Raw genomic sequence first — 141945 nt, forward strand, 5'->3', positions numbered from 1 at the left:
GAGATAGGAATCGCATCAACAAATTTATTCAGTCTAAGAACGAGGATGTTTAGATTTCTAAGCCGGCCTAGAGTCTCTGGAATCATACCACCGAGGTTGTTTGAAACTGTTGTGAAGACTTGAAGAGAGGATAAGTTTCCAAATGACGGCGGAATGTTTCCCATCAAGCTATTGGCTTGAAGTATAAGTTTTTGGAGCTTGGATAAGGAGCCTAGTTCTCTAGGCAAATTTCCTTCAAGCGTATTGAAGCCTAAGTTAAGATAGAGCGAATTAGAGCAACGAGAGAGATTCGAAGGGATATGTCCGCTGAACAAGTTGTTATGAAGGGACAACTTCTGCAATCGAAATAAGCTGCCGAAATGCGAGGGAATTTCGGAGCATAAACTGTTGTTCTACATATGGACTTCCCTCAAAAAGCTCATATTACCAATATGGGGTGCGACGACCCCGGAGAGGTGCTTGGAGTGTAGGACCAATATGGTGACTCTTCGGTGTTTACGACCACATGTGACACCATACCACTCACAAAAGTGGCTAGTATCGTTCCACAAGCTCAAAACACCATCGGGATCGGCTATTTTAGCCTTGAATTCATGCAAAGCGAGCCGATCGGTCTCATCCCCCCTAGTTTTTGCTGAAGCTAGGACACTACAAAAGAGAAGAATGATGGTAGTTAAGCATGAGAATGACCTTAATAAAGCTCGACCTCTATAGGGAAGGTCCATGAGGATTTCTAACGAAGTGTTCTCAGCTCAAGTCTCTTTTGTTGTGCATGTGAAGCGGTATCCAAATTATATAAATGGGAATATGAGAATATTCTTGATTTCATAGAGTTCTGAATCTTTGACTATGAGTGTTTTATAGAGTTTGCAGGCATCGCATTTCACCTGCTAGAAAATATTGAAAATTAAGCCTTTGAAGTGACGCTACTATTTCTTTTTATAATGCGATTTTTGCTTGTTTTTGTTTGGAATAATGATTTGTACGTAAGTTCAGTCATGGATTAACTGCTGTTTTAGAATATTCTGTTCACATATTTCTTGGCCTTATTATATTGTTTTGGTCGAAGTTGGACAGCTGGCTAATTCACAAGATATAAGCATTTAGATGCAATGACTTTTTGATGATAAGCTAATTTTCATATAATTTTGAAGTAATCATTCTTTATTTCTCTTTGGGTGCAGAGACAACAATCATAGTCAATTCATAATAAGGCCGAGATATAAGAAGGTCTAATGCCCTACCCCACCTACCCCTCTCTCCTTCCTCCGGGGCACCTACCGTCTCCCCGGCGCTGGCTTCTCTGACGCTTGCGCCCCGTGCGACTTGGACCTCCATGGTCATTGTGCTAACGACTCTATCCTTCCCCCGGGGATTGTTCCCCCACGCGCCAGCTATGCTTCCTCGCTCTTTCCGTCCTGCCTTGAGCACCAATCCCCGGCTCAGGACTTCACCAGGTCACCGAGCTTTGGGGACGATGGGGACACATCCTCCTACCACTGCTTGATCTGCCAGTATGACCTCCACCAGGAGTGTCCCGACTTGGCGGCAAAGGCAAAGCGCGAGGACCCTAAGCACCCTTTCACGTTGTATTATTCCTAATGCAACAGTAAAGCCTGATCAGCGACGTGTGCCAGGGGAACATCGCCGAGGATTGATGGCACTACTATCACACAGGCTACGATTACCGCACGCACTAGGGCTGTGTGGAGGCTGAAGCAGGGGAAGCATCGGAGGATAATGGAGAAGATGAGACAGAAGATAATAGAGCTTATGAAGATGGAGTTTCGCCGCATGAAGATGCGGTACATGCTTGCAAGTATGGTCACCTCTTCCGTATGAGCTCACGGGCATTTCACTCCCAGCTGAGCCCTACGTAATTTTATTCCACTTCTTGAATTTTCTTAAATAGTTATAATAACTCTTGGTGATTTGGTCACCGTGTTCCAATGACATTCTTGTACTTCATAGTCCGATGATTCAGATCCTCGTACTATCTCATTGCGGTCCTTTGGGTTTCCTATTTTACCTCCCCGCTTTTTCTTTTACAAAATTATGAAATGATTTTGACATCATGAAGAATCTATTTTAGGTCGACCAAACAAACAAACAAAATCTAAGAAGATCCTTGACATCTGAGGATCAAGTTATGTATGTGACTAGCTCTGAGACTAAAGAACCAACTGTAAAGAAAGTCACATAGAATAACAGAAAATTGACAGAATGTATCGTCAAGCTCTACTTGAAAATCTCCCAATAGTTTGATGAAATTCCTGCTCAGCACAATGATGAAATTGCAAATTTGATCTCCAAATTTTCTAACATAGCAGGAAAATATTCATTTACAGAGCCATTGTTGAAAATGCACAATAAACTTTGACAAGTCACTGTAGAGAAAAAGACTGCCCACTGAAAAGGAGATGATCGTGTCCAGTTTATGCTTATGCCAAGAGTAAACCCAAGGAGTCACAAACCCAGAGCCAATCTCAGATTGGAGCAAGCACAACTTCTAAAAGAATTAGGGCAAAATACATGAGCAATCACAAATGGCCGGCTGAAAGTGTGCGGCAATGATCATTAATGCAGAAATGCAAGTCGATGCACGCACAGCTGCCCAAGCAAAAAGAACCGTGTGTATCAAGCAAAATTGCCATTTCAAAGGGAGAGCCGTCATTACACCTGAAGGGGAAACTTATCCAGGAAACCTAACAAGATAGCAGCACCATGCACACGGAGGAGACAGAGACCAGCAATCTTCCACTGAAGATGGTGATACAAGACAGGAGATTGCTAGGAAGAAGACAATGCAAATCAAATTGCCATGCTCACCAAAGCTTCCAAAAGATCTCCGCGTTTTACTGAGAAAGGAACTCCTCCATCAGTACAGTGTGTGGAAGGTGAGACGGAATTTTACCGAGTTAATTGCATATAGGAATAGCTTCTTGAGGCCAAAAGGACTTTTCAGAATTTATAAGACTAAAACCACGTCCTACGACATGAAAGTAATGGGACCGTGTATCAAAACACCACAAACAGCCAAGAATCCTGCCAAAAGCTTAGCAGAGTTAATATAGTGCAAACTAAAGATAGAAAGCTCACATACTAAATGTGAATAAGAAAACATAGAGTTTACCCGTTTAACTCCGTTTCAAAAAGTTAGACATTTGAAAAATCGTAGCCAAAATGGGCATTCATTTCAAAGGCAGCTTCTCTTTTGCAAAGAGAGAAGGCATTACTTCCGCAGGTGAATCTCTCGCCCTATCCTCAAAAGAGCCATCTAGACACTGAAAAGCTGTCCGCACTCCGCAGTCGCAAATGCCAATGAAGAAGTCAACCAAGATGGATCTCAGATGGATTTGCAAGTGCTAAAGCATGTAACCGAAAGAGAATCCAGTACCCATCATAGCATTGATAGAGTAAGACCAAATTTGATTGTTGAAGTCAAGCAAGCAATGTCATCAGACCAAAACATCAAAACGAGCGTTCACGGACATTAAACAGTTGAATCCTTTAGCCATAGTTCGCACATCAAAGACTGATCAAGCCGATTCGTCCACCCAGACAACCACGAAGAGATGCGACAGAAGAGACTTTGACACCTCCAGCAAGTAACAGCAGTACCTCCAATTGTTTTCTACAAGCACAAAATATTTTTCAATCAGCACAGATCAACTGCTTTACTATGACTGGAAACGATTGAGAGCATACCTATCCGGAGTATTATTTCTACCCCGAACGGAAGTTTCCTGTACTACGACGTTCATAGGGACCAGAACGGTCCCGACTATAGCGGTCATTTCCCGATCCTCCTCGGGTACCGCTATCCCTATTGCGCCCGCCAGATCGATCACCATTTCGATCAGGACCATAGCGCCCACCACCATCTCCTCCTCCTCCTCCATACCTGTCATCCCTCCCCCCATACTTACCTCCTCTGCCCCCTTCACTAGGACACTCCCTTGCAAAATGCCCAGGTTTGCCACACTTAAAGCACTCTCCACCTCCACCTCCACGGCCACCACCATAGTCCCGATTAGGGCCACGATCACGACCACGATCACGACTGCGATCACCATCTTGGTCTCTACCCGAACCTTGAGGCTGAGCTTTTTCCACAATAATATTTCTTCCATCCAAGTCCATCCCATTCATAGCCTCAATAGCCTCTTCCATTGCTTGCTTCTCATCAAAAGTTACAAAACCAAATCCACGGGAGCGTCCAGAGAACTTGTCCATCACCACCTGCATTAAAAATATTCTTCTCGGAGTCAGTTTGTATCATAAGAAAGGGAAAACTACAAATATCATCCTCAACTTTGCTCCTTATATCAAACACCCCCTTCTTACATTCAAAACCTACAACTACCATTTTCACTTTTTGTTTTTATTGGATTTCAAGTTGCACCTCCCACCCACACACATTTCCCAAAATTACCCCATCCTCAACATTGGATTTCACTTTCTAGGTGTAGATTTCAGGCGTGCATAAGGGCAAATAGGTCATTTTAGGTTGAGGAGATGCACAATGTAGACTTTGAAATGTGAGGAGCGTATTTGAAATGAAGAGCAAAATGGAGGATGGTCTTTGCAATTACGCCTATATGATATTAACATGCTTTCCTCATCACCACATTATCATATCAAGGATAGTAATGATACCAAATATAATTTCATGAAATTGCAGCAAAGAAGCATCCCATGTTCCAGAAAATGAAAAGCTTTGGTTTCTAGAGTTAACATACTAAACATACAAACTAACCATAATGCTAGAGCAGTTATTGCCCATACTCACTGCACTAGACCTTACCAATCAAATTACCAAATATTGGGACCCACACTAGATCACAGTGGAAAATAGAACTTCCCCCACACATTTCCATCGCTAGATTTGTTCTGTCTACTGATCTATAAAATGAGTCTACAATATTTTTAATAGATGACAAAAAAACAATTTGCAGATAAGAGCACCAATACAAAACTTGGTGAGTTCAGCCAATGAACACAGGGTATCAACTCTGATCCATTGAAAAAGCAATACTATTAGCCTCTAAAGCTCCTAAAGTTACCAGTTCAATTTCAAAAAAAAAGAACTTTTTACGGTAGTCCCCAACAGCTTTACTTGTTACTTTACCTTTTTGCCTTTTGTTTTTTTCTGATGACAAGGAACTGCACCTTAAGTGAGTAAACCCCAACTCATTATATACATCAATAACATCATGGACCAAGTTAAGATGTCCGCTGAAAGCATGGTAAAAGGTATCTCGACCAAACTTATCCTTATAAGAACAATCACTTTGTTTCCAAAAGACAGTGCTATATTCTTTTTGCATGTTGGGGTTCATGTAATTATCATAAAGCCAAGGCTGACTAATGACATGAAACTCGAGTCAAGATGACAGAGAAAAGGTAAAGTCATTGCAAGCACCATCTTGGAAAGAAAGAAGACATTGCTTGATCTACAAATAGTAGCCTTATCAATCCAAGCCACCTGTATGGTTGAGAATGTGGTAGATCGAGAAGTTTAAAGATCCTACCAACAATTTGTCCCACTCCTGTATCACTCGGATGTTGGTTCAAGCACATCCCATAAATGATAATATTCACATCTATAAAACGTAACATGAATGGGGTTCGACAGCAACATAACACGAGCACCAATTACTTAAACACAATCGAAGATTGCCTGTTAAGATAGATTATGCAAGTTTGAAGCATCTTCTACTTATTCACCACGATAAAACTATGCGGCCAAGCCTCATTTAGCTGCAAAGGTTAATGACATCAAACTATCGTGTAGTTACCAATCGTACCAATTGGATGTAGGTTAAAATAATTTTGCAAACGAATTAAAGTATCTAAATTTCCTGATATCAGTTAGAGAGAAGGCCTGTTGCTTTGGCATGCAACTTATAAAGCATGAAGTATCAAATGCCCTACCACCATAAAAGACATTTGTAGAAGCTAGGAGGCAGTCATATATGTCTAATGGTTACCGTATGGATAAAGACCGTAAACATTCAATAGATGCCGAAAAATTGTACCTTCGCCTCAAGCAGATGGCCAAACTTTTCAAAAGCATCTTTTAGACCTCTATCAGATGTTGACCATGAAAGGCCACCAATATAGCAGCGGAACTCCACCTCTTCTGACATCTTCTACCTAAATTTAATGAGTGATGTTAGGCATGGTATTACCAAAATGTAGAGAAAAAGCATGGCAAGTATAATGCAATTGCCCAAGAAATAGAGAAGAAATCAGCTCACCCACAAGTATGAAGTAAATGTCGAGCATTAATAAACTTAGATTCTCGTGAAGATAAGGTAGAATAAAGGACAGTGAATAACTGAATGAACTATAGCGATCCACGAGTTCAAGTACATTAGTCAGTGATTTTTAAACCAGACCATGTGGGCTCGTGCATCAAAGCGCAATCAACAAGCTTGGACAATATTTAACCATTGTAAAGAACTTTTTACCTCCAAAAAACCATAGCACATAGAGAAAAGAACCAGAACAAGTAGCTTCTCGAGGTAAGATTCTTAAACTACCATCACGCCACAGGGCCTACTTGGCATAGGTTTGCACAAGTATTTATTGACGAAATTCTTCAATGCACACATACAATTGCTTTTACAAACAGTAACGTTACATCTGTTAATAAATTTCCTTTAACCACCTAAGAAAGTCATCCTTAAAAGATGTTCTACTTTCTTCATCATGGCAACATGGAGTGAAATGCCAATGATAGCTTGAAAAGTCCATTCAAAATGAGAATGGTCTGTCATTCCATTAGGAGCTATCCATACTACGACATCTCAGTCCATTCAAGGAGAAATCAACAGCAACCGAACAAGTAAACCCACACACTAATATACTCTTTTATTCAATCAGCAGATTATTTCACACAAAATCGACGCAGCTAACAGATTTATCAAGCAACAAAAAGCTAGAGAAGATCCACTCCTGGTGGATAAAGACAGGCAGCCCTATGATAAGACCATTTAAGGACAATCCTCGCTTCCATATTAGCTCAAATTGAACACCTTTCCTTTGCTACCTGGCCCAAGAAGGAGAATTTCCCAACATGAACTAACTGCCGTCGAATATCAGACCGAGAAAGGGAAAATTTCTTAGACCCCGAACCGTTTCGTCCACGGCAACTGAGCTCTCACAAGAGCGACAAAATTTTAACCCATCGGGTTACTTCGGTATTCCGATAAACATCAAGAATTCATTCACGTCCCCAAGCCTCCACAGCACATATGCTTCGCGAACCGTAATCAAGCTCCACCAAAGCTCAACGCGATCATCAACAACAAAACCTACTCAAACCCGAACCAATCACACCCGCGCGGAACTCCCCCGCGAGGAGAGCCCCGAGGAAAGAGCGAAACGAGAAGCGGATCCGGCAAAGGGGAGGGGGGCCGACTTACGGAGGACCGAGACGGAGAGCGGAGCGGGGGCGGCGATCAGGCGACTCGGTCAAGCTCGGTTCACCTCGCTCTCGTGCAGCAGCGAAGACGAAGAAGACGGAGACGGAGACGAAGACGAAGGAGAAGAAGAAGAAGAAACCCTAGAAAAGGTAAAAGGGGAGGGGAGGGAAGGAGGGAATCAGCATCAGATGCAAATGGCCGGCTGACGAGGGCAATTTCGGGACGCGGCCGAGGAAATCTCCGGTAAAAGGAGCTGCAGGGTAGTCTTACCCTGCATGCGCTCCTCTCTCCATGGCCCCCCCACCCCGTTTGTAAAAGTTCCCCTTTTTGGGTGCCATTGCATTTTTGTCTCTTTTTTTCAATGTTTTTAGTGGCCCAAATTTCACATTTGCTTTTGACCTTTTCTCTTCCTCTAAATCTTTACCCTCCTCGTAATCTTTTAACTTTTATTGAACATAAAATCTAGGCGTGAGCATGATTTCAGGATAGAATCGGAAACTTGAGAATTGGACCCGGTGGAATCCAGGTTTTAAGGTATACAGGGCAGGTTCTAGGTTCCAATGAACAAGCCTTTGTGTTTTCCCGTTTTATATCCCGCGGCGTTTCATGGCATCCAGTGATGAGTATGTAATTTAAAAACGCTAGTGTAAGCTTCCATTTCCGACGATATCCATGATTGAGATTTTTGTATTTTGTTAATATTTTATATTCTTCGTGTGTCTAAATATAAGTTGTGATTAGTGGATTGTAATGAATGGTGGTCATTAGAGGTGATGATTTGCTACAATCGTCAAATTAAGAGTACATGTGGAACTTGAGTAGACATTGGAACCTGTGACAGAGTAGGTTTCAAGTTTTTTGATATGCAAAGTGAGTTTCAGGTTTCGGGAAGCCTATCTCAACTTTATAAGTTTCAGGTTCTAGGTAGAACCTAAACAGAACCTGAAACCCCTCACCCCTAATAAAATCTGAATTTTCTTAACATATGTACATGTCTAGATTGACTTTGACTTTTCGTTTAATCTAAATCTTGCAACACACACTTCAACTTTTCTTAAATGCGAGACTTCTGAAATCCTCACTCGTATGACATTTTCGAAGAATCGAAGTCATTTTATGCTTAGGAGAATCGACACAAATAATCGATAAACGACTATTAATGGAGAACGTGCGAAGCGAATAAAATTTGCCCTTCTCAACCGACACCCGCTAGTCACGAATCAACTCTTATTCCGTGACTAAAGTCTCGGCGAGAATTTGATCTTGGGTGCAAAAAACTTTAGAATAAAAAAAACAGAAAAGCAGGAATCGATACCAAAATTGGGAATATTTGTGGGGACCAAATTGCGATAATCTATAAAATATGGGGATCTAAGTATAATTCTTGGAAAGAGTTGTCCGTCGAATTTTGACCGTCGCTATTCACGTCCCTCGAGTGCGCCAGGGTTTTGGGTTTTGCCAAGCGAAGCTACTTTCAGTTCCGGCCGGTCCCTCTTCTCCTCCTCCTTCTTGCCCTTCCGCAACCACCTCCTCCTCCTCCAGCGCCGCCGCAACCGCCGCCGCCGCAGCTTCGCCGTCGCCGCTTCGCCGCCGGAGCGTATAGGCTGGCTCCCGCTTAGCTCACCTGGAAGCAGAGAAACGATCGGCGAAGGGGGGGAAGAAGGAAGAGCGCGGGAGAAATGTGGTACCTGTGCGTGTTCTACCACCGGTTGCTGGATTACCGGAAACCGGAGTTCGAGTCTCTCGCCCGGATGTTCGGTGCGTTCGATTCCGACGGCGGGCGGGAGGACGGGGCGGAGCACTTGGAGTGGAGGCTGCCGGAGCACCACCATCCCGACTCTCCTTTCCACTTCGTCAACCTCCCTTCCGAGGACGTCGCTCGCGATGTCGCCAATCGAAGTGGGTTTTGTTTTTTTTTTTTTCCCCTCTTTCATGATGTTCGCGTGGGTGAAAACCAGTGGGCTGGGAATGACAATCGTTGGAGCTGTGAATCTTCTGTTTTGATATTCACCTGTAAAGACCTAGAGGAGCTGTTATCTAATTCATTGCATTTGATCGACCCGACTGCTCTTTTGGCATCTGGTGTGAATTCGTTTCCGTGCATAGAGATGTGAAGGCTCCTATATAATTTGCAGAAGCAGTAGCTCTGCTAGGATTATCTGCATTCATACGCCGTAATGCACGGCTTTGTTAGGCACGAGTCGGAATGATGGGTTGGATGATTGCGTTGTGGATGCAGCCTTGCATCTTTTGTTAAATCTGGAGGTAGCAATCATGTCTCAAGTGTGCTCATCAGATACCCATTGGTGATTAATTATGGTATCTGTTGGTAACATCTCTCTGGCATTTTTTGAGATTTTAATGAAAAATCATCGCCAATGTACAGAATCATAGTGAAATCTAGATATAAGAAAAGGAATGTCGACTCTATAGTTGGCTAGTTTCCTGTGGGCTTAGAGATGTCATGTCACGGCATATCTGCTAAAACATTTCTGCCATCGGTTAAATGGAATCGTTCATTTTTGTTCAATGTATTGAAAGATGAAAGATGTACCTGGACATAATAGATGAGAGACAAAGATATGACATACCTAGGCACATGAGATGGCTTCAGAATGATCTTTAAGGTTTAATTAACCACTTCATGCTTGAATCATGAGATAGGGGTTCTTACTTCTAACTTTCTGTTAAATACTTGCCGTGGGAGTTTACCTTGAAGTGAAAGATGATGAATTTTGGAACTTTATCTCCTCCTTTAAAAGATGCTGATTCAATTTTTTATCTTTCCGTCATACGCCTTAAATATCAACATGATGATCATCTTTGTTTTATCACTTGATATGAAATTATGCTGGAGATGGAACTAAACTTGTCGACAAACAGAAAGCTTTTGTTGCTTAATAGTTAACCAGTCTCTGCAGCGCACAATGTTAATTGTACGTTGTCCACCTGATTTATAGCCATCATCACCAGCAAGCATTAGGACAATAATCCATTTCTTTTCCATAGAATTAATAAATGAGCTTTTGTCTGCTGGAAGCCTGGAAGAGACCAGTTAGTACTAGTATTGTTGATATATTCTTCTTATATCGCTTTCTTGCAGTTAATGCTATAACAGTGGCTCTAATAAACATATCTTCTTCCTTTAGTGGTTCTATTGAGTAACTCATCAATCTATCGACTTAATTGTGTTCATGGCAAGAAACTTAGCTTTGTCTTCTTGGATTTGCATAATTGTAGGTATACTTGTCAAGGGTATATATGAACTCTGGGGAGAAGGAGACAGCTACAAAGAACTAGAAGATGCTATAAACAATTACCCTGATGAGCGTAAGCTACCATATCTGACTTCTGAAAGCACATTCAGAATCACGGTTGACAGTTTTGGGAAGGTCATTAGCTTTCAGGAGCAAAATGAACGCATTCAAAGTCTTGCATACATCCCATTCAAGGTGCGTTACCATGTTTTATGTCTTGAGGATCTTCAAATGCTAAATTGTGGATTTGAAAGTTGAATTTCTCGTGTGTGCAAATCCATATGTTGATATTATTGGGAATATGGATGGTGCATCAAAGGCCTTGAATTTTGAGCCTTTGGTCCTGGGAGCTCATGCATGTGATCAACTGTCCTAAAGGACCAATGCAGACTTACTGTATAAAATAACGATGATACTCCGTGGACGGTTAAAGCTGGAAAATTTTTGTCCTTATTGTAACTGCGATATGCTAGTTTCCTTTAAACATGGTTACTGATTTTGAGAGGTGGTAGATGTTTACTTCTGCTAAGCTTTGGTTGCTGTTCAATTTCAGAAAAGAAATTGTCAAGGTGTTAATAAATACATAAACGTTCAATAATGTTACTTTTGGGTAAGCTTTATAAAATTAGTCAATGTCAGAAGGAATCTGCATCTCAGCCAAATTATAAACTCCCTCAAATGCATGGATAAGGTACTTACACGTACTCTTCAGTCACATAATGAAATTCTAATTATCTTCAAGCTATAAATCAGATCTTTATACCAATCTGACCGAGTGGATTTTTCTTTTATCCATATCCCTAGAAGGCATTTTCACAGTGTGAGGCCAGGCTGCAATACTCAACTGCCAGTGCCTAAAAAATCATATGGCCACTACCTATTCATTGTCCGAAATGCATGGATCTATTTCTTTGAAGTCTTGATTTTAGACTTTGGTAGATGAGCAAGTAGTCAATGATCTGATAAAAGCAGGAAATTGGTATTAAGAAAATCAAGCTCTGGGAGTTTATTTGGTTATTCAGGTTGTTGCTGATTGTGATAGATGACAGTGATTATCCAAGTGAGGACTCATGACTGAGATTGGGGAATTTTTATTTTTTACTTTTGAATGTTTTATTGCTGAATGGTGGGACTCTTAATATTCTTTAGATTGGTAAAGTATGTAGCATACTTGGGTTAGTAAACACTGGACTCCTGTTCTCCATTTTAACCCTGTCATGTAATAACTGAATGAAACTGATAATCATCCGGTCAACAAACCTCTTTTTGCTTGTGAGTTTTCCTTGTCAGACGTGTTGATAAGATTGTGAGGTAATCTCATATATAATTGTCTTTTCAAATACTTAATGATCTGCCAGTTATTTTCAATCAGCTTCTCGTTGAAAGAATATAACCTGTTTGTGGTCCCTGTGGGAAGTATAAGCTGGTGTAAATTGTTGCAGGGACGAGTCAATCTAAGGAATCCAGTTCACAAGTTCTGGCTCATGGAAACAGATGATTATGGAGCCAACAATGGTCTCCCTCCAGTGGTTCAGAAGAGGATATTTTTTGGCCGTGAAGTTGGTGGTGCTGACCGGAAGCTTTTGCCCACATATCAGCTTAAAAGTCGAACCTACCTTGGCCCTACCGCCATGGATGCAGAAATGGCTTTCTTGATGGCCAATCAAGCAATGGTAAAATCAGAGAAACTTGTTTATGATCCTTTTGTTGGTACTGGAAGCATTCTTATTGCGGCAGCTCATTTTGGAGCAATGACCTTGGTTCGTGCTCTTCTCTCCACGTTGAAGTAGACAAGGAGCTAGTTGAATGGAGAAACATTCTCTTGCCTTTTAACTGACATGAAACTTTCAGGGTGCAGACATTGATATTAGGGTAGTGCGTGATGGGCGTGGACCTGATTGTAATGTCTGGAGTAACTTTAAGCAGGTACCCTTAGCATTTGTTAGTGTGATTTGAATTGCTTTGTGATGTCTAGCTGGGTCTAAATAACTAAAATATTAACTGCGCACAGGAACTTAGAACTTTCTCGTTTGGCTAAGTGAACAAAGTTCATGGATGACCATCAAGGAGGCACAAACCTAACATATCACTTATTCCCTCCTTGCAGTATGGATTGCCTATGCCAATTGGTTTGTTAAGGGCCGATAATAACCTGCCTCCATGGCGTCCTGGGTTAAAAGAAGTAAGTGCCTGCGGTCTTTCCTTTTCATTCTTGTAATTAAGTGAAAAGATTTGGTGGCTTTGCTCTTATCAGGAGAATCTTATTGTAATTCATCATCCTCTGTGAGTACCATCAAGTTCAGTAGTACCTTCAGGAACCTGGTTTTTACTTAGGATCTTCCACTTTAAAGATGAGATGGAGGGTAATGCTACTGAACTTTTCAGCAGATCAATGCCATGATGAGGATCCAAGCTGGATTTCGTTATTTGTGTTAGTGACGCTAATAATAGTCACAACTGAGTTTTATTTGTTTCCTTCAAGCACAACTAAGGTTAATTTTTCCTATCTCGCTTTCCTCCTTTGTCGGGTAACGTTCTCTCATGTTAATTTTGTAGGTATTTGATGCCATAATCTGTGATCCTCCTTATGGAGTTCGTGCTGGAGGACGTAAGTCTGGTGGCCGTAAATTACTAAAGGGGGTTGTGGGCCCTTACACTGTTCCCGATGACAAGAGGACAGATCACATACCGTCGACTGCAGCTTACAGCTTGGTAGAATGTGTGCACGATTTGCTCGACATCGCCGCTAAAATGCTCGTACTTAATGGCAGGCTAGTGTTCTTCTATCCCGTATTGAGGGAAGACGAGTCCCCAGAAAACCATTTCCCGGAGCACCCATGTTTTGTATTGGTTTCAGCTTCGGAACAGATATTAAGTTCACGATATAGCCGGGTTTTACTCACAATGGTGAAGAGAAGTCCTTACACCAAGGAAATCGAAGAAGCGGCTAGGCTTAAACATCTGGAGTTCAAGGAAAACCACCTAAAGTGGTTGGAAGACGGTAATCTTCATTCTGCGGTTTTTAGCCCTGGTGAGTCGGTATTCATTGCAGAGGGCGACACCAAAGTTAGTAAAGAAACAAAGCCGAAGTATAGAGGAAAATATGTGTAGTTCCCGAAAGCAGAATTTAATAGGCTATTAGACAAGAGAGAGAGATTCCTTGACAATGGAGTGAAGTTATAAACTAATCATGCAGTGCCCTCGTCAATTTAAGCAATTCAATTTACTGATGCATTTTGTTCCTTCTCAGTATGAAAGAGACGACACTGCCTTCCACACAGATCCCATCTTAGTTTACCTTGTATTCTTGGCACTCAATATTTGTTCATCATATTAAGTTGCGATACAGATGATCATTAATCCCAGTCTAACCTATGCATGTATGATTTCTGATGAGGACATTATCTTTGTGTTCTTCTAGAACTAGTAGTTTCAGTCACCAGATCGCGAGTAGTCGCATTTTCTAATTGTTGATCGAGGAAAGTTCATCATGACTTCTGATCGTGGGTGGTCACAAGAGATTCCTCTAATGTTGTGTTTTCAGGTCTTTCTGAATCTAATACAAATTGCATGCGCATTCGATTGATTTACACATTTGAACTATTTTCTCCAAACGGTACAAGGAATTGCAACCATAGCGGTCAATAGTCATTGGAAATGTTCTTGGAGCAACATATCATGACAAGGAAAATTACCAAAAAAGTCCTAAATCTAGTGCAATTATGCCAATTCAGTCCTAAATTTTTTTTTTTAGCCAATTCAGTCTTAAACCTTTTGTAATTGTGTCAATTCAGTCCATCCGGCCACTTTTATCCAGTCGGCGCTGACATGGATGCCAGTCGGCTGATGTGGCAATATTTTAATTTAATTTTTATTTTTTTCCTTTCTCTTTTTTTGTTTTTTTTCGTTTCCTTCTTCCCCTTGGCCGGTCCAGCCAAGGGGAGTCTCATCGGCCATTGGGGCACCGGCAAGGGTGAGCCTCACCCAGCTACGCGAGGCCTAGCGAGGGCGAAGCCGGCCATGGCCGGGCGAGCTTTGCTCACCGCGTTGGGCGAACTCGACTCACCCATCGGCGAAGGGCGAGCTTCGCCATGGTCGGGCGAGGTCGAGCTCACCCGGCCATGGCGAAGTCCGCCCTCGCCAGTGCCGGCGAGGGCAAGCCTCCCCAATGGCCGGCAAGACCTCGCTGGCACTAGCCCCTGGCCGGTCCGGCCACCACACCAGGGGAAGAAGGAAAGGCCAAAAAAAGAAAACAAAGAAAGGAAAAAAATAAAAAAAATTTCAAGCTCCGCCCTCGCCAGTACCAGCAAGGGCGAGCCTTGCAGTTGCACAGCCATGGCGAGGCTCGACCTCGCCAGACCTGAGCAAGGCTCGAGCTCGCGGCACCCGAGCTAGGGTCGAGCTCGCGGCACTCGAGCGAGGTCGAGCTCGCCCAACCATGGCGAGCTTGGCCCTCGCCGTCGCACAACCATGGCGAGCTTCGCCCTCATCGAAGCTGGGCGAGGCTTGCCCTCGCCAGTTCCCAGTGGCCAGCGAGGTCACCTCGCCGGTGAGCCTTCCCCCGGGCCGGACCGGCCAGGGGGAAGAAGGAAAAGAAAAAAAAATAAAAGAGAAGGAAAAAAATTTAAAAAAATTAAAATATTACCACGTCAATCGTCCGGCACCGGCCGGCGTCCACATCAGCGCCGGCCGGGCAAAAGTGGCCGGATGGACTGAATTGACACAATTGCAAAAGGTTTAGGACTGAATTAGCCAAAAAAAAAGGTTTAAGCGAATTGACACAATTGCAATAGGTTTAGGACTTTTTTGGTAATTTTCCCCACCATGACACGAGAACACTTTAGCGTGTTGATGGAATATATGAAAGAAAGATCTCCCTTCAAGCCGTACATACAACTTTCATCGAATATGGCTTTCCATGGAATTTGATACGTACCCATGAAATCGAGTATGAAATTGAAAATTATGTATTTTACATATCCATACAATTGAGTCCTTGGATTTTCGAAATAGTGTAAAAATAAAAAGAAGTGCTCCAAATCATTACAATCTGACTCGAATCCGACCTAAAAAAAGTTGAGACATTTTGAATTGCTTGTCGACACGGAATGCATGTTGTGAAAACAATTTAGTGCAGGGACGATGTAGGAAAAAGAATAGTTTATTGAGTCTCTTGAAATTTGTTCAATATTATTCCCGAACTTTTGGTACATATTTAATTCAGTTCCTGAATTATATGAAAATGTTCAATATAGTCCTTTCCATTAATTCAAGTTCAGGGATTATATTGAACATTTTCATATAGTTCAGGGACTGAATTGAACATGTACCAAAAGTTCGAGAATGACATTGAACAAATTAAAAGTTCAAGGACCACACTGAATATTAGCCTAAAGTTCAGGGATTACATTGAACAAATTAAAAATTCAAGGACTAAATTATGCATTGGATCAAAATTCATATACTGTTTGTTTCATTATCCCATATTGTATCTAATTTATGATGTCCTTGGGACAAGCGCAGGAAAACCGTGTCCTTTTCCTGGAAAGTCAAAAGCAGAGACGGGGGAAGGTGACAAAGCGCCATGCAGTTTGGTTGACACATTGCTAACACCAACGTTGTCAGCTCTTGAGCTGCCTCACGTCTCCGTCCCCCTCCCTCTCATTAAGTCTCTCCTCCATCTCTCTCCTTCAGTCCTTTTCATCTTCGCCTTCTCCCTCTTCCTCCTCCCTTGCGATCTTTTTCCAACCTCGAACTTCCATGGATCGAGAGCTCTCGTGGGTTCTTACACTTGTTGCTTATTGTTGCTTGATGGGAGAGGGTAATGCCCAGCTCGGAGTCGGCTTCTACCGCGAAACCTGCCCTTCCGCCGAGCCCGTCGTGAGATCCGTCGTTAGAAATGCGGTCATCTCCAACCCCAACACGGCCGCGGTCTTGCTTCGCCTTCACTTCCATGACTGCTTCGTCGAGGTGTCGCTCTCTCGCTCTCCCGCAACATACTGCTTTTCTCACATTACGACTAGTAATGCTTCGAAAGTTGATAGATTCTTGATAGATAGATAGATGCTCGTTGATAAGATCTTTTGTTTAGAAATGAGAATGTTTAAGATTGATCTTGTGATTTTGATGATGTGTGTGTGTGTGATAGGGATGTGATGGTTCGATTCTTATAGAGAACGGGCAAAGTGCGGAGAGGAATGCGTTCGGGCACCAAGGGGTGGGCGGATTCGATGTGATTGAGGAAGCCAAGCAGCAACTCGAGGCCGCGTGCCCCGGCATCGTCTCGTGCGCCGACATCGTCGCCTTAGCGGCTAGAGATGCTGTCGCGACGGTTCGTCTGTCTTTTATTTGTGTGTTTTCTTTGATTTGCATGTATATACGAATTATCTGTTGAGGATAATCACAAATATATGTATTGCGAGTCAATTTCCTAGCGTGTCTAGGACGGATCGTCCATGCACTCGTGATTAGGGATCATGAAAGAACATGGAACACGAATTGTTAAAATGAGTTCATGAAGTGACGTGAAAAGCTGATAACACGCTGATATTGATATGCGAAGGCAAATGGGCCGGCTTATGAGGTGCCGACAGGGCGGCGGGACGGGAGGGTGTCGAATGTGTCGCTGGCCGCAGACATGCCGGACGTCGGTGACTCCATCCAACAGCTCAAGTCCAAGTTCTCCGAGAAAGGTCTCTCCGACGGGGACCTCGTCCTCCTCAGCGGTACACCCTCTCTCTCTGTCTCTCTGTCTCTCTCTCTCTCTCTCTCTCTCTCTCTCACACACACACAGTAGTCATGCTGATATGGTGAGCTGATGTTGGTTTGGAAGCCTAAATAACATGAAAAAGGTTGTCATCAGTCATCATGTTCGAGTTGGAGCAAGTTACTTAGAATCTCGATAGCTAGTTTTTGATGGGTAACAAACAGATTTATAATGCTCTGACCTCAATTTCACACACGATACACCCTTCAATGATGATTCTTTGCAATTAGACTTGAAGTAATAAAGATGCCCGTTTGCTTAGTCATAGCCCAATTTCACAGTTCTAAAATACATGCAGGACTACAGTCCTTCCAATAAATATTGGAACTGATTAGTGAAGAAAACAAATCTGCAAATCTCTAGCATGCGTTACATCACTTTCGATTTTCATGTTTCAGCCGCGCATACCATCGGAACCACCGCGTGCTTCTTCATGACGGAACGTCTGTACAACTCCGTGCCCGGCGGCGGATCGGATCGTTCGATCGACCCTGACTTCTTGCCGGAGCTGAAGTCGATGTGCCCACAGAACGGCGACGTGAACATGCGGATAGCAATCGATCACGGCAGCGAGCGGACATTCGACGACCGAATCCTCCGGAATATCAGAAGCGGATGGGCCGTGTTGGAGTCGGACGCGAAGCTAAACGATGACCCGGCGACGCGGAGCGTGATGGAATCTTACGTGGGTCTCTTCAACCCGCTCTTCAGGCCCTCCTTCGAAGCGGATTTCGTCGAATCGATGGTAAAGATGGGTCAAATTGGTGTCAAGACGGGTTCGAATGGAGAGATCAGACGGGTTTGCAAATCTTTTAACTAATTACTCGATCACATCTTACCTTACATGTGCATTTATTGGTCTCCATGAATAATAGGTTGTCCTAGATCATTTGGACTTAATTGTCCCATTTGTAAAGACATGATGTTAACAAAGTTTCACTGCGTTCCGAAATTGCAACTTTTGTACGTATTTTTAAGTGCTCTTGAAGTACGTTAGCGTCGCGACTATCCATACAATCAATCATAGATTGCTTAAACATTTTTCCGATTAATTAGGTGGATGATTGCTTAGTACCACTATTAAGGGTGATCGGTTACTGATCCAGTCCGGTTTTAAGGTAGAACCGAGAACCGGAGTGGGAGAACGGTTCCCAAATTTGGGAACCGAGGACCGGACCGTTTGGTCCTAGGATCGGAAACTTGAACTTTTTGTTTTCTCATTATTTGATACAATATATTTGGAAATTAGAACTGTGTTCTCCATACTGACTATACATAATCACAAAATAAAGTGTGCAACTCGAGCCAATGTGACAGCAAATTGTGTTCTTCATGCAAACTACACATATGTTATAAAATTGGAATTGCATTCCCCATACCAACTACACATAATCACAAAAAAAAAAGGCATAAGTATTTGATCCGGTCCGGTTGGTCCGGTTCGGTCGAGTTCCCCTTGGAACCGGGAACCGGACCGCCCGGACACTAGTTCCACTTTTAGGAACCAAGAATCGGACCGATCCCGGGAACCTAATCAAACCGGCCAATCTGGTCCGGTTCGAGCGGTTTCCGATTGAGGCGGTCCGTTTTGGACACCCCTAGCCGCTATTATGAGAGCAAATAAATAACCCTCAATATATAAATAATTGACGGAAAGTCCTAATATTGTACAAATGCCAATCTCATCCTAAACTTTTTAATTTAACCAATTTAGTTCAAAACCTTTTGACGATTTATCAATATAGTTTTGCCGGTCAATTTTAGCCAAAAATCGCTGACATGGACACCGGCCACTCTATGTGACACGGCTTACACTGATGTGGGCACTTTTTGTAATTTTTTCAAAAAAAAATTATGTTTCCTTTTTTTTTTTCCACTATGGCTAATGAGGGTCGCCGGGACCTCGGGCCTACAAGCGCTCGGCGGCGACAGTGGAAAAATAATAAGATAAGAAAATATAATAAAATTCAGAAAAAACATTTTAAAAGAAATTATCCCAATGATCGACTAACATCCGAAAGCTAAACGGCACAAAGACAAGACTCCAGGAACTTCCACATTCTATTTGTGGCTACCTGACAGATTACATTCGCTCGTTGTTGGCACAAGCACCTCCCACCATCACAACGTCCGAGTTTCGAGCCCCATTTGGCGGCCAATTCATGGTCGATGGAGAGCAGAACGCAGAGAAGCCGTTTGAACCAAGCCATGGGAAGAGAATAACAGAGGCGGAGACAAGAGTTGGAGAGAGAAAGAGGGTGGACAGGGAGAGGGAGAGAGGGAGAGAGAGGAAGAGAAAAGCAGAGGGAGAGAGGAGAGGCAACGACCCATCTCTCGTTTCCTCTCTTCTCGTGCCTTCCTCTCAGACATTTCCAGAAGCTTTACAATTCAGACCTTCGGGTTCGTCTCGCCGAAAACGATCCATTTTCAAGTGAGTACGTAAGGACTTTGTCTCCACGTTTAGATCCGACAAACGGGTGAATCGCGCCGTGGAAAGTTACCCGACGAGGTTCGACGGATCCTGTGAAAATTCTCAAACGGGGTGGGTGCTTCGGACCTCGAAATTGTCGAATTCGTTTAGAAGACCGAACGTGCATCGAAACTAAGATGCATTTGATCTTTCACCTTCCAAGATGCATTGCCTGCGCATGACATGAAAACTCTTTTGTATTTAACAGCTTTTTAATGCTTTCTTTATCAGGTTCCCAGACAATACCAATTGGTGAGAGCATCTCTTTATCCATCCTTTTACACAATCCATGGGTGCAAGCAAGCTGAGGAGGGCCATTGGAGCGGTCAAAGACCACACCAGCATTGGCCTAGCGAAGGTTAGTACCAGCAGCAGCTCGCTCTCGGACCTAGAAGTCGCGATAGTGAAGGCGACTCGGCATGATGAATTCCCGGCGGAGGAGAAGCACATCCAAGAGATCATTAGCTTGACCGGCTATTCCCGCTCATACATAACTGCATGCATTGACACCCTCTCAAGGCGCCTCAACAAGACCCGGAACTGGACCGTCGCGCTGAAGACACTTATTCTGATCCAGAGGCTCCTGGCCAAGGGCGATCCCGCATACGAGGAGGAGATCTTCTTCGCCACGAGGGGCGGGACCCGCTTCCTCAACATGTCCGACTTCCGTGACGCGTCGCGATCAAATTCGTGGGACTACTCGGCATTTGTCAGGACATATGCTCTGTACCTCGATGAACAGCTAGAATACAGAATGCTGGGACGGCGAGGGAAACGCGGTAAGTATGGCCTCGATGAAGAAGAGGAAGAAAACGGGCAAGCTGGCATTAGAATCACACCGGTTCGAGAGATGAAAAATGTCCATATATTTTCGAAGATGCAGCATTTGCAGCAGCTACTCGAACGGTTCTTGGCGTGCAGGCCAACAGGTTGGTCCAACATCAAATGCAACCCTTAGAATACTTATGGAGAACTGGTCAGTAGGAAGGTTCAATTGCCATGAATTTTATAGCTATAAGCTTGTAGATTCTTTTCGTCTATCTACACACGGACCTGATATTAATTCGGTTTCTAATGATAACATATATCGTAGTCATAACTAGATTGTGCAAGAGAAATTACACACATTTACATTCTTCGGAAATTTTCTGGAAGAGCTAATGATTTTGGGGTATCGAAGTAGACAACTTGAACTAGCAAGAGGATGTGACTTCCTTGATAGAAATTGCAGTACATTTACTCGGAATCCGACGTAGCTCTGAATTTGCTATTATGAACTACCGCTTAAGTCGATGCTGATGCCGTTCCTGTGCAATCTTTTCTAAATTGGTGCAGGTCCAGCGAAGAACGACAGAGTGATTTTTGTGGCCCTGTACCCAGTTATAAAAGAAAGCTTCCGAATCTATAATGAAATCATGGAGATCATGGCAATCCTAGTAGATAGATTTACAGAGATGGAGATTGCGGAATGCGTGAAGGTGTATGAGCTCTTATCGAGAGTAGGGAAGCAGTTTGACGAACTCGAAGTATTTTACGCTTGGTGCAAGAACGTTGGCATCGCTCGCACTTCTGAGTACCCGGAAACTGAGAGAATTACACAGAAGAAACTTGATCTTATGGACGATGTCATTCGGGACAAAGCAGCAGCAGCAAAAAGCGAGAGAGCGCTCAGTGCAGAGCCAAAGAATCTTATCGTGCAAGAAACGGACGAAACAGAAGCAAATGGACCAGACATGAATTCAATCAAGGCACTGCCTCCACACGAGGGATTTCGCGAGTCAACTGTTGAAGAGAAGGAAGAACCGAAGAAAGATAACATACAGCAACAAGCTGACCTGCTAAATCTAGCAGATGATCCGGTGGCCCACAGAGAACACGGAGATAAACTAGCATGGGCCTTATTTGATGGCGGCACACCATCGGTTGGTCCTGACCCGGCACCCACATGGGAGGCGTTTGGTAATGATACGGCAGATTGGGAGTCCTCGCTTGTGCAATCGGCAAGCAGTTTGTCAAATCAAAAGACGACACTAGCTGGCGGTTTGGATATGTGGTTTTTCAACGGAATGTATCAGCATGGAGCAACAGCCACCGCTAGGCCTAGCGCAGCATATACATGCAATGGAAGTGCGAGTAGTGCCACAGTCGGGTCAGCCAACCAGTCGGCGATGCTGGCTTTGCCTGCACCGCCAGCTCCAGTTGGTAGGGTGACCAATAATTTCATCGATCCATTTGCAGCATCACTCACCATTGCTCCACCGCCATACGTGCAAATGTCAGATCTGGAGAAGAAGCAGAGGCTTTTGGTTGATGAGCAGCTCTTGTGGCGGCAGTACTCAAGAGACGGAATGCGAGGGCAGCTTGGGATGGCAAACTTACAGGCTAATTCATACAACATGGGAGGTTACACTAGAAGTTATTGAAGGTGAGTTATATTGTTCTCAAATATAGACATTTGAGCAAGTGAATAGCAGAGCAAACTGCATAGACTAATCCTTGGAAGACACCAAGGTTCTGGATTTATGCCTTCTCTCTCTCTCTCTCTCTCTCTCTCTCTCTCTCTCTCTCTCTCTCTCTCTCTCTCTCTCCTAATGGATTCATTCTCTGAATTCATATCACTGTACTATAGTGATGTTATTGTGTAGAGTGACATTCCGGATACATACTTTATGAATCCTTGTGATGCCTATTTCAAAATTTTGCACCAAACTTTAAATTTGGGATAATTTTTGTTAATTTACCGATTAGTTCCACGCGATGTGATACTGAAAATGCAAGATCGAGCCGTTCAACCTGAGAAAACTGTTTTCCAAAATTAGCATTACTCCAATCATTCTGGAATGCATTAATTTTTTTACATGTTAGACAAGAACTAGAACGTTTCAATGTTCACACAAGTAGAAAAACTGCACATACTCAACAAGGATATTTAACATGTGTTTAACAATACAAAACCGCATATTATCAACCGCACATGAGACCACAATCTGTTGTATCGGAGTGTCGTCTAATGATAGAGCACACCTTGAATCAGGGATATTGAACATGTGTTTGAATGAGGACTCAATTCAATATAATAGTTCAACCTCTAACTCGATCTAGTAAAAACAAAGAGTACTTACTTGTAAATCGCAAAGATTAAGGGCTTATACCTGCAATATTTTCAAATTCATCCACCATGAATAACCAAAAGCACATAGTTTTTTACCACAAATTCATCCACCATGAATAACCAAAAGCACATAGTTTTTTACCACGAAGTTAACCATGCCAAGCTTGTACTTGTAAAGCAGCATGGTGCTAATTAGAAATGCTTGTCATGTCATCAGTGGTCTAAATGGTTTTGTAAACCCTCAGTTTTATTCTGGGAAAAAAAATAAATTGTACATCCTTACCAACTTCATGCTCAAATTAATCTTTATAAATTCTGCCAATGTACACGGTGAAGTATCCGCAGTCAATGAATGAGTTCGTTAGAGCTACTTTACAAACAATCAACAGGCAATGAACTCCAAAAATCACTTCACCTGATATGAGCTTTCCTCAAGCTTCTAAGACCATCTTCTCAAGGTTTGGTATCCCAGTTTCTGCTTGTTTTCTGGTCGAGACACCCAGCTTCATCCCCACAGAAACTAGGGTTTCAAGTGATCTACTACTATTCTCTAGGAGATCCTTGTCTATATCAATCACATCCTGTCAAATTAATTGGCAACGTGAAATCGGCTGCTAAATTTGCAACTAAGTTCATCTAAAGACAGCATTTTAGCAAAGAACTACATAATATTGCAGAGCCAATACATGAGTATCCAATCAAAAAGCAGTTACAGAAATCCTGATTATTCCCTCAAACAATGTAATTTTTTCCAACAAATACACTTTCAAAGCTGAATTAGCAGAATGAATAGTACATCTAGTACTGACCTTCTCAAAGACACATATGACAGTGCTTCCTCCGAATGAGAAATATCCAAACTGCATTTTTTCCAATTTAAAAGCAGATCAAAATTCATGCCTTATGAAAATAGAGACAGTAATATTATCAACTTAATAACTGTCAACCTCATCTCCCTTCTTAACACGCTCCCCCTCCTGCTTCAGAAAAGTGATTGTGCCTACCATGGTTGCTCCAATAGCAATGAATGCCACCTGCAGCCAAAGATATTATTAAAAGATATGGAAGCTAAAAAAGGAATACCCAGATTTTTAAAATAAAGGAAAATGTACATAAAAGGAGGGGGAAAAGCATGTACTAGATTAATATCTGGACTACAATAAACTCAAAGGTTAAAGTGGAGCGAAAAGATCATTGGGAGTTGATTGTTCCCACAAGAAGATCAAAACTGGTGTCTAGGGCAAAAAATCATCAATCCAGAACATGCAGAACCCACTTAGCAGTCAAAGTCAGCGACATCGACGTAAAAACATAGTAACCCCATGTATGCAAGGATGTTAGCTATTCTCTTATTCATACTTCTAATAATCAAAACTTTTTAGTGACTGTCGTGACAGATTAAAGGATCATCTCTGCTCCATCTTCTATTTGTCTATCAGATTCCCAAAGAATTCTGTTCAGTAGCAGACCTAGGATCTAAACCAGGTGAGGGGTACATAATTACTTAAGCAACTTAAAAAAGAATAGAAAATTAAATTCAAATTAAATTATGTCAATAAAGTTTACTTTAATAAACAATGAGCAAAGACTTCCATGTGTCTAACAAATCATAAAACAATGCTACATTTCTTCTGTATTACAGATGAAAGACGCAAAATAACATAATGCATAGGTGTCCACGGTGATGATGGAATGAAATAGGTTGATAGTTCATGTAAACAAAAATCTTAATATCTGCTTTCATGTAAATTGTATGAGCTAGAACATAAAGTAATTTTGCATATACAATTTTACCACAATTGTCAATCTTCTTCCCATAAGCAAGGGGGAAAGCACCACCAAAATTCATATATACATACGCTAAGTACTACATGTAAAATGGGCCGATGTAGAGCAGCAAAAAAGAGCGAGTACTGATGAGTGTACAAATTTGTACTCCCAGGTCCAGGCCATGTATGAGAAACTTCAAGGAAATTCACTAGGTCATTTTCGGTGACTGCATACAGCATTTAAAAAGAAAAGAACATCCATAATTTGGAAGCGTACAAACCTTTCCAAAATGTTCTGTTGAGATAATAGATACAACACGCTTGTTCTCTGTGAAAACATTGCAGTACTTGCTATTGACAGCGATAGGATTGACCTAGATTGACATGCCAATGCATTCAGAGGATTGACAGAGCACATAGAACGAAGTTTTGTACTACCAACGTTACTCAACTCACAGTGAATAAGCATCCAGGTATATTCACAAATTGTTCAATGATTCCAGTGACAGGAAGATGGAAGCGATGGTAGTCCTGCAAAAATTGGAATTTTATGTTATGTTCACTATAGAGAGAGAGAAACCCTGCATCAAAGCATAGAACAGACAATATTAGTTACCTGTGGCGCCAAACGGAATATCACCAATGCCCCACCTTCAAAAGAGCTTGAACTTATCTCATTTCCCAGAAGGCCTTGAATGGAAAACTTTTTACCCTAAGAACAGCATGAAGAAGAAAATATCAGCAACAGTGACAAAGGCACCGACAATTTGCCCAACATTTTCACAATTGTTAATTAGAGTTAAGCTACTGAAAATCATTCTCTCTCGGTCTCTCCCTACAATGTGTGTGTGAGTGTGTGTGTGTCCAGAATTGAAAACTACAAATAAGAAAAACTCTTCAACTTGTTTGGAAGGTGGATCGTTTCTCCAAAACATTACCCAGAGGATTTCAGCTATGGGTAAGCACTGCAATGCCATAAGTATCTCAAACCTTTCTCAAGCAACAAAAGTGCAGCCACAGCACTAGTTCATTTCCTAGTGAAATCAGTGCTGACTATAGGATCTGGCAGTAGTACCCATAAATGTATCAGATCCTTTAAGCAAAGGATGACTTGAATCAATAATATATATGTCCCTAGTTGCCTCCATGCGAATCCTATCAGCAAGTATCCCACTTTTGGAAAGTTATCTCTGAAATTCAAAAGCGCCCACAAACAGTAGGGTGTTTTTTTTCTCTGGGAGGGGGCAGACAGAAGTCTTACTGTAGACATTAAAGGTAAATCGGCTCCAGAGAGTAGAAAATACCTTAACCCAAAACCGAGTACTGTCTTCAACGTTGTTGAAAGCCATTAAACGGCTATCAGCAGCACAGACAGCAATGTTGTCATGCTCCACGGAGGCAATGGGTCTCGCACCAGGCTTTAACTCTCTTATGAAGAATTCATTGAAAGTCTGCTGATAGAAAGTTAGAAGCCCACAATTGAAAGATTCTAATATTTCAACTATATCAAAGTTTTTAAGGAGTTAGGTCACATTTAGAATTTATCCACTGAACTTATCGCACAAGCAAGTAAAGATATTCCAGAAACATTGCAATGAATCAGCATACAAGCTAAGAGAACTTTCCTGGGGCTTTAAAGTAAGAATATATCCAAATCTTGGAGCTTACCTTGAAATGTTCCAATGGATACTTGACTTCAGCAATATTAATTTGATCCTACAACATTCCAGAGAGCAACTCATTAAGAAGGCTTGCAAAAGTACTTGTTCGCCATACAATTAGGTTTTGTACTTCTTTTTGTCTTGGAAACATTACTTTGGCACTTGATATACATTAAGACCATCTAGAATGGATCTCATGCAAGAGGACGTCAACAGTATACATGTTGAAAATAACCTTGAAGATCCATAAAGAAAATATCTTATACCACAAACAATCACATATGCCCCATCATATGTTCACAACACAGATATGAAAAGAATGTGGCTCGTACTTAGTCCAACATTATGCATCTAATTTTTAGATACAGGTACTTTTTGGCTACACAAAATAAGCAAGCAAATTGCACATTCTAGTATTCAAGTGGCTGGTTAATAGATTAGTGACTAGAGAATTCGAAAGAATATGAACTTGTTTGATTGACTTCACTCTGCAAGCTATTTGGAAAATACTGGCATATGGATGGAACGACATACAACTTCAAGAAAGCCAAAACGAGCTCAGAAGTCAGCAAGATTATCTGTATAAAGCAGCATTTCTATGATGTAATCAAACAATGTCGCAATTAATTTATGCAAGCATTCTTCTTACAATTTCCATATTTACAAGCAAAACCACAAGGACCACTCCTTAAGTGCTAGTGGTCTATCCACTAAATCAGTAATTTGCAACAAAGAACATGTATACATTGTCATAGCTTCAGCCTCAGGGAGTCAAATAACATTGAAAGAATACATCTTCATCTGAAGCTTAGTTTCAAGACTGAAATAGATAGCGAACTTTGTATTGGCTTACTACGACTCGAGAGCAGATAAAAGAAAAGCAAGGAAGCAAAGAAATATCAGCACTAAAGAAAAACATAACTCTGGACATCTTTATAAACAGAACTTTAAGTACTTCAAAATTCATACAGAATCACACAGAGAGTTTGGATAAGTAGAACACGAATTAGCCACTGGCAAAGTGATTAGTGTTAGGAAATTGGTTTGATGGCGAATATCTAATATCAACTATCAGGCAAAATCATTAAGAAAGACAGTGATAGAGCAAGACCATTCCACGAACGATTCATTGTCTGTATCAGCAACATCATTCAATGACATTGTAGAAACAAGAATAGATAAGTTATGTAATGGGCAGTAAGCCATCATTTCCTTGTATGGATAGCATATTCATGATATTACTTTTCAACTAATGATGAGATTAAAATACTCTGTTCACTGATAAAGATGAGGTCAACGTGCCTTGAAAAAATTAAGAAACTTTGGTATGTCTTCAGCAGATTCAACAGAATTCATTTTCCGGCCCTGCTTTTCAGAAATACTCTGCAAAATCTCTTTTGCCCCTGCAATTCAGCCAATTGTAGAAGTAATGATTTGCCACATCTTCTAACACACAAAAAATCAATTGAAGAACTCAAAAAGGTACACAGAACTAGAACTCAACATAAGCTTATGCACTATCACCAAAATAGAGCAAAACTTCGTTGCGCAGAGTATTACCTACTGTTAAAAATTCTCATAGTGAAAACCTTGAGAAAAAGTCAGTAAAACTTTTAACTTTCATTAATTGGACAAACAGAAGGTTAGGGACATTTACATATGAATTGCATTCTAAGGTTGGAAGTATTCACCTTCCGTACTATGATCTTATAAGAATGTCACAAGACAAATCATTCAAGTAGGGGTGAAATAGAGTCAAGCTACTCACGAGTGGCTGGGACTCATTGACTAATCGTAATTGACCAGCCTAATTTTGAGTCTAGCTCGAGTTCAAGCTACTCAAGGCTACTTGAGTATCATGCCGAATTGAGCTTGAGCTTGCTAATACTTATAGCTCGGTAGGCTCACGAACTATTAGAGCTTTCATTTTTTAAAAGAAGAATATTCAAAAATCATAAAAATCGACACAATACTTTAAAAATGATAAATAGAGCTTATAAAACTCAAGCTCCAGCTCAAGATCAATCTTGACTTATAAATTAATTGTAATTGAGTCGAGCTTGAATATCTCGATTTTTTAATCAATTTGAGCTTGAGCATGAAAATTAATGCACTCGGCTCCATTACGTCCCCACATTCAAGGCAGGAAAAGGCAGGGTAAGAGCTGTTTAAGAAAACCAGCCTCTACTAGTTGGCAGAAGTTATCAGTCACCTGTATCAATAAGGCCTAGCCCAAATTTCGATTGGTAAATGGCTCTCATTGACAATACAATTTTTCCATCAATTATTTCTTCCACTAGTCTCTTAGTCCTCCGATCAAATACCTGAAAACAAATAACTGTGATGTCTTACAACTTGGATGAGAAGAAAAATGTGTACCAATGAAAGGGCAGCATAGTTTGTATGATAATTAAATGCTCATAGAAAATAACAGAAAATCAATCTAGAACAGACCTCGACAATGGCTTGTAAATTTTGTAATTTTGCTTTTTAAATAATTTTACAAAAAATAGCCAACCAAGTTCAGAAGATACAAATGCTCAAGCTGCTTATTATAATCACAGATGACCTTACAGAAGAATGCTCTTCTAACTAAAGTTAAACAAAGGTTTATATTGATCACAAAGTCATGCATATTGTAGTTCATTAGTTTTGTAGAAATTATGAGGTACTGACCTCATGTATGCTGGTGAAAACTAATCTTGGTACTATGGAAGTAGTGCACATAACTACAAGCAAAACTTGCACCAAGGTTCCCTTGTCACAGTATCAGTAACTTAGCTAGCTAGCAATTACCCAGGGGCAAATCTTTCAATGCCACCACATGAAAAATCAATGAACTACCCAGCCATAGCCCCAGCTTAACATCCAGCTGAAGCCCTCAACAAATGGAAATATCTTGGTTTTACAGGGACCTATTCTGGAGTTAATTCATTGGTCAAGCAAGTTTGATTCAGGCTTCTGATTATCCATTGAAACGGGCTTGTCTAGTAATAACTATTCCTTCACCACATCTCTCATCAAACCCGGGGAAATGGACAGAAATGGAGCAGGTTTTCATTTCGCAGCCCAGGTTTAAAGCATGAATTGGTGGAAACTGTCTTCTTTGGCAACCATACACCGTCACTCAACAAAAAAAGAGACATTCTCAAGAGCTACAATTACAACATGCGCCAATTAGTGTTACCATAATAATATTCCACTGGGCCAATTATGCCACAAGGGGGAGTAGTCATTCTTTCCCCCAAAAAGGTTTAAGAACTTCCTGCTCAAAGGCAAGGTGACAAAGGAGCTACTCCTCACAAAATCCCCTCCTCCCCCCAAAACCCCCCGAACTTCCCCCTTTCCCCTTCCTCTCTCACCGCGAAAAATAAGAACAGAAGATCCAAAAGAAGGAAGTTTACCATCCACTAAACTGTTTTAGGCTGGTGTCTAAATCAAGTCCCCAGATCCACTTATTTGATTAGAATGGCCACTTCATCAGGGCATATAAATGAAGGGAAGTACACATCTTACTATTTTGAAAATTCCAAAGGCATTCTTCTTTGTCAATTATGATGATGAATCAAGCAAGCACATCATTCTCAAAAAAGCAGCCCAATTCATTGTATGACCTAAAGTACAACTTATACTATTAAAAGGAGGAGCATACAAGTAGGAGGAAGCATACCACTATATTTGAAGCACTTGATCCATAGTTCAGGCCAATATCATAAGATGAGAAATGGGCCCATTCACTTAGTTTGAACATCCACCTGAAAGATGATATTTGACCATTAAACGAAGACCACGTAAGAAGCATAAGCATAAGAGCAATTCCAAACTATTAAGACCATGAAAAAGAGGCCTCACCCAGAGGAAGCTTGTTTATCTGTCAAGAATCCTCCTGTCATAACCTGGTGTCCACTTCCTTCATCAAAACAGAGGGTCAAGTGAACTACAGTGTTCAGCTTATCTGAAACATTGAGAACCTCACCACAGACAGGGCAACAATTCATAACTGGCTCCCTGCAACCAAATGATATGCAAAGTGATGAGTGTAAATGTGCATAAGGTTCACAATTCCTGTAATAGCAATGTTGAGTTTTCGGTTCACACAATTAAGTTCTTTTTGTACATTCATCTGTAATTCTTCGACTCTACTCGTCCTGCAGCACAACACGATGAAAGTTGTAAGCTATGTTTGCGGGGAGTTATTGTCTATTATTGGCCTCTATGGTAGAATCAACTGGGTGCCAGAGAGGTGGTGGTTCAACCAGTGGGAAATGTCAGCAGTTCGAGTCCGCTTATCTCCAACTCATGAACTTAACTGCGGATCAGCCATATAATATACAAAAAGAAACTCCAAATATTTCTCTTCTCTTTGAATGAGATCTAAACGATGACATTTACAATGTTTCCTAAGAAGTGGCTCTCTACCATCAATTGCACCAAATGTGACAGACCAATCGTCTTAGAAATCCACAATTATCTCACACAAACTGGAGATTTTGGCTCATGCCACTTGCTGCTGCATCAAAATTCCCTCATTTTGGTTCTTTTCCTTCTCTCATTTTTTTTTGGGGAAGGGGGGGGGGGGGGGTTAGGGGGGAACTCAATCAGTTGGGTTGGCATGATATCAGTGCATATGGCTTTAGCACCTGGGAATATCAAAATCACACTAGCACTTAAAGAGAACTGATAATTTAAAAGGTCATCGCTCCATTTGTTGGTAAAACTTCTATAGTGTTGCATAAGAATGTCTAGTATTTTATCAATATCATGAGCTCACTAGTTATACGAAAAGATTTCACTTCAAGAAAAATAGAAGCAGCACTCACAGCAATGGAGCAACCAATGCTACATGCAGTGTACACAAGAAAAATAAAAGCAAACTCAAGTGCTTCATTCTCATCATAGACATTGTGTGAATTTAATTAAAAAATGCAAATAAATCCAAATCTCAAAAATCAATGCAAAGAATTACTTTTCTTGTTGAGTAGCAAGAAGGACAGCCAACTCATCCATGCTGACTACACCATCCCCATTTACGTCTGCTGCTTTAAAGAGCTCCTCTTTCTGGTAAACAGAAAACATAATCATTAAATAGACCTTGACAAAATTCCCAATTAACAACAGCAATCCTACATTTGCGCACGCTTTGTTTTAGACCTTAACCGGGTATATCTCTACTCCTGCCCCAGGATGGTTTTGCAAGAGGGTTAATTTGAATAGTCTTTCACATAATTTATTGAAGGACATCTCTCAAGAAAGAGAGGGAAGCACTAACTGCCAGACAATCCAGGTCTCCGCTAAGGCACCAGATGTCACTCAAAAAGAAAATGTTGCTGACCAAATCGAAAAGCATATGCGCATATGTCAAGATAAGCACTCAGTTAGTTGGTGTTCTTTTTATGTGAATTCATCGAGTAGGCAGAGATCCAACATAGATATCTCTGCACAAGCACTGATTACATTTGACCAAGCTATCAGATACTTATATGCAGCATTTGATCAGTTGTGCATGGGTTTTAGATTAAGAATGTGAGAGATTGTTGAGAGTAAAAACTGAACTGAATGCTTGGTTAGGTCTATGTGACCCCAAGCTATTTATTTATAGTAAAGCCAAAAGGCCAAAATTACAATATTACCCTTATTGCTGCAATACGTAAAATAATAAAGGAAATAGACAAATATGCACCTTTTAGAAAGTCCAACCCGAAAGCTTAAGCTATTAGGTGGAAGGAGACCACATGAATATAAAGAGCATTTAGGACTCGTTGTCAATCGATGTGGGATAATTCTTCAACACCCCCACTCACGTGCAAGCCAGATTACGAGCAGCACGTGAAATTTTGACATCGCACATTCACATGGAATTTTTACCACGCACATTCGCGAAAGGGATAGCATTGGCTCTGACACCATGTTGAGAGAAAAAACTGAACTGAATGCTTGGTTAGGTCTATGTGACCCCAAGCTATTTATTTATAATAAAGCCAAAAGGCCAAAATTACAATATTACCCTTATTGCTGCAATATGTAAAATAATAAAGGAAATAGACAAATATGCCCCTATTAGCCAAGTTCTCTCAACAGAGATATTCTTTGTGGTGTGTCTAGAGTGGTTTTTGCATGTAAAGCTCATGATTTGACTTTATTTAATACTTAACACCTCAAATCTATGAAAAATATATACATACTAATATAGAATACTCTCAGTTAGTTTTTTTAAACTTAAGATAATTATTTTGTCTTGATGGGAAGCCAAGTTTTGTTATCCTCGTGGATAGTCGCATAGACTAAAACAAGTAACTTCTGTGTTGTCACTGTATATGTCCATCAATTTCTTTAATGTATGCATGCATGGGTGCTGCATTACTCATTTTCCTCTTATGCGCACATCCTGTATATGCATTTATATATGCAACTAGACGTATATGCATGCAAGTACATATGCATGTATATGCGTGTCACATATGCTAGCGCACAATAAGTGCCCTTACATCAATTCCCCTCCCAAACACATATGGGACACAGATAACATTTTAAGTTTATGAGTCCTACAAATGAAACACAAAGAAACAAGATGCCAGTAAATGATGCAGTTCAAAAACTGACTCTAACCTTGTTAGCAGCCAATTGATTTCCAAAAGCATGCATCAAGTCAGAAAATTCGGAGAATGAGAGCTTCCCATCTTCATTGTAGTCCTGAGGGAAAAATAAAAGGGGTAACCTGTTACGAAAATTCTACAAAAATTTGACCGACAAACAGAAGGCCTACTTATTTTAAGAGGAAAAAAAGATATCCCCATGCACAAGGCTCTGAAGTTGTAGGTTCTAGGGATGGTTAGATGTACTTATCCTTACCGCTGCTTTTGCAGAGAGGTTGTTCCATGACAAATCAACCTAGCTTGTCCTCAAACAAAAAGACCTACTTATGAGGGGAAAAAAATACATAACTCTCCATTGCGTAGACCTATTTCCAAAAGAATCGAAAGATATCCTAATTATGGCACGGTGGTCAGATGCTCCAAATGAAAAATGTGTGACTGGTGCTTGGATCAACCTATAACCCAGAAGGATACTGGAGTTTATAAAACTTAAGGTAGGGGCATTGAGATTGTGAGAGAGAGAGCAGAGACAAGAAACTTTCCTGCTATAAGTGTCCATCTGCTTTTGTTAAGTGCATTTTGTGTCTGATTCTGCATGGTCCAGTGACCAAACTAAAAGTTAACTTCAATTATTCCGTTGCTTTTTCATCGTGCAGAGGAACACCATATTTCCCATGATTATATAATCACAACTCTCTTAATTTCTCCAGCAAAAGTAGTTTTTATTTGACCCATGCCAATGTAATAAAAGTCTATATACCCTCATGCACATGGACAAAGCTGTTTGCATGCATCTGTGAGGATTACTCAAGCCAAATCTTTTGGATACCCCATGCTATAAAAAGATAATCTTGAGTAGCCATATCCCATGTGGCATTACGGGATTGTGAAGAGGAAGAATTTGGATGCCATCGGAACATGGTTGACACTTCCCACTACTTGATTTTACATACATGAAATTGGTTTTGGATGCCATCGGAACATGGTTGACACTTCCCACTACTTGATTATAATTGCATGAAATTGGTTTTTAGCAGTATCAAAACACAGCATGACGCACCATTTTCATTTTCACTTCTGGCAAGAACCAAGTCTAAAATTAACTTAAGATATGCAGAGAGAGACACCTGAGCAGAATGGCCAGTTTGGTACAGGATTCCTAGACAACTAATGATATAAATTCAACCATAACTCCCAACTTCTGGGTGAAGAGAACGAGTTTGATCAAATTTATATGTTTAACTTGTGTCTAAACAGGATGTCACAGATAAATGAAAAACTACATAAGTGTAGATAACTTATGCATATGGATGGAATATGCGATAAGAAGCTTTAAAAATAGTAACAGTCTGTCACTTATAACACTCATACATCTTGGACTTCTCGTATTCATAGCTTCAGTACCACCATTGAAATAAAGACATTATTCAAGTTTCCAAGCAAAAGCAAAAAAAAGAATTATTCGGCTATTGTGCCTTTCAATGTAACCAAGTTGAGTGTCTACCCATGTAAAAAGAAACGAAAAAAAGGAGAATTCCAACCCTTAGCCATCAAATTCTGATGAAACATATCTTGTTTTTACAGTCCTCCAAGATGAAAATTATTGGACGGAATTAACAAACTTACAAACTATTGAAGAGAAAGCAGTATAAGAAGCTTAACCCTCCACACCAGAACTTTCAACCTAGATTAATTATAAGAAAGATGACAGAAGAACATACCACAATTGACAAGATGCGCCTTGCAAAACTCTTCTGTGTTTCCACGGGATCCTATTGACATTTCAACATAATGTTGATATCAGACAAAATTATCTTGGCCCCGATCTAAAATCATGTGCTGTCCACTCACCTCGACAGAACATGAAACCAGGAGAGTCCCCACCACTTCATCTGATTTAGAAGGGTCTAACAAATTCAAGACTTCAGAGTCTGATTCTGAGTCCTGCAAAAAGAAATTTAATGGGGTTAAAACTGACGGTACTTAAAAGAAAAAATATAACAATTAGACAAATTTATGATGGTCAAATAACTTTGTACACGCAGAGTGAAATCAAGAGGATGAATCAATGCATCAATAAATGGTCACTCACCTTTGCCAGGACTTCAAGCAGATCTAGCTCACAATAACCAACTAGATTGTTCTTTGAAATCCTATTAGTCTGCATGCAGAAAAATTACATACAGAAAACATTGCCATGGGGTATTAAATTAAAACTAATCCACAAGACACTTATTTTGATTACTTATGCAAAAGAAAGAACATCAACCGCTCGACTAAATGCACAAAATGATCGAAAGAACAAATAGGCCATTCCTAATACACACCCAATATAGGTGGTCAAGTTTTGCTTCCAATAATGCCACAAACCTACTCTTCATACCAATCAGCAATTAGCCACAACCTACTCTTCATAACAATCATTAATTAGCCACAAACCTACTTTTGGAAACCCCATTGGAGTCTTCTCTCACATTTTAACACCCAATATCTTATATGGATTTTGTCAAAAAGTGTGCTTAGGGAACTAGTAAATAACCAAATGAGGAAAGGTTTGCACCTCCAAGGCACTTACTTTTTTTGTGATGCCCGAAACCAATGCTTGGAAATTGGTACTTACCTTGTCAAGTACTCTAAATAAAAGCCCTTAGGGCAATCATTGATATGACCTATTTTATACTTGAAGTTGTGAAGGTAATCATGCCAAGGACCAGCTGGATATGCAGTATGATGAGAGTTCCAAATACTGACCACACTGGAAAGTTCAAATACACTAGTTAGTTCCAGTTAACTGAACCTATTTTTCTTTTCCATTCCTTTACTTCTCCTTCTTGTTTTTCCACGTCCTTACTAGATTGTTCCTTTTTCTCTTTTTCTCCCCTCTGCGTAGTAGTTTCATATCTTATACATAATCAACCTCCTATTTTGGCCTGTCAAATCTTCCCATCATCTATCCAACTGTTTATCCTACTTGTTCCCTTGTCCAGTCGTCCTTTCATTTATAGAATCTTCATATTTATTCAAACAAATCTAGTATATCCAAGCTCAAAATTACTATGTACAATACTTCACAAAGAGGTTTTAGAAGGGAAATTGTGATCATGGACAACACTACAAAATAACAATTTTTGTAGAATAAACTCACTTTCAAATCTCATCAAAAAGTTGCATCATCTTATTTCTCCTGACAATCTCATCACAAAGTCGCATCATCTTACTAGCACATGTCATCATTTTAAATGTCTGAACCACGAGTTCTCTCATCCAATCCTCAATTGTGCCCACGTCAACTTTTGTAGAATAAACTCACTTCCAAATCGTTATTTTTTCTCAAGTGATCATATATCCACAAAAGCATTCTTCTATCAACTAATCTCATTATAGGTGCATGCTGACAGTTAAGAGCCTAACATGCCGTACCTGTAGCACCATCTGTCTTATAACTGTTAAAGAATTTGCCCTATGGCTACAAGAATAATTTGCTATTGCTTGAGACATCAGATGTATTTATCCTCTTCAGCCACCCCATTTGATTAGTCACAAGTAACATTTTCAGCAAGTTGTCCATTTAGCAAAACAGACGAATATATCAGAATTGCCAGCTCTGTCACCTTATGGTCTCAATTTTCACCCTTGCTTCGTTGATGCTTCTTTTTCTTTTCAGTATGGAGCTTGTATGATTTGTATTTGCAATTTCAAAGACATCTAATTTACATATGATATTATAAACTTGAGTTCTACCATCAACCATAAGGCCTTCTAAAAAATACTAAGTAAATTTTGTGCACTTGGAAATTAAATGTAAATTAGTTAGCCCTAATGATTACAATGACCCAACCTAAGTACCACCTTTGAATCAACAGAAGTATATTCTCACAGCCAAAGTCTTTACACTTTCCTTCCAGACAGATGCACCTACCGGTATCATCAAGAACAATTACCACAACGCGAAATGTTTCCTTTTCTGTTTACATATGTATGGAATATACATATTACAGCCATATAATTGCATAACAAGATATCCATTTTGAATTGAAATTGGAGTATATGAAATATAATTTGACTCGAAACAATAAAATTATGAAGTTTGTCACTGATTATTTAACATTACTGTAGACCAAATATACAGCTGACATATTCATACTAGATTTAAAATCCAAACCTAGAGAAGTTTGAATTTGAACAAAATATAAGACATTTATTAGCTAAAATCTTTCTCTTTGGATATATTAAAGAAAAATTGAACTCACATAGATGAGAAATTGCATTATGAGAGGCATATGTCAACTTACTACAGGTAGAAGTTCGCAATTATTTTTTCGTTTACAGCTACAAGAATTTCATGTGATGGTAGATCCGGCATACTCTCGACTTCCTCAAAAAGCATTATAGAAACATTAAATCACTAAATCACAGTTTTAATCAAAAGATTAAAATATTAAAGAAAAGAATATCCCTCTTGTAGCAGCATGCAGAATTAGGAACTAAGAACCAAAATAAGTTGCTCCACCAGTTTTTTTAAGTCTTTACATCCATGTTCAACGATTATCATAGTTTTAATTAATTGGGAGCTGTTTATTCTTCATGTATCTGTCCATCAACTACGCACCAGTTTAGAAAAATGCTAATTAGTTATGCCACAAAAGGTAGCTTGTCAAGACTGAAATGATTAAACACCTATTTTAACGTTTTCACTCAATCATATTGCCATGATCTCAGTTCCTGAAAACCCTAGACCACATAAAACTGATTGCCAATAAGGCTTTTGACATCATTCAGAAAAATCGAGATCATCCATTAGATTAGAATATCAGAACAAAGATTCCAAAGGTAAGCATTTCTTTAACATCCTAAAAACCGTTCTGCCTCAACAATCTTCCAAATGCATCTGCTTTGTTCCTTTTTGGTAGTGTCTTGTTTGTTTTACATGTCAAAACATGTGCTTTTGAGTTCTCCCTAATTCCATGGAACATGATTTTCTCTAGCTTCCTTACTTGCGTTTCAACTATATAAACAAACATGAAATGATATTCAACCTCAAATACAGAGATTCTTGCAATATGAGGCCCGTTCCTTTCTAGAAGAAGTTTCTTTTCCTGCATAAGGAAGAAAGGCACCAATTAATGATGAATCCATGCAGCATTCTTTTTATAGGTAAAAGATCAACTACAGAGCCCCAAGGGGGTGCAAACCATATGCAAAAAGAGCTTGAAAACTAAAGAAATATAAAAAAAAAGCTCTTAAAACCAAAAGTGAGCTCAATTCCAGGACAAAGCATCGACTATATAAACCAAGGCATTTGCATCAATATGCAAGTTTCCACTATACCAAAAGCGTAAAAATTTAAGCCACTTCTCAATAAAAAAAAGAAATGGAAAATTCCTCTCCAACCAAAAAACAGAGAAAGAAATTAGGGTGGTCCTTCTTTTCTCATTGCACTCTAAGCAAATGCCCCGCCAAAGGCCAAAGTTCTTCCCCAATAGAACCTCCAATAATCCAAGATATTCCTGTGCAAGGAAGCTGTCCAAATAATTCTAGTCCAAGAACAATGAAGGAAGAGATGCCCCAAGGTCTCTGCCTCCTCCTTGCAGAGGAACCTATTAACCAGTACTTAACCTCTTCAGCATAGGTTATGTGAAGTAAGGATTCCTTCCACAGTCACTTCCCAAGTAAAAGAAGGAACTCTTGTCGGAACCCTCGCTCTCCAAATCGCTTTCCAAGGGAAATTTATTCTACCGCTAACAACATCCCTATCTAGCAGCTTGAAGTAAGGTTTTACAGAAACATTCCATCTCTTCCATTGTTCCACACCAAAACATCCTCAAAGATGATTATCCACTGCACCACCCAATTCGCATTACGGAGAGAAAAAAAAAAGGAAATGAGCAAAATGGATCGACCTTTCGATAGTGAATTTCCTGATGAAGATTATATTCCGAAAAGCTGTACCAGATTCGAGACGCGAAATCTGAAAGACAAGCTTGAAATGCATTGTGGTAATACCACCAACTTCAAACTCAATCCAATGGCTAAAAAAGATCCGCCCCCTTCCAATGTACACCCTGACACCAAATCCTTGAGGGGTTGAGACCTTCTTGGCGTCATATGCGGGGAATGAAACTATTTTAACCTTGATCACCCTAGCCCAAAGAGAGTTAAAATCTTGGGAAATTCAGATTATCCAGAGCCACTTTCCAAGAAGGGCTTTATCAACCCACAGCCAGCCAGAATATCCCGAAAACATTCTTTTATTTTGGTCCTCCCATTAAAAGATTCTTTGATTCTGGTGTATTAAGCACATAAGCATGTACCTATCAATAGTTGGAAGTGCAACCAATCACTACTGAAGCACAGAGAATGGGACAAGCTAAGACCAGCTTTCCTTCACCGGTAAATAATATCAACATGTTCATGTAATGTATAAATGAGCCTATATGATGTCATGACACTTCAAACGCATAACGTCAATGAATACTATTCAAACAAACAAACAAGCGAGTAAAAGTTCAGAGGTGATTGCAAGAAGAGGGTGGTACTCACGGCGTTCCAGGTGGGCTTGTCAGTGCTGCATGACAAGTGAAACAAGAGAAAGCAGAAAGAAGGAACTCAGAACCGGAGAGGTGGCAAGATCAACAAGAAAATTTCACACGGGGTCGGAGCATAACGAGATCAGAGAGAGGAAATCACGACGGGCGATGATAAAAAAAAGAAAGAAAGAAACTAAAAATGGGCTTTCGGGGAAGCTCAACTGATCCGAGATTGCGGTGCGGAACGTCTGCTCTCCGAAAGAGACGCACGCGCGCCACCTGTCCTTGAACTCCATCTCCGCCTAAACCTCATCAAACACCCAAAAACCCCCCCAATCAGCGACTCCCCATGGATCGTCCGAGCTCAAAAACATCACATTGCATGCATCAACCGCACAAGCGAAAGCGAAACAGAGAGAGAGGTGTTACGGAGCGAAGGGTGAGGAGAGCGATCCCGGCGAAATCGTCGGCGCTTTTGAGGAAAGAAGCCGAGCCGCTGTCGTGGCGGCCGTGGCGGCCGCGGTGGTGGAACCGGAGCCGCTGCCGGAACCGCGACATGCGCCCGGACGAGGAGCCGCCGTCGCCGTCGCCGTCGCCGTCCCTGGAGCTTCCGTTCCCCATTCGCCGGCGAGCCTCGAACCGAAAAGGGTCGAAGAGAGGAGGAGCAAGAAAGCGACTTTTGGTGGCGGAGGCTTTTGCAAGCTTCGAGACGATCTTCTCCCTTTTCTCCCTTCTGCAGGGATCGAAGGGATATCCTCGCTTTTTACCGCTTTCTCTCTCTATCTCTCTTTCTCTCTCTTCGCGAAGGTAGGAGACGAAGTCAAGTTGGGGAGGAGGAGATGCGACACGTGGAAAAGGTTTGACTTTCTTTTGGAGTTTCTTCTCGGTTTGGCTCCTCGATTTTGCTAAAGGAGTGAAGAAGAGAAGAGAATATTCAAAAGGGGGCGGAAAATAAAAATGATGAGGACGTGGATTTTCTGACGTGGCAAGTCGAGTGACCCCAGCGCCGCCATACAAGAAGCGCGAGTGGGGGAGCTGGTTGTTGATTTGAGTGCAGGACCCCGTCCTGTCCTGTCCTGTCCAAAATATTGTACCGCACCGATCCTAGAAAGCTTGTCCTAAAACGAGATCGCCTTTGGTATGCTCTCGCGGGCCCCGTTTGGTTCAACTTTATAAATACTATTTGAAAAAATATAAATATCTTTAGGTTAAAATCCCTTTGAAAAATATAAATGATATTTGGTAAAAAATCTTTTATAAATTTACTTTGGGCCAAGTAGTGTTTGGAAAATTTTTTTTACAAAAGGGCTTTGAGAATTATTTTTTTTATTAAAAAAAAAAACCTACCCTACCCTTCGCCGAAGCCTGCGAAGGCCTACGGGCGGCGGCGAGCGTGATCTGGCGTTGGTGACCATCGCCCGAGGTCAAGCAACCCCCGGCGAGCCGACCTACCGACGTCGACAGTCGCCCGAGGCCGGGCAACCCTCAGCGAGGGTCGAGCGACCCAGGCAGCCAGTGCCTAGGTCCCTCGACCTTAGGTGACGCTCGACCAGCCTATGGTCGAGCGACCCAGGCAATGCCCGCCTGTGGTCGCGCGACCCAGGCTGGCGACACTTGGGCAATCGCGTGACTTCAGGCGGACGTCGCCTGGGTCGTGCAGCCTCACCAGCCGCCTCATGAAAAAATACGAACAGTAACAAGAGGGGCAAAATCGGAATAAGCCAAAATAAGTTATGGTAGTTTGGGGATAAAAAATTTGAGTTCAGAATTCCAAATGCTAGCATTTGGCCAATGGACCCAAGGGGCTTTCGAGGCCAAAAGCCAATTCTAAATGTTGAACCAAATGGGGCCGCAATCAAACTTTATAAAATTCAGTCCATAAATCAAAAAAATTTCGAATGAATGGGCCCGCTTTTTTAAAAACGTCTCTGGAATGAATCTTATCTCAAATAAATCTATGAGACGGGCGATTCAGTATTAAATCACCTCTAGCTCACCGTTAGGGGCGTGGCTTGAAAAGCGCCACGTGAGACGCACATGCTCACCGAATGTGCGAAGAAACGGTCGACCAGTAAGTTAGAGGTAATTTGAAACCGAATCACCCACTTCAGGGGCTTATTTGAAATTAAATCTATTCTCAAGATTCCTTTAAGAAAATGGCCCTACTTCAATGGGCTATTGGAAATTTTCCCATCCCTCAAAAGTCTCGTGGTGAAAAATCAGTTCTTTTATGGATAACTCTCGTCAGTTGGCACTGTTCGAATGACAATCAAAATAAACATGAAAAATATAAGGCATATTACTTGTCTTGGGGCCATGGAAATATTTTAGACATTCTCGAAATAATTTTGTTAGGTACTTCAGATTTTAATTTGAGTCACCCGTTCATCGAATTTCGTACAAGTTTCCGTAAATCTTGATAACCTTTTTTGCTAAAATTAATAATTTATAATTGTTTCCGGAGCACCCAAAAGTATGAGAGCCCCGGCTTCAACCAAGTAGCACAGACAATATAAGCTACCTTTGGCTCTCCCGGTAGATTATATTTTAGAGTATTTACCATCATTGAGATGCGTGTGAGAAATAATGAATGAAAATATCTCGTATCGGATAATTGATACGAGACATAGCAGTCAATTCATAGAGGAATTTAAGTGGGTCCTCATAGTCATCACCACAAATGGAGCTCCCCACTATCCAACGCTTGAAAAGTGCTGGGAGGACCGGCTCCCTGAAAAGTGTGTGGTCCATGGAACTTCAAGTGGGGGAGGACCATTTCCAATGAAAATCCAATGAATCCTTCTATTCTTTGTTTTACTTGTCATGTTTTGTTCTGCTTGTCCAGTCCAATGTAGGCCTTGCGCACCTGTACGAACCAAGAAGGGTGTCCCGGCGCACAAAACTCCGTGCCTCGCGAGGGACCGGGGGAGAGGTTGACGTAACATGTTGGTCGAAAATGGACAGCCACAGAGCACATGGCCCTGTAATTAACGGGAGGCAGCCCGAGTCGGCTGGGACACGGCCCGGGTTCCTCAAACCTGAGACGGGCTCGTAGAGTGGCGTTAACTAGTTCATAATAACGATTCGCAAACAAGCATTGTCCGTGGCACGAAACTAAAAACAGAGATTGATTGCACAGCGTATTAGTTCGATACATGCCCGTTGATGAATGAGCCATCGCTGTTTGCTCTTTAAGTTCGCATTTCAGACGTTCTTTGATGTCCTCGTGAGGTTTATTCAGGGGAAGTTGAAGGCTTCGTCAGCGTCTCGTGGGGTGTGCACAATCCGGTAAAATGATATACAATCTCTTCTGACTCAATGAGACGCTTCCTTCAGCCTCTGTACTGGACAGTAGTTCACCATTCGAGAGTGCAAAATGGTGCCAAAATCCAAGCTAGAATAGATAGCTACACGTCCTTGGCCCAAATTCACCAACCCAATCTCTTGAATTCAAAGTAACTAAAGCGAAAATACGTGCTAATATGAACCTTCAACGGTTGATCAGGGATCTTTCAAATATGTACAATCAGGTGATCGCCGATAGGTCAGTCAATGATTATATCGTTCAAGAATGAGAATGTACACATGCTGCGAACAGCTGTTCCTATGGAAGCAAAGAAAGAGCTCATCGGATATCGACACTTGACACTGACACAGCAAACCTTGCGTGCAAAGAGTAGGAATCCTCGGAATCTGTGTGGCGTTGCACCGTGTTCTAGATTCTCCTGGACTTGTTGTCAAAACTTTATACTTTCTTAATTCGATGAATACTCATACCGGAAATGAATAGGAACAATTTATACGTTGCGACATTCGTGTTGATGTGGAAAAGATAGAGTAAATAAGGTCAGAGGGATAAGAATACAACAGAGAGCATGGGCGGTAAAAGAACATTGTTTCACCTAGATTGTAAGGGTTACAAGGCCACATACTGTCTATACATACTTTTGTCTGATCCATAAAGGGTTAGCGCCCAAAACAAGCTGCAGCTCAAAATGGCATCATTATCCTCTGAATTCATTTTCTTTCTAGCAAAAAATACAGCAACTAGAAAACGAAAACGAAAACATATAAGAAGCTCACCAAGTGAGAGGAAATAATAGAATAGCTGGAACATAAATCTTACCTGTACATGAAGACATCGTTCTTGCCAATGTTAAATGACACTATATTCTCAGAAAAGTGCACTTGGTCACTCCGCCAGCAATATGGAGATAGCAATGAATCAACTTCTAATGCCAGCAACTCTAAGTTTGACTGCGGAACACATTCTAAAGTCAACTCTAACTTGGTCCACTCCGCCACCGATAAGAGCAACAAGAAGAGTGGGCGATCCTTCTTCATTGCAATCCTACCCATTTTTTGAAAGTCAATGCTGCTTCTCTCTTTATCAGTTGAGCTTCGGTCTGGAATTTGGGAGCCTTACCCTTGTAAAGTGTTTTATGGTACTTTAGAAAGAGCGTGCGATATTTATACTTGTCAACAAACATGTTCCCTCTGTCCATCATTCCAACAACCTCATTTGCTCGAGCAAAAAACCCACCTCTAACAAAAGTATAGAGTACAGAATCCAAGAGTTCCTGATCAAACTTTATCGGGGAGGAAGCAGAGAGAGCTTTCATTTCACCCCACAGCTCAGTTACCTCAACATATTTTCCTCCAATAGCAGCATACCCAGTCACCATAGAATGGAATGTCTGTGCATTAGGGGAATGCCCTAGACTGCGCATTTTCTTCAAAGCTTTCTCTGCATCCTGCATTAGTCTCTTCTTGCAGAAAAAATGAATGACGTTGTTCCAATCATGACCACCACAATCAATCCTCTGGCCTTCTTTGATTTCCTGCAAGAGCTTTGACATGAGACCTGCCTCACCACTCTCAGCACAACCCTTGACCAATAAATCAAACTCTCGATGACCTAATCGAGGTATTTTGGAATCTTTCATCTCTCTAAATAGGTTAAGTGCCCCTTGAGTATCATCATGAAGAACCCTAGACTGGATCATTGCCTCATAAGAGCTTGCATCTAGCTGGATCCCTGCTTTACGAGCATCTCGGAGAAGTGATGTCACCTCTGTGGCTCGGTTGGCTTTGCAGTATGCTTTCAAGAGAGAAGAATACACAGCAGAACCCGTTCTAACCCCAGCCAAATGCATCTCATCAAGGAGATCGTATGCCTGATCCAGCCAACCAAGTGAAATGCACGAATTAATGACATGAACCAAGGCCGAACCATCATTTGAAACGGGCAAGTCTTCTTTCTCAGCCTTAACAAGGAAATCTGCCAAATCCTTGATTTTGTCAGCTTCAAGAAAAGCCTTAACCAATTTCACGTAAATGTTCTCTGTCGGTTGAAGAATCCCACGGTGAGTTGTTACCAATTCCACTTGCACCTGCAACTTAGCCAACAATCCATTAAGAGCTTGCTCTGCCTCAGCCTGCAGTTTCTCAAACTTACGATCTTTAGAGAACTCTTCATATGATACAATAGCTTGTTGCTTCAATGACACGTTCTCCAGGAAGTCCAATCTGCTATTTCGATGACTTTGACCAGAAACTACTCCACCAGTCGAATCATTACCCTTCCGAGTACCATCGAATGCGAACGTAGCAGCAGCAAGTGAGTTTCTTGCTTCCTTTGCCTTGCGCAGCATATCCAAAACCATGCTGGACGCAGAATGTAGATCCCCAAACTTCAAATGGCAAGTAAGCAAACAATTGTAAAATTGCCGGAACTGCATATCAGTTAGGTTCGGAGCTTCCTCTATGTGCCTCTGAAGCTTCTTTAGCTCCTCTCGCCGGCCATTCCTCTCATGTATATGTGCCATTATGATCAACAAGTTTGTGTCAGCTCTAATCTGTATCCTTGGCATCATGTCAAGGAGTTCCTCCGCTTTCCTGCAAGTATCAAACAAGAAGCACCCGGCCAAAGCAATGTTAAAAGCAGTTGTATTGGGCTTCATAGCAACCAAAGGAGCATTGCACTTTTTACGAGGATCAACTCGTCCATCTTGAAACAAATAACCAATCTCAAGAACAAGTTCAGCTGCGAGATAAGCTCCAGGTGCTGTTTGAGACATGTAAGCCAAGATTGCGGACCAAGCCGCAACAGGGGGATACCCTTCCATGTCGACCAACTTCCTCAAAACAGTAGATGCAGCAACTGGTAATCCACCCTTCGCGAGACCAAAAGAGAGATAAATTAGAGTCTCCTTCTCAAACAAGTTCTGCTTACCCTCCTCGAAAGCACATTCCACCAACCCATACGCTTTCTTGAGCCACTGGACATCGAGGGTTTCGGTCAAACTCGCTATAAGCTTGTGCACCACAGATTTTCTGGGAAACCCATCCATGTGCATATGTAGCTCATACAACTTCCACGCATCATCATGCCTTCGCTCGTCAACTGCGGTCACCAACTCACTGCTGAGTTTAGCAGGATCCCTAGCTTGCACCAACACCGTCTCAACGAAGGATGAAAAGCCACCTACGCAATGCCTATTGACTTCGCTCTCGAAAAGTTTCGAGGGAAAACCATCTTTCACTACATTAAACAAAGAACGGACAGACCGATGGCACTTGTAAGCTCGAGGGTACTGTCTGATTGTGGCCCTGCCTACGAGATGCTTATCAGCGAGAGACAACAGCCAATTCAAGAGAGGATCTTTCTTGATTGGACGGCTCAGTTTCCTAACAAACAGCATTCCCCTGGAAAAGTTATTGCCAGAAGATGAGCAAGGAACACAGCAAGTTATGCCAAACCGTAGATATATGATTTCAAGCGCCACTCCTGTGGACCCAGTTATCTTCTGAAATCCCAACAATACGCTCACCACCTGTTCGACCAAATGCCGGACAGAAGCTGCTTGATGGAACGGCTCAGTTTCCTGATAAACAGCATTCCCCTGAAAAATTCTTCGCCAGAAGATGGGCAAGGAACGCAACAAGTCATGCCAAACCGTAGGAAGACGACAAGAACTGCAACCTTCACCTGGGAGATGATCCGGCGGACCCAGCTTTATTCTGAAATCCCAACGACACGCTCACCACCTGTTCGACGAAATGCCGTAGAGAAGCTGCCACTTGCTCGCCCCCGCATAAACGAGTATGCCCACGTACGTACGTACGTGTACGTGTATATATATGCTTCTGGCTTTTGCGCTTGTGTGGAGAGAGTAAACTGGAGGGGGTGAAGGAAGAAGGAAGGAGCTCAGTCAGCATTGCCATTCAACGCCTTAAATAGTTAATGATTTTCACACGAAATTGCCGATTTTGATTTGAATGATGTATGGATTTTTGTAAAGTTTTCTTAATTTTTGTTAAGTTTTGTTACCGATCTTTATTTGAGTCACTAATAGATATTTATTGGACCGTAAAAAGTTACGATGTAGCAAATTACGGCATTTATGTATGGTATATAAGCGTGTTTAGGTTGTTGACTCTCGTAGAAAATTACCGATCATAATCTCAATCATTTATTTGCTTTTCACATAGTGAAATACCAACTAATTTAAGCTTACTAAGTCTTATTTGAGTACCATTAGATTAAAAAACAAAAAAACTCTTATTTGAGTACTTAAAATTGACATATAACTGGTTTCTTCGAAATTACCACCTTCCATTATAATTTGCGAAGTTTAGCAATGTGTTAAATTAACTCTTATACGAATATAAAAATCTTAGGCTTTTTTCACGAAAAGTGTGACGTTTTTGGAAAATGTTTTCCAAAAAGCCATTTTTCATAATGACATAATCTTCCGGTGTCCAGCTAAAATCTAAAAAAGACTAGAAAAATATTTTCCGCCATATGATATGAAAAAATATGTTTTGATTTCCTCCATGTACTAATTTTAATTTTTTTATTTTAATTTTTTTTAAAATCGATCTATTAATTCTTGTTTCTTTTTTTCCTTTTCTTTCTGTTTTTCCCGTCTTCTCCTACCGGCCATAGGCGAGCTTGAGCTCGCCCAATTTTGGGAAATATTTTCCTGAAAATTAATTTCTGCGAAACGAATGGAGCCTTAATTTGGATGATACCATATAATTTTAGCTTATCAAGTCATATTTAAGTTACTTACTACCATTTCCTTTTTAGTTTAGAATAGATATTTGTACTTTTATTTTTAAATCAATAATATTTTATAGAACAAGTAAAATGTAGCGCTTTTTCCACTCTTAATATAGCTAAAACACTCCTTCTTATAATGTTTCAACAATATTAGCATTTATGGATCCAACCTTTTTTAAGCATTTTTCATTTGCTTTTCTTCTTTCTCTTATCTCGCAGGTCCACTTTCCTTTTTCTCATTTATTTTTCTTTGTTCTCTCTCTTTATAAAACATCCATTTCTTGTCAATAATCTGTGTTGAAGTCCAAATTTGCAAAAACCTCATCCTCACCCAACTAATCCTTTTCCATCTCCATTTCTTTAACTCAAAGCTCAACCGTAAGTAAAAAAATCCATCTCATATCTCTCCACTCCCATTCCATCTCTTTTGCTCTGTGTTATTCGTTATCCCATTTCGCATCAAACTCTTCGATTGATCAATCACGAAGACAAGAAAAAAAAACCCCATTAAAGATTCAAATCGAGGAGTTGAAGCTCTGCCCAAAACCTCATCAGAAATGTTTGCTTCTTCATCTTTGTCTTCTTGGTCCTAATTGTCACTTTCATTCCTGATTCGCTATCACTTACCAGCCTCCAAAAATATGGCTCGAATCTTCCCCCCATCACACTAAGTTGTTTACGCAAACCGAAAATGTGACCAGATGTACCCCTCCTCGCCTTCGTGGTCTCTCTAAGTTATGCTTCCATCGCCGGTGATTGATATTGTGAACTCAATTATGCGATGAGCCACCGTCAATTGTTCAAATCCCTATGTTCTAATAGGCATTGAGTTCAATGCAGGAGCCATTAGGTCTATTGTGTTCATGGGTATCAAACTTCGGTTAACGATTGAAAAACCGATGAGTGCGACGTGGCGTAGACGATAAGTGACAGAGACGGACCACAAAAGAGTGTTCTTTTTTTTTTTTTTGACAGATACCACCAAGGCTTGAACCATGATCAAAATTAAAAGGGATTAGAGAAAAGTAACAAACAATGAGGAAAATGGGACCCACAAGAAAAAATAAAGAAAAAAACAAACGGGACACCACAACCAAACAAAAAAAGATGGGACCATAAAGGTTAAAATTGTCAAAATATTGTGATAGGGAGTGTTTTAGCCATGATAGGAGTGGAAAAAGCGCGGCCCCAAGTAAAATGCCGATTGTATTTTTACCAAGAGCCATTTATAATTATCAACATTAACAAATACTTCCTATTCTACTCAAGCAAAACGCTGAAATCGTTAACATAGATTTTATGCTCGATTATTTCTTAATACGTGATTGGCTTGGTCTATTGTATTTACTTTACTTGTCGTCACTGATGTAAATTAAAAGGAAAGAAGGTAGTCAAAAACTTCCATTTGCTTTTGAACAATATTGGCTACATGTGAATTGGTTGAGACAGTTCTTGCGAACATCTCTCAAACTTTTATCACTTTGATTTCTCGTTCAGGAAATGTCCAGGCGAAGATCTGCGAAAACTTGAAAATTCACCGTGGGTTCATGGAGCGCCGGACAATCAAATCTGCACGCTCAGCGCATGCTTCAAGTCCCCGACGTGGAGGACATACGTCCCCAAGGCGACCTTCCGGCGGCCGACCTCGTCGACCACGCTCAGATCCTTGCAGACATCGACCTTGAACTGCACTTGTCCCTCACTTTGCGAGGCCAAGAACACCTTCTCAAAGCCCAGCAAGTGTTTCTGAGGCGACCTGTGCACCGATGGAGGGCTACTGAACAAGAACACCGTGTGGCTCCCGCTGTACCTTCCCACGTTCTCGACTCTCAGATGCACGTCGAAGGCCAAATTCGAGCACTTTTCGCCCGTGGCTTCCAACGACTCGCACGCCGACGAGCGGCAAACGTGGCCTTCCTCTAAGGGCACGGACACAATCTGGGGCGCTTGGACTAGACGGTGGCTGAAGTCGGAGTAGCTCAGCCCGTCCCCGAACGAGTACACGGTCGGCCCGGTGTAGAAGCGGTATGTCCTGCCCGGGTAGCCCGTCGCCGGGTTGGGCCTCATGTTCATGTTCGTCATTGGGACGGCGTCCACGTATGACTGCGGATACCATGTCATTGGCAATCTTCCACCTGATTCAAGTAAAGTAGAGCAACTCGTGAATCGGAATTTGAATCAAGGATTGCAAAATTTGAAGTGGCTAAAGACTCTGAATCTTACTAGGATTATGGTCCCCGAAAATAACGTCCGCCATCGCAGCGCCGCCGGCCTCGCCGGGGTAACCGACCCACAAAATGCTCGTGATCTTGTCGTTGTCCTTCGCAAACGACACATCCATCCCTCCCCCCGACATGATCACGAGGATCACAGGCCCCTTCGACACATTCGCCACTGCAGAGACCAAGAGCGACTGCTGGCCTGGGAGGTGGATGTCGACCCGGTCAAAACCCTCCCTCTCGATCGACTGGTCGGCGCCCATCACAAGCACCGTCGCATCCGCCGAAGCCGCTGCTTTCTTCGCGTCGTCTGTCTGGGCCGTGCCGCATCCTACGTTCGCGCAGCCGGCCACGTATGTTGTCGAAACGCAGGCCGCTAGGCCTTGCAAAGGCGTCACGTATTTGCAAGGAGTGCCTGCAAGGAACATAGGAGTTCTAAATAAGGTATTTTCCGTAACGGGTACAAATAATGAAGCTGATCGACTGTCGTGCAGTCTGTCGCGTAAATTCTTCCATTACCTTCGTAGTTCCCGATCATGGTCTTCGTGACATTGGCATTTGGTCCGATCACAGCCAAGGACTTTATGGCGGTCGAGGACAGGGGCAATGATCCTGCCTTGTTCTTGAGCAACACAATCCCTTGCCTCGCAGCTTCGCGGGCCAGCTCCTGGTTGCTCGGTGTGCACACATCATTCGGGCCGAGCTTTCCGTACAACTGCTTCCTAGGATCGCCGTCGAAGAAGCCGAGCCTCATCAGCGTGGCAAAATTGTTAGAGACGGCCTTGTCGACCGCCAATTCATCCAACAGTCCACCTTTCACCGCCGCTTCGGTGTGTTGGCCAAGGAAAGATCCGCAATTGAGATCCAACCCTGTCAAAAAGGGAATTAGAGTCATCGATGTAAAAGCATTCAAGGGCGAATTCTCAAACGCCTTCATCGCAATTTGATCTCAGTAGGATATGAAATTTGTGTTTACCTGCCAAAATGGCCTTAGCTGCAGCCTCTTCTGGTGTTTTAGTATAGTGTTGGGAATTATAGAACACGTCCACCGAATCGCAATCCGAAACTATATATCTGCATTAACCGATCCGTTCGCATAAATAGCGTCGCAATAATTGATCCAAAGCATCGAATAGCAATGCACGAGCAATGGAATATGTTACCCGTTTAATTTCCATTTTCCTCTGACAATCCCGGAGAGAAGGTCCGGGTCTGCACATGCTGGCTTACCATTAACCTGGTTGTAGGAGCACATCACACTCGCGACATTACCGTCGAGGACACAACTCTTGAACGGTGGTTGAAACGTATCATCTAAATCTTGTTGTGTTACCTAATCAGTCCTCCACAAGCAATACAGGAGATTAACTTGAGAAACCCGAATCGAATAACAACAAAAGAGAAGTCGCAAATTGTTATTTACCACAGCGTTGAAGTGGAAGCGATCGACACCTTTCCAGTTATCAATGTCGTACGCAGTATAATGTTTGCAACACGCGGCGACCTTAAGCCGGTCTGCTTTTCCATCATCGCTCTGTTGTAGGCCTCTGACATAACCCGACGCGTACTTGCTCGAGAGCAACGGGTCTTCCCCCGGCGTTTCCTGGCCCCGTCCCCATCTCGGGTCTCTGAATATGTTGACATTTGGGGACCAAAACGTTAATCCGGCTAACCCCACATTGTGCATCGCCCGGGCTTCTGTCGAAACCACCTGCTTCAACAAAGCTATCGTGTAATTCGTCTACTCTTCTCCATATTATCGCGCAGAACTTTAAAATGTTAACTTTTTGTCCTAGTTGGAATGAGAACTAATTCGTTTTCGAACTACAGACAGGGTGACAATCAGCAAGATAGTATGAAATCTTCTAAGGGCATTGGAATGAAATTGGAAGTAAACAGTCTTAACTAATGTATTGCAGAAGTAGAAGTCGAGAAGCAGATAATGGCGATCGATGACTGAATCACTAGGAAAAGTTTCGGATATGTTTCCTTTTTCCCCCTTTCGCCAAAACTTAAGGTCGCTCAACTCGTGATTTTCACGTATTTTTCCGTCCCGAGTCTCGTCGTCTATCCTTTCTTCCCGGTTTATTCGAAACTCCAGCCGAATCATCTAAACACTTTCCCTTATAAAATGCTTTCTGTTTCCGGAATTAACAATTGCAATTGGACCCCCTCATTGAGTGCAAAGGAAGGAACTAGTCTGTGCAATGACATGGCAATGCTCATGACAGCCACCTCCTTTTGCAAGCTCCAGTAATTATCATCTCCACCAACTAACAAACACCCAACTAATCCAAATGATGGTGATACTCATAGATGCAGAGATCCCGTTCTACTTTCTGTTTCTTTTAATGTATGCAAAATTTCCTCGTGCAGCAACCTTTACATAGGATCAAAAAACCTACTAATTCTTGTGTCCACATTTCATGTTTTTCCACAATAGTACAGACAACTCCGTGAAGGGTTGATGATGTTTTTGTCAAACTTTACTGTGGGAACAAGCATGCATGTCTAGACTTTAGCTGGTGCCTTTAAAGTCATCCAGTCAGCTCTGTATTATTTCTTTTGGGGGATCGCACTTACTGCAGTTTATATGGTGTACAGCTAAAAAGGTAGCACCAACTGATACCAGAGTGGTTGAGGATCCAACCAAAAAGATCTCCAACACGGCATCTGGCGCTTCGCCTCCCAATCTCATGGGTACTTTTCATGGCCAATTTCATCATTGCAGTTTCACCCCAAAAAAGCAAGTTCTCATTGCCCCTGGTATCAAGAATCTCACAGCAAAGAGCTGGGAAATCATCTGCAGCAATGCGCTTCGTACCTCTTGATCTTGCAGTAGTTTGTGGGTTCAGATTCAAATCAAACAGTGGATGAAGATACGACGTAAAATCCTACATCCAGCACTACCAACGACGAATATCGGGGCTTATTTAATGCCGCATTGAGAGAGTTAAAGATATAGAATGGTGATAAAGACACGACACTACGAGTTAGGAGGTTCGGCGCCAATGTGGACACAAATTAACTTGAATATTAGGAATGGTAGCGGCGGACACAGAAACTTAGATCGAAGGAGTGACATAAAAAGAATTCATCCACATGAAATTTTTATATGTCGCGGTATAAAGTTACCAAATATACTGTGCGCACTGCATCTACCGATTCGAGTGACGGTGGCCGGTGGTCCCCGCTAGCCGTCCTAATGGCCGCAGTTGCTTCGCAACACGCACTTTCTTATCACGTTGGATAAAAGTTTCGGGTTTTTTTTTCTATCGTGCCATGCATGATGCAGACAACTACAACGCGCAGATGCGAATACTTTATGCTGTTCCATTCATGCATAAGTCAGAAACACAGAGGCACAAGAAAGAGAAAGAGTGAGAGAGTGAACGATGTGAACTCGCTAACCTTCCCAATGGTCTCGAACAGGGTGGCATTGAACGACGCCGCCGTCAGGATGACCTGAGGGAAGCTGGTCGCCCCCGGGACGAGGCTCGAGAACTTCGTCCCAGGCCCGACGTACGACACCCCGTGCAGCGCCTCCGACCACCACTCGTACTTTGGGATCCCCAGGCGGTCCACATTGCCGGAGTTGTCCACCATGAACCCGATCTTCTCCTGCAGGGTCAGCCGCTTCACCAGGTCCGCCACCCGCGCCTGGACTCCCAACGAGGCGTTGCAGAACCCGAAGGCGGCGAGGCTCGGGTCGCGGTCCACGTCGCACGCGAAGACCGGCTTCGGCGGCTGGCCCGCGACGAACCGGGCGCCGAAGATGGCGCATGACAAGAACACATGAATGCAGCAGAGGCAGAGCAAAACAGGGGACACCTCCGGCGCTCCGTTCCGGGCGGAGCTCATGTTGGGAGAGGGGCGCGCGACCTCCCGAAAAGCAACTCCCTGAGCAAGGAGCGACGAACGACTCGCGGGGCTATATAAGGGCGGAATGTGGTGGTGAACAGAGCAAAAGGGCGCTTGTTTTGTAGCAGCCCGTGACTGGAAATGTCTAAATTGGGTACGATGAAGAGGAAGGAGAAGAAGAAAACTGAGGCAGCAATGAATGGCGCTCGGACTAAAGACGAGGATGCCTAACAGGGGAGAATCTAATACATCTGTACATATACTGGTGACAGTGCACTAGCGGATAAAGCACGGGACGAGCCCCGTGATTGGGTTCCCTTCTTCTCTAAACAACACAAAAGGCTCTGCTTTTGAGCTGTTCGTTTGGATCCTACTGCCAACTTTGTCTGAATACGTAGTAGACTAGAGAGAGAGAAGGGGAAGGGGAACCGAGAGACTGGGTCAGCAGGCAAGCACCGTCAATGGCTCTGTCTTTTGGACTTACTCGTGAAGCATGAGGGCGGGCGGGGGCGTGCTGGTGACTCGGGCTTCGGGAAGGGATGGACGAGAGAGAAAACACGGGGCCGCGGGGTCTTTGGTGTTTGTTGGAGAATTTAACGCCGAATTCGAGATTTGATTCTAGATGGAGGGAGGGAAGGGGGGCCGAAACCAAAAAGACAAGACGAAAATCCACGTCACAATTTGTAACCCCTTTTTAACAATTTTGAAGGATTAAGATTGAGCGCCTCCACCTCCGATCCAAGATCGAAGCTCGACGACGTCCCGAATTTAGGGTCGCCCGCGATCCGTAGTCGCCGGTGTCAAAAGAGAGAACATAGGTCCTAGGGGGGAGGGGGAGGGAGATGGCGACGGAAAGCTTGGGATGGCCGATGGCGGTGAGGCGCGATGAGAGGGGACGAGCATTTAAGGCGAAGGGTGGAGAGAGACGGAGGGAGAAGGGAAGAGAGAATTCGAGTTTTTTGGACTTTTTGTACACGTTAGAATGTCAAATCTAAAAGCTTATATCTATCGATAGAGGGAGACCGACCGCTTGTATTTCGACACATGAAAGATAAGTGAGCACAAAGACCACTAGGCCGATCATGCGATTTGGTACGAAGGACCCGAAAGAGGACTGCAATGACCCTTACATGACATTATCTCTCGATATGATCCTAAACGAAGGCAGTGAGCATCGAATAAGCCGATCGACACCGTGATCATTTCGTATCGGGCGGGTTGCTCACGATTCTTGAATCTCAAGTCAACAATCGCATGAATCAATGTCGATAGGTCACACGGAAGGGACACGGCCCCGGTTCTAATTTTCTTTGCACTTCATGCAGGTAAAATTGTCATGTTATAAGCACTAACGTAAAGTCATACAAGAAAACACAAGCAATGATAATGGTTTTGATCAATGGACGAGGCTTGTCTAGCCGCCATGATATTATTCACCTTCTTGGAAGCAAAGCCAACTTACTTCCGGAGAAAAAGAAAATGAAAGAAACCCAGATTTTGTTTACCCTAATGATACTTTGCGACAAAGATTATTGAAAAATTAATACACCTTGCTATAGGTTCAAGGTTCCTAGGACTCGATAATGATTGCGGAAAAGTCCTTTAGATAGAATGGTTCGGGTCACGAGGGCTCGAAATGCTGAAAAAAATAGCATTTTCTCGAAGGCTGATACTATGCAAAATCTCATATTGATACACCCATACCGCATTTATTCCAAATTAATTTTCGTGTCAGTGAAATTACCAACTGGCGCACGCGTGCCACATTTACCTAAAACAATTTTCGTGTCATCGAGGTTCCCAATTGGTGCACCCGTGCTACATTTGCCCCCAATTAATTTTCGTGTCATAAAAATCTCATATTTGTTCATTCATGCCATATTTGCCCCCGCACTAAATTCTGTATCACAAAAAATCCCAAATTACCAAAATCTTTGATTGGGAAATCCACAATTATGGTGATTTGGGATTTTTTATGGCATGAAATTAGTTTAGCGGTAAATATTACACGGATGTACCGGTTTAAGATTTTTATGACACAAGATTTAGTTTTGAGATGAATGGGGCATGAGGGTATCAATTTGAAATTTTTGTGACCCGAGAATTAATTTGGATAAATACGATACAGATATACCATATTGGAATTTTTTTTTACAGTATTAGCCCTTTTCATGATGATTAAAACTGGGAGGAGTTGTTGGAATTGGCTCTAGGAACTACTTCGTGAATGTTAACCGTACGGAATCTAATCCAAAACAGTACCGCTCTTATTAAGAATTAGGGTTGATACAATTAAAGGTCTAAAATTGGTACCCTATCATACATTTATCCTTAAACTAATTTTTGTTTCACAAAAAACCCAAACAGACCCATGACCCAAATCTAACATCTTTAGTATTCCATCCAATATCTCATTATAATGCATACGTATAATCACACGTGACAAATGACTGTAAGACGGATTTGACGTGGAGAATAGCAAATCCGACGTGAAAACTCCACGTTGACTTGTATGCCTTGTAATGAAATATCGGACGGAATGCAGACAGAGGATGGATTTGGGTCGGGATACTCAATTGGTATTTTCGATGAGATAAAAATTAGTTTGGGAGTAAATGTGTCACGAGGTTCATGACTTTTAATGGTATTAACCATAAGGATTATAAGTATAACATTCGACCTGCATGCTCAATTCTCATGATAACATTGTACATTAACATCACAACATAGTATACTTCAAAAGAAAAGGGAAGGATCGTGAGCCGACAGTGGTGTTGGAATGATTGTATCATGAAAAAATGAAGATAAAGTTAATTTTGTATGATTCCATATGTACAATCAATGCGACACAATCGAGGTATAATAGAAAACGAAATGGTTGGTGCCTTTGGTGGGCCCCATTAGTCCTTCAATACACATCTTGTTTGTATTTTACTTCTTTGCCATTTCGAGATGCTCTCGAACTCAAAAGACAAAAGTGCACGCAAGAAAATGTTGCAAAAATAAAAAAGTGAATTTCTTTATTGAGTTGGGTGTTAAATTAAGGGATAATGACACAGACAGCTTCTGAACTTTGGCTCAATATGCAATTTGATCCCTGAACTTTAACCCAATATTCAATGTGGTCCCTGAACTTTCAATTTGTTCAACTTGGTCCCTGAACATTTAGTAAATATTCAATTTAGTCCCTGAACTATATGAAAATATACAATATAGTCCTTCAACTTGAATTAATGGAAGGACTACATTGAATACTTTTATAAAGTTCAAGGACTATATTGAACATGTACCAAAAGTTCAGGGACCACATTGAACAAATTGAAAGTTCAGAGACCATATTGAACATTGAGTTAAAGTTCAGGAATTACATTGAATAAATTAAAAGTTCAGGGATCAAATTACATATTAAATTAAAGTTCAGGGACTGTTTGTGTCATTTTCCTTTAAATCAAGTAGAACAAGCGTCTTCTTCACTCAATAACATGAGAAATTCATTTTTCCTTTTTTTATTTATGAAATTTCAAATCAGGTAAAGCGTAAATCGGGTTCGACACTGCAAGTTGGTCAGAGGCTCGAACTCAAGTTGCCGTGAAAGATGAGCGAGCCCGCGAGATCGCTAAGCCAATCATGCTATGACCCAAATCTAACATCATTAGTATTCCATTAAATGTCTCATTATAATACATGCGTGTCATCATATGAGCCAAACGACTGCAAGACGGATCTGACGTGGAGAATGGTAAATCCGACATGAAAAATCCACGTATGTTGACACGTATGCATTTTAACGAACGGAATGCCAACGGAGGATGGATTTGGGTTGGCGTACCCATTTGGTATTTTCAGTGAGATGAAAATTAGTTCGTGAGTAAATGTATCGTGGGGTTCGGGACTTTTAATGGTATGAACCATAAAGATTTATAAGTATAACATTCGACATGCACATTCAATTCTCATGATAACATTGTACATTAGCATCACAACATATTATAATCCAAAAGAAAAGGCAAAGATCATGAGCCGACAATTGCTGTTATGATTGTTTCATGAAAAAGTGAAGATAGCGTTCGTTTTGTAGTATCCCATATGTACAGTCAATGCGACACCAATCCAGCAAATAGAAAACGAAATTGGTTGATGCCGATGGTGGAACCTATTCGTCCTTCAATACACATCTCGTTTGTATCTTGCTTCGTTGCCATTTCGAGATGCTTTCGAACTCAAAAAGAGGACAAAAGTGCACGCAAGAAAATGTTGCCAAAAGAAAAAGTGAATTTCTTTATGAGTTAATACCACAAAAAACCCTAAATTAGTACACTTGTGACAATTTACCTCAAACTAATTTTTTGATTACCAAAAATCCAAAACTGGTACACCTGTGATAATTTTACCCAAACTAATTTTTTGACCACTAAAAAGCAAAACTGGTACATGTGTGATAAATTTACCCTCCGTTAGTTTTTATTAGATTGGATTAATACCACAAAAAATCACAAAATGATACACTTGTGACAAACAGCGAGTAAAACATATATCAATCAACTGCCGTATGTCATTTAATAAAGCAATTTGACAGCAAAATTTAACGAAAACAAACTGAGAGTAATTTTGTCACAGGCGTACAAGTTTGGAGTTTTTGATAGTCAAAAAATTAGTTTACAGTAAAATTATCACAGACCAGTTTGGGGGTTTTCGTGGTATTAACTATTTCTTTGTTGAGTTGGGTGTTAACTCAAGAAGAACAAGCGTCTTCTTCACTCGATGTTGACATGAGAAATTCATTTTTCCTTTTTTATTTATTTATGAAAGGTCGAATCATGTGATCATAGATCGGGCTCGACGCTACAAGTCAATCAAAGGCTCGAACTGGAGATGCCGTGGAAGATGAGCGAGCACACGAGATTGCTAAGCCAATCATGCTATGAGATACTGCAATGCATAATTACAAAAAAGAAGAAGAAGAAGTTATAAACTTATTGTATGAATTCAATTTTAGACTTTTCAATTTGGTCAATTTAATTCTAAATCCTTTGACAATTTATCAATATTGTCCTTATACAATCACGTGGACGTTGGTCGTCCTACATGGTACATTGGTGCTAATGTGGGCAATTTTTGTAAATTTTTGAAAATTCTTATGAATTTGTTTTTCATTTTTCATTTTTTTAGTTTTAAATTTAAAAAAATGAAAAGATGGTCTACATTAGCACTAGGACACCCAGCGTCGACATTAGCGATTTCCGGCAAAAAACAGCCGGAGGGATTACGTTGACAAATCGTCAAAAGATTTAGGGCTAAATTGGCTAAATTGAAAATTTTGAGACCGGATTGACATCTGCACAATAAATTTTGTACTTTTGCCACTTTTCTCGTTACTCCAATGACCCTCGCATCACGTAATCTCGATTGGATCCTAAATAATGAAAGGCAGTTGGCATTGAATAACCCAATTGACACTCAGATCATTACGTATCGGATGGGATGCTCATAATTCTTGAATCTCAAAATCAACAATTGCATCATGAATGAATGTCGATTTCCTTTTCATCTCATCTCCTTTTTTCTCTTTTGGTCTTGATTCGAGATGATGGATCAATACAAGAAAATAGAAGCGATTTGGATGAGGCGTGATTTGATTTACCCTATTGATACTTTGTGACAAAGATAACCAACATACCTTGCCAAAGTTCCTAGGACTCGATAATGACCGTGGCAAAGTCCCGTCGCTAGAACGGTTCGGTTGTGCGGACCCGAAATGCCGAAAAAATAGCATTTTCATCAATGGTCGGAATTGGGAGGAGTTGTTGGTATCGGCTCCAGAAACTACTTCGTGAAGATTAGCCACACATAATCTAATCCAAAGTAATTCCACTCTTATTGAGGGTTAGAGTTCACACCATTAAAAATCTCAAATCGATTATCCATGACACATTTACCTCCAAATTAATTTTCGTCCTACAAAAAATCCCAAAGCGGTACATCGACCAAATCGACCTTTCATCAGCATTTCATCCAGTATCCCATAAAAATGCGTGTGCGTCAACACACGTAACAGACAACTGCGAGATGGATTTGACATGGAGAACAACGAATCCGACATGAAAAATCCACGTGTGTTAACATGTATGCGCTTTAACGAACCGTTGGACGGAATGCTGATGGAGGGTAGATTTGAATCATCGGTACCTGTGTTTGGATTTTCCTTGAGACGAAAATTAGTTCGGGTAAATGCATCGTGGAGGTACTAGTCTAGGGATCTTATTGGCATTAACCCGAAGTATTATAAGTAAAACATTTGACATGCACAATCAATTCTCATGATAAATTGTACATCACATCACAACAATCTATACTCCGAAAGATAAGGGAACGATCATATGAGCCGACGGTGGAGTTGGAACGGTTCTATCATGAGCAAAAGATGACCTTAAATTTTGTAGTATCCCATCATATGTGCAATCATTGCAATACCTATCGAGCTTATAATAAACGAAATGGTTGGTGCCCATGATTGGACCCGATTAGTGCTTCGATAACCCCTTTTTTTGTTTGTATTTTTTTACTTCGCTGGCATTTCGAGATGCTGTCGAACTCAAAAGAGGACAGATTGCACGCAACAAAATGGTGCAGAAAGTGCAAAAGAAAAAGTGAATTTCTTTAATGAGTCGGGTGTTCAATCAGAGAAGAACAAAGCGTTGTCTTCACTCAATGTTGACATGAGAAATCGATTTCCCTTTTCATAAAAGCAAAAGGAGGAAGGAAATGCATATGAACACGAAAAGATCCAAAACTCCACTTATCAAAGTTATCATGCGCACCTTAGCTTCAATCGAGTAGTACATTACCGTAGAAGACACCCAACAGGCCAAACCGCATTGGCAAAAGGCCACGAACGGGGGAGGAGAAGAGATTCCCCCGCGACGATCGGGTGGAAAATGGGCGAAAGGATAGGGATGCGGTCCTGGCAATTCGTGGCTCATCGGCCGACCATTATAGTCGAATAGGTAAATTCATGTGTTTGTCATTTGTGCGATTTCTCTATCGAGATTGCTCTCAAAAGGATAAATGCGCATGCTTTTCATAACGATAACTACCAACAAGATCTAATTGGGATCAGTTGGGAAAGGACAAGGGCTCGATCCACTTTGCGACGATAACAATGAGCTTTGCTCATAAGATGATTGACTAAAGTGGGCGGTTCCCAACCAAGAATGAAACATGCTTTGTCCGGGCTCATTCAAATTGTGCCTTTGAGCTTAGCATGTCCAAGCGAGCTCGAGGGTCACAAAGTCCATATATCAATATTTGAAGGGAAAATGCCATAAATGGTCTCTGAACTTTGACCAAATGTGCAATATCGTTCATGAACTTTACATTTGTTCAGTGAGATCCCTGAATTTTAGCTAAATGTACAATGTTGTACCTGAACTTTTAATTTATCCAATGTAGTTCCTAAACTATTAGTATATGTTCAATTTAGCCTCTGGAATAGATAATATAAGGATTAGATTGAATCCAGGATATAACAATCTAGGGGACTAGATGAAACAGTTACCGAAATTTCAGGGACCAAACTGGACAGATTAAAAGTTCAGAGATAATACTGTATGTTGAGTCAAAATTAATGGATCATCTGTAAAGTTATCCCAAATTTTCATTGCCGGAACCGTCACGGAAGGAAAAATTCCCAAAAGCGAACGAGACAGATGACGTCGCTGATACGCGACGATGAGAGGTCAGGGTTCCTTAATTAAGTAAGATTAGGGATATCATTAAGATGGGCTGGCGAGAGATTAATTTTATTTTTATATATAAATTTTGCCCCCAGATCATCCTCGTGATTGTAAAGAAGAGTAGGAGGACCAATGAGAGAGAGAGAGAGATTGGCGTTTTCCCCCACTCTTTGCGGTGGGGGCCCAAACGAGATGCTCGGACGGGTCACGGGGGGAAGAGAGAGAGAGAGAGATGTGGGGACACGTGGGCCCCACTCCAGCTCAGCTGTTGTGAAAAACAGAGCAGAAGAAGGAGGAGAAGGAGGAGGAGGACTGGGTTGAAGTGGATGAGTGAGTTAACTGTAATGCACTTGCGGCTGGAGCATGTGAAGACGACGGGCGGGAGGAGGGGGCCGAAAAAGGGAGGGGGAGAAATCGATGGCTCGGGCGGGCCCCACCTCGCGTGAAGGAACGGGGCTTCGTCATCGTCATCGTGGCTGGAGTCGGGACCTGATGAAACGTGAGAGAGGGACTTGCATGGACCCGGGTCGTTGTGGTCGGGTCATGTGGCTTGAACCGAATTGGGCAATGGAGATTATGTCTCGATTGGGATGGGATGGGACGAGTCGGGGATGGGAATCCGGAGTGCGGGGCCCAGAGGGGAAGGGAAGGGGTGGAATGATCGGACACCGTATCGAACTTCTTAAGGGTGGCCGGTAGGAGAAAGTACTTACTTTTCGGATGGTTCTTTTAAACCGACGTAAGAGCCGTCGAGATATTGCTATCCCTAAAGTGTCTGAGGTGTTAAGAAATTTAGGTCATGTCTATTGTGCGGAAAATAAATGATTTGGAAAATATTCTCTTAAAAATGATCAATTATGTCGTTTAATAATTAGTTAATGAAATGAAAAATTTAGTAGCGACAACAATTAATGCTGAAACATTTTCGTAAAAGATGAAAATTCTTTGCGAGGATAACAATGAGCTTTGCTCATAAGATGATTGACTAAAGTGGGCGGTTCCCAACCAAGAATGAAACATGCTTTGTCCGGGCTCATTCAAATTATGCCTTTGAGCTTAGCATGTCCAAACGAGCTCGAGGGTCACAAAGTCCATATATCAATATTTGAAGGGAAAATGACATAAATGGTATTTGAACTTTGACTAAATGTGCAATATTGTTCATGAACTTTACATTTGTTCAATGAGATCCCTAAACTTTAACCCAATATACAATGTTGTTCATGAATTTTTAATTTATTCAATGTAGTCCCTAAACTATTAGTATATATTCAATGTAACCTCTGGACTAGATAATCCAAGGATTAGATTGAATCCAGGATATAACAATCTAGGGACTAGATGAAACAGTTACCGAAAGTTCATGGACCAAACTGGACAGATTAAAAGGTCATAAATAATATTGTATATTGAGTCAAAATTAAAGGATCATCTGTGAAGTTATCCCAAATTTTCATTGCCGGAGCCGTCACGGAAGGAAAAATTCCCAAAAGAAGAAGGAGTGGGTTGAAAGTGATGAGTGATGAGTAAATGAAACATGCTTTGTCCGGGCTCATTCAAATTGTGCCTTTGAGCTTAGCATGTCCAAACGAGCTCGAGGGTCACAAAGTCCATATATCAATATTTGAAGGGAAAATGCCATAAATGGTATTTGAATTTTGACTAAATGTGTAATATTATTCATGAACTTTACATTTGTTCAATGAGATCCCTAAACTTTAACCCAATATACAATATTGTTCATGAACTTTTAATTTATTCAATGTAGTCCCTAAACTATTAGTATATATTCAATTTAACCTCTGGACTAGATAATCCAAGAATTAGATTGAATCCAGGATATAACAATCTAGGGACTAGATGAAACAGTTACCGAAAGTTCATGGACCAAACTAAACAGATTAAAAGTTCATAAATAATATTGTATATTGAGTCAAAATTAAATGATCATCTGTGAAGTTATCCCAAATTTTCATTGCCGTAACCGTCACGGAAGGAAAAATTCCCAAAGAAGAAGGAGAAGAAGAAGAAGGAGTGGGTTGAAAGTGATGAGTGAGTTAACTGTAATGCACTTGCGGTTGGAGCGTGTGAAGACGATGGGGGTAGGAGACGGGGCCAAAAAGGAGGGGGAGAAATCGATGGCTCGGGTGGGCCCCACCTCGCGTAAAGGAACGAGCTTCGTCATCGTGACTGGAGTCGGGACCTGATGAAACGTGAGAGGGGGACTTGCATGGACTCGGATCGTCGTGGTCGGGTCATGTGGCTTGAACCGAATTGGGCAATGGAGATTATGTCTTGATTGGGATGGGATGGGACGAGTCGGGGATGGGAATCTGAAGTGCGGGGCCTGGAGGGGAAGGGAAGGGGTGGAATGATCGGACACAATATCGAACTTCTTAATGGTGGCCGGTAGGAAAAAGTACTTACTTTTCGGATGGTTCTTTTAAACCGACGTAAGAGTCGTCGAGATATTGCTATTCCTAAAGTGTCCGAGGTGTTAAGAAATTTAGGTCATATCTATTGTGCGGAAAATAAACGATTTGGAAAATATTCTCTTAAAAATGATCAATTGTATCGTTTAATAATTAGTCAATAAAATGAAAAATTTAGTAGCGACAACAATTCATGCTGAAACATTTTCGTAAAAGATGAAAATACTTTTCATTCATTCATTTTTGTAATCGATATAATGAATCGGATTTAGAAAAATATTTTCCAAATCGTCCATTTTTTGCAAAACAAACGGAGCCTTAATCACAAAAGTGTAGAGCCTTTTAAGTTAGACGAGTTGATGAATTGCATTATAGTGATTTCCAGCCATCGGATCATATGCAATCGAGCAAATAAAAGCAAACCCATTAGTGAGTTTGCAGTTAGCAAAAAAAAAAAAAAGAATTAGTAACTTATCGATGCCGGTGATTTAAACTTTCCGAAGTTCTTTTACAATTGAAATTAACAGAATTATGGGTAAACGAGGTCATTTTTTTTTTTTTTGGTCGAAATAGAACGATATACATTGAAACTTAAGAGTTGTTGAAACTACAACCCGACAGAGGGGCATCAAAACATAACAACTCCCATAACGGTTGGGGGGGACGGGCAAGCCAAAATAAATTCAGAGAATTTCTGCGATGCGCTTTGGAGATCCAATCAGCAGCTTGGTTCGCGGATCTGTTGCAATGGTTAATTTACTGAATTGGGCCATACGGAGCAAGGCTTCATGAACTGCAGCTTCCTCTTCCCAGCCGACTTGACTCTGGTCATTCAGCAAGTTTACCATATGGAGACAGTCTGTTTCCAAAACTATTTGCTCACTCCTCAAGTCGGCGAAGAACTGAAGCGCGTGCAGCATCGCTTGTAGCTCCGTGTGCAACGGCGAAGTCGCCGGGACTGTTCTAGCGAAGCCGTCTAGCAAGGTTCCAGTCGCATCTCTGAGGATTGCCGCTACTGCTCCTTCTGTTGCATGTTCATGAAAAGCCCCATCGATGTTGATTTTGAAGGAGTTCATCGCCGGTGGGTTCCAATTCAGAGGTAAAGGAACCTTTTCAGTATGCAGATTAGAGCTCTTGTGATTCCACTTGCTATAGTTTTGAGACATCATCCTTGCCGACTCAATTAAGGTACTCGGATTTGGGGGTTTTTTCCGAAAAACAAATTCATTTCTAGCCTTCCAAATCAACCAGAAGATACTGGCAATCTCATCTAGTGTAAGCAGTTTATGTGGCTGTAGCTGATAGTTTTGAATCCATACCTCAATTCGTGTTATTTCCTCACGAGCGATTTTGATCTGAACTGAAGGTGCTGTCCAAATTGCTTCGGTCCAGGGGCAGATAAGAAAGATGTGCTCCACCGTTTCAACCTCTTGATCGCAGAAGGGGCAAGCTGGCCGAGGTAAGATCTTCAAACGAGGTCATTTGAAAGCTCTTAAACTTGCAAATTCAAGCAATAGACTTAACTGTAGCCAAAATTTTGTAAAATTCGATGTTCTTCCATTAGAATGGACTGTCTACTTCAACCTGGGGAAAATTACTAAAAAGATCATTAACCTATTATAATTGTACCAATTCAATCCCAAATATTATCACGCTTTTTGTCAATTGAGTCCATCCGGTCGATTTTAGCCAGAATTCGCTGGCATGAACGCCAGCCACCCTATGTGGCACGGCCAGTGATGATACAAACAATTTTTATGATTTTTTTTTTTAAATTTATGAATTTTTTTTATAAGTTTTATAATTTCTTCTTCTTCTTCTTCTTTTCTTTCTTTCTTTTCCTTTTTTTTTTCTACCAAGTCCGATCATAGGTGAGGGCTGCAAGTGGCCAACGAGGGTCGGTCGGCGCTGACGACCCTCGCCGAACTTGGTAAAGAAAAAGAAAAAAATTCAATTTTTTTTATAAAAATCGTTCACGTCAGTAGTTGTGGTCCTATGTGACATAACTAGGATCCACGTCGGTAATTTCCAACTAAACTTGGCCGGATTGACTCAATAGACAAAACGTGTAAAATATTTAGGACAAAATTGACACAATTGAAAGATTTAAGACTAAATCGGCACAAACGTAACAGCTTTATGACTTTTTTTGGTAATTTCCCCCTTTCGACTTGCTATGCAAAAATTTGCGAAATTCATTCTGAATCGAAGCGAACACAATGAAGGGTAAATTAACTTTGTAAGAGTGCAGTAACTTCTCTACTGCTCTCAGTACCCAGAAGATATTACAGTCCGTTCTGATTGAGACAGTAGGGAAGACCGAAGACTAGGAATTGAATGGGAAATGGCATGAAATCGTTTTATCAATCGAAGGCCACGGGCCAATTGCAGCAATTTTCCTGAATTTGGGCGCCGCATAACCATTAATTCATGGCCTTCAATTGCTGCAATTTTCCTGAATTCGGGTGCCACAGAACCTTTAATTCGGGTAAGTAGATTGTTCGTGAGTGGATTATCATGTCAGGCGGATCCCCATACCCGGATATAATATATTAGTGCCCGCATACCTCGCACCCCTAATTTACCATGTATTGTCGTCTTCCTAAGAAAGAGAAGGAATACCATCTGGAAGTTTTACATCCCGCTAATCCCGAAATCTAGAAGGGACCGACAAAACTTTTTAAGGACTTACTTAGGTTTATATCTATCAATTGAAGGCCATGGGCCAATTGCTGCAATTTCCTGAATTCGAGTGCCATAGAAACATTAATTCGGGTCGGTGGATCGTTCTTGGGTGGGATTATCATGTCAGGCGGATCGTTGTACCCGGATCTAAAGTGATGGAGCCCCATCATGCACCGGTTCAGAGCAAATGACAAAGAAAACAACAAGAACAAGAAATCATTTAAATGCGATGGAGGAGTCATAAAAAGATCAGTGTGGCATCTCTTTCTTTCCCTCAACCGGCCCTGTTGATCGAACCGCCCGATTGATCCGGCCTAAATTTTTCGTTTTCAACTTAGGCCGGTTTAAGATTTCGGGCCCCTTCTTCTGTTTCCTTTTTTCTCGACTCGGTCCGGCTCAAAGTAAACTATGCTCGTCCCCGCATCAAGTTCAGAGCGGTTTTTACCTTGAAAACCAACCCGGTTTATTCGGTTCGTGAGTCGATCGAGCCACGACTCAAACCGGGGATCCGCGTTCTTTTCTATCCATGTGCGCATGCCCAACTCGGATGGGAACTGAACCGGCTATGCCGGTTCTGAAAGGCAATTGGGTATCCTCCATGGACACCACTTCCACACGGGATAATGAGATTAACACGACCGACTTGTAGCCATCGGAAATCGGCGTATGAAGAACTTCCATCGGTATTTGTTTGGAATGAGTCGAATAGAGAGCGGAGGATGAGGAAAACATGAAGGCGTATCACGGGAACAAGATATGCACATCCGACCACGGAAGAAAGATACCACAACATCGGCTGAAAAGAGAGGATTACTTACTCAGTTCAAATGTCCACATCGACATCTACAGGAAAAGCTCTTCTTTAAGAAGACCGGTTCCCGGCCCCGAAATCAACCTGATTTATCATGTTCCCGAGTCATTCGAATCGCGACTCAAACCGGGGACCGAACTACTTTTTTCCCCGTTAACATGCACACCAAGGACATGAAGCTAAACCGGTGCCGGTTCTAAAAGGCTGTTTGGATATCCTTGATGAACACGGCCAACCGATAGTCATAGGGAATCGACACATGCGGAATTTCCATCAGTATTTGTTGGCGATGAGTCGAATAGAGAGCGCGGCAGGGAGAGGAAAACATAAAGGTGTACAACAAGAACAAGATATGCACATCCGACTACGGAAGGAAGATACTATCTCAGAATTCCACTCAGCGAACATGGTTCTAGGTCCAAGATCCTTAAACTACTGCAACTGACATTGGCCAAAAAGAGTTGAGTGATGCATACTGGGCTCTGTCACTACTCTTCCGTTCTGTCAGGTAACCACCGTTCTTCAGTAGGAGAACTGATAACTCTATCAGAAGATATCCTCAGCAAGAAGGTAGAATTACTCAGCCATCCCATTACTCGGCCATCCAATTTTTTTATTTTTTCATTTTGATCTTTTTTTTCGATTTCTTCCTCGCCTTCCGGCAATCGGCTCGCCCTCGCCGGCCCCTGGCTAGGTGAGGTCCGCCGGCTGCGAGCTCGACTCGCCGCGCGACGCGACGCGAGGTCAACCTCGCTCACTCGGCGAGGCGACCCGCCACCTGGGCGGCGAGGTCGACCTCGCCGCCAGGGCCGCGAGGTCGACCTGCGGCTCCCCTCCGGTCGCCGGACCGGCCGAGGAAGAAATAAAAAAAAAAAAAAAGATTAAAAATTGAAAAAAATAATAAAAAATTGCCACGTCGGCGTTGTCGGACGGCCGGCGCCCGGCGACCTCGTCGGCAGCGGCCAAAATTGGCCGGAAAGACTGAATTGGCAAGAATTAAAAGGTTTAGGACCAATTGACAAACTTAAAAGGTTTAGGATCGATTGACGACCGCATAATAGTTTAGGATCGATTTGACAATTTTCCCAATCTTCGGTTGTGTCAAGAACAAATCAGAACCCATTGCTTCTCATAGATAGATTACGGACTGACTCGAAACGCCACCTTTGCAGACAAAAGAATGTTGGAGCGCAATTGATTCAGAGCGAGCTGAATTGCTCAATTGCAACATTGGATGGCCAAAAAACAAGAACATTGAACTGGCAACATTGATCGAGAAGAGACACGTTATGCCGAAGCTGTACGTTTTTCCATCAAAGGAAACTTGAAAGGCGGCATTGTGTTTGTATATAGTCATGGAGGCATTGGAAGGCAATTCTATAAAAAAAACTATGGTTACAAGACTCAGGCCTCGAAGAAAAATGGTTTTGCCATCTTCGCAACCACTACACTCTTCAAACTTTACATACAAGTAAATTTAACAAACGAACAGCTGCATTCAAACTGCCTGTTAGCTACTCACTGCATTCATGACCAGGAACTGTATCATTGCTTCTACCCGGTAGAAGAATGTCAAATAGTCGGTTCGACATTCCGCTAGATGTCTTATTTGAAGATAGTACATGTTCAATCAACCAAAATACTAGCTCCCCGGAGCTGCCTGACGAAGCAGCATTCGTAATTTGGGATAAGGCACCCTGCAGATGACTCAAGAATGGTGAAGGCATGATCAGTTTCAGAGAACCTAAAGCTGCAGACAAGCCATTTGGAAGGAAAACCATACCTTCAAATTGTACCAGTGCTTTTGAAAGGTAAACAACTGGATATTGTTCGAGAATGCATAAATGGATTGTGCTTAATAGATAGGATACGGATTATATATGCTTTCTATAACATGAGAATACATGCAACTTTTAACTAATTGGACAAGTGAATAGCTCGAAACAAGAATTCAACAGGTGACGCCTACATGTTGTGGACGCAGCAGCATGCGCAGTTAGAAAAGAAGGAAAAGACCATCTACAGAAATAAAACCCTGGAGAAGTTTCACATTATAGAAAAGAAGATCCTCTTCAGCAGGTAATAGAAAGCACATACCCCAGCTTCTTCCAACAATCAACATGATGAAGATTACCCAAGGAGTTCACTTAATCTTTCTTCCATTCACTCCTCTAAATGACACTGAAATGAGATGATTGACTACATGTTCAATCTGACGAGAAGGAAGAACATCAAAAACATAAAACTTCTGACAAGAATAGTCATGCGTGACAAGATTTCAACTATTCCACTGAGTTCCTAAACGCACTGAACATCCCAGGAAGATCAAGTTATTACTTGCAGCTGAAAGAAAGTATGCATGTAATACTTCCGACAAACATCATTCTTAGCCCTGGAACGTGTAACAGCACAAGGCTTATCATCACAAACTTGGATCACTGAAGCAAATATACTCAAAGGAGGTAAGATTGGCACTAAGTTCCTGATTTCTAGGATAAGCTTTACTTCAAAAGCTTCACAATAGCCTTTCTGAAGGCAATATCCAATAAGAGCATGCTATGCAAAGATGATTAACAAAAGACAAGGCCAATCTCTTCATTATGCTGGATTATATTTGCCAAGACCGGTTTTGAGTCATGGCCAAAATATGTAGCTCTATCTAGAGTTACTGTGCTATAACAACCAAGGAACCCAACCCGTGAAAATAATAATAGAGTCACCAGCAACACGGAAATACAGTGAACCATGAGGTCTTCAACAGTCTTCCCTGTATCAGTTTCTCAACTTCCATTTCTCACTACACTTTTTATACTAGTTCTTTTTGCATCTTCATACTCTCAGAGAACTCCTTTTGCATGATTAAGTCACTAGAATCGTATTTCCTGCTCCTCTCTATGTCCCAATTTCAGTCTACTGAAATAAGAGAACAAAAATGACCTAAAATGTAAAAGGAAACAATGCTACTTGATGTCATTGTTGCATTTTCTTTCGTTTCTTTGGTTTCTCCAATAAAAAGAACATTTCCGCTAAAATAACAAAATCCTATGCGCAGCACAGGCAATATAACTAGCTTCTCCATATAAATTAATGAGCACATAACTCTTCAGCTTCCTAACACAAAACATTAATAGTCCTTGATCCTGAAGACCAGAAGTGGGACACTGGACCCACTTATTTGATCTTAGTGTCCGCAATCCACACTCATATTCTCAAGGCCAAATGTCGCAACCATTCTCTAAAAGTACTGGCTAAAACTCAATTCTTTAGCTTACAGTTCCCCACAAAACTCTAGTAAATGGAAGCAATCTTTCTAGAAGCAAAATTCCTGGCTGTGAAAGAACTGAATAGAGTGAAAAACTCTGCCAAGTTCTCTTAAATTACACTGGCTAACCTTTGTAAAACAAACAGAGACTCGCACCATTATGCGTCAAATGAGCAGTACGACAGATGTACATACCCAATGCTAAGCTATGCTACTGCTGCCTGCAGAAGGCACAAGAATCCTCAGCACAAGCCGGGACGACTTCTTCACAGAAGAAGAATTCCACTCCCCACCGTCCTGGGCATTATAATACAACGGGTAATCTCCAACATCGTCACACTTCGAAACTCCACTTCTCCCGCATTCGCATCCTGAGTTGCCCTTGCCGCAACCGGAATCAGCTACGCGACCTGAACTCGTCTTCAAATTTCTCTCCCACCAACCAGAAACAAACCCAAGAGCGATCTCCGCCTCGAAGGGTGTCAATACCGGCTTATGAAATGCATCCCCCCAGTCAATGGAAAGCCTCAGACAGGCAATCTGAATCCAAGCATCCACAGAATCCTCAAACAGAGCGATCCTTTGGCTCTCCCGATCGTTTATATTTTAGAGTATCATCATCATTGAGATGCGTGTAAGAAATAATGAATGAAAATATCTCACGTCGGACAATAGATACGACACACATCAGTCAATTCATAGAGGAATATATGAATGATTTCAAACTTAGAAATGGAGATACCCAACTTCTATTGTGGGTCCTCATAGTCATTACCACAAATGGAGCTCGCCACTATCAAACGTTTGAAAAGTGCTGGGAGGACTAGCTCCTTGAAAAGTGTGGTCCATGGAACTTTAAGTGGGAGAGGACCATTTCCACTAAAAGTCCAATGAATCCTTCTATTCTCTGTGTTAATGTCATGTTTTGTTCTGCTTGTCCAGTCCAATGTTGGCCCTGCGCACCTGTATGACGAAAAAGGGTGTCCTGGCGCACACAACTCTGCGCTTCGCGAGGGACCGGAGGAGGGGTTGATGTAACATGTTCGCCGAAAATGGACAGCCACAGGGCAAATGGCCCTGTAATTAACAGGAGGCAACCCGAGTCGGCCGGGACGCAACCCAGGTTCCTCAAACTTGAGACGGGCTCGTGGAGCGCCTTAACAAGTTAATAATAACGATTTGCAAACAAGCATTGTCCGTGGCACGAGCATATTAGTTCAATGCTTGCTTGTTGATGAATGAGCCATAGCTGTTTCCTCTTTAGGTTTGCATCTCGAACGTTCTTTGATGTCCTCGTGAGCTTTATTCGGGGGAAGTTGAAGGCTTCGTCAACGTCTCGTAGGTTGCACACAATCCGGGAAAATGATCTACAATCTCTTCTGACTCAATGAGACGCTTCCTTCGGCCTCTGTACTGGACAGTAGTTCGCCATTTGAGAGTGAAAAATGGTGCCAAAATCCAAGCTAGAATAGATAGCTACACGTCCTTGGCCCAAATTCACCAACCCAATCTCTTGAATTCGAAGTAACTAAAGCGAAAATACGTGCTAATATGAACCTTCAACGGTTGATCAGGGATCTTTCAAATCTGTACAATCAGGTGATCACCGATAGGTCAGTCAATGATTACATCGTTCAAGAATGAGAATGTACACATGCTGCGAACAGCTATTCCTATGGAAGCAAAGAAAGAGCTCATTGGATATCAACACTTGACACAGCAAACCTTGCATGCAAAGAGTCGGAATCCTCGGATTCTGTGTGGCGTTGCACCCTGTTCTAGATTCTCCTGGACTTATTGTCAAAACTCTATACTTTCTTAATTCAATGAATACTCATACCGGAAATGAATAGGAACAATTCATACGTTGCGACATTCATGTTGATGTGGAAAAGATAGAGTAAATAAGGTCAGAGGGATAAGAATACAACAGAGAGCATGGGCGGTAAAAGAACATTGTTTCACCTAGATTGTAAGGGTTACAAGGCCACATATTGTCTATACATACTTTTGTCTGATCCATAAAGGGTTAGCACCCAAAAAAAGCTGCAGCTCAAAATGGCATCATTATCCTCTGAATTCATTTTCTTTCTAGCAAAAAATACAGCAACTAGAAAACGAAAACAAAAACATATAAGAAGCTCACCAAGTAAAAGGAAATAATAGAATAGCTGGACCACAAATCTTGCCTGTACATGAAGACATCGTTCTTGTCATCTCTCTCTTGCCAATGTTAAATGACACTATATTCTCAGAAAAGTGCACTTTGTCCACTCCGCCAGCAATATGGAGATAGCAATGAATCAACTTCTAATGCCAGCAACTCTAGGTTTGACTGCGGAACGCACTCTAAAGTCAACTCTAACTCGGTCCACTCCGCCAGCAATAAGATCACCAAGAAGAGTGGGCGATCCTTCTTCATTGCAATCCTACCCATTTTTTGAAACTCAATGCTGCTTCTCTCTTTATCAGTTGAGCTTCGGTCTGGAATTTGGGAGCCTTACCCTTGTAAAGTGTTTTATGGTACTTTAGAAAGAGCATGCGATATTTATACTTGTCAACAAACATGTTACCTCTGTCCATCATTCCAACAACCTCATTTGCTCGAGCAAAAAACCCACCTCTAACAAAAGTATAGAGTACAGAATCCAAGAGTTCCTGATCAAACTTTATCGGGGAGGAAGCAGAGAGAGCTTTCATTTCACCCCACAGCTCAGTTACCTCAACGTATTTTCCTCCAATAGCAGCATACCCAGTCACCATAGAATGGAATGTCTGTGCATTAGGGGAATGCCCTAGACTGCGCATTTTCTTCAAAGCTTTCTCTGCATCCTGCATTAGTCTCTTCTTGCAGAAAAAATGAATGACGTTGTTCCAATCATGAACACCACAATCAATCCTCTGGCCTTCTTTGATTTCCTGCAAGAGCTTTGACATGAGACCTGCCTCACCACTTTCAGCACAACCCTTGACCAATAAATCAAACTCTCGATGACCTAATCGAGGTATTTTGGAATCTTTCATCTCTCTAAATAGGTTAAGTGCCCCTTGAGTATCATCATGAAGAACCCTAGACTGGATCATTGCCTCGTAAGAGCTTGCATCTAGCTGGATCCCTGCTTTACGAGCATCTCGGAGAAGCGATGTCACCTCTGTGGCTCGGTTGGCTTTGCAGTATGCTTTCAAGAGAGAAGAATACACAGCAGAACCCATTCTAACCCCAGCCAAATGCATCTCATCAAGGAGATCATATGCCTGATCCAGCCAACCAAGTGAAATGCACGAATTAATGACATGAACCAAGGCCGAACCATCATTTGAAACGGGCAAGTCTTCTTTCTCAGCCTTAATAAGGAAATCTGCCAAATCCTTGATTTTGTCAGCTTCAAGAAAAGCCTTAACCAATTTCACGTAAATGTTCTCTGTTGGTTGAAGAATCCCACGGTGAGTTGTTACCAATTCCACTTGCACCTGCAACTTAGCCAACAATCCAGTAAGAGCTTGCTCTGCCTCAGCCTGCAGTTTCTCAAACTTGCGATCTTTAGAGAACTCTTCATATGATACAATAGCTTGTTGCTTCAATGACACGTTCTCCAGGAAGTCCAATCTGCTATTTCGATGACTTTGACCAGAAACTACTCCACCAGTCAAATCATTACCCTTCCGAGTACCATCGAATGCGAACGTAGCAGCAGCAAGTGAGTTTTTTGCTTCCTTTGCCTTGCGCAGCATATCCAAAACCATGCTGGACGCAGAATGTAGATCCCCAAACTTCAAATGGCAAGTAAGCAAACAATTGTAAAATTGCCGGAACTGCATATCAGTTAGGTTCGGAGCTTCCTCTATGTGCCTCTGAAGCTTCTTTAGCTCCTCTCGCCGGCCATTCCTCTCATGTATATGTGCCATTATGATCAACAAGTTTGTGTCAGCTCTAATCTGTATCCTTGGCATCATGTCAAGGAGTTCCTCCGCTTTCCTGCAAGTATCAAACAAGAAGCACCCGACCAAGGCAATGTTAAAAGCAGTAGTATTGGGCTTCATAGCAACCAAAGGCGCATTGCACTTTTTACGAGGATCGACTCGTCCATCTTGAAACAAATAACCAATCTCAAGAACAAGTTCAGCTGCGAGATAAGCTCCAGGTGCTGTTTGAGACATGTAAGCCAAGATTGCGGACCAAGCCGCAACAGGGGGATACCCTTCCATGTCGACCAACTTCCTCAAAGCAGTAGATGCAGCAACTGGTAATCCACCCTTCGCGAGACCGAAAGAGAGATAAATTAGAGTCTCCTTCTCAAACAAGTTCTGCTTACCCTCCTCGAAAGCACATTCCACCAACCCATACGCTTTCTTGAGCCACTGGACATCGAGGGTTTCGGTCAAACTCGCTATAAGCTTGTGCACCACAGATTTTCTGGGAAACCCATCCATGTGCATATGTAGCTCATACAACTTCCACGCATCATCATGCCTTCGCTCGTCAACTGCGGTCACCAATTCACTGCTGAGTTTAGCAGGATCCCTAGCTTGTACCAACACCGTCTCAACGAACGATGAAAAGCCAGCTACACAATGCCTATTGACTTCGCTCTCGATAATTTTCGTGGGAAAACCATGGTTCTCTACATTAAACAAAGAACGGACAGACCCATGGCACTTGTAAGCTCGAGGGCACTGTCTGATTGTGGCCCTGCCTACGAGGTGCTTATCAGCGAGAGACAACTGCCAATTCAAGAGAGGATCTTTCTTGATTGAACGGCTCAGTTTCCTAATAAACAGCATTCCCCTGGAAAAGTTCTTGCCAGAAGATGGGCAAGGAACACAGCAAGTTATGCCAAACCGTAGGAATATGATTTCAAGCGCCACTCCTGTGGACCAAGTTATCTTCTGAAGTCCCAACTACACGCTCACCACCTGTTCGACCAAATGCCGGACAGAAGCTGCTTGATGGAACGGCTCAGTTTCCTGATAAACAGTATTCCCCTGAAAAGTTCTTCGCCAGAAGATGGGCAAGGAACACAACAAGTCATGCCAAACCGTAGGAAGACAAGACAAGAACCGCAACCTTCACCTGGGAGATGATCCGGCGGACCCAGCTTTATTCTGAAATCCCAACGACACGCTCACCACCTGTTCGACCAAATGCCGTAGAGAAGCTGCCACTTGCTCGCCCCCGCATAAACGAGTATGCCCACGTACGTATATCTATATGTATGGGCTGCTTCTGGCTTTTGCGCTTCCACTCACGCAATATTTTCTCAAACTGGAGGGGTTGAAGGAAGAAGGAAGGAGATCGGCATTGCCATTCAACGCCTTAAATAGTTATTAATTTTCCATACGAAATTGCCGATTTAATTTGAATGATGTATAAATTTTTTTTGGTAGAATGATGTATAAATTTTGTTAAGTTTTATTAATTTTTGTTAAGTTTTAGGGTTAATTCCACGAAAAATCTCAAACTAGTACACCTATGATAAATTTACCCCAAATTATATTTTTTATCACAAAAAACCTCAAACTAGTACATTAATGATAATTTTACTCCGAACTATTTTTTAATCACCAAAAACCCCACACTGGTACACCTATGATAATTTTACCCCCGAACTAAATTTTTTATAACCAAAAATCTCAAACCGGTACATCTGTAACAAATTTACCCTCCGTTAGTTTCCGTTAAATTTTACTGTAAAATTGCTAAGTTTAATGACATGTGGTAATTGATAGGTGTACCGATTTTGGATTTTATCCATCTGTTTGTCACAAGTTTACCAATTTGTGATTTTTCGTGATATTAATTCAATTTAATGGACACTAAAAGAGAGTAAATTTGTCACAAATGTACCAATTTGAAGTTTTTAGTGGTCAAAAAATTAATTCGGGGGTAAAATTATCACAGGTGTACCAGTGTGGGGTTTTTTGTGGTAAAAAAATAGTTCGGATCAAAATTGTCACAAGTGTACTAGTAAGTAAATTTGTCACAGGTGTACCAGTTTGGAGTTTTTTGTGATAAAAAAAATAGTTCGAGGTAAAATTATCACAGGTGTATCAGTTTTGGATTTTTTATGGTATTAACCCTAAGTTTTATTATCCATCTTTATTTAAGTCACTGACAGATATTTATTGGACCTTAAAAAGTTTTTTTTTTGTTAGAGACCTTAAAAAGTTAGGATGTAGCAAATTACCACGTTTATACATGGTTTATAATCGTGTTTAGGTTGTTAACTCTCGTAGAAAATTACCAATCATAATCTCAATAATTTATTTTCTTTTCACATGGTGAATTACCAACTGATTTAAGCTTATTAACTCTTATTTGAAAACCTAAAATCGACATTTATCTTGCCTCTTCGAAATTACCACTATGATTTGCGAAGTTTATTAACGTGTTAAATTAACTCTTACACAAATATAAGAGTGTTAGGTTCTGTTCGTTTCGCAAAAAATGCGACGTTTCTGGAAAATGTTTTCTAAGAAGCCATTTTTCAAAATGACACAATTTTTAGGTGTTCAGTTGAAATATTAAAAAGACTCGGAAAGTAATTTTCGTCATTTGGTATGAAAAATCTAATTTGATTTTCCTCCATACACTACTTTTAATAATTGTCTTTTTTTTAATTGATTTTTTTCTTTCATCTTTTCTTTTTTTCTTTTCCCGTCTTCTCCGACTGGCGATCGACCACAAGCGAGCTCGAGCCTCACCACAAGCCGGTGAGGCTCCAATTCGCTAGATTCTAGAAAATATTTTCTTGGAAGTTATTTCCGCAAAACAAACGTAATCTTAGTTTGAATGATACTAGATAATTTTAGCTTATCAAGTCATATTTGAGTTACTCACTACCATTTATTTTTCAATTTCGAATAGATATTCGTACTTTTATTAATTAAATCAATAATATTTTATAGAATAAGTAAATTGCCTATCATATTTTTACCAACAGCCATTTATAGTAATCAACATTAACAAATACTTCCGATTCTACTCACGCAAAATGCTGAAATCGTTAGCATAGATGCAATGCTCGACTGTTTCTTGACATGTGATTGGCTTGATTTATTGTATTTACTTTACTTATTGTCACTGATGTAAATTAAAAAGAAAGAAGAGTTGCTACACAAGGTAGTCAAAAACTTCCATTTGCTTTTGAACAATATTGGCTACATGTGAATTGGTTGAGACAGTTCTTGCGAACATCTCTCAAACTTTTATCACTTTGATTTCTCGTTCAGGAAATGTCCAGGCGAAGATCCGCGAAAACTTGAAAATTCACCGCGGGTTCAGGGAGCGCCGGACGATCAAATCCGCACGCTCAGCGCATGCTTCAAGTCCCCGACGTGGAGGACATACGTCCCCAAGGCGACCTTCCGGCGACCGACCTCGTCGACCACGCTCAGATCCTTGCAGACATCGACCTTGAACTGCACTTGTCCCTCGCTTTGCGAGGCCAAGAACACCTTCTCAAAGCCCACCAAGTGCTTCTGGGGCGACCTGTGCACCGATGGGGGGCTACTGAACAAGAACACCGTGTGGCTCCCGCTGTACCTTCCTACGTTCTCGACTCTCAGATGCACGTCGAAGGCCAAATTCGAGCACTTTTCGCCCGTGGCTTCCAACGACTCGCACGCCGACGAGCGGCAAACGTGGCCTTCCTCTAAGGGCACGGACATGATCTGGGGCGCTTGGACTAGACGGTGGCTGAAGTCGGAGTAGCTCAGCCCGTCCCCGAATGAGTACACGGTCGGCCCGGTGTAGAAGCGGTATGTCCTGCCCGGGTAGCCCGTGGCCGGGTCAGGCCTCATGTTCATGTTCGTCATTGGGACGGCGTCCACGTATGACTGCGGATACCATGTCATTGGCAATCTTCCACCTGATTCAAGTAAAGTTTAGCAACTCGTGAATCGGAATTTGAATCAAGGATTGCAAAATTTGAAGTGGCTAAAGACTCTGAATCTTACTAGGATTATGGTCCCCGAAAATCACGTCCGCCATTGCAGCACCGCCGGCTTCGCCGGGGTAACCGACCCACAAAATGCTCGTGATCTTGTCGTTGTCCTTCGCGAACGACACATCCATCCCTCCCCCCGACATGATCACGAGGATCACAGGCCCCTTCGACACATTCGCCACTTCGGAGACCAAGAGCGACTGCTGGCCTGGGAGGTGGATGTCGACCCGGTCAACACCCTCTCTCTCGATCGACTGGTCGGCGCCCATCACAAGCACCGTTGCATCCGCCGAAGCCGCAGCTTTCTTCGCATCGTCTGTTTGGGCCGTGCCGCATCCCACGTCCGCGCAGCCGGCCACGTATGTTGTCGAAAGGACGGCTGCTAGGCCTTGCAAAGGCGTCACGTATTTGCAAGGAGTTCCTGCAAGGAACATCGGAGTTCTAATCAAGGTATTTTCCATGACGGGTACGTATAATGAAGCTGATGGAATGTTGCGTGGCCTATCGCGTAAATTCTTCCATTACCTTCGTAGTTCCCGATCATGGTCTTCGTGACATTGGCATTTGGTCCGATCACCGCCAAGGACTTTATGGCGGTCGAGGACAGGGGCAACGATCCTGCCTTGTTCTTGAGCAACACAATCCCTTGCCTCGCGGCTTCGCGGGCGAGCTCCTGGTTGCTCGGTGTGCACACGTCGTCCGGGCCGAGCTTTCCGTACAGCTGCTTCCTAGGATCGCCGTCGAAGAAGCCGAGCCTCATCAGCGTGGCAAAATTGTTAGAGACGGCCCTGTCGACTTCCGATTCATCCAACAGTCCACCTTTCACCGCCGCTTCGGTGTGTTGGCCAAGGAAAGATCCGCAATTGAGATCCAACCCTGTCAAAAAGGGAATTAGAGTCATCGATGTAAAAGCATTCAAGGGCGAATTCTCAAACGCCTCCATCGCAATTGATCTCAGTAGGATATGAAACTTGTGTCTACCTGCCAAAATGGCCTTAGCTACAGCCTCTTCTGGTGTTTTAGTATAGTGTTGGGAATTATAGAACACGTCCACCGAATCGCAATCCGTAACTATGTATCTGCGTTAATCGACGCTTTCGCATAAATAGCATTGCAATAAATTGATCAAAAGTATCGAATAGCAATGCACGAGCAATGGAATGTTACCCGTTTAATTTCCATTTTCCTCGGATAACCCCGGCGAGAAGGTCCGGGTCTGCACACGTTGGTATGCCATTAACCTGGTTGAAGGAGCACATCACACTCGCGACATTGCCGTCGAGGACACAACTCTTGAACGGCGGTTGAAACGTATCATCTAAATCTTGTTGTGTTACCTAAATACGGGAGACTAACTTGAGATGGTTGGTCATGCATATAACCGGTTGATAAATCAAATCGAACAAAAACAGGAGAGAGAAGTCCACAAATTGTTATTTACCACAGCATTGAAGTGGAGGCGATCGACACCTTTCCAGTTTTCAAGGTCGTACGCAGTATAATGTTTGCAACACGCAGCGACCTTAAGCCGGTCTGCATTTCCGTCATCGCTCTGTTGTAGCCCTCTGACATAACCCGATGCGTACTTGCTCGAGAGCAGCGGGTCTTCCCCCGGGGTTTCCTGGCCCCGTCCCCATCTCGGGTCTCTGAATATGTTGACATTTGGAGACCAAAACGTTAATCCGGCTAACCCCACATTGTGCATCGCCCGGGCTTCTGTCGAAACCACCTGCTTCAACAAAGCTATCGCGTAATTCGTCTACTCTTCTCCATATCATCATGCAGAACTTAAAAATGTTCAACTTTTCGTCCCCGTTGGAATAAGAAACTAATTCATTTTCGGGCTACCAATGCTGCGACAATCAGCGACATAGGATGAATTCTAAGGGCATTTGAATGAAACATTCTTAACTAATGTACAGTAGAAGTAGAAGTAGAAGACAACAAGCAGATCATGATGATCGATGACTAAATCACCAGGAAAAGTTTCGGATGTGTTTCCTTTTTCCCCCTTTTCGCCAAAACTTAAGGTCGTTCAACGCGTGCTATTCTCGTATTTTTCGGTCACAAGTCCAGTCTATCCTTTCTTCCCGATGTATTCGAAACTCCAGCCGAATCATCTAAACAATTTCCCTTATAGAAAGTTTTCTGTTTCCAGCATTAACAATTGAAATTGGTCCCCCTCATTGAGTGCAAAGGAAGGAACTACTTTGTGCAATGGCATGGCAATACTCATGACAGCTACCCCTATGCAAGCTCCAGTAATTATCATCTCCACCAACTAACAAACACCCAACAAATCCTAATGGTTGTGATACTCATAGATGCAGAGATCCTTCTATACTTTCTTTTTCTTTTAATGTATGCAAAATTTCCTCATGCAGCAACCTTTACATAGGATCAGAAACCAGCTAATTCTTGTGTCCACATTACATGTTTTTCCACAATAGTACAGACAACACGGTGAAGGTTAGATGCAGAGATCCTTCTCTACTTTCTTTTTCTTTTAATGTATGCAAAATTTCCTCATGCAGCAACCTTTACATAGGATCGGAAACCAGCTAATTCTTGTGTCCACATTACATGTTTTTCCACAATAGTACGGACAACTCGGTGAAGGTTCGATGATGTTTTTGTCAAACTTCACTGTGGGAACAAGCAAAGCATGTATGGACTTTAGCTGGTGCCTTTAAAGTCAGTCAGTCAGTCAGTCAGTTCTCTATTATTTCTTTTGGGGGGTCGCGCTTAGTGCAGTTTATGGTGTCCAGCTAGAAAGGTCGCACCAACTGATACCAGAGTGGTTGAGGATTCAACCAAAAAGATCTCCCAAACAGCATCTGCCGCTTCGCCTCCCAATTTCATGGTTACTTTTCATGGCCAATTTCATCATTGCAGTTTCACCCCAAAAAAGAAAGTTCTCATTTCCCCTAGTATCAAGAATCTCGCGGCAAAGAGCTGGGAAGTCATCTGCAGCAATGCGCTTGGTACTTCTTGATCTTGTAGTAGTTTGTGGGTTCAGATTCAAATCAAACGGTGGATGAAGATTAGACGTAAACCCTACATCCAGCACAACCTACGACGTATATCGGGGCTTATTTAATGCCGCATTTGAGAGAGTTAAAGATATAGAATGGTGATAAAGACGCGACACTACGAGTTAGGACGTTCCGCGTGAATGTCGACACAAATTAACTTGACTATTAGGAATGGCAGCGGCGGACGCAGAAACTTAGATCGAAGGAGTGACATAAAAGGAATTCATCTGCATGAAATTTTTATATGTCGCAGTATAAAGTTACTAAATTTACTGTGCGCACTGCATCTACCGATTCGAGTGACGGTGGCCGGTGGTCCCCGCCAGCCGTTCTAATGGCCGCAGTTGCTTCGCAACACGCGCTTTCTTATCATGTTGGATAAAAGTTTCGGGTTTTTTTTTTCTATCATATCATGCATGATGCAGACAACTACAACGCGCAGATGCGAATACGTTATGCTGTTCCATCATGCACAAGTAAGAAACACAGAAGCACAAGAAAGAGAAAGAGTGAGAGAGTGAACGATGTGAACTCGCTAACCTTCCCAATGATCTCGAACAGGGTGGCATTGAACGAGGCCGCCGTCAGGATGACCTGAGGGAAGCTCGTCGCCCCCGGGACGAGGCTCGAGAACTTCGTCCCGGGCCCGACGTACGACACCCCGTGCAGCGCCTCCGACCACCACTCGTACTTGGGGATCCCCAGGCGGTCCACATTGCCGGCGCTGTTCACCAGGAATCCGATCTTCTCCTGCAGGGTCAGCCGCTTCACCAGGTCCGCCACCCGCGCCTCGACTCCCAACGACGCGTTGCAGAACCCGAAGGCAGCGAGGCTCGGGTCGCCGTCCACGTCGCACGCGAAGACCGGCTTCGGCGGCTGGCCAGCGACGAACCGGGAGCTAAAGACGGCGCACGACAAGAACACATGAATGCAGCAGAGGCAGAGCAAGACAGGGGACACCTCCGGCGCTCCGTTCCGGGCGGGGCTCATGTTGGGAGAGGGGCGCGCGACCTCCCGAAAAGCAACTCCCTAAGCAAGGAGCGACGAACGACTCGCGGGGCTTATATAAGGGCGGAATGTGGTGGTGAACAGAGCAAAAGGGCGCTTGTTTTGTAGCAGCCCGTGACTGGAAATGTCTAAATTGGGACGAGGAAGAAGAAGGAGAAGAAGAAAACTGAGGCGGCAATGAATGGCGCTCGGGCTAAAGAGGAGGATGCCTAACAGGGGAGAATCTAATACATCTGTACATATACTGGTGATAGTGCACTAGCGGATAAAGCACGGGACGAGCCCGTGACTGGGGATTCTCTCTCTCTCTCTCCGTCTCGTTCTTCTCTAAACAATGCAAATGGCTCTGCTTTTGAGCTTTTTGTTTGGATGCTACTGCCTACTTTGTCTGAATTCGTAGTGGGGAGAGAGAGAGAGAGAGAGGAGGGGGAAGGGGACAGAGGCAAGCGTCAATGGCTGTGTCGTTTGGACTTACTCGCGTTCAATTAATGTTTCTCGTGAAGCTTCGGGGAGAGGCACGGACTAGAGAGATGGCGGGGTTTTTGGTGTTTGTTGGAGAATTTAACGCCGAATTGGAGATTTGATTCTAGATGTGGATGGGGGGAGGCGCAAAAAGAAAAGGAAAAAACAACGAAATTCCACGTCACAATTTGTACCCCTTTTTTACAATTTTGAAGGATTAAAGATTTAGGGCCGCCGCGTCGCCTCCGCCGTTGTTGTCTTTAGGGCCTCCGCCACCTCCGATCCGAGATCGAACCTCGACGACGTCCCGAATCTTGGGTCGCACGGGATGGCGACGGAAAGCTTGGGATGGGCAATGGCAGTGAGGCGCGATGAGAGGTAACGAGCGGCTAAGGCGAAGGAGGAGGGAGATGAAGGGGGGAAGGGAAAAGAGAATTCGGAGTTTTGTGGACTTAGTGTATATTAGAATGTCAAATCCAAAAACTTAAATTTATCAATGGAGGGAGGGCCGCATGTATTTGGACACGTGAAATTCGACGAATGGAGGGCCGCACAGGCAAAATAAACTAAGGTAGATCTAGCTCCGATACAAGTGGGAATATCCAATCCAAAAATTTAAGGTTATAGGTAAAGAGATGACATATTTATATAAAGAACATATAAACCCCGCAAATCAATTATATGACATACTTTAACATTGTAATCCAATTAAACAAAGGGGTACATTGGTCAATTTAGAGTAATATGGTCTAGTTACCCTAAAACTGTAGAGGATCCACATCTCTTTTTTTTTTTTTTTTATTATGAAAATGCTCACCACGGAGATTGGAACGGTTTATTTTAGTTTGTTTTACTTTTAGTGAAAAGGAGAATCGTGTAAGTGCCATACAAGCAATATATAGACCGGGTCCAAGACGACAAGTTGGTCAAAAGGCTCGAATTCCGGTGATTTTGGATTTTCTATGGCATGAAATTAGTTTTACAGTAAATGTGATACGGATATACTGAGTTTGAAATTTTTATGACACAAAATTTAGTTTGCGGTAAAGGGGCATGGATGTACCAATTTGAAATTTTGGTGACACGAGAATTAATTTGGGTAGATGCGGCACGGATATAACGATTGAAATTTTTAGCCCTTTTCACGATGATTAAAACCAGGAGGAGTTGTTGGAATTGGCTCTAGGAACTACTTTGCAAATATTAAACATACAAAATTTAATCAAAATAACTTTTTAAATTGGGTTTCATTATTTATTTTCTATTTTTAAAACCAACTATCCATGTTAAATTTAATACTCCATTATATCTCATTATGTTGTTCATACATGTCGAAGATGAAAATTAGTTTGGGAATTAATGGTACTCATTTGCTATTTTCAGTGAGATGAAAATTAGTTTGGGAATTAATGTATCATGGGGTTATCGACTTTTAATGGTATTAACCAAAAGGATTATAAGCATAGCATTCAACATGCATCCTCAACTCTCATGATAACATTGTACGTTAACATCACAACATAGTATACTTCAAAAGAAAAGGGAAGGATCGTGAGCCGACGACAGTGGTGTTGGAATGATTGTATCATGAAAAAATGAAGATAAAGTTAATTTTGTATGATTCCATATGTACAATCAATGCGACACGATCGAGGTATAATAGAAAACGAAATGGTTGGTGCCTTTGGTGGGCCCCCATTAGTCCTTCAATACACATCTTGTTTGTATTTTACTTCGTTGCCATTTCGAGATGCTCTCGAACTCAAAACTCAAAAGAAGACAAAAATGCACGCAAGAGAATGGTGCAAAAGAAAAAGGTGAATTTCTTTATTGGGTTGGGTGTTAAGTCAAGTAGAACAGGCATCTTCTTCACTCGATGTTGACATGAAAAATTCATTTTCCCTTTTTTTCTTTTTTGAAAAGTCGAAATGTATAAGCACATATTGGGCTCAACGCTCCAAGTCGGTCAGAGACTCGAACTCGAGATGCCCTGAAAGATAATTGAGCGTGCAAGATCGCTAAGCCAATCATGCTATGCGATGCGAAGACCTTCGGAGGTGACTGAAATGGATAATTTATGAAAAAATCATAAATTTATTGTACGAGAATCAGTTTAGTCTTAAATTTTCAATTTGATCAATTTAGTCCTAAACTTTTTAACGATTTACGAATACTGTCCTTTCGTAGTCACTGACGTGGACGCCGGTTGTCCTACGTGACACGACAGGACAATTTTTGCCAATTTTTACAAATTCTTCTGAATTTGTTTTCCATTTTTTTCATTTTTAGTTTTTTTAAAATTTAAGATAATGCAAAGATTGTCTAGGTCAGTACTGATCATGCCACGTAGGACGCCCGACGTCCATGTTAGCGATTTTCGGCCAAAAATGGCCGGAAGAATTATGTTGGCAAATAGTCAAAAGGTTTAGGACTAAATTGGCTAAATCTAAAAGTTTGGAATTGACATTTCAGACTCTTTTGGTAATTTTCTCGCTATTCGAATGACCTTCAAATGGCCGGAAGGACTATATTGACAGATTGTCAAAAGGTTTAGGACTAAATTGACTAAATTGAAAAGTTCGGAATTGACATTTCAGGCTCTTTTTGAATTGACATCACGTACTCTCGATTAGATCCTAAATAGTGAAAGACAGTTGGCACCGAATGACCCAATTGACACTCTGATCATTACGTATGCGACGGGTTGCTCATAATTCTTGAATCTCAAAATCAACAATTGCATGAATGAATGTCGATTTCCCTTTCACCTCTTCTCCTTTTTTTCTCTTTTGGTCTTCATATAATGGATCATCCAAGAAAGCAGAAGCGATACGGATGAGGCAGGCGTGACTATACCGAGATTTGATTTACCCTAATGATGCTTTGTGACAAAGATAATCAACATACCTTGCTATAGGTTCAAAGTTCCTAGGACTCGATAATGACCGTGGCGAAGTCCCGTCGCTAGAACGGTTCGGTCGTACGGACCCGAAATGCCGAAAAAATAGCATTTTCCCAATGACCAAAAATTGGGAGGAGTTGTTGGAACCGGCTCGAGAAACTACTTTGTGAAGATTAGCCATACAGAATCTAATCCAAAATTATTCCACTCTTGTTGAGGGTTAGAGTTCGTACCATTGTAAATCTTAGACCGGTTTACCCATGACACATTTACCCACAAATTGATTTTCGTCTTACAAAAAATCCTATACCGGTACCTCGACCAAATCTACCATTCGTCAGTATTCCATCCAGTATCCCATTAAAATGCGTGCGCGTCAACACACGCAACAGGCAACTGTAAGATGGATTCAACATGGAGAATAACTGATTCGACGTGAAAAATCTATGTGTGCTGACACGTACGCGTGTTTTAACTGAATGTCGGACGAAATGCTGATGGAGGGTATATTTGAGTCGAGGGTACCTATGTTTGGAATCTTTGCGAGATGAAAACCAGTTCAGGTAAATGTATCGCGGAGGTATGGTCCGTGGATTTTATCGGTATTAACCCAAAGTATTATAAGTGAAAAAATTTGACATGCACGTTCAATTCTCACGATAAATTGTGCATTACATCACGACAATCTATACTCCGAAAGAGAAGGCAAAGATCATGAGCCGACAGTGGAGTTGGGATGGCTCTATCATGAACAAAAGATAACGTTAATTTTGTAGCATCCCATCACATGTGCAATCATTGCGATACCTATCGAGCTTACGATAAACGAAATGGTTGGTGCCTTTGATTGGACCCGATTGTTGCTCCAATGACCCCTTTTTTGTTTGTGTTTTACTTCGTTGCCATTTCGAGATGCTTTCGAACTCGAAAGAGGACAGATTGCACGCAACAAAATGGTGCAGAAAGTGCAATAGAAAAAGTGAATTTTTTTAATGAGTCGGGTGTTCAATCAAAGAAGAACAAAGCGTCGTCTTCACTCAATGCTGACATGAGAAATCAATCTCCCTTTTATAAAAGCGAAAGGAGGAAGGAAATGCATATGAACTAGAAAAGATCCAAAACTTCACTTATCAAAGCTATCATACGCACCTTAGCTTCAATTGAGTAGTACATTACCACGTACCGTAGAAGACGCCCAACAGGCCAAAGCCGCATTGGCAAAAGGCCGCGAGCGGGGGCGGAAAAGAGATTCCCCCGCGACGTTCGGGTGGAAAAGGCGCGAAGGATAGGGACGCGGTCCCGGCCATTCATGGCTCATCGACCAACCAATATTGTCGAATAGGAATTGTGATTACTTCATGTCTTTCTCATTTGTGCAATTTCTCAATTTCTCTATCGAGATCGCTCTCAAAAGGATAAATGTGCATGCTTTTGATAACGATACGATAACTACCAACTAGATCTAATTAGGATCAGTCAAGCAAGGACAAGGGCCCAATCCAAGATACGAGGATAAAAACGAGCTTTGCTCCTAACACGATCAACTTAAGTAGGCGATCCCCGATCAAGAAGGAAGCATGCATTGTCCAGGCTCATTCAAATTGTGCCTTCAAGCTTAGTAGCTCCAAGCGAGTTCGAGGGTCACAAAGTACATGTATCGATGTTTAAAAGAAAAGTGACACAAATGGTCTATGAGATTTGGGTCAATGTGCAATATGATGTCATCTCTGAACTTTAAATTTGTTCAATGTAGCCATTGAATTTAGCCCAATATGCAATATTGTCCCTAAACATTTAATTTGTCCAATGTGATCCTAAATTTTTTATAAATATTCAATTTAGTTCATGAACTAGATAATTTAAGGATTAGATTGAATCCAGGATGGTTCCTCTCACTCTCTCTCTATATATCCCTATCGATCTCCCTGTCTCTTCATCTTCAAGAATCCTTTAAGATTTTTTTGGTGATTTTCGTGGATGTCGTTGTTGACTTCCTCCACGGAGTGAAGAGTTTTGTCTTTATGAGCTCCAGCACTCCGCAAGTCTTCGAAACTCTTCTCTCGCCGTGTTCAACGATGAGCTTATCTGAAAGTGTTTTTGTGATCAATCGGTATTTGTTTTGCAACTCTTCTCTCCGGATTTAGAGTTAGATCTAGATTTGGGTGATAATCTATCCCGATCTAGATATAACTATGAGATTTACAAGACGTTACTTGTGCTCTTTCAACCTATTAGTGTTGTGTTGTCTCTTTACGGTGATGGTGCCGGGGACGACGAACCTAGGCGCGCACCACCTTTTGGAAAAGTCATAGCTATTAGAGAGGTGAATTTCAGCGTGTGCTCATCATTGATGATAATGCGAGTCTCGATAATTGGCCACCGATTGTTCTATGATGCCATGACAAATCCGTTCTTGTAAAATGAACGAGTCTCTGCAGGCTATATCAAGTTGATTTATTTTTAGATTTGCATGGGATCGTAACCCTTTGTGATTAGTTTTATCTTGAAGTTACGCGCCCTCTCTTCCTTCTGACAAACAAAGATTGTCGGAGCCGTCGCGGAAGGAAAAATCCCCCAAAAGCGAACGAGACAAACGACGTCGGCGTCGATAGGCGGCGATAAGAAGTCAAGATTCCTTCATGAATGAAGCAAGATTAGGGATATTAAAAGATGGGCTCTAAATTTCCCCGAATCACCCTCGTGATTGTAAAGAAGAGGAAGGAGGAGGAGGAGGTCCAATGAGAGAGATTGGCGTTTTTTCCCGCCCTCCCTCGTGCGGTGGGGCCCAAACGAGATACTCGGACGGGTCACGGGGGGAAGAGAGAGAGAGAGAGAGAGATGTGGGGACACGTGGGCCCCACTCCAGCTCAGCTGTTGTGAAAAACAGAGCAGAAGAAGGAGGAGAAGTGGGTTGAGGGGTCGAGTGAGCTAACTGTAATACACTGCGGATGGAGCATGTGAAGACGACGGGGGGAGGAGGGGCCAAAAAAGGAGGAGGAGTAATCGAGGGCTCGGGTGCGCCCCACCTGGCGTAAAGGGGGGGCGGCGCGAAAGTAGGGGTGAGCGGTTCCTGATCTGGTCCGGTCCAATCCAAGAATCGGGAACCGGACCGGGAAAGGCCGGTTCCTAATTTTTAGGACCAGGGACCGGACCGGCTAGTCTTGGGATCGTGGACCGGACTGCACCATCTGTTCGGTCCGGTTCCAATGAGACCAATCACTTATTGGTAAATGCAAGAGGGAATTGGAGATATTAGGTTATGCTTTCTATTTTTTTCAAAAATTTTAAAAAGTAAACAAATATATATATGAAAAAATTAGAAATATATATTTATCGGTCCGGTCCGGTTCCCATCCTAGAACCCAGATCCGGACTGCTCGGGAACAGGTTCCACTTTTAGGAACCGGAAACCGGATCAATATTCCTGAGAACATGACCAAATTGGTCGGTCCGGTCCGGTCCCAATTTGGGCGGTCCATCTTGCTCACCCCTAAGGGAACGGGTGGAATGATTGGACATCATATTGAACTTCTTAAGGATGGCCGGTAGGAGAAAATATTTACTATTCGGATGGCTCTTTTGAACCGACGCAAGAACCGTCGAGAAAGCGTAAAGCCTTAAAGATACACGAGTTGATGAATTGCATCAAGTGATTTCCAGCTGTCGGATGATATTTTAATCGAACAAATAAAAGCAAACCCATTAGTGAATTTGTAGTTCGAACTTTTCATCGTCGGATCGCAACTTTTCATGTAGAAAGATCATTTAGAAGGAACTATGCTCCATAACTCCGCGAATTAAACTTTCCAAAGTTCTTTTACAATTAAAATGAACAAAATTACGAATAAATGAGGTTATTTGGAAGCTCTAAAACTCACAAATTCAAGGAATTGACCTTAACTGTTGACAAAATTCCGTAAAATTGGATGTTCTTCTTTTAGAATGGACCGTACATTTCAACTTGAGGAAAATTACTAAAAAAAAAGTCATAAATTTATTGTAATTCTGTCGATTCGGTTTGAAATCTTTTAATTGTGCTAATTGAATCATAAACATTTTCACTTTGTGCGAATTGAATCTATCTGGCCAATTTTAGTCGAAATTCGCTAACGTGGATGCCAACTGCCCTATATGGCACAACTGGCGCTGATGCCGATAATTTTTATAATTTTTTTTAAAAATTTTGAATATTTTATTTTCTACTTTTTTTTTGCTTTGTTTTTTTTTTTCTACCAAGTCCGGTCACAAGCGAGGGCACAAAGCCCTCGCCTAGTGGCCAACGAGGGTCCCCTAGCGCCGGTGACCCTCGCCGGACTTGGTAGAAAAAAAAGAAAAAGATTGAAAGAAAAAGGAAAAGAATTTAATTTTTTTTTATAAAAATCGTCCACGTCAGTGTCATCCGTCCTACGTGGCACTACCGGCGTCCACATCCGGCAATTTCCGACTAAAAATTGGCCAAATCAGCTTAATTGGCAAAACGCGAAAATGTTTAGAACTTAATCAGCACAATTGAAAAATTTCTGACTGAATTGGCACAAACGTAATAACTTTAGGACTGTTTTTCTGGGTAATTTTCCCCCTTCAACTAGCTATCCAAAAAGTTACGAAATTCATTCAAAATCAAAGCGGACACAATGGTGAGTAAAACTAACTTTGTACGGGTGCAGTAACTTCTCGACTGCTCCAGTACCCAGAAGACTGTACAGTCCGTTCTGATTGAGACAGTGGGGAAGACCGAAGACTAGGAATTGAATGGGAAATGGCATGAAATCACTTTATCGATTGAAGGCCACGGGCCAATTGCTGCAATTTTCCTGAATTCGGGTGCCACAGATTCATTAATTCGGGTCAGTGGATCGTTCTCGAGTGGATTATCATGTCAGGCGGATCTATGTACTCGGATCTAACGTGTTAGTACCTACACGCCTTGCACTCTTAATTAGATCTCTGTGCGATGGACAACTTTTAATAATATTTTTAATATTTTTCGATTTTCTTTTCTTTTCTTTCCCTTTCTTCACGACCACGCGTGGGGGACCTAGTCGGCCCTAGCCTCCATCCGATCACCGGTTCGGGGGCCGGCCAGAGTAAGATGAAAGGGAAAGAAAAAGAAAAAAATTTTAAAAAGAAAAAATAAAATAAAATAAAAAACAAAAATTCAAAAAATATTAAAATATTTTTAAAAGTTATCCACGTCATCGCCGGCGGTGCCACGTAAGCCGAACGGTGTCCACGTCAGCAAAATCGGGCCAAAATTAGTTAAAAGGACTGAATTAGCATAAAGACAAAAGGTTTAGGACTGAATTGGCACAAAAAAAAAGGTTTATGATTAAATTGCACAACGATAAGTTTACGACTTTTCGACACTTTTTCCTCAATTTCTCTATGTATCTTTTGTCTTTCTTAGAAAAATGAAATACCCTTTGAAAGTTTTACATCCCGGTGATCTCTAAGTCAGAAAGAAAATCGAGATGAAATCTTTAAGGACTTGCTTAGGTCCACATCTATCAATTGAAGGCCATGGGTCAATTGCTGCAATTTCCTGAATTCGAGCGCCAGAGAAACAATAATTCGGGTTGGTGGATCGTTCTTGGGTGAGATTATCATGTCCGGCGGATCGTTGTACCCGGATCTAAAGTGATGGAGGCCCAACATGCACCAGTTCAGAGCAAATGACAGAGAAAACAAGAAGAACAAGAAATCATTTAAATGCGATGGAGGAGTCATAAAAAGATCAGTGTGGCATCTCTTTCTTTCCCTCAACCGGCTCCATTGATCGAACCGCCCAATTGATCTGGCCTAAATTTTTCGTTTTCAACTTAGACCAGTTCAAGATTTCGGGCCTCTTCTTCTGTTTCCTTTTTTCTCAGCTTGGTCCGGCTCAAAGTAAACTATGCTCGTCTCCGCATCAAGTTCAGAGCGGTTTTTACCCTGAAAACCAACCCGGTTTATTTGGTTCGTGAGTCGATCGAACCACGACTCAAACCAGGGATCCGAGTTCTTTTCTATCCATGTGCACATGCCCACCTCGGACAGGAACTGAACCGGCGATGCCGATTCTGAAAGGCTATTGGGTATCCTCCATGGACGCCGCTTTCACACGGTAGAATGAGATGAACACGACCAACTTGTAGCCATCGGAAATCGGCGTATGCAGAATTTCCGTCGGTATTTGTTTGGAATGAGTCGAATAGAGAGCGGAGGATGAGGAAAACATGAAGGCGTATCACGGGAACAAGATATGCACATCCGACTACGGAAGAAAGATACCACAATATCGGCTGAAAAGAGAGGATTACTAAGTTCAAATGTCCACATCGACATCTACAGGAAAAGCTCTTCTTTAAGAAGACCGGTTCCCGGCCCGAAATCAACCTGATTTATCATGTTCCCGAGTCAATCCAATGGCGACTCATACCGGGGACCGAACTTCTTTTTTCCCCATTAACATGCACACCAAGGACATGGAGCTAAACCAGTGCCGGTTCCAAAAGGCTATTTGGATATCCTTGATGAACACGACCAACCGATAGTCATAGGGAACCGACATATGCGGAATTTCCATCAGAATTTGTTGGCGATGAGTCAAATAGAGAGCGCAGTGGGGAGAGGAAAACATAAAGGTGTACAACAAGAACAAGATATGCACGTCCGACTACGGAAGAAAGATACTATCTCAGAATTCCACTCGTCGAACATGGTTCTTGGTCCAAGATCCTTAAACTACTGCAACTGATATTGGCCAAAAAGAGTGAATGATGCAAACTGGGCTCTTTGTCACTACTCGTCCGTTCTGTCAGGTAACCACCGTTCTTCAGTAGGAGAACTGATAACTCTATCAGAAGATATCCTCAGCAAGAAGGTAGAATTACTCGGCCATCCCAATCTTCAGTCGTGTCAAGAACAAATCAGAACCCATTGCTTCTCGTAGATAGATTACAGACTGACTCGAAACGCCACCTTTGCGGACAAAAGAATGTTGGAGCGCAATTGATTCAGAGCGAGCTGAATTGCTCAATTACAACATTTGATGGCCAAAAACAAGAACATTGAACCGGCAACATTGATCAAGAAGAGACATGTTATGCCGAAGCTGTACGTTTTTCCATCAAAGGAAACTTGAAAGGCAGTGTTGTGTTTGAATATAGTCATGGAGGCACTGGAAGGCAATTCTATAAAAAAAACTATGGTTACAAGACTCGGGCCTCAAAGAAAAATGGTCTTACCATCTTCGCAACCAGTACAGTCTTTCAAACTTTACATAAAAGTAAATTTAACAAATGAACAGCTGCATTCAAACTGCCTGTTAGCTACTCACTGCACTTATGACCAGGAACTGTATCATTGCTTCTACCTGGAAGAAGAACGTCAAATAGTAGGTTCGATATTCTGCTAGATGTCTTATTTGAAGATAGTACATGTTCAATCAACCAAAATACGAGCTCCCCGGACCTGCCTGACGAAGCAGCATTCGTAACTTGGGATAAGGCACCCTGCAGATGACTCAAGAATGGTGAAGGCATGATCAGTTTCAGAGAACCTAAAGCTGCAGACAAGCCATTTGGAGGGAAAACCATACCATCTCAAAAGTGATTTCAGTCAAATTGTACCAGTGCTTTTGAAAGGTAAACAACCGGATATTGTTCAAGAATGCATAAAAGGATCATGCTTAAGAGATAGGATGCAGATTATATATGCTTTCTATAACACAAGGATACATGCAACTTTTAACTAATTGGACAAGTGAATAGCTCGAAACAAGAATTCAACAGGTGACGCCTACATGTTGTGGACGCAGCAGCGTGCACAGTTAGAAAAGAAGGAAAAGACCGTCGACAGAAATAAAAACCCCATAGAAGTTTCACATAATAGAAAAGAAGATTCTCTTTAGCAGGTAATACAAAGCACATACCCCAGCTTCTTCCAACAATCAACATGATGAAGATTACCCAAGGAGTTCACTTAATCTTTCTTCCATTCACTCCTCTAAATGACACTGAAATGAGATGATTGACTACATGTTCAATCTGACGAGAAGGAAGAACATCAAAAACATAAAACTTCTGACAAGAATAGTCATGCGTGACAAGATTTCAACTATTCCACTGAGTTCCTAAACGCACTGAACATCCCAGGAAGATCAAGTTATTAGTTGCAGTTGAAAGAAAGTATGCATGTAATACTTCCGACAAACATCATTCTTAGCCCTGGAACGTGTAACAGCACAAGGCTTATCATCACAAACTTGGATCACTGAAGCAAATATACTCAAAGGAGGTAAGATTGGCACTAAATTCGTGATTTCTAGGATAAAGTCTTACTTTAAAAGCTTCACAATAGCCTTTCTTAAGGCAATATCCAATAAGAGCATGCTATGCAAAGATGATTAACAAAAGACAAGGCCAATCTCTTCATTATGCTGGATTATATTTGCCAAGACCGGTTTTGAGTCATGGCCAAAATATGTAGCTCTATCTAGAGTTACTGTGCTATAACAACCAAGGAACCCAATCCGTGAAAATGATAATAGAGTCGCCAGCAACACGGAAATACAGTGAACCATGAGGCCTTCAACAGTCTTCCCTGTGTCAGTTTCTCAACTTACATTTCTCGCTTCACTTTTAAAGTAGTTCTTGTTGCATCTTCATACTCTCAGAGAACTCCTTTTCCATGATTAAGTCACTGGAATCGTATTTCCTGCTCCTCTCTATGTCCCAATTTCAATCTACTGAAGAAAGAGAACAAAAATGACCTAAAATGTAAAAGGAAACAATATCTACTGCTTGATGTCATTGTTGCATTTCTTTTGTTACTTTCGTTTCTCCAATAAATAGAACATTTCCGCTAAAACAACAAAATCCTATGCGCAGCACAGGCAATATAACTAGCTTCTCCATATAAATTAATGAGCATATAACTCTTCAGCTTCCTAACACAAAACACTAATAGTCCTTGATCCTGAAGATCAGAAGTGGGTCACTGGACTGCCCCATGATCTTAGTGTCTGCAATCCACACTCATATATTCACATGGCCGAATGTCGCAACCATCCTCTAAAGTACTGGCTAAAACTCGATTCTTTAGCTTACAGTTCCCCATGAAACTCTAGTAAATGGAAGCGATCTTTCTAAAAGCAAAATTCCTGGCTATGAAAGAATTGAATCGAGTGAAAAACTCTGCCAAGTTTTCTAAAATTACACTGGCTAACCTTTGTAAAACAAACATAGACTCAAGCACCATTTTGTGTCAAATGAGCAGTACAGAAGATGCACATACCCAATGCTAAGCTATGCTACTGCTGCCTGCAGAAGGCACAAGAATCCTCCGCGCAGGCCGGGACGGCTTCTTCACATAAGAAGAATTCCACTCCCCACCGTCCTGGGCATAATAATCCATCGGGTAATCTCCAATATCGTCACACTTCGAAGCTCCACTACTCCCGCATTCGCATCCTGAGTCGCCCTTGCCACAACCGGAATCAGCTACGCAACCTGAACTCGTCTTCAAATTTCTCTCCCACCAACCAGAAACGAACCCAAGAGCAATCTCCGCCTCGAAGGGTGTCAATACCGGCTTATGAAATGCATCGCCCCAGTCGATGGAAAGCCTCGGACAGGCAATCTGAATCCAAGCATCCACAGAATCCTCGAACAGGGCGATCCTCCCAGGAGTGATCTCAGACATCAAAACCACCATGTAATCAAAGCCCTTTTCCCTCATCTTCTTCTCCAACCTCTCTAGAATCCTCGGATTACCTTGCCTCCCTAGCGTCCCCAACACGACTCCCCAACTCCTAGCGCGCTCCCTCGCCTTCAATATCGCGTTCCGCCTCGATTCCCTCATCCCCTTTTGATCATACTCCTCAAGAAACAACTTCCCCATGTAGGGATCGTATCGGAAGGTCTTAATCTCCGGATTCGCAATCATAAAAGCCTCCAAGTGAAACCTCCCATCCGCTACAAACACCGCAAGTTGCGTCCCCTCGTTCGAGTGAGAACGGACTCTCGGCGCGGTGCACCCAAGAACCTCACCCGCCGACAGCGGCTTCGCCTGCGGCACCAAAACCCTAAACCCGCAGCTCTCAAGCTCGGGCTTCGCCGCGCGAATCGCGCCGGCGAACTGAATCGTGCCGGCGAGCACGACGTCCGAGCACTCCCCGCCCAAATTCAGCTTCAGGGTTTCCACGAGATGGCCCACATCGATCCGAATCTCGACGAACACGTAGAGGCAAGGTATGGTGGTGGTGTCGACGGGGACGAGGCAGCTGTGGCCGTAGTGGATGAGGAGGTCGGCGCCGAGGGCGAGGGCGGAGAGGTCGTCGACGCAGCAGGCGCCGTAGGTGACGTCGCCGAGGACGAAGCAGTGCTCGACGGCGGCGAAGGCGGCGAAGACGTCGGAGAGGAGAAGGGAGTACATGAGGAGGCCCTCGGGGAGCTGGAGGGCCACGCGCTTGGCGCCGGCGGCGAGGATGCGGGCGACGCACTTGTGGACCTCGAAGCTGTAGTTCGCCGGGAGGAGGGCGATGGCGGCGTTGAGGGCGGCGTTGTTGAGGATGGAGTCCGGGATCTGGGACTTCGTGAACCGCTTCGGCGGCGGCCTGGCCGGCCTCACCGCCGCCGCTCCGTCGCCGCCGATGGCGCCGCCTCCGCCCGCGGCCGTGGCCATCTCTGTCGGTTCAGTCTCGGAGCGGAGATCGAATTCTTAGAAGAAGTCCTAATGAAAATAAACTTGTAATTTTCTTTTGGATTATATAATTCGAAGAGGTCTAAAACTCTTCCGATATACGAACATTTCCAACATTTTTTTTAATTAATCACGATTATTTCCAAGATATCAATCGAAAATTTCCTTGAAAAACCTAATTATTTCTTTAAAAAAAATGGCGGACCCTTGATAATTGTTCGAACTAAAAAAAATTAACCGCATGAAAATCGTTCGAATTAATTATTTTTCGCGGCATGCATCAATCTATTTAATTGTTATTTAATCAATCTTTTCATGAATTTGAAAATATATTTTTTCAAACAAATTTCCCTAAAAGATATTTCACTTTCAACGAAGTGCATTCTTAAAAAAAAATTTGATCATGCACTCTTAACATTGGGGGTATTCTTTTTTTTTGAATATATTCATTAAAAGTCCTAAAACTTGTTGCAAAAATACAATGAAGTCTCTAAAACTTTTAAAAATACAATCAAATTCTAAAACTCATTAATTTTTTTCTTTCATGGCCAAAGTGTTAACACAAAAGTGATGCTTTGCATGAACAATGCATCCATGTTTGATTACTATTATTAAAAAAATGATATAATTATCAATCTAATGTGCAAGAAAACTTCAAAAAGCTTCTTCTTATTTCGAAATTGGAACATGCCAATTTTTTTGATAAAATAATTAAATTATAAAAGGATGCATATGTCCTCAGTTACAACAACACCAAAAATTAAGAAAATGCATTGCAGTGTTTTAATTTCGATCTCTATATATGATATTTCAACTTTGCAAATTTCGTAATGTAAATTTTGCCTCCATTAAATTATCCATGGTTAAGTATACTGTAATTTTATTACCAAAAATGAGGCTTGCTTGTGCATTAATTCATACACCGCTTATGAATACAAAATAGACTTGAGGGGAATGGCTATGATAGAATTTAGGGGCATGCCTATGAGAAATCGATCAATCTCGCTCGATGTAATCAAAGTTTGTAATTCCTATATAGTAATGTAAAGCTTCGTGGTGCAAAATTAAAAGTTATTGAAATGCTACCTTGCCGGTTTCGCCGATCTTATTAAAGCTATTAATCAGGTTCATTTCTGCGCATGGACATGAACGCATAAGAGCTTTTTGGTTCTCTCCTCCAGAGGGAAAAGTTCTTAAAAAAAAATCCTAAATCTATCACATTAAAATCAATTAAGTTCTAGACCTTTCAATTTGATTAATTTAATCATAAAAATTTTCATATTGGTACCAATTTAGTTCATCCGATCAATTTAGGCCGGAAATCGCCGATGTGAACGCTGACTATCCTATGTGGCATGACCAACGCTAACATGGACATTTTAAAATAATGTTATAATAATTTTTTGAATTTTTATAGGAAAAGTGTCAGAAAAGTCCTAAACCTTTTGCATTTATGCCAATTGAGTCATAAACCTTTTTTTGGTGTTAATTTAGTCCTAAACCTTTTGATATAGTGTAAAAATAGTCTTCTAACTAATTTTGGCCAGATATTGCTGACGGTGCTGACGTGGACAATTTTTTAATAATATTTTAATATTTTTTTAAATTATTTTTATTTATTTTATTTTTCTTTTTTTTCCTCCCCTCCTCCTTCCTTCCTGGGTTAACGACGCAAGTAGTGCATGTAGGTCGGCTTGCCGGCCCACATAAGCAAAATCCGATCAAAATAAGCCGGAATGACTGACTGGCACTATATCAAAATGTTTAGGACTAAATTAGCACCAAAAAAGATTTAGAATTAAATTAGCACGGTTTAAAACTTTTCTGACACTTTTCCCGAATTTTTATAATTATTATTGTTATTTCTTTTCCTTTTTTATTATTTTTTTTTCTTTTCTATTTTTTTTTCCTTCATTTTGGCTAGCAACGGCCTTCACAAACTCACTTGCAGTCGGCGAGCAGTCGCCAACATACCCTGGCTTCATCATCTACCTGGTCGAGCTTCCCTTAAGAGGTCGACGTCGTAACAACCTAACGTTCTTGTTCGTGGTTGTGAGATTTGTGACCGTTAGATTTTGTTGCCTTCGATGGTTCATCGTTGATGTGATTTGAGAGGAGTCTGAGAATTAAACAGGACTTACACAATGACGCTCTCGTGATTTCGACCGTGATCATCTCCACATATTTGTTGATGTGCAGCTTGATGTTGGAGCCTTTTCCGCTTTTATAAGCTGTTTGGTTTTATTCTGAATTCGTCATGTTTCTGTGAAATTTATTCAATCTTGATGGGAGTTTCAGTGCTTTCTGTTTCCTGATACGCTGTTTCTCAGGAATCGACGGCACAGGAGCTGGGCTTACTTTGCAGTACAAAAAGCTCGGAAAGTAAGCATGCCTACCCTTCCTCGATTATTCAATCTTCCAATTCAGCACCGAAATTTCAGCATCTAATTATGCTTATTGCCGAAATGCATCAATCATCTCTACACTATGCTTTCGCGCACTCTGCTTTTGAGCGCCCACCTGAACATTATAAGGAAACGAAAGGGGGCGGAAAAGCAATAGCAGTGCCTGGCAACATAGGGCAGCTAGCTTGTTTATGAACATACGACCTCAATTCCCTTCCAACTAGATCAATTATGTTTGAAATTTTAGAATGTAAGTACGTCATATTGAAGCAGAGTGTATTCCGTTAAGTTGGATTTGCACAGTACATGAAATCTAACAGTTGAGGTCTAGAGAACGTAAGTAGAGAGAAAAATCTTACTGAAGAAACTTTTTGAGACATGTCCCCTCCTTAAGCCAAGAAGCAATGGGATAAAGTTTGATGCGTATCTACAGTTACATCATCATGTTCGATGTAGCGACTACTTACTAATCTTAGATGAGCACCGTATTAATTGTATATTGAAAGCCTCTGGACATGTTTGCATTCCGACTAATCGAAAGCAAGTGTTATTGGAGATTTCGACTTCAAAAACTACTGAATTACCGAGGATAGCCTAGGCATGGTTGCCCGTTAATGCCCATGGGTGCCACATTTGCATATTTAGCGAACCTTTCTATTCAGCTTTTGCTTGCTGATGGTGAAAAGGGGGCACAGGCTGCTGTGTAAATGTGTTGGCCTGATGCTATTACTGAAATGCTTCTGAAGCTTGGCTATAGTTTGGGCACAGAAAAAGGGCTTCCTCCACAGCAAATGGTTGGAGAGCTATCAAAGGACATGTTCCCATCTTACATATCTATAAGCCAAACCGTGGCCGTTGTCTTCGTGAGACCAGCAATCTCTTTTGCAATTTATTTTCCTCGAATTCATGTAATGAGTACAACTCTTACCTATCACATATTCTTTGGACATGAACAGCAAGTTAGACTTGGCTCTGCACCTCCACTGTAATTTTTCACTTGGAAATAGATTTATGAAAAAATTTGCAGGTTCTTGCTGATATTCTTCCGAAAGAAACACTTCCCGTGGAAGCTTCAGATGCGTAAATCGGCTTCGGCATATACAAATTCACGCATTCATGCTGTCAATGCACAGAATCTACTTCTTACAATTAGACGCTGGGAGATCGGAGTTTATGATGGTTATGTAGATTTTGGCAAGACAGATATCCCCGACCAATCTTATTGCTATCTTACACATCTCCTGAAAAGCAAGGAGGTATATGGACGAGCCATCACATGTCAAACACATAACTCATTTACTTGAGTTCAGATATTAGATATAGAAAAAGGCAGTACAACTACTAGCGCAGATATTGACCCAATATCTTTAGCAAGCAAAGTCGAAGGCTACAGCTTTGTTCAGTGAAGAGGTCACTGTAATCCTTCATTTTCTTTGCCTGAACCACCTTGATTTTGTGAGGAGCGTGATGGTCACGTTTCCTTTCTTTTTTTTCCTTGGTATTAGGTGATCCATCTGCTTATGAGGTGCTTGGTCTTTGTTAAACTTCTTCTTTTCTTTTTTTCCTTGGTGTTAGGTGATCTATCTGCTTATAAGGTGTTTGGTCTCTGTTAAACTACTTCCTTATTTGGCCTTCCCTTTTGTTCCCTTTCTTCTACCTTTATTTCTGAAGATATACAAATTTCTTATTTAAAGTTATGATCGTTATGTATTTTTGTGAGGTAAATTAAGTTTAACTTTTTATTGAGATTTGTAATTCTAGTGGGAAGAATAAGCTATTGCCAAGTCAAGAAGAAGGTGGTAGACTAGACGATGCATGCAGAGAAGTGATGTCGATTGTGCCATTTCCTTTTCTTGGTAGGTTTCCCAGAGACTAGAATTACGCATGAACTTCTCATATGTGTTTATGATTTCAATAAAATGAGAAGAAAAATCACCCTCGAAAAAAAACAAAAGAAGTTTTAGTGTCGCCACAATCCTTTTTAACTTGTTTGTCATATCAAGTGAAAATGTCAAGAATAAGAGCTAATTTAGAAACCTAATGCTAGTCTTGAGTGCTCTTATTCCTGGTTGAATATACAATTTATGAACTTCCACTATCTACAATCTGAGTATTATGTTCTCCCTTGATGAAATTTTGCAGAGCCATCAATATTAAAATTACTTTGATTGATATTTCGAATAGATATTCTACGGTACATCACGAGATAATCATGCCGATTCCGTTCTGCTGACTGATAAATCTGTTAATACTAGTTTCACTTTTCCTTGAGGATCATCGATTATATAACATTCAAAATTATTTTGAGATATTCTATGTTGCTAATCACTAATCTTTAAGTGAAAAAATATTCGTACTTTCAATTAATAACATGGCTATCAACTCTAATACATGAGTATATGATTCCCCACGACCGCATACTACTTTTATTGTAACCCACGTTTTTTTGTTGGATGAATGTTGTCAATGCAAAATTATACTCGTGAAGCTATATACCCTACTCACACCTGCGCATCAAAAATATGATGCAATTTAACTTCATTGAAGAATTCCATTTTATTCTTTACATACAAGAAGATGATTTTGATTTGGTTAGAATTATGAAGGGCACTAGATTCTACCGGCGTGGAAAAAGTCTTAATTATGTTTCAGACTACCTGCCATCAAATCCCGCTGAATATAAGAAATTATGTGATTCAAAAATATAAGATTTTTTGTCTGAACTTTTGTCTGAGGGTCAAAAAATTTAACAATTTAAGACACCTAGGAAGTTCATGCATATCGTGTCCTACAAACTTAATCATGCGTTTGGTCAGCTAGTGACCTTTTAGCATGATTTATTCTAGTATCCACGAATACAATATTTTAAAGGTTCAATGAAATGAGCTCAGAAAAGGAGATCCGTGTTGTATGGCCAAAACAAAATAGTTTTGATTGAATGGTTTGTTTACATATCATGATAGCCGTGTCCTTTTTAAAAGAGTTTCTACATTGGATTAGTTTTTACCATTTAGACTATTCTTACCTGACAACTTGCATACATGGTTTGATAAGATAACTGGACCAGTGATGTTGCCAGCTTTAGAGGATGGAATGATTGTTAGAGGTCTAGATGGGATTCCATTAGAAGGGTTAGTTCTATATGTTGGATATTACATGTTATTGGGGATTGAAGTGGTTTCCTATGGTTATTCGATTCCTGAACCAAGGGATTGAAGTGATTTCCTATGGTTATCGGATTCCTGAACCAAAGGAACATACTTCTACGAGGGATAGCACATACTATACTCTTTGAGAAATATAAAAAAGGACAGACGCTTGAGCCGGGGTTTTATGACACTTTCCGGATGATGGGCACGGTACGTATTTCAGCGACCAATTTGTTCAAGCTTCTTTCGTCAAAGTCTTACGTCTTCCTCTATCTAGGAGGCATGTGTGAAGCACTTCATAGTAAGGAACTAATACTAAAAACTCAATGTGCTGCTGTTATCAGAGATTATATAATTGATGAAATATCTTGAAATTGGATCAAGGCAAGCCTTCTGTTAAATAATAATCATGCATCACTGATAGGTTTTTTCTCACCCCTTGCTCCAACTACAGCTCAAGATGTTGTCTGTAGTTACATTACCATATCCCACCATCTAAAATGTTCATGTTGTGGCACAAGGAAGTATTTTCATGATATCTTTGCTCTAACAAAGATAAAATCTGCCCTTACATCAAAACTTGAAGTAATATCATATGTAATTGCTAGGGTAAAGAATACAAGCTATTTTGACCAAAGCAGATTGAGTTTGTCAGGATGGCAGTTAGATTTGGAGCCAAAATAGTGCCTTTTGGTACCATTGAAGAAGATTACTTTGGTACCATTGAAGAAGATTACTTTGGTGAAGTAAGTCCTCTGTAAGCTCTAGTAGAGCTTTGTGCTCCCATCATTGTATATAGAGATGTATGGAATTGTTGACGGAATGTTTTGGTTTTTTTTAATGCTCGTGTTTAGCTTGTTGACAATTTCAAACATCTTTGATACACAATGATGAAAGCACAAAGCTCCACAAGAGCTCACAGAGGATTTACTTCACCAAAGTTTATCTTCTCCAACGGTACTAAAAGGCACTATTTTGGCTCCAAATCTAACTACCATCTAGACAAACTCAAACTGCTCCAGCCAAAATAACTTGTATTGTTCACCTTGTCAATTGTATAGTACATTATTTCAAGTTTTGATATAGGGATAGATTTTATCTTTGCTAGAGCAAGATAACATGAATATTAAGTACGTCCTTGTGCATGTACCACAAACACGGACATTTTAAATGGTGAGATATGGTAATGTAACTACAGATAACACCTAAAGTGTAGTTGGAGCGAGAGGCGATAAAAAAACTATCAACCATGCATGATTATTATTTAACAAAACGCTTGCCTTTGTTTGATCCAATTTCAAGTTATTTCATTAATTATATAAATTCTGACAACAATAGTATATTGAGGTTTTAGCACTAGTACCTTAGGATGATGTGCTTTAGCCTCGTGGATAGGACAAGACACGAGACATTGACAAAAGAAGTTTGAACAAATTGGTCCCCGAAACAAGTACCACACCCATCATCCGAAAAGTGTCATAAAACCCCGCTCAAACGTTTGTTATGTTCTATATTTCTCAAAGAACATAGAATATGCTATCCTCGTAAAAGTATGTTCCTCAGGTTCGGGAATCACATATCCATAGCAATCACTACACGCCTTAAAAACATGTGATAAACAACATATAGAACTGGCTCCTTCAATGGAATCCCATACCTCTGACAATACTCCTATTCTCTAAAGCTGACAATATTACTAGTCCAATTATCTCATCAAACCATCTAAGATTTATGCAAGTTGTCAAGGAAGAAGTCTAAAGGTTAAAAACTAATACAAAGTTGTAACTCTTTTAAAGAGGACACGCCTATCTTGATATGAAAACAAACCAGTCAACTGAAACTATTTTACTCTGACCATACAACACGTATCTTCTTTTGTGTTCATTAAATCTTTAAAATACTGTATGCATGGGTGCTAGAATGGATCGTACATAAGGTCACTAGCTGACCAAATGCTGGATTAAGTATGCAGAACACGATCTCCGTGAACTTCCTAAGTGTCTTAAACTACTATCTTTTTTGACCCTTAGACAAAGTTTGGACAAAAAATTTTACTTGTTTGATCCATATAACTTCCTATATTCAGCAGGCATTGGTGGCAGGTAGTGTGAAACATAGTCAAGAAGTTTTCCACGACGGTAGAAGTTAATGCCCTTAATAATGGTAATTAAATCAAAATCATCTTTCTGCATGCAAAGAACAAAAGATGATGCTTATGAAGCTAAACTGCATCATATTTTTTATGCGCGGGATTAGTAGGATATACAGCCTCACGAGTATGATTCTGCAGTGACATTATTCATCTAACAGAGAAACATCGGTTATAAAAGTAGTATGCGGTTGTGTGGATCATATACTCATTTATTAGAGTTGATAGCCATGGTTATTAATTGAAAAGAAAGTATTCATATTTTTTTACCCAGAGTTTAGTGATAAATAATAAAGAATATCTCAAAACAATTTTGGATGTCTTAAGTGTATATATAAACGATGATCCCCAGTGAGTAGAGTAAAGCTAGTATTAACAGATTTACTAGTCAGCAGAATGGACTCGACATGATTATCTCATAATGTATTGCAGATACCTATCCGAAATATCAATCGCAAAAGTAAGTTTAATATTAATGGCTCTGCAAAATTTCTCCAAAGAAGAACACAATATTCGGATTGGAGATAGCGATAGTTCAAAAGTCAAATATTCAACTAGGAAGAAGAGCACTCAAGACTAGCAGCAGGTTTCTAAATTGTTCTTATTCTTGACATTTTCACTTGATAAGGCAAACCAAGCTAGAAAGGATCGTGGCGATACTAAAACTTGTTGGGTGATTTTTTTTTTCCCATTCTATTGAAATCGCTGAACACATGATATAGTAGTTCATGCGTAATTCTAGCCTCTGGAAAGAGCGAAACCTACCAAGAAAAGGAAATCACCACAGTCATCAAACTTACAGAGATCACTTCTCTGCACTGCATCGTGTCGTCTAGCATTTCTACTTGACTTGGCAATAGCTGATTCTTCCCACTAGAATTACAAATCCCTATAAAAGTTAGTCTACATTTGCCTCACAAAAATACATGATGATCGCAACTTTAAAGAAGAAGTTTGTATATGTCATAAATAAAGGTTGAAGAAAGTGGACAAAAAGAAACACCGAAGAAGTTTAACAGAAACCAAGCACCCAATAAGCAGATAGATCACCCGACACCAAGGAAAAAAAGAAAGGAGATGTGACCATCATGCTGCTCACAAAATCAAGTTGGTTTGGGCAAAGAACCAAAGAAATGAAGGATTACAATGACCACAAATCCGCAGTAGCAATGGGCACTAGCCAGTGTTATATAGATTTTACTAAATGACTCTATGCAGTTAAATTAAGATAATAATTTAACCCTTAGTTGGAGGAAAACTAATCGAAGTTCTTCCAAATGAGGTTGTAGCCTTCGACTTGGTCAAACATAGTGGTACAATATCCAGTGCGCTAGTAGTTGCACTGCATTGCCTCTTTTTTACTATCTAATATCTGAACTCAAGAAAATGAGTTATGTTTTGATATGTTGATGGGCTCATCCATATATCTTAAAAACTCTAATTACCCGCTTTTTTAATTTGGCATTTCTGGCCCAAGTAAATCCCCCTTCAATGCAAATATATTTAAGCTGCTCATCGGAAGATGCTTACTTGATTAACTTGATTATACATTCATGCTAGAAATTTTTCATATTAATCTCACAAACATGTGAGAGAATCCATTTGGTTTGCTTTACTAAAGGGCTTACGAAACTTAACGTATTAGCAACCTAGTAGTTCAAAAGAGATTCAATGACGGTCAACAAAAGGATAACAAGTTGATCCTCATTTGCCTCTGCTATAATATATCAATGTGTTAGCATCGTGTTTCCTCTTTACTATTTAGGAATGTGTGAGATAGCAATAACATTGGCTGGGATATCTGCTTGCCAAAATCTACCTAACCAAACTCCAATCTCCAAACATCTAATTGTATGAGATTTGATTGAATAAAATAAGGACCTTGTAAGAAGTACATTCCGTGCCTTGGCAGCATGAATATATGAATTTGTATATGCCGAAGCCAATTTAAGCATCCGAAACTTCCACAGAAGTGTTTCTTTCGGAAGAATATAAGCAAGAACATGCAAATTTTTCCATAATTTTTTTTTCAAGCAAAAAATTATAGACATAGCGCAAGTTCTTGTTCATGTCCAAAGAAAATGTGATTGGTAAGAGTTCTACCCATCGAGGAAAATAAATTGCAAAAAAGTTTGCTAGTCTCACGAAGATGATGGCGATGGTTTAGCTTACTGATATGTAAGATGGCGTAGTCAATATGTTCTTTGATAGCTCTCCAATCGTTTGCTGTGGAGGAAGCCCTATTTTCTGTGCTAGCCTTGAATGTCCTCGAAGGATCACCTTATATCTGCCAGAAATGAACTAGAATAAGTGGAGAAAATTACAGCATGGCTGCAGCCGGATATATATGGTACTAACTACTGAGTGTGCCCAAACTATAGCCACGCTTCAGAAGCACTTCAGTAATAGCACCACCCCAACACATATACACAGCAGCCCATTCCCCCTTTTCACCATCAGCAAGCAATAAGGTATTCCTAAAAATGGGCAACCATCATCTAAAACTATGAAACAGATGTTATGGGGGTCGCCTGTAATTGTAGCACCACAAATTAATGTAGGTTGTAAAAGAAAAACAGTTAGGAGAGAGAGAAGCTGGATAGAAAGGTTCGCTAAATACGCAATTGTGGTACCCATGACATTAACGGGCAATCATGCCTAGGCTATCCTCAGTAATTCAGTAGGCTATCCTCAACTGTAGATTTCTATATTATCAGCGTCCACAAATCAGTAGCCTGGTATACTATAAAGAAGTGAGAAAATAAACCTGAAACAATTTCTACTTTACATGGAAAAGTGTAGCAAAATACAAATAATAAGGAGCAACGCAAACCTGCCATCAAACTCAGGTTGAAAGGATAGCTTAGCTGCAACAGTATCGGCATGAACTCTAGCAAAGGTAATAGATGTCGTATTCGCGACTTGTCAAAGGAAGTGGCTGCAAAAAAATATGCGTGGTGTTCAGTAATTAATAGGCAAAGCTGCCACAACCGACAGAGGTTCTAAATGAACATAAGCGTTAATCCGACATAATTCAACGAGGACACTGCATAACTCCCATAGAGCATTTCATTTACCACAAGAAAAGGCTGCATATGCATAAGATTCTTGTCTCCTTTGTTTTTCCAGAGAATATGAATTGGAAAGCCGATCATTTCAGAGTGGATATAATAACTCGATTCCCTTGTCCTGCTGCATTTATATAACTTCACTAGAAAGTGTTTCTCACCTGGGTTGGCCAAGATTAAGAGAAGATCGATGTCAGGGTTGCGTGCTGCGACAGCTAATGCAAGGCATCCTCCCGATGATTCTCCAACAAGATGCGTAGAGGTCTATTTGGGCAGCGGTAGGTCTCCGCTTTTATTGTTCTCTGGACCATTTTCATCAGGTCTGAGCCTTGCAAAATGATTAGGAGTTATCAACTCGTATGGAATTAAGATGAGAGGACTCAAAGCATCTGTTGTAACCTGGCTTTGTTGTATTACAACTCCAGGATAACAAGATATGCTTTTACTACGTAATGGAGCTAGAAAGAATCACAATTAAATTGTTGATTACAAATCACTTTGTCTTCAGATTGTTACCATATATTCAAAATTGGTGAAGCAGTTGGAGAGAGTGAGAAAGAGGAGGACCTAGAAAATACGTTCTATCCATGGCTGGGATGTGCAAGCACCAAATGTCGAACATCCTTCACACATGAAAACATTCATCCAGTTAGACATTTACTGCTGCATTAAATAGTGAAGTGCGCAAGCTATTGCATGAAACAGATTGTATAGTCATTAATAGCCCCAGTAGCCCGCAGAGGACAAGCATGGTAACACAGGAACTGTGACTCATCTCACTTCATCTAAGTTCAGGAGAGAGAGGAAAGAGCCTTTAACCTAATGCAAAGTGCAGCAATCACCACATCTCTCACAGTGAACAGGGAGTGAACGAATTTCATCAGATTTGTTATGAATGAGAAAAGAAAATTGATTTGTGAAGTACTCTGCCTATATTTGGCATACTTATATTCTAAGATTTCAAACTGTGCAACCCGATAACTGATCTTAGCTGGAAGGGGATTGAGGTCGTATGTTCATAAACAAGCTAGCTGCCCTATGTTGCGAGGCACTGCTATTGTTTCTCCCCCTCTTTCGTTTCCTTATTAAGCTCAGGTGGGTGCCCAAAACCAGAGTGCTCGGAAGTATAGTGTAGAGACGATTGATGCATTTCGGCAATAAGCAGAATTAGATGCCGAAATTTCAGTGCTAAACTGGAAGATTGAATAATCGAGGAAGAGTAGGCATGCTTACTTTCCGAGCTGTTTGTGCTGCAAAGTAAGCCCGGCTCCATTGCCATCAATTCCCAGGAAACAACATATCGGGAAACAGAAAGCACTGAAACTCCCATCAAGATCGAATAAATTTCACAGAAACATGACGAATTCAGAAGAAAACCAAACAGCTTATGATTAGATTAAACCCACGTAACAGCGGAAAAGGCTACAACATCAAGCTGCTCATCAACAGATATCTAGAGATGATCACGGTCGAAATCACAAAAGCGTCATTGTGTAAGTCCTGTTTAATTCTCAGAGTCAGATCACTTCAACGATGAACCACCGATGGCAACAAAATCGTCATTGTGAAATGACATGCTCCAAGACACATGATAGATCAATACAGAGAGGAGAAGCTGCTATTACAGCAAAAGCCTGCAAGGAAAACACTGGATTTGGACCCACCTCTACATAAACACACTGAAAGCACAAAGATAGTAGGGGAGTTAGGCATGTCTAAAGAGGAGTTGAGACACTGCATTCATCAATGTAAGATCAAAACCTTTGTCCTACCAACTGATCATAATGTATTCTTTCATTCAAACAAACATGTAACCAGTTATGAGCCCAATCACAACCTTACGATTCTAAACAAAATCCTAAGACTTCCCATCCATATCAGATACCATCATAATCATAAAAAGTATAGAGAGCTCATCAGATAAAGTGAAGTAGGATTGAAAAATAGAATTAGTCTTTGCAAGAGGCTCAATCTAAAATGGTATCATCATGTACAAGTTCAATATCAGTCAATCTAAGTGGTATTCTCCTAATTAGTGGGTGACAGATTCAGCAGGATAGAGATAAACCTTCACAGCCGTAAGGCGTGTGATCTCGTTTCCCATCCGATCGACAAGTACAGGAAGGCAAGCAGGTAATTGATGTCCAAGATTATCGCCGAATGTTGATACAACAAGTCCCATACAAGATATGGCACACTCCTTCACTTCCTGAACAAAGGGTAAACATAAGAAATAGCAACAGTAGCAGAGAAACATTTCATGAGAACAAGAATGAACCTGATCTTGATCTTGGTTTGTCAAGCGTGACATAATGACATCATAGATAGGATGAACATATGGCTTGAAGTCGAAACCATGCACCTGTGTGTGAAAACTACTCACAGTCAGATTGTTTCACCAAGAAATCTTAAATCATAAGATGAGTGCAACCCACCTCAATATTTGGGCAGACAACACAAACAAGCTCCCCACAAACTCGTAATGCTTCTGCTGTGACTTTGTAATATCTCTCGCCAACAGCGGATAAAACAGGGGAGGAAAGAGCCTAAAACATCATATAAAACAGAGGAAGTAAATAACACCAGCTGCAGCTGATATCGTATAAACCCTACTCTGAAGGAAGCAGAATCTCTGCTACTCTCACATACAAGACAAATACGGCAGGCAGCATAAAGAGTTTGCACGAATTTCTTCCTAAAAAATTGCATATCTTTTAATCAGATGAAATCCCATCAGAGGATGCCAAAATGCACATCCAAAGTTAACAATACAACAAAAACTATGCTCAAGGAGCAAGAAGTTGAAAACAGACATTAATCCACAAACAGTCTTGAGAATAGTGAACGCTACATGAGCAGCTAATGTGTTCATGGTTAACATATCACAGCAAAAGATACAGTCACTCATGTCCTAAAAGGTACTTTCATCTTATAATGCAAGAGCCGTCAGACTGATAAGGACAACAAAGCATACGCATTCAAAAAAACAAAGCCCTTTGCACCTAACAATCTCATTGGTAATTCCTAATTTTGCAAACAACAGCAAAGGTAGAAATTATACCTTTATGTAAGGATGGAAAACAGAGGGCGAATGTGAAGTCAACACTAATCTTGTAAAGATCAAAGCCTCAGTTTTCAAATTTGATGTAGATGACTTGTCCTGGTCAAATAACAACATGACAATTAGAAGCCAGAGAAATAACCGGTAAATCATTTACGTCATGGAGTCAAAGATCTATAACGAAACATTAGGAAAATGACAATGTACATACACTTAGTGCCTTTTCAATTCCAGGAATAAGTGATCCAATGTGGTCAGCAAGACAATCTGGCAATACAACCACAAGTTCTTTCAAGACAGCAAAAGCACCAACCTGCAACAATTGCATATATTAAAATTTACTAGGAAGGAAAAATATCTAAAGAGACTGGAGGAATGCACCACCTTTGTTTTGATTGATTTCTCACGCAGCTGTCTGTTAATAGATCTGACAATTTTTGCTACTTCTTGTTTCAACAACCATCTTGGACTGCATTACACACCCAAACCATTAGCACCATAATTTATCGACCAAAACCATTTTTAATAGTTTAGAATCTCAAATAAACATGAAAATGCAACAAGGTATCCTAACAACTCAACAGTAATTCCTGAACCTCTAGGACACAAATATTGATCACTGACAAAAATAAAAATCTAGAAAACCATGTAAATTTAAGTATTGGAAACTCATTTTCAAAGCTTCCATAGCAGAAAGCCAATAAATAACCAGGTAATGCAATAGGACTTGCTAACCAATCAGCCAGGAAGTTTCTATCTCAAAAGCTCTTCCATCAGGGTAAAGCATCCATTCATGTTGAATTGTTTCAGGTTAAATACATCAAAGATAAAAAGAGAGCACACAGGGCGTCCTTTCTTTTGTAACAATGATGCTCAATAAATTTTCATCACACCTAGGAGCATCATGCATGAGAATTTAGTAGAAGACATTGCCTCTGCAACCATCCACATTTATAATGAACAATCCAAATTAAGGATCCTTTTTGATTTGGAACCACGAAATGGATGGAAAACTGTTCCAGAAGGTAACAAGGTATTTTGTCTTCCTCTCAAAATAAAGGATACTGATCCAAAGAAAGCATGAAATTTTAAATAGTTATATATCAATGTGATTCCAAGTTTCCTACTAAGTGTGTTGAAGCATCCTACCGCACCATACCAGATTTCAGACAACTAAAGTTCCATATCCCTTTTCCTTACATACACTGAGAATCCACATTTGATCTATTACTCTTCTTAAGAAAAACAGTAGCTACAAATATGAGCAAAAGAAATGAATCTAAAACTATTCAATTTCTGCAGATGCACACTCGAGAAAAATAAGAAGGCCATTGCATGTTGCCTGTATTCTTCCAATATAGAAAGAAATATTGGTGGTGGATGATGATGTGTTTTCTCACGTTATGTTACTCTATCGCGCTAGATAATTAACTCCTAAAAGGAATATAATCTCTTTCACATCATGAAATTTTGTTTTTCCTCTTAGCCAAATGTGATATAACCAACTTCTATCAATACCTTAAGTAACTCGAAGACAAACCTTTCATGATAAAAAATTAAACAGGCTAACCTCCCTCGTTGGTTTCCGAAACTTCAATTCCATGATAATATGAGAAAAAATAGACTACAAATACAAAAGAATGTAAACTTACCTCGATTCGTCAATGTCTATCTGCCCTTTTGTCACATTGCCAGTTTGCCTAAGTAACTCAATGAAGGCATTAAATACATCCATCTGCATTGTAGAAGTATTAGAAACTGAACAGCTTATGGTTCTCACAACGGAAGCACTTCATGGAAACTCACTCACTTTAACATTTTCTTCCCTTTCCTTAAACCGATCAATCAACTTAGGACAAGCCTGCACCAGAATATCATTAATTAATCATTTATTTCCTTTTTGAACAAGAAATATCCACAGGAAAATAAAAAAAATTAGAGTCCTAAAGCAATCAAATGCAACATAGACAGCTGCCTAACAAACAGGAAAGTAATAAAGAAGGGCAATCAGAGTAGATCCTAATGGAGATGCACATGGTACACTTCTACATGATCAGATGCAACTCTTGTTCACACAAACCTCTACATAAAGCTTTGAGAGCATTTCTGGGCGAGAAACAATTAATGCTGCCAAGCATGTAGCTGCAGCTCTTCTAACTTTCCAGCTGGCATCCTCATCATCTGTATACTCATTTGCGCTATCACTGTAACAGAATGCAGTTCTCAAGTCACTATGAAGTATCCATCTAAAAAAATTGTATTAGCTCCTTCTTAGCAAAATTAACGTACTCGTCTTCCTCTTCCTCAAAATTTTCCTCATCAGTATCTTCCTCCATGGTATCCGTAAAATTCGGGTCATAGCTAAGATACTCCAACGTAAGACTGAGGATTTGATCACAATATGAAGAAATATCTCGGGGGCACCTCAACAGAAAGCTTTCTAGTGCCTGGAAAACGAGATTGAACCCAGTGCAGAAATGAGTACAAAATGCCAACAACTCCGGCCAAATAAAGTGGCAACAATCTATATACAGAGTCAGCTGACATCCGAGTCAGATAAAGGACACAAAAATAGAGCAATTAACAAGAGAATACCCATCTACCTGGAGGCTGTATTCACGGAGCTCTTCATCATTCTCTGAGGCATTGGTGCAATAACTGATTAGCACTGGAACAGTTTCTCCAAGATGTGGTCCAAATCGGTAGCCAACGGCACGGCTAGATTGCAACATTTTCATATATTAGTATCCACCAAAAGCGGATTGGCAGCAGCATAAGCAATCAGTTGATCGATTTCAATTTAAGCCTAAGATATTGAGGGTGCCTTTGTATCATACGCGTTAATTTTCCCATTTGCGGACGAAGCAAATGTTCGTCTCCTCTCCGCTCGCACATTTGCCATTTCGAAGGAGCAAGCGTCCTCTGCGACTGCGACTGCGACTGCCTTTGCCTTTCCTTTGTCGAGACCCGTTAGTTTCGTGGAGAACGGGAGGAGGAGACACGAGAGATATCGAGCAAAAGCGAGCGACCAGAGCTCTTCCCCGCGGTTCATGGAGGACGTGGAGCTGGAGAGCGGACCCCAGCGGTTGATGGGGGTTCTTCGATGAGGTGAAGGATCTCACCAGAACGGACGGCGGACCGCCTCGCTGGTTCTGATTCTGACTGGAGCCTTCGCTCCGGCGAAGGAGAGCCGGAGAGGAGACGAACGAGGAGAGACAAGCTCCGGTTGCCGCCATGGACTTGCAGAGCGAACCAGAGAGCACTAACCGAATGTTGCTGTGGAAAGAGAAACTTCACAAGGGGGTGTGGGAGGGAGAGAGACGGAGAGAGAAGAGGAGAGAGTGTCCTTGCTCGACGTACGTTGCCGTGGTTGTTGCGAATAGGACAAAATTTTTATTTCCTTCTTTTTGTCAGAGAATAGGACAAAATGTAACACGAAAAGACGAGGCAACTTGAGTTTAGCTGAATCAAAGTTAATTTACAAAACTAGTTCATTAATTAGTGTGCTAAATTACCGTTCCCGGATCAACGCACAATTGTGAGGTCTTCAAAATCAAATTATATAATTAATAAGCGTCTCGGAGATACTCCTTCACTAGCACGACTCGTTTCATATAAAAAATAAAATAAAAAAAAAAAAGAAAGCAAAATCGAAAAAAAAAACGTGTAATAACATTTCAAATATTCATTTGCAGTTCGGACAATCTCTTTGCAGCAAGTCTTCCATGTCTAGTGGTATTTGGTAAGGAATTCTTGTATTATTTCCAACATTTCGTGATGAACTAACTATTCATTGGAGAGAAAATTACCCGATCAGTCATAAATCTACTCTATGGATGTCAGTTCGATCCTAAACTTTTCGATTTTATCAAGTTAGTCATAAACCTTTTCGCGAAATTTCAATGTAGCCCTTCCTATCAAGTTTCGCCGAAAATAGCTGACGTGGCGGCCCAATCATCGTCCACCGTTCTACATGACCCGCCGTCGCTTCAGCGACCTCCTTTGAGGGAACTCACCAGGTAGATGAAGAAGCAAGGCGACTTCTCCAAGCGAGTGCCGCACTCCAGAGGAGAGAACCAGCAAGGCGGTCCGCTCGTTTTTGCTCCCGTTCTCTACAAAAGCAACCAGTCTCGACAGAGGAAAAGACAGTCGCAGATGCTGCGGAGGACACCAGCCCCTTCGACATATGACGAATCCGCTCATCGGCAACGGAGCGCCGGAGAGAAGACGAGTTTGAGCCGCTTTGATAAATTTTCATATTTATCGTGAAGATATATATATATTTTCTGTTGGAGAAAATATTCAAAATTGCCCAACAAATCAAAATCATTCTGATGGCACGTACGGTGAAGGACGTCTTCAACAGAAAAGGAAAACTGGTGGGCCCAGGTCAAAGTTCTTTTGTTGACTCATGGAATTAAATAAAATTAAAAGGAGAAACAAGGGGCACGCATACAAAAGGCGTTGATATCTTCTGCGAGGGTTCCGAGCCGCACATGCACGAAGCCGCACAGTACCGAAGACGAGCCGCTCGAAGAAGAAAAGGAAAGAACGTCGCGAGGCACGTTCTGGTTCCAAGCCGTGCGTGAGCGTTTTGCTTTGAACTTGAACACGCGGTGATCTGTGCAATGCATTTATTTGTCCAATTGAATTATTTATTCGTAAACACTTTGAGTTTAGGCTAAAATCTAGGTGTGAGAAATACTCGAGCGTATGAGCGATTTGTAACTTTGATTCTTCGATTATGGTAGATTATTTATTACCTGCTCTCTCCCGTGGATATAGATACATATATTCGGATCGAACCACGTAAATTTCTAGTGTCATTTATCGTTCATCGTTTATTTCTCGGTATTTTCGCATTGACTTAATTTGCAAGATCGTCGTTCCTCGTTAGAGGGGCCCCACCCTTCCTCCCTAACAGCCACCCGAGGCCCGACACGTGTCGAGCGCCTCGGTCTGAACCGCCTACCTTACCCGTCACTCATCTCATGCAATTTGTGTGACATTATTGAACAAACTGTTTAGCGTGGGGATAGCGTTTGTTTCCTGTAAGTAATGGCTTTGTAGCCTTGGGTAAGTGTATATGGTTCAAAGGTTTCCTCCTACAGCAATTTAGGGTGAAAATAATTCGTCATGCTAATCGCGATTCTTAATTTATTGATCCAACTAAAGCTTCGGGTGGCACGGTAAATTGTCCGTCCCCTTATGTTTTTCGATGTTTGTTACTGATCACTTTTCGTTCTCCGTACATTTTTGGACGAATCAAAATCACCACTTTTGGACAGTCAAAGTTGCCACTTTTACCTGTCTCGTCTATGCTTGCCTATATATATATGGTACGATGGGCAGTACACTGTAATTCAAGGCCAGTTGCTCGTTAAACTTGTTCTTCTCCTCCTCTTTTCTCTTCAAAACTTTCTTTAATAAATTTGTCTTTATCACCAACTCTCGAACGTCATCACCCTCCTTAACCTTTTCTTATTAGGAGAGGCGTAAACAATCTCAACAGATTCAGATTCACAGCACCGTACAGAGGTCGGAGGCCCGACCATATGATGTTACCATCAAAATAAAGGGAAAATTTTAGGATTACCGTTATAGATGAACAACTTCTTCGTGTAACATTCAGATATTTCGCATGAAGTGATTCAAAAGGTACGAATACTTCAAAATAAATAGGGTTAATAACACGAAAAACCCTAAACCGGTATATCTGTAACAATTTTACCACGAACTAATTTTTTGACCACAAAAAACCCCAAACTGGTACACCTGTGACAAATTTACCTCAAACTAATATTTTGACCAGTAAAAACCCTAAATTGGTACATTTGTGATAAATTTACCCTCCATTAGTTTCCGTTAAATTGAATTAATACCACAAAAAATCACAAATTGGTACATCTGTGACAAACGCAGGGTAAAATATAAAACCGGTACATCAATGAACTGTCACGTGTCATTTAACAAAATAATTTGACAGTAAAATTTAAAGGAAACAAACCGAGGGTAAATTTGTCACAAGTTTACCCATTTGGGGTTTTTGGTGATCAAAAAATTAGTTTGGGGTAAAATTATCACAGGTGTACTAGTTTGGGGTTTTTCGTGGTATTAACCCAAATAAATATATATAGGTGAAATGTTTCAACCAACACCGTAAAACTAGCCGAGGCAACGGTCACTAGCATCAAAAGATTAAAAACTGACACAAAGATTGATCCTCTCATCCGCACACACCAAGCAGTTAGGGCATGCATGAAATCCATTATGCTCCAAAAATCAAATTCTTGCCAGAAAATTTATTTCTGGAATTCTTGCTAGAAATTGATTTCTGGAGGAGAAATCTGTTTGACAAAACAAGACTAGTTCTGCTCCAGAAATTGATTTTTGGAAGAGAAATATGTTTGATAAAACAGAAGGAAATTTATGCTTTTGGAGGTGCCCAAAAATTTAAATTTCACTCAAAATGGGTAGTTACAGGTATTCTAAGTCATTCTGTGAAGTCTTAAATTTTTTTATTTTTGATTTTTTTGGGCACCACAAAAAATTTAAATTTCACTCAAAGTTGGTGGTCAAGGGTATTCTAAGCCATTGTGTGAAGTTTTGACATTTTTTGTTTTTTGATTTTTTTTGGGACACCTCAAAAAATTTAAATTTCACTAAAAGTGGGTGTACAGGTATTCTAAGCCATTCTGTGAAATTTTGAAATTTTTTATTTTGAAATTTTTTTTGGGCACTTCAAAAAATTTAAATTTCACTCAAAGTGGGTGGCCACATGTATTCTAAGCCATTCTGTGAAATTTTAAAATTTTTTATTTTTTAATTTTTTTTGGGCACCTTAAAAAATTTAAATATCACTCAAAGTGGATGGCCAAGGGTATTCTAAGCCATTCTATGAAGTTTTAAAATTTTTGATTTTTTAATTTTTTTTTTGGCACCTCAAAAAATTTAAATTTCTCTCAAAGTGGGTGGCTGCAGGTATTCTAAGCCTTTTTGTGAAGTTTTGAAATTTTTGATTTTTTTTGGGCACCTAAAAAATTTAAATTTCACTCAAAGTGGGTGGTCACAAGTATTTTAAGCCATTTTGTAAAAATTTTTAATTTTTAATTTTTAATTTTTTGGGCACCTCAAAAAATTTAAATTTCACTCAAAGTGGGTGGCCATAGGTATTCTAAGCCATTCTGTAAATTTTTTTATTTTTTATTTTTTGGGTACCTAAAAAAATTAAAATTTCACTCAAAGTGGGTAACCGCAAGTATTCTAAGCCATTCTGTGAAATTTTGAAAATTTTGATTTTTTGATTTTTTTTTTGGCATCTCAAAAAATTAAATTTCACTCAAAGTGGAAAGCAAAGTTTTCTAAGCCATTATTTAAAATTTTGAAATTTTGATTTTTTGATTTTTTGGACACCAAAAAATTTAAATTTCACTTAAAGTGGGTGGCACAAGTTATTCTAAGTCATTCTGTGAAATTTTGAAATTTTTGATTTTTTGATTTTTAGAAATTTTTATTTCTTGTAAAGAAGGAAATTTGGGCTAGAATGCATTATGTGAAGTTTTAAAATTTTTGATTTTTTGGGCACCATTAAAAATTTAAATTTCACTCAAAGTGGGTGGCCACGGGTATTCTAAGCCATTTTGTGAAGTTTTGAAATTTTTTATTTTTTGATTTTTTTTGGGGCACCTCAAAAAATTTAAATTTCACTCAAAGTAGGTGGCCACAGATATTCTACGTCATTCTGTGAAATTTTGAAATTTTTTATTTTGAAATTTTTTTTGGGCTCCTCAAAAATTTTAAATTTCACTCAAACTGGGTGGCCACAGGTATTCTAAGCCATTCTGTGAAGGTTTGAAATTTTTGATTTTTTAATTTTTTTTGGGCACCTTAAAAAATTTAAATTTCATTCAAAGTGGGTGGCCACGGGTATTCTAAGCCATTCTGTAAAATTTTTAAATTTTTGATTTTTTGATTTTTTCTGGCACCTAAAAGAATTTAAATTTCACTCAAAGTGGGTGGCCACAGGTATTCTAAGCCATTATGTGAAATTTTGAAATTTTTTATTTTTTGATTTTTTGAGATTTTTGATTTCTTGTAAAGAAGGAAATTTGGGCTAGAATGCATTCTGGAAAAGAGAAGCTACAAAAAGTAGCTTCTCTTTTTTGGGCCAAAACTCATTCTGGAAACAAAAATTCATTTCGGAGCCAAAAAAAGAATGAAGTTTTACCAAACACGTTTTTATTCCAAAATGCAAAAATTGCTCCAGAATGCAATCCGAAAATTTTTTAACAAACGCATTTCTGTTCCGAAATGCATTATGGAGCAGAATTTCTGCTCCAAAATAGATTCCATGCGCGCTCTAATGTTCCATCTGAGCTTTCACAAGCTCCAATCCCTCTCTCGACACAATGCCTAAACCATTGCTTGGATTGACCCCATGAAGGTCATCAACGTCGTGCTCGTGCAATGGCATGGCAACCCCTCCCTCATCTTGGCCTGTCCAACAAATCATTGTGCATTAATAGGTAAGATGCAATTCAAACATATAATTGTTTGCATTTAGTGATATTGAGAGTCCTACCTTATACAACCCATCTAATTCATCATAAATTTCCCATCATTGATCACTAAAATGCAATTTTTTTAGTACAAAAGAAGCAACAGAACATTTTTCACAATTGCAATATATGTAAATCAAGGCCAACGTGCTTATTGACAAAGACTTCATCTTTATGAATCATGAAAATTTTCAAGTAACGACATCTTTTTTTGATAAATAATTTCCTTGCGATGCTAAATAAATCTTGCCAGCCGCTCAAGCTACGTACTAGTTTATTTTAAATATGCAAAACCTTTCAAATATGTTTTGTGATTTTTCTTGATTGACATAACTTAAAACTAACGAATGCCTTAATTTTGCACTTAACATAATAACTAATTTTGGGTCTTATGCTCTTCTCGATAAAAAGGATGGAAGGAGGGTCTTCCAAGCCTCCATGGGGAGAGTACTGAGAGTATATAATGGGTGAGAGTGGGATTGAGTACACCTACTCCATTTTGTCTTTGTCTCCCTTTTTGTACTTTTTTTTTTCTTTCTCAATTTTTCTTTTGCTTTTTTTCTTTTTAAAATTAAAAATCATGATTCTAAACATCTCATTAAATATTTACATATTTATAAACTATATAATTATGTGGTGAGAAAATTTTATGTATCAAGATTTCCTTTTCGCTAAATCACGTCGACAATATTGTTTCGTCGTTCTAAAACTTTTAGCAATGATTAAATGAACAAAAAAATTCCTATAACTGACACGAACTTGCTATTTATGTTATGAGGTGATATAAATTCTTAATTATCTAACTTATAAGTTCATAAAAAAATCTAGAGATAATACAAGATATTTTCTTTAAAATTTGGTATTATTTGGTCATAAAATTTAAATGGCTCCGAAACCATCCACTTTAGTTGGTTTAGCTCTCACTCTGATATGGAGTGTGTTCCATATAAAGAAGAACTAACTAGAGTTACTTTTTATTTTTACTATAGTTAGACAATGCATATGAAATTCTGAGTGGGAAAATATTATAGTGTTAGCTGGTCCAAGCTAAGACCATGCTCATCATCTGACTTGTACGTTATGTATTATAGATATAGAATCAATCATACCCATAATCTCATAACATATGTTATTATGAGGTATATCCATAAAATTAGCTAATGAGTTTATGCTTTATGCAAAGAATTATTACGTAAGTTCATATCCATTTAATACCTTACTAAATTAAGACTTAGTAAGATGTGAACCAGAGCTTGGATTCGGTCGGTAGCCAAAGACGGATCCGTAATATTTGTCCTAGTGGGGTCGATATGATCCATGGTTGCAAAGAAATCAAGTATATCTAGTTGAGATATAAAAGCAGTTACACATAGAACTCAACTATACACTTCTCTTTAATTGAGAATCATAATAGCATTATATCATTGGTTGATATATATTTTAGTTAACCGTAGTAATGCCTGGACAACATTCTAATTAGGTCATAAGACAAGATTTTAAATATAAAAAAAGGATATCATTGGGAGAGGCCCAATCTCTGAGTTGGGCATATATCATTCCAAGAATAAACTGATTACTTATACAAAAGGGAATAGCTAAAGACTTGGGTATATCTTAAAGTTCTTGACTATGGTATAGACATTGCTGTGCAATATCGGCTACTTACCAAAATGCCCGATCTTGGACAAGTCGAAGTTGCCACTTTTGCATTTCTATGCCCGCCCATATTAGGGACAATGTACATCATACAGTAATCCAAGGTCAGTTACTCCTTAAGCTCGTTCTCCTCCTCCTCCTCTTTTCCCTTCAAAACTTTCTTGGATCACTTCGCTCTCCTTTTGCGCCAACTCTTGAACATCGTCGCCCTCCTTAGTGCCGTTCTTGTTAGAAGAGGCGACAAATATCTCAATGGATTTAGATTCATTGGGGCTGCTGGATGGCACTAACTGATTCATCTTCTTATTCTCCTTTCTTTTGCCCCATAGCACCGCATAGAGACCAAGTACTATGAGCCCTGACCCTAGAATGCTGCCATCGAAATAAAGTGAGTATTTTAGATATCCCGTGTTAAGTGATTCGAAAGGTTCGAATGCTTTAAAAATATATGTATGTATACTTACCTTCCCAGGTTCAATTTTTCATCCAACACCAAAGACCCCGCCAAGGCCACAATCACTAGCATCAAAGGATTGAAAACCGACACGAAGACCGGTCCTCTCACCCTTACGCACCAAGCCATTAGAGTATAGCACAACCCGGAACCGACTACCCCCTACAACACCACAAGCAAAACCGTGCCACGCAATAGGTGGCGGATTAGCTAACGACACATACCAGGGCAGTTCGACAATCGCTATTAAGCCGCCCCCAATAAATGCACGCAACATTAGAAAGTAAAGTGTTTGTCACGGTGTACCAAGTATGATACGGTGAGAAGCCTGATGTTCCATCCAAGCTTCCACTGGCTCCAATCCCTCTCTCGGCACAATGCGTAAACCACTGCTTGGATTGATGCCATGAAGGTCATTAACGCCGTGCTCGTGTACTGGCATGGGAATCCCTCACTCATCTTGGCCTGTCAAACAAATCATTGTACGTTGTAATTTCTAGTTACCGAGAAACAACACTTAGCGACATGCACGTTACGATATTTTCTTCGTTTTAAATATGTCATTTATTTATTTCAAGCAAAAAAACTGAATGTTTTGATACGCTACACCGTTTAGTTACTATGCACGAGGTCACTTCGGCCTCTTGCATCTACCTCTACAACTGTGGGGTACTTGAGATTCTCGATTTGACCGATATATAGACATCGAGGTACTTTCCACTTGTAAGGTGGTAGGTGTGACCTTTATAGTTATTTTGGAAGTGCACTTAAATCACTCGATCAACTTCAATCCCTTGAAGGCTCATTAGTCCTTGTAGACCGAATACAAATTCGGGGGAGTATAGCTTCTCCATATATATAAAAACAAAAGAGTGAAAATCCTATACGTTTGCTTTGGTACCTCAATAAATCTCAACCATCAATCTCAATTTTATAAATCTGATTTTCATATAACAATCGTTTAGATCTATTGAGACACTAAATGAAGCATTGAAGGGGATAGAAAAATTCATCTTTTATAAAATGAATCTTCGGGATGTTTGGATGAGCATGCAATCTTTCCCAAACTAACCAGAAGAACCTTGAAAAGGAAAAGGTGACTGACACTAGAAGGAATGAAAAGAAAAGGCAAATCAAAGGCGACAACGTGAAGACGTATTGAAAAGATAAAGCAAAGACCCACCTGAATGGTCAACCACAAAGCGTAACAGAAGCAGCTGGCCACGGCCAAAAGCGATCCCAGGGGGAGATTGCTCCAACCCTCCTGGCCCTGCTGGGTCGCCGCCACGTGGCGCAGCAGGTTCACGTGAGTTGACCACAGGTTGACTTCCACGCCCTTGTAGAACGTGAGCAGCATTGCCCCACCAATCCCCATTAATGTTCCCGCCACTTTTGCCTTCCCTGCAACTGTCCTCAGCCTCGCCTGCTCCAACCTAATTGCCATCGACCACGTGAACATGAAAGAAAACCACGCGCCACGTCAGAAGAACATCCCAGCTGACGATCCCCGAGCATACGCGCCAAGACCGATTCTAGTGAATTATAAGCCAATTACATGTCGAGGAACTTGCACGAGACATTCCTGTACATACCCGAAAGAAATAGCCAAGACGAAGGTTATGGCGGGGTGAGGTTGGCCATGGCCGAGACATACGTCGCCGATGTCATCGATAAGTTTGCTAGGTACAAATTTTGCCCCATTGATCCCCTGCAAATTCATTCAATCATAGTCAACAATAAAAGACCAGAAACTTCCCCATGCATAAGCACCTGAGTCTTCCATATTTATGTACTAGAAGTCACTTTTAGAAGGAATATCTAGTGAAGGTTGTATCTAGTCTGCTGCGGTACCTGGAAACATGGCTTTTAGGCTGTTATCACATAAGTGCTATCTTATAGCACCACAAGTCACTAAGCATTTCCCAAATGTTATAGATTAAACAAAAAGAGGCATGGTAATCAAGAACCCGAACATCAGTGCACTAAGAAACACACACTTACCCAAATAGCCCACAAAAGAAGGCTTGCACAAGCACTGTCCATGTTAACTTTGGCCTGCTCTTCCTGTTATAAACCGAAACACAAAATCAGTATACCTATACAATACAAATTAGAATTTGGTTTAATAAGAGAAGTGTGTTGTGTGTGACCTTTCTAAGAAGAAAGCCAGAGGGGCCAAGAAAACCGTCGCGAATATGAAGCGATAGGCGATGACGAGCATCAGGTTCATTCCGTTGCTCGCGGCGAGCTTGTATAGTATGTTGACGCCGGCAAACGCGACCTGGACAACCACCATCACCAGCGGGGCCTCCATTTCGTGCATGGCCTCGGACAAACGATACATCGCCATCGCTCGAATCTCTCTCTCTCTCTCTCTCCTCTCGAGATTTAGGTTCCTCGAACGAGTATGGAGGAAGTATCTTAATCAAACGTGAAAACTGAAAAAAGATGGGATTTGCTAAATCTTTGTCCTGAAGTTGAGTAAGAGAGAAGAGCGAATGTTGCAGACGAGAGGAGTGAAAGTGGGGTATGTATAATGCAACAGGGAAGAAGGCCACCAGATGTGTTGCTTGGCTTACGTACTTCCCGTCACCATGCACTAGATCATCCTCGCACTTGCCATCTCCGAGCTCGCACTTGCCAGGTATGATAGAGATCGAGGAGATGTGAGAGAATATTCAGTGGTTTGCAAGTGTACGCCACGTCAGCCCTGACGTGGCGTGCGCTTATTTACTGATATCCCTTTTTCCACTTCCATTTCAACCTCCGCTCCGGTTTGGCTATATCCACCGCCCAAGCCGCCGCCGCCCCCATCCTTGAGCCACTGCCTCACCGTGGCCAACACGGTCCGCGGCAAAGCTGTTGAGCTCGTAGCAGGAAGCCATGGACGAGCCAAGACTCGAGATGCAGATATGGAGATGCCGCAGCTCGTCGCCGGAAGCCATGGACGAGCCAAGACTTGAGATGCAGAGCAGTGCCGGCCATGGACGGCCTCTCGTCCGCAGATCTGAGCACCCACTTTCTCTGCCGTCCCCGCGGCTGAGCGGCAGATTTAGAGACGCAGAGCAGGGGGCTCGCGTGAGCGACGACTGACCTCGCATCCACCCTCTCCGTCGTCCCGGCATCTGAGCGACAGATTTGGAGACGTCGACCTCCGCGTCTCCCCCTCCGTTGTCGCGGGTGAACAGACCATCGTCTCTCGTGGCCTCAGGCTCCAGATCGGTATACACACTTTCAGTCCACAGATTCTCTGTTGAGTGATGGAAGGAGAGAGAGATCTTCAGCCATGGCTCCTCTCTTCGCCAAATCCCAGTCCCTCGCCGCCAGATCTGGAAGTGAGGCACAAGGGCGGAGAAGACGGCCGAAGTGGAGAGATGCGGCGCCAGCAACTCCAACTCCGCCGGTGGCCGTGGCGGAAGGAGGCGTGGGGCTCGTCGTGAAGATGGAAGAGGAAGAAAAGAGAAATCTAGGTGGATTTGAGGGGATTTTTAATTTATTTTTTTGATTCCATGTGTCAATTTGTAATTGGTTACTAATAAATAAGCGCACGCCACATCAGCCTTTTACTTGGCGCTTGCAAGCCACTTAATATTTCCTTGAGATAGGGGGAGTGGAACTGCTTTTTTGGGCAATGTACATATAGAAGTCAATGCCAAGCATTAATTTACTTATCTGTGTGCGCTTCGCTACCAGATTAATTTGGATTCCTGAGTTTAATTATGTATGCTGTACACAGCATATATGTGCTCGTGGAGATTAATAGGGTCAAAAATTTTGGATACTCTATGCTCTCAAATCGTATATAATGAGTATTTAAGTTTTAGGGTACGACGAAAGTCATCGTTTGTAGCGATTGAGAAGCACCCGAGCGCACATGCGAAATTGATGCAATGCGTATTTAACTTCAATTACTGTGCCAAAATTAACCTACAAGTTTTTTGAGGAAGTACACTCATTCAAAACTAGACTCGGATACGGACGTGATCCCACATAGCATGCATGCCGCGTAATCTTTTAGGCGTGGTCGAGCAATTTTTCAGTGTTGAACCCAACCTCATTACTTGTCTCATCCAAGCCCTTATCTAATAATTTAAGCTTTTATAACAGCTGATAGAGCTCTCGTAATAGTTCACATATTTTGAGTAAATAGGCACATGTGTGAATGTAATTCATTTTTCACACTACCCACATCTGTAGTAACTCAAATTTTCAAAATATATTACACAAACCGTGTAGAATATGAAAGCCCTCCTTCATTCGTCAAACGGATAGTTTTCGCAGTGGCCTTCCATGGGTTTTTCTTTCATTAAGTGCTGATGTTGCACGAGGGCCTTCAGGGCAAGTCCGAGATTGGACCGAGATACAATTTCGGCATAATCGAGCTGAACCGAATCGAGTCGAGTCAATCGGGACCTTATGACGATCATAGACAAGTAAAAGGAATTTCGAGGAATGAATACGACAATTTCGAAGATGCGAAAAAAAAAAAAAAACAGAGAGAGATGGCAGCGCCGGCGGCACACCGGTTGTTAAGTGTAATGTGCGGCATTATCAAAGAAAGTATTAACGCGGGATGGCACTGATTTCATGCTTTTGATTTCCACTGCCCTTTTTTGTCTGTTCATTTCTCCACTAATGGAAGCTGTAGCCAATTTGGCTTCTGTTTTTTTTTTTAATTTGCGACTACTCTTGCCGTTTTTTTTTAATATGCGATTATTCATGTGTCCGCCAATGCGATTTCATGAACCGTCTCTTATTGTCTTGGAAGGACCGGACTAAGTATAAATATGAATTTTCATGTGTACTTGTAACATTTCATGAAAATGTAGATTCATAATCATTTGATAGTAGAGGATAATCAAAAAAGTTATATAGCAAGATATCTTCTAATTGTGAAATAGTTTAATACTATATAGTTACACAATATCACAATATAGCAAGATATCTTCTAATCATTTGAAAGCGAGTGTTATTGGAGATTTCGACTTCAAAAACTACTGAATTACCGAGGATAGCCTAGGCATGGTTGCCCGTTAATGCCCATGGGTACCACATTTGCATATTTAGCGAACCTTCCTATTCAGCTTTTGCTTGCTGATGGTGAAAAGGGGGGCACAGGCTGCTGTGTATGTTGGAAACTTGACTTCGAAAATGGGTAGAACAATAAAGTGAGACTTTGAGGCGTGATATCACTTTCTTTAAGGAATTATTTACCCCACGAAGTTGCTAATGGTCACCGGCAAATTTCCTCCGGGATACAACAAAGTCTTGATTGAGAATACCGAATAGCAATTTCGGTTTATCTCCAGGGTCTCTTTAGGAAAACAATTAGAAAAGATAGCTGTATATCTCTTGGAAGAAATGGAAAAAATGGTTGTTCTTTTTAATGAACAAAAACGTTGAAATATTTATACGTTGAACAAACACAACCTTTCGAATGTAAATAAATTATGTCCAAACAGACACAACCTTCCAAAGGTTGCAAGAGAGCCTAATTACCATTAGGCAGAAAATAAAAAATTCGAAATTAAATTATTAAAAAATAACCGCCACTCTTTTTGCGAACGGTCACACTGTTTCAATATGATAAAACAGTTATTTTATAATAATAAATTCGAAATTTAATAAATAAATAAAAATGATCGTTGATTAGTGCCAAATCTCGTCCACGTGCGCACTCACATCCTTTCGATGTGGGACAAGGCACCTCATTGTTTGTTTTACAAACAAACTACCAACAGTGTAAATGTGTTGGGGTGGTGCTATTACTGAAGTACTTCTTAAGCTTGGCTATAGTTTGGGCACGGAAAAGGGGCTTCCTCCACAGCAAATGGTTGGAGAGCTATCAAAGAACATGTTCCCACGTAAGCCAAACCGTGGCCGTTGTCTTCGTGAGACTAGCAATCTTTTTTGCAATTTATTTTCCTCGAATTCATGTAATGAGTACAACTCTTACCAATCACATATTCTTTGGACATGAACAGCAAGCTAGACTTGGCTCTGCACCTCCACTGTAATTTTAAGCTTGGAAAAAGATTTATGGAAAAATTTGCAGGTTCTTGCTAATATTCTTCCGAAAGAAACACTTCCTATGGAAGCTTCAGATGCCTAAATTGGCTTCAGCATATACAAATTCACGCATTCATGCCGTCGAGGCACAAAATCTACTTCTTACAAGGTTATTATTTTATCCATTCTATAAGATCTCGTATAATTAGATGCTAGGAGATTGGAGTTTATGATGGTTATGTAGATTTTGGCAAGGCAAATATCCCCGGCCAATTTTATTGCTATCCCACACATCTCCTAAAAAGCCAGGAGGTATATGGACGAGCCATCCACATGTCAAACACATAACTCATTTACTTGAGTTCATATTTAGATATAAAAACAGGCAGTGCAACTACTAGCGCGGATATTGACCTAATATCTTTAGCAAAGTCAAAGGCTACAGCCTCATTTGGAAGAACTTCGATGTGTTTTCCTTCAACTAAAGGTTAAATTATTGACTTACTTCAGTTATAATCCTTCATTTTCTTTGCCTGAACCACCTTGATTTTGTGAGGAGCGTGATAGTCACGTTTCTTTTCTTTTTTTCCTTGATGTTAGATGATCTATCTGCTTATGAGGTGCTTGATCTCTGTTAAACTTCTTCCTTCTTTGGCCTTCCTTTTGTCCCCTTTCTTCAACCTTTATTTCTAAAGATACACAAATTTCTTATTTAAAGTTGTGATCGTTATGTTTTTTTGTGAGGTACATTAAGTTTTACTTTTATTGAGATTTGTAATTCTAGTACGAAGGATTAGCTATTGCCAAGTCAAGCAGAAGGTGCTAGACTAGACGATGCATGCAGAGAAGTGATCTCAACTGTGCCATTTCCTTTTCTTGGTAGGTTTCTCAGAGACTAGAATTACGCATGAACTTCTCATATGTGTCTATGATTTCAATAAAATGGAGAAGAAAAATCACCCTCGAAAAGAATAGAACAGGTTTTAGTGTCGTCACAATCCTTTTTAACTTGTTTGGTATATCAAGTGAAAATGTCAAGAATAAAAACCAATTTAGAAACCTACTGCTAGTCTTGAGTGTTCTTCCTCCTAGTTGAATATACAATTTATGAACTTCCACTATCTCCAATCCGAGTATTGTTCTCCGTCGGTGAAATTTTGCAAAGCCATCAATATTAAAATTACTTTGATATTTTGGATAGGTATTCTGTAGTACATCACGAGATAATCATGCCGAGTCCGTTCTGCTGACTGACAAATCTGTTAATACTAATACTAGTTTCACTTTTCTTTGAGGATCATCGTTTATATAACATTCAAAATTATTTTGAGATATACTTTGTTGCTGATCACTAATCTTTAGATGAAAAAAATATCAGTACTTTCTTTTCAATTAATAACATGGCTATCAACTCTAATACATGAGTATATGATTCCCCACGACCGCATACTACTTTTATTGTAACCGATGTTTTTTTGTTAGATGAATGTTGTAAGTGCAAAATTATACTCGTGAGGCTATATAACCCTACTCACGCCTGCGCATAAAAAATATGATGCAATTTAACTTCATTGAAGAATTCCATTTTATTCTTTGCATACAGGAAGATTTTGATTTGGTTACAATTATGAAGGGCGCTAGATTCTACCGTCATGGAAAAAGTCTCGACTATGTTTCAGACTACCTGCCACCAAACCCCGCTGAATATAAGAATTATATGAATCAAACATATAAAAAATTTTGTCTGAACTTTGTCTGAGGGTCAAAAGAGATAACAATTTCAGACACCTAGAATGTTCATGCATATCGGGCTCTGCAAACTTAATCATGCATTTGGCCAGCTAGTGACCTTCTGGCATGAGTTATTATATTACCCACGAATACAATATTTTAAAGGTTCAATGAAATGAGTTCAGAAAAGGAGATGCGTGTTGTATAGTCAAAACAAAATAGTTTCAATTGACTAGTTTGTTTCCATATCATGATAGCGGTGTCCTTTTTAAAAGAGTTCCTACATTGGATTAGTTTTTAACCTTTAGACTATTCTTACTTGACAACTTACATAATCTTTAGATGATTTGATGAGATAACTGGACCGGTGATGCTGCCAGCTTTAGAGGATGGGATGATTGTTAGAGGTCTAGATGGGATTCCATTTGGCTATCACATGTTATTAGGGATTGAAGTGGTTTCCTATGGTTATCCGATTCCTGAACCAAGGGATTGAAGTGGTTTCCTATGGTTGTCCGATTCCTGAACCAATGGAACATACTTCTACGAGGGATAGCACACACATACTATGCTTTTTGAGAAATATAAAAAAGAACAAACGCTTGAGCCGGGGTTTTATGACACTTTCCGGATGATAGGCGCGGTACCTATTTCAGGAACCAATTTGTTCAAGTTTCTTTCGTCAAAGTCTTATATCTTCCTCTATCTAGAAGGCATGTGTGAAGCACTTCATAGTATGGAACTAGTACTAAAAACTCAATGTGCTGCTGTTGTCAGAGATTATATAATTAATGAAATATCTTGAAATTGGATCAAGGCAAGCCTTCTGTTAAATAATAATCATGCATCACTGATAGTTTTTTATCACCCCTCGCTCCAACTAGAGCTCAAGATGTTATCCGTAGTTACATTATCATATCTCACCATCTAAAATGTCCATGTTTGTGGCACATGCACAAGGAAGTACTTTCACGTTATCTTTGCTCTAACAAAGAGAAAATCTGCCCTTACATCAAAACTTGAAATAATATCATATGTAATTGCTAGGGTGAAGAATACAAGTTATTTTGACCAAAGCAGATTGACGTTGCAGGATGGCAGTTAGATTTAAAGCCAAAATAGTGCTTTTAAGTACTGTTGGAGAAGATGACTTTGGTGAAGTAAGTCATCTGTAAGCTCTAGTGAAGCTTTGTGCTCCTATCATTGTATATCAGAGATGTAAGGAATTGTTGACAGAATGTTTTGGGTTTTTTTAATGCTCATGTGTTTTGCTTGACGACAATTTCAAACATCTTTGATAGACAATGATGAAAGCACAAAGCTCCTTAAGAGCTCACAGAGGATTTACTTCATCAAAGTTATCTTCTCCAACGGTACCAAAAGGCACTATTTTGGCTCCAAATCTAACTGCCATCCAGACAAACTCAAACTGCTTAAGCCAAAATAGCTTGTATTCTTCACCCTATCAATTATATAGTACATTATTTCAAGTTTTGATGTAGGCATAGATTTTATCTTTGCTAGAGCAAGATAACATGAATATTAAGTATGCCCTTGTGCATGTGCCACAAACACGGACGTTTTAGATGGTGAGATATGACAATGTAACTACACTTGCATGTACCACAAACACGGACGTTTTAGATGGTGAGATATGACAATGTAACTACAGATAACACCTAAAGTGTAGTTAGAGCGAGGGTGATAAAAAAAACTATCAACCATGCATGATTATTATTTAACAAAACGCTTGACTTTGTTTGATCCAATTTCAAATTACTTCATTAATTATATAAATTCTGACAACTATAGTATATTGAGGTTCTAGCACTAGTACGATGATGTGCTTTGCCTCATGGATAGGACAAGACATGACACTTTGACAAAAGAAGTTTGAACAAATTGGTCCATGAAACGAGTACCACACCCATCATCCAAAAAGTGTCATAAAACCCCGCTCAAGCGTTTGTTCTGTTCTATATTTCTCAAAGAGTATAGAATATGCTATCCTCGTAAAAGTATGTTCCTATCACATATCCATAGCAACCACTACACGCCCCAAAAATAAGTGATAAACAACATATAGAATTAGCCCCTTCAATGGAATCTCAGACCTCTGACAATATTCTCATTCTCTAAAGCTGACAATATTACTAGTTTAGTTATCTCATCAAACCATCTAAGATTTATGCAAGTTGTCGGGGAAGAAGTCTAAACGTTAAAAACTAATACAAAGTTGTAACTCTTTTAAAGAGGACACGCCTATCTTGATATAGAAACAAACCAGTCAAATGAAACTATTTTACTCTGACCATTCAACACGTATCTTCTTTTGTGTTCATTGAACCTTTAAAATACTGTATGCATGGGTGCTAGAATGAATCATACATAAGGTCACTAGCTAACCAAATGCTAGATTAAGTATGCAGAAAACGATATCTGTAAACTTCCTAGATGTCTTAAACTGCTATCTTTTTTTACCCTCAGACAAAGATTGGACAAAAAAATTTACTTGTTTGATCCATATAACTTCCTATATTCAGCAGGCATTGGTGGCAGGTAGAGTAAAGCCAGTATTAATAGATTTACTAGTCAGCTGAATGGACTCAGCATCATTATCTCGTAATGTATTGCAAATACCTATCCGAAATATCAATCAAATAAGTAATTTTAATATTAATGGCTCTGCAAAATTTCGCCAAGGAAGAACACAATATTCGAATTGGAGATAGTAATAGTTCATAAGTCGAATATTCAACCAGGAAGAAGAGCACTCAAGACTAGCAGCAAGTTTCTAAATTGTTCTTATTCTTGACATTTTCACTTGATAAGGCAAGCCAAGCTAGAAAGGATCGTGGAGATACTAAAACTTGTTGGGTGATTTTTTTTTTTCCATTCTATTGAAATCGCTGAACACATATGAGATAGTAGTTCATGCGTAATTCTAGCCTCTGGAAAGAGCGAAACCTTCTAAGAAAAGGAAATCACCACAGTCATCAAACTTACAGAGATCACTTCTCTGCACTGCATCGTGTCGTCTAGCACTTCTGCTTGACTTGGCAATAGCCGATTCTTCCCACTAGAATTACAAATCCCTATAAAAGTTAGTCTACATTTGCCTCACAAAAATACATGATGATCGCAACTTTAAAGAAGAAGTTTGTATATCTCATAAATAAAGGTTGAAGAAAGTGGACAAAAGGAAACGCCGAAGAAGTTTAACAGAGACCAAGCACCTAATAAGTAGATAGATCACCTGACACCAAGGAAAAAAAGAAAGGAAATGTGACCATCATGCTGCTCACAAAATCAAGTTGGTTCGGGCAAAGAACCAAAGAAATGAAGGATTACAATGACCACAAATCCGCAGTAGCAATGGGCACTAGCCAGTGTTATATAGATTTTACTAAATGACTCTATGCAGTTCAATTAAGATAATAATTTAACCTTCAACTATAGCCTTCAACTTGGTCAAACATATTGGGACAACATCCAGTGCGCTAGTAGTTGCACTGCATTACCTCTTTTTTACTATTTAATATCTGAACTCAAGAAAATGAGTTATGTTTTGATATGTTGATGGGCGCATCCATATATCTTAAAAACTCTAATTACGCGCTTTTTTAATTTGGTATTTCTAGCCCAAGTAAATCCCCCTTCAATGCAAATATATTTAAGCTGCTCATTGGAAGATGCTTACTTGATTAACTTGATTATACATTCATACTAGAAATTTTTCATATTAATCTCACAAACATGTGAGAGAATCCATTTAATTTGCTTTACTAAAGGGCTTATGAAACTTAACGTATTAGTAACCTAGTAGTTCAAAAGAGATTCAATGACGGTCAACAAAAGGATAACAAGTTGATCCTCATTTGCCTCTGCTATAATATATCAATGTGTTAGCATTATGTTTCCTCTTTACTATTTAGGAGATGTGTGAGATAGCAATAACACTGGCCGGGATATTTGCTTGCCAAAATCTACATAACCATCCTAAACTTTAATCTCCAAACATCTAATTGTATGAGATTTGACAGAATAGATAAAATAAGCACTTTGTAAGAATTACATTCCGTGCCTTGGCAGCATGAATATATGAATTTGTATATACCGAAGCCGATTTAAGCATCCGAAGCTTCCACAGAAATGTTTCTTTCGAAAGAATATCAGCAAAAGCCTGCAAATTTTTCCACAAATTTTTTTTCAAGCAAAAAATTATAGACATAGCGCAAGTCTAGCTTGTTGTTCATGTCCGAAGAAAATGTGATTGGTAAGAGTTCTACTCATTGAGGAAAATAAATTGCAAAAAAGTTTGCTAGTCTCATGAAGATGATGGCGATAGTTTAGCTTACTGATATGTAAGATGGCGTGGTCAATATGTCGTTTGATAGCTCTCCAATCGTTTGCTGTGGAGGAAGCCCTATTTTCTGTGCTAGCCTTGAATGTCCTCGAAGGATCACCTTATATCCGCTTTAAATGAACTAGAATAAGTGGAGAAAATTACAGCATGGCTGCACCGGATATATATGGTACTAACTACTGAGTGTGCCCAAACTATAGCCACGCCTTCGGAAGCACTTCGTAATAGCACCATCCCAACACATTTACAGAGCAGCCCATGCCTTTTTCACCATCGGCAAGCAATAAGGTATTCCTAAAAGAGGGCAACCATCATCTAAACCTATGAAACAGATGTTATGGGGATCCCCTGTAATTGTAGCACCACAAATAAATGTAGGTGGTAAAAGAAAAAACAGCTCGGAGAGAGAAGCTGAATTGAAAGGTTCGCTAAATACGCAATTGTGGTACCCATGACATTAACGGGCAATCATGCCTAGGCTATCCTCAGTAATGTTGAGGAAAACTCCTATTGATTTTGAAGATGACAAAACCTTCTATGTTATTGTAAATCTGATACTTATTCTGAACAATTTTATTCCAGGACTGTATATTCTGGAAGATAAGAAGAAAGTTATTCAGACTTTACAATCTGTCAAGTATGATTATGAAGACCCACATAATCGAAGTTCTGAAATTCAAACTCAGAAGTTGTTCAGATGCAAATGCAGAAGCAGAAGTTATTCAGATGCAGATGCAGATGCAGACGAAGAAATTATTCAGACGCAGAAATTCTTCAGACGCAGACGCAGAAGCTCTTCGAATGCAGACGCAGAATTTCTTCAGACACAGAATTCAGAACGTAACACAACAGCTAGTGATCTAGCATGGATTTCACAGAAGGAATGTTCTGATTGTCTCAATCTAAATCAAATTGATTGACAATCAAACATCACGATAGGAATGCATTACACCGGACAAAGCTCTACTTATGGAAACCAAGATTCTGATTGTATGGGCAACCAGAATCAGCGGGATTCAGAATCTGTTATCCAATGGCTACTCAATCCTTTTTATACAAATCTGTCCAAAGTGAAGATTGGAAGATGATCCTCTGAATGCTGTCCAAACGGCTAGTTTTGGAAGTAGAGGAGTATTTAAGGAGGTCAACGAGCAGCAGAAGAAAGACAGAATCAAGAATCAACAAGTCCAAAGTCTGAGCATACTCCAATCATTTCTCTTGTCGTTCTGAGCAAAACATTAAGATCTTGAGGGATACTTTGTAAGAGTGATTGTGTGAGATAGAGAGTCCTATCATACACAAGAGTGTTAACACTCAGAAGTTGTAATTCCTCTTGATTACATAGTGAAATCCAGCCGGTAGGCTGTAAGCGTGGGAGAGTGGACGTAGGCTTGCTATAAGCCGAACCACTATAAACTTGTGTGCAGATTCTCTATCCCTTATCTCTTACTTTACATTCTGCACATCAAGAACACCGTCTATATAATCTGTCTTGAATCTGAATTTTATTCAGACTCTTCTGTGATCTATTTTGTTTCCGCATAAATTATTAAAATTGTTTTAGATCACCTATTCACCCCCCTCTAGGTGATCCTTGCTAGCTACATCAATTGGTATTAGAACAGGTTGCTCATTTATTGAAGTGTTTTACTTCTGAGCTAACGATCTATATGGCTAGCTATGGTGCTCCAGGGCTCATTGAAGGACAGAGCAACAACATACCACCATATTTCGATGGCAAGGAATATAGTGTCTGGAAGAATAAGATGAAGGCATTCATAAAATCAACTGATCACATGCAATGGGATGTCATCATCAGAGGAGTCAATCCAAGATCTTCTGGTTCAAAAGAAAAGGCAGAAGCAAGCATAGCAACAGATCCTCCATTATCTCAAACTGAGATATCCAAAAGAGAAACCTTAGATTCCAAAGCAATTTATCCTCTCTATTGTGCTTTATCTCCTATTGAATATAAAAAAATTGCTGCTTGTGAATCAGCTAAGGAAATCTGGGATACTCTCCTTGTCACTTACGAAGGAACAGATCGAGCCAAGGAAACTCAAATCAATCTTTTGCTTGGTCAATATGAATCTTTCAAAATGAAGCCTGGAGAATCTATTGCTGATTTGTATGACAGGTTTACTGATATAGTAAACGGTCTTGCTTATCAAGGACAACCAGTTCCGGATGCAATGAAAGTCAACAAACTCCTAAGAGGACTGACAAATCAGTGGGATACCATCAAAACATCTCTTCGAGAAACACAAAGGATCAAGCCCCTATCAGTGAATGAGTTAATTGGAACTCTTCAATCATATGAGACTGAGAAACGGAATGAGGAGATTGAATCCAAAGGTAATAAATCAATTGCTTTGAAGACTAACATTGATTCTGATGCAGATTCTGAAGATGAAGACGTTGATGATGAAGAACTAGCTCTCTTTATAAAGAAGTATAAGAAAATGAAGATCAAAGGAAGAAACCTCAAAGGTAAGAAGCCTTTTGAGAAGAAGAAATCTTTCGATGAAACCGATAGATCGAAAGATGTTATATGCTTTCACTGTAAGAAACGTGGACATATCAAGCCAAATTGTCCACTTCTGAAAAAGAAGACCAAGTTTGAGGAAGCAAAGAAGGCCTTAAAAGCAGAAACTTGGAGTGACACAGAGTGTGAAGACAGTGATGAAGATATCTCAAATTTCTGTCTAATGGCTAAGTCAGACTCAGACTCAGATTCAGATTCTGATCCCAAGGTGGAGATTGAGGTAAAACATTCTGACATGCCTATTGAAGTATCAAATTATATTGATGAATTATGCTTTGAATTCAAGACTGCTCTTAAATGTATCTCTTCTTTGAAAAAGGAAAATTCATCACTGAGGCAACAGGATGTTTCACAAAAAGAGAAAATCGATTTCCTTCAAAAAGAATTTCGTCAAGTCAAGGAAAGTCGAGATTTTCTTTCCAAAGAAAATGCGGTTTTGAAAAAGCAAGTTTCAGAAATTACTTCCAAGTTTTCAAAGGGTTCAGAAACCTTGAAGCATATCCTTTCTATTCAAATTCCTTACTACAACAAATCTGGTCTCGGATTTGTGAAGGAAACTGATAGCTTGATTGATTTTCCAAAGGTCAAGGAGAGATTAAAACAAAGACCTCCTCGACAAGCTTATAAAAATCACTTCAAAAGGAATTTTGTAAAACCTGTTGGCCGAAGTGCACTCAGGTGCTCAAAATGTGGAGATCCACAACATTTTGAGAATGAATGTCCTAAGGTCTGGAGACCTGTTAGAAGAGATTTTGTTAAGACAGCGTATACTAATACTCAAGGACCCAAACAAATTTGGGTACCAAAGAAAGCTTGAGATGTTGTGATTTTTGCAGGTTACCACAAAGAGAAAAAGGAAGTGGTACCTAGACAGTGGATGTTCTAGACATATGACAGGAGATCCAAGCATATTCGCTGATCTACACAGTCTGAATGGTGGAAAAGTTTCTTTTGGAGGAAATACCAAAGGAAAAATTGTTGGCAAAGGAACAGTTGAAATTGGAGGACTTACAATCAATGATGTCTCTTTGGTGAAAGGACTCAACTACAACTTGATAAGCATAAGCCAACTATGTGATACATGTTTCAGAATCAACTTTCAAGAAGATACATACTCAGGGACAAGCAAAGATTCTTCTCAAACATTTACAGGAAGAAGACATGGCAATATTTATCTTCTAGATGTCAATCCAATCTCCACCCATTGCTTGATCTCAATCAAAGAGGATGAAGATTTATGGCATAGAAGATTGGGGCATATCAGTATGAAACAAATCTCAAAGATCTCAAACAAGAAACTGGTTCGAGGTCTACCAGATTTGAAATACAAGAAAACAGAGTTATGCAATGCCTGCACTCTTGGAAAACAAGTAAGAAGTTCTTTCAAGTCTATACATCATGTTTCCACTAATCGTGCTTTGCAGCTTCTTCATATGGATCTATTTGGACCAACCAGAACACAAAGTATTGGTGGTAAGAAATTTTGTTTAGTTATTGTTGATGACTTCACAAGATTTACTTGGGTGTTCTTTCTTGCTCATAAAAATGAAGCACTTTCATATTTTTGAAAATTTGCAAAAAGAGTTCAGAATGAAAAGGGCTATTCCATTTCCTGCATTAAAATTGATCATGGAGGAGAATTTGAAAATCAAAGTTTTTCAGTTTTTTGTGAGGAAAATGGCTTTCAACACAATTTTTCTACTCCTTATACACCAGAACAAAATGGCGTTGTGGAGAGGAAAAATCGTTCTTTGCAAGAAATGGCAAGAACTCTGTTGATTGAAAGCAAAATTTCTTTTCATTTCTGGGCAGATGCAGTTTTTACAGCATGTTATATCATTAACAGAGCTTTTCTCAGACCTATTCTTGAGAAAACCCCCTATGAGCTTTTCAAAGGTAGAAAGCCCAACATTTCATATTTTCGTGTGTTTGGTTGTAAATGCTATATTCTGAAAAATCCAAATGACCGCACTGGTAAGTTTGATGAGAAAGCAGATGAAGGATTTTTCCTTGGATATTCTACTTCAAGTAAAGCATACAGAGTCTTCAACAAGAACTCTCAGACTGTTGAAGAATCAATGAATGTAAAGTTTGAAGAAAACATTCATACTCACAGAGATGAATCTGAACCAACTTCCAACATTCAAGATCTATCAGAAGATCATCAACAATCAGTCTCAGAAGGAAAAGAAGGAAAAGAAGGAAAAGAAGATATAATACAGACTCAACCAGAAAGTTCAGAGTCTGCCGATTTTCAGAAGGAAAGATTTGACAAAAACTGGAAACATAAATCCAGTCATCCGAAGAACCTCATCATTGGAGAAATAGAAGATGGCATCAAGACAAGATCCAAACACAAAGAGAACATCAGCAACTCGGCATTGATATCAGAAATAGAACCAAACGAAGTTGGTGAAGCCTTATCAGATGAAAGCTGGATCGATGCTATGCAGGAGGAACTTCAGCAGTTCATAATCAATAAAGTTTGGGAGCTTGTGCCAAGACCCAAAAATTATCCAGTCATTGGAACAAAATGGGTATTCAGAAACAAACTGGATGACAAAGGGAAAGTTACAAGAAACAAAGCAAGACTGGTTGCAAAAGGCTATTCTCAAGAAGAAGGCATAGATTATGATGAAACTTATGCACCAGTTGCAAGATTAGAGGCCATTCGGCTACTATTAGCTTATGCTTGGTTTCCATAACTTTAAATTGTTTCAGATGGACGTGAAAAGTGCTTTTCTGAATGGATATATCAAAGAAGAAGTATATGTGGAACAACCACCAGGTTTCGAAGAACCTAGAAAGACTGATTATGTCTACAGACTCAAGAAGGCTCTTTACGGTCTGAAACAAGCACCCAGAGCTTGGTACGAAAGGTTAAGTAATTTCCTTCTGCAAAATGGTTTTACCAAAGGTAAGGTTGATACGACTTTATTCGTTAAGAAAAAGGGTAAGGATTTCCTACTTGTTCAAATTTATGTTGATGATATAATTTTTGGATCCTCTAACGAACTGCTATGCAAAGAATTCTCAAAGAATATGCAGAATGAGTTCGAGATGAGTATGATGGGAGAATTATCATTCTTTCTTGGCCTTCAAGTGAAACAAACCAAAGATGGTACATTCATTTGCCAAGAGAAATATGCAAAGGAGATTATCAAGAAGTTTGGATTACAGAATTGCAAGAAAACAGACATCCCCATGTCTCATTCATCCAAACTGGATAAAGATGAAAATGGTAAAAAGGTTGATCAGAAGGTATATAGAAGCATGATAGGTTCTTTATTATATCTAACTGCATCTCGACCTGACATTCTTTTTAGTGTCTATATGTGTGCGAGATTCCAATCAGACCCAAGGGAATCTCATTTTTCTGCAGTAAAGAGAATAATCAAATACGTTGGAACATATCCAATGTTAGGTCTTTGGTATTCCAAAGATTCAGACTTTACTCTTACTGGATATTCTGATGCTTGATTTAGCTGGATGTAAAGTGGACAGGAAAAGTACTTCAGGTACATGTCAACTGCTTGGGAATATGTTGGTATCATGGTACTCAAAGAAGCAAAATACAGTTGCACTTTCTACAGCAGAAGCAGAATATGTAGCATTGGGAAGTTGCTGTGCACAGATTTCTGTGGATGAAGCAGCGATTACAAGACTTTGATATTGAAGAATCAAGTGTTGCAATCAAATGTGACAACACAAGTGCAATCAATTTGACAAAGAACCCAATTCTTCATTCTCGAGCTAAGCATATTGAAATCAAGCATCACTTTATTCGAGATCATGTTCAAAATGGTGATGTAAATATTCAATTTATTGATTCTAAGAATCAATTAGCTGATATATTTACAAAACCTCTTGACAAATCTTCATTTGAGTTTATAAGAGACAAACTGTGTATCACTTATCCATTCTCTTGAAGTGTTTGATAGACAAGAATTTTTTTTCAGACTCAAGTATTCTCAGTCTGAACATTTTTTCAGACTCACAATGAAAGGTACGTTCCTTACTCAAATTTTGGCGGGTATATTTTTAGCATGTTTGACAGGATATTTTTATAATCGTTATTTATGGAAGCAAATCAGGTATGTATTCTAATTTATCTGATAAATTGTGCTTAATATATTGTTATGATATCATCCTGTTTTGTTAAGCTTCCAAGAGTATTTTTTTTCTTCCTACTTACTTGGGATATCTTTTTATTTTCTAAAAGTAACTTTTCTTTCCAAAAATTATCCACCTCCTTTTTAAACCCGTCCTTCTCTTTTCAAAACCCTATCAGTACGACCTTTCTATCTCAAAACCCTTCCGATATTCAGAGAGTCTCCTCTTCTTCCTCCAAAGATCGAAACTTTCGTCTCCAAAGGTGATCATAATGCCGGTCAAGATGGTGGCCCGTAGAAGATCGTCCCGTATTCTCAATCAAGACTCAAAGTCTACTGCATCGGCGGAATATTTGGAAGTTTCAGACTCAGACTCCGATCATCCTGCAGACCCTTCTGAAGCGTCCACACCTCAGCGATCATCTCCACCAAAATCATCTGGTAAAACTGATTTTCGGTTCAGAAACATTAAACATGTGTGGGAACACTATCAAAGGTTGAAAAGGTTCAATGCCTCTGAGTCGGCTCTTCGTGCTTGTCTGAAAGACAACGATCTTCGCTCTGAAACTCACCTTGTGAAAACTTATACTGATTACTGCACTAAATCTGGACAAGTTCCAACTCGTTCTACCCCACAAGAGACTTCCTCACGAAAGGGCAAAGAAAAAGTTGGAGAAGCTTCAACTCCTTCTGAAAAGAAATCGGTTCAAGTAAGCCCTAAGTCATCTAGTGCTTCAAAATTTGTTATTCCTGATGATGATGCACGATTTTTTGAGACTTTTGAGATAAAAGTGGGAATAGCATCTGGTTTGCCCGAATCAGGAGGTTTGTTCAGAAGCACTACGCATCAAATGTACTACAAGTTGTTACTTGCTAGAGGAGTAATGAACAATAGAACTGTGGATTTCGAATATCTGAATAAGGCTGGCATTTCTGTACAGCACCTGTTTGAGAAATTGGGGATTTATGAATTTTGTCTTCAATCTGCCCATACTTATGCTGAGTTAACTGCCTACTTTTATTCCAATCTTTCAATTCTGTCACCAAATTGGATACAGTTTACTGTTGGTGACAAGAAGGTTGATTTAAAGGCGCATGAGTTGGCAAGGATAATTGGAGCCACACACTCCACTTTTACTCCATTGGCAGTAAATCTTGAAGAGGCTTCTCAGGTAGCTTCTGAAAATCCGAATTTTGCTCAAGGATCAAAGCGACATCTCTCCTATTTTGACTTATCCAGAAGATCTGTGATCTTACATAAGATCATAATAAACTGTTTGAAGCCTAAGGATGCCTCAAAAACTGATCTATCAAAATCAGAGATCAAGCTCATCTTGGCTATCTTGACAGGTCAATCCTTTTCTCTCCCTCACTTCATCATATTCCATATGTACAGAGCATTACAGAATGATAAAGGTCATTTGCCATATGGAGCTTTAATCTCTCGAATCTTCATGTTTCTAAATCTATCTATTCCTGGTGAGTTGCAAGAAACTATGCTTCCTCGTATGTTTGTTGGAGAACGAATGCTCTCCAAAATGAAGAAATTCGAAGATATGAGGGAAAGAGTAAAAGGAAAAGAGGCTGAAAAGTCACAGGCAAAATTTGTTGGCAAGAAAGTTCATAAAGAAAAGGAGCAAAGGAAAAGAACAAGTTCAACCAACAAGCAGCCTGATTCTCCTACCCCAATAAAAGTGTATAGCAAAAAGCGTAAAATTCTTCTGCAAGATGAAAATGATGAAGCAGAAGCTGAACACATTGCAACAGGAGGGTCAGAACATGTTGCTGAACCAGATCCCAAGGTTTCAGAATCCATTCATACAGAACATGTTTCTGAAGATCCATCACCTGTTCAGGGGGAGAATCCGCCAGAAACAGCAACAGAGTACAATCAGTCTGAGGAAGATAATGTCCAAGGTCAGCCATCCGAAAATCAGAACATCCTCTCTATTCTGCTTGAGATTAAAGACAAGCAAGCTGCTCTAGA

The 141945-nt window shown here is 40.6% G+C and overlaps 11 protein-coding genes and 2 pseudogenes across 35 annotated transcripts; 3 read left to right on the top strand and 10 right to left on the bottom strand.

Annotated features, from left to right (window-relative positions):
- Positions 1–3375: 3375 nt before the first annotated feature.
- On the bottom strand, positions 3376–7734 carry LOC115691423 (glycine-rich RNA-binding protein RZ1A). Its single transcript, XM_030618046.2, has 4 exons — positions 7434–7734; positions 6042–6159; positions 3709–4242; positions 3376–3634 (listed from the first exon to the last, which is right to left on the bottom strand). Exons 2-3 carry the CDS (start codon positions 6150–6152, stop codon positions 3727–3729), a joined length of 627 nt encoding a protein of 208 aa, XP_030473906.1. The 5' UTR covers positions 6153–6159; positions 7434–7734; the 3' UTR covers positions 3376–3634; positions 3709–3726.
- A 1144-nt stretch (positions 7735–8878) lies between these two features.
- On the top strand, positions 8879–14086 carry LOC115691419 (uncharacterized). Of its 3 annotated transcripts, none has more exons than XM_030618044.2 (6): positions 8879–9332; positions 10674–10885; positions 12133–12450; positions 12542–12616; positions 12798–12872; positions 13247–14086. In XM_030618044.2, exons 1-6 carry the CDS (start codon positions 9113–9115, stop codon positions 13799–13801), a joined length of 1455 nt encoding a protein of 484 aa, XP_030473904.2. In that variant the 5' UTR covers positions 8879–9112; the 3' UTR covers positions 13802–14086. The 3 variants fall into 3 exon arrangements, with proteins under 3 accessions (XP_030473904.2, XP_056159469.1, XP_056159468.1); XM_056303494.1 differs by having other exon boundaries at positions 9193–9762; XM_056303493.1 differs by lacking the exon at positions 8879–9332 and adding an exon at positions 9769–10497.
- Positions 14087–16312: 2226 nt separating this feature from the next.
- LOC115691420 (peroxidase 43) lies at positions 16313–18386 on the top strand. The gene is made up of 4 exons (XM_030618045.2): positions 16313–16660; positions 16839–17021; positions 17253–17415; positions 17855–18386. The coding sequence occupies exons 1-4, from the start codon at positions 16451–16453 to the stop codon at positions 18274–18276; spliced, it is 978 nt and encodes a 325-aa protein (XP_030473905.2). The 5' UTR covers positions 16313–16450; the 3' UTR covers positions 18277–18386.
- A 1356-nt stretch (positions 18387–19742) lies between these two features.
- LOC115691425 (putative clathrin assembly protein At1g03050) lies at positions 19743–22462 on the top strand. Of its 2 annotated transcripts, none has more exons than XM_056303355.1 (3): positions 19743–19998; positions 20158–20855; positions 21262–22462. In XM_056303355.1, the coding sequence occupies exons 2-3, from the start codon at positions 20216–20218 to the stop codon at positions 22347–22349; spliced, it is 1728 nt and encodes a 575-aa protein (XP_056159330.1). In that variant the 5' UTR covers positions 19743–19998; positions 20158–20215; the 3' UTR covers positions 22350–22462. The 2 variants fall into 2 exon arrangements, with proteins under 2 accessions (XP_056159330.1, XP_030473909.2); XM_030618049.2 differs by having other exon boundaries at positions 19749–19887.
- Positions 22288–40381, bottom strand: LOC115691418 (phosphatidylserine decarboxylase proenzyme 2-like). Of its 6 annotated transcripts, none has more exons than XM_056303353.1 (23): positions 40018–40381; positions 39811–39890; positions 39602–39626; positions 38098–38157; positions 35154–35222; positions 34913–35005; positions 34783–34833; positions 33075–33158; positions 31435–31526; positions 30321–30476; positions 30139–30223; positions 28681–28792; positions 27771–27871; positions 26476–26523; positions 26112–26258; positions 25424–25519; positions 25264–25338; positions 25089–25181; positions 23986–24072; positions 23848–23898; positions 23454–23619; positions 23049–23078; positions 22288–22719 (listed from the first exon to the last, which is right to left on the bottom strand). In XM_056303353.1, the coding sequence occupies exons 1-21, from the start codon at positions 40207–40209 to the stop codon at positions 23470–23472; spliced, it is 1947 nt and encodes a 648-aa protein (XP_056159328.1). In that variant the 5' UTR covers positions 40210–40381; the 3' UTR covers positions 22288–22719; positions 23049–23078; positions 23454–23469. The 6 variants fall into 6 exon arrangements, with proteins under 6 accessions (XP_056159328.1, XP_056159326.1, XP_056159329.1 ...); XM_056303351.1 differs by having other exon boundaries at positions 22288–22728; XM_056303354.1 differs by lacking the exon at positions 23049–23078.
- Positions 40382–43466: 3085 nt separating this feature from the next.
- LOC130135059 (pentatricopeptide repeat-containing protein At1g03100, mitochondrial-like) lies at positions 43467–46667 on the bottom strand. Its single transcript, XM_056303305.1, has one exon. It carries the CDS (start codon positions 46290–46292, stop codon positions 43929–43931), a length of 2364 nt encoding a protein of 787 aa, XP_056159280.1. The 5' UTR covers positions 46293–46667; the 3' UTR covers positions 43467–43928.
- Positions 46668–49044: 2377 nt separating this feature from the next.
- Positions 49045–53816, bottom strand: LOC115668860 (beta-xylosidase/alpha-L-arabinofuranosidase 2-like). Its single transcript, XM_056303435.1, has 7 exons — positions 53287–53816; positions 51299–51586; positions 51039–51208; positions 50852–50949; positions 50395–50745; positions 49880–50290; positions 49045–49791 (listed from the first exon to the last, which is right to left on the bottom strand). The coding sequence occupies exons 1-7, from the start codon at positions 53734–53736 to the stop codon at positions 49220–49222; spliced, it is 2340 nt and encodes a 779-aa protein (XP_056159410.1). The 5' UTR covers positions 53737–53816; the 3' UTR covers positions 49045–49219.
- Positions 53817–68753: 14937 nt separating this feature from the next.
- LOC115666400 (pentatricopeptide repeat-containing protein At1g03100, mitochondrial) lies at positions 68754–75881 on the bottom strand. 8 transcript variants are annotated; one of them, XM_056303427.1, is made up of 4 exons: positions 72806–75881; positions 70855–72246; positions 69495–69578; positions 68754–69180 (listed from the first exon to the last, which is right to left on the bottom strand). In XM_056303427.1, the coding sequence occupies exon 1, from the start codon at positions 75439–75441 to the stop codon at positions 73078–73080; it is 2364 nt and encodes a 787-aa protein (XP_056159402.1). In that variant the 5' UTR covers positions 75442–75881; the 3' UTR covers positions 68754–69180; positions 69495–69578; positions 70855–72246; positions 72806–73077. The 8 variants fall into 8 exon arrangements, with proteins under 8 accessions (XP_056159402.1, XP_056159404.1, XP_056159406.1 ...); XM_056303429.1 differs by having other exon boundaries at positions 68754–69094; positions 70855–75881; XM_056303431.1 differs by having other exon boundaries at positions 68754–69147; positions 70855–75881.
- On the bottom strand, positions 68754–96714 carry LOC130135099 (uncharacterized). Of its 10 annotated transcripts, none has more exons than XR_008814572.1 (3): positions 95289–96714; positions 93925–94008; positions 92639–92972 (listed from the first exon to the last, which is right to left on the bottom strand). XR_008814572.1 is itself a non-coding variant. In XM_056303436.1 (2 exons), exon 1 carries the CDS (start codon positions 96675–96677, stop codon positions 95295–95297), a length of 1383 nt encoding a protein of 460 aa, XP_056159411.1. In that variant the 5' UTR covers positions 96678–96714; the 3' UTR covers positions 68754–69180; positions 95289–95294. The 10 variants fall into 10 exon arrangements, 6 of the variants coding, with proteins under 6 accessions (XP_056159411.1, XP_056159416.1, XP_056159412.1 ...); XR_008814573.1 differs by lacking the exon at positions 92639–92972 and adding an exon at positions 93219–93505; XR_008814574.1 differs by lacking the exon at positions 92639–92972 and adding an exon at positions 93219–93558.
- LOC115666399 (beta-xylosidase/alpha-L-arabinofuranosidase 2-like) lies at positions 77781–82919 on the bottom strand. Its single transcript, XM_056303434.1, has 7 exons — positions 82181–82919; positions 80047–80334; positions 79773–79942; positions 79587–79684; positions 79131–79481; positions 78616–79026; positions 77781–78527 (listed from the first exon to the last, which is right to left on the bottom strand). The coding sequence occupies exons 1-7, from the start codon at positions 82628–82630 to the stop codon at positions 77956–77958; spliced, it is 2340 nt and encodes a 779-aa protein (XP_056159409.1). The 5' UTR covers positions 82631–82919; the 3' UTR covers positions 77781–77955.
- Positions 96715–106544: 9830 nt separating the features above from the next.
- Positions 106545–120811, bottom strand: LOC130135067 (phytyl ester synthase 1, chloroplastic-like; annotated as a pseudogene).
- Positions 109017–113276, bottom strand: LOC115666594 (cullin-associated NEDD8-dissociated protein 1-like). The gene is made up of 12 exons (XM_030588300.2): positions 113131–113276; positions 112817–112974; positions 112608–112731; positions 112338–112388; positions 112180–112262; positions 110912–110996; positions 110739–110840; positions 110528–110626; positions 109902–110012; positions 109745–109828; positions 109535–109675; positions 109017–109100 (listed from the first exon to the last, which is right to left on the bottom strand). Exons 1-12 carry the CDS (start codon positions 113263–113265, stop codon positions 109026–109028), a joined length of 1248 nt encoding a protein of 415 aa, XP_030444160.1. The 5' UTR covers positions 113266–113276; the 3' UTR covers positions 109017–109025.
- Positions 120610–123803, bottom strand: LOC115669368 (WAT1-related protein At1g68170-like; annotated as a pseudogene).
- Between the last annotated feature and the right edge of the window lie 18142 nt (positions 123804–141945).

This window comes from Syzygium oleosum, unplaced genomic scaffold (assembly GCF_021117445.2).
Source record: "Syzygium oleosum isolate NSW1041296 unplaced genomic scaffold, Sole_v2.1 Sole_v2.27, whole genome shotgun sequence".
In the NCBI taxonomy this organism is placed as follows: domain Eukaryota; kingdom Viridiplantae; phylum Streptophyta; class Magnoliopsida; order Myrtales; family Myrtaceae; genus Syzygium; species Syzygium oleosum.

Coding starts and splice junctions, on each gene's coding strand:
- LOC115691423 (XM_030618046.2), bottom strand. CDS start 6,152: ATGTCAGAAGAGGTGGAGTTCCGCTGCTATATTGGTGGCCTTTCATGG. Junction 4,243..6,041: donor GCCATCTGCTTGAGGCGAAG/GTACAATTTTTC, acceptor TTTTTAATGCAG/GTGGTGATGGACAAGTTCTC.
- LOC115691419 (XM_030618044.2), top strand. CDS start 9,113: ATGTGGTACCTGTGCGTGTTCTACCACCGGTTGCTGGATTACCGGAAA. Junction 9,333..10,673: donor TCGCGATGTCGCCAATCGAA/GTGGGTTTTGTT, acceptor GCATAATTGTAG/GTATACTTGTCAAGGGTATA. Junction 12,451..12,541: donor ATTTTGGAGCAATGACCTTG/GTTCGTGCTCTT, acceptor TGAAACTTTCAG/GGTGCAGACATTGATATTAG.
- LOC115691420 (XM_030618045.2), top strand. CDS start 16,451: ATGGATCGAGAGCTCTCGTGGGTTCTTACACTTGTTGCTTATTGTTGC. Junction 16,661..16,838: donor TCCATGACTGCTTCGTCGAG/GTGTCGCTCTCT, acceptor TGTGTGTGATAG/GGATGTGATGGTTCGATTCT. Junction 17,416..17,854: donor GGACCTCGTCCTCCTCAGCG/GTACACCCTCTC, acceptor TTCATGTTTCAG/CCGCGCATACCATCGGAACC.
- LOC115691425 (XM_056303355.1), top strand. CDS start 20,216: ATGGGTGCAAGCAAGCTGAGGAGGGCCATTGGAGCGGTCAAAGACCAC. Junction 20,856..21,261: donor CTTGGCGTGCAGGCCAACAG/GTTGGTCCAACA, acceptor AAATTGGTGCAG/GTCCAGCGAAGAACGACAGA.
- LOC115691418 (XM_056303354.1), bottom strand. CDS start 40,209: ATGGGGAACGGAAGCTCCAGGGACGGCGACGGCGACGGCGACGGCGGC. Junction 39,627..39,810: donor CGCACCGCAATCTCGGATCA/GTTGAGCTTCCC, acceptor CTTGTCATGCAG/CACTGACAAGCCCACCTGGA. Junction 28,793..30,138: donor CAAGTGCTTCAAATATAGTG/GTATGCTTCCTC, acceptor ATTTGTTTTCAG/GTATTTGATCGGAGGACTAA.
- LOC130135059 (XM_056303305.1), bottom strand. CDS start 46,292: ATGCTGTTTGTTAGGAAACTGAGCCGTCCAATCAAGAAAGATCCTCTC.
- LOC115668860 (XM_056303435.1), bottom strand. CDS start 53,736: ATGAGCTCCGCCCGGAACGGAGCGCCGGAGGTGTCCCCTGTTTTGCTC. Junction 50,746..50,851: donor AGCTAAGGCCATTTTGGCAG/GTAAACACAAAT, acceptor CCTTTTTGACAG/GGTTGGATCTCAATTGCGGA. Junction 50,291..50,394: donor CATGATCGGGAACTACGAAG/GTAATGGAAGAA, acceptor TGTTCCTTGCAG/GCACTCCTTGCAAATACGTG.
- LOC115666400 (XM_056303427.1), bottom strand. CDS start 75,441: ATGCTGTTTATTAGGAAACTGAGCCGTTCAATCAAGAAAGATCCTCTC.
- LOC115666399 (XM_056303434.1), bottom strand. CDS start 82,630: ATGAGCCCCGCCCGGAACGGAGCGCCGGAGGTGTCCCCTGTCTTGCTC. Junction 80,335..82,180: donor TGTTCGAGATCATTGGGAAG/GTTAGCGAGTTC, acceptor TTGTTGAAGCAG/GTGGTTTCGACAGAAGCCCG. Junction 78,528..78,615: donor TTTCGGGGACCATAATCCTA/GTAAGATTCAGA, acceptor TACTTGAATCAG/GTGGAAGATTGCCAATGACA.
- LOC130135099 (XM_056303436.1), bottom strand. CDS start 96,677: ATGGCCACGGCCGCGGGCGGAGGCGGCGCCATCGGCGGCGACGGAGCG.
- LOC115666594 (XM_030588300.2), bottom strand. CDS start 113,265: ATGAAAATGTTGCAATCTAGCCGTGCCGTTGGCTACCGATTTGGACCA. Junction 110,997..112,179: donor ATAGACATTGACGAATCGAG/GTAAGTTTACAT, acceptor TGTGTAATGCAG/TCCAAGATGGTTGTTGAAAC. Junction 110,841..110,911: donor AGAAATCAATCAAAACAAAG/GTGGTGCATTCC, acceptor CAATTGTTGCAG/GTTGGTGCTTTTGCTGTCTT.